Source organism: Pan paniscus, chromosome 1, assembly GCF_029289425.2.
Source record: "Pan paniscus chromosome 1, NHGRI_mPanPan1-v2.0_pri, whole genome shotgun sequence".
Classification (NCBI taxonomy): domain Eukaryota; kingdom Metazoa; phylum Chordata; class Mammalia; order Primates; family Hominidae; genus Pan; species Pan paniscus.
The window spans coordinates 203,514,657-203,657,482 of NC_073249.2; the positions used below are offsets into that span (position 1 = coordinate 203,514,657).

The 142,826-nt window shown below is 43.9% G+C and overlaps 3 protein-coding genes and 1 long non-coding RNA gene across 15 annotated transcripts; 3 read left to right on the plus strand and 1 right to left on the minus strand.

Annotated features, from left to right (window-relative positions):
- Positions 1 to 950: 950 nt before the first annotated feature.
- Positions 951 to 46,742, plus strand: TCEA3 (transcription elongation factor A3). 5 transcript variants are annotated; one of them, XM_063594066.1, is made up of 11 exons: positions 953 to 1,571; positions 6,928 to 7,058; positions 8,125 to 8,230; positions 8,744 to 8,885; positions 17,397 to 17,459; positions 28,131 to 28,294; positions 28,485 to 28,540; positions 32,057 to 32,212; positions 40,671 to 40,817; positions 42,266 to 42,337; positions 42,615 to 45,211. In XM_063594066.1, exons 2-11 carry the CDS (start codon positions 7,038 to 7,040, stop codon positions 42,630 to 42,632), a joined length of 945 nt encoding a protein of 314 aa, XP_063450136.1. In that variant the 5' UTR covers positions 953 to 1,571; positions 6,928 to 7,037; the 3' UTR covers positions 42,633 to 45,211. The 5 variants fall into 5 exon arrangements, with proteins under 5 accessions (XP_063450139.1, XP_063450136.1, XP_054952569.1 ...); XM_055096594.2 differs by lacking the exon at positions 42,615 to 45,211 and adding an exon at positions 45,219 to 46,742 and having other exon boundaries at positions 957 to 1,571; XM_063594073.1 differs by having other exon boundaries at positions 1,363 to 1,571; positions 6,996 to 7,058.
- An 8,158-nt stretch (positions 46,743 to 54,900) lies between these two features.
- Positions 54,901 to 55,557, minus strand: LOC129393609 (uncharacterized). The gene is made up of 2 exons (XR_008620585.3): positions 55,475 to 55,557; positions 54,901 to 55,171 (listed from the first exon to the last, which is right to left on the minus strand). It is a non-coding gene; the product is annotated as an uncharacterized LOC129393609 (long non-coding RNA).
- A 1,630-nt stretch (positions 55,558 to 57,187) lies between these two features.
- On the plus strand, positions 57,188 to 67,254 carry ZNF436 (zinc finger protein 436). Of its 2 annotated transcripts, XM_024927519.4 has the most exons (4): positions 57,188 to 57,326; positions 58,643 to 58,735; positions 59,540 to 59,666; positions 63,486 to 67,254. In XM_024927519.4, the coding sequence occupies exons 2-4, from the start codon at positions 58,703 to 58,705 to the stop codon at positions 64,736 to 64,738; spliced, it is 1,413 nt and encodes a 470-aa protein (XP_024783287.1). In that variant the 5' UTR covers positions 57,188 to 57,326; positions 58,643 to 58,702; the 3' UTR covers positions 64,739 to 67,254. The 2 variants fall into 2 exon arrangements, with proteins under 2 accessions (XP_024783287.1, XP_063450130.1); XM_063594060.1 differs by lacking the exon at positions 58,643 to 58,735 and having other exon boundaries at positions 57,195 to 57,326.
- Positions 67,255 to 82,294: 15,040 nt separating this feature from the next.
- On the plus strand, positions 82,295 to 116,561 carry HNRNPR (heterogeneous nuclear ribonucleoprotein R). 7 transcript variants are annotated; one of them, XM_055096636.1, is made up of 11 exons: positions 82,339 to 82,478; positions 85,673 to 85,841; positions 88,078 to 88,196; positions 88,828 to 88,935; positions 92,721 to 92,834; positions 102,598 to 102,774; positions 104,667 to 104,802; positions 107,635 to 107,840; positions 112,644 to 112,793; positions 115,022 to 115,143; positions 115,278 to 116,561. In XM_055096636.1, the coding sequence occupies exons 2-11, from the start codon at positions 85,685 to 85,687 to the stop codon at positions 115,888 to 115,890; spliced, it is 1,902 nt and encodes a 633-aa protein (XP_054952611.1). In that variant the 5' UTR covers positions 82,339 to 82,478; positions 85,673 to 85,684; the 3' UTR covers positions 115,891 to 116,561. The 7 variants fall into 7 exon arrangements, with proteins under 7 accessions (XP_034813863.1, XP_034813860.1, XP_054952611.1 ...); XM_008963105.2 differs by having other exon boundaries at positions 82,346 to 82,478; positions 85,676 to 85,841; XM_034957972.2 differs by lacking the exon at positions 85,673 to 85,841 and having other exon boundaries at positions 82,295 to 82,478.
- Positions 116,562 to 142,826: the final 26,265 nt, after the last annotated feature.

Consider the following 142,826-nt stretch of genomic DNA (forward strand, 5'->3'; position numbering starts at 1 on the left):
ACTAAGATGACTCTTCCAAACCCAACCCCACTGAGGGGATACTGGCCTGACCTGGCAGCCTTGCACCTGGATCAGTATTTCTCAAAATTTGGTGCACTTAAGAATGAATCTCGGCGGGGCGCTGTGGCTCACGCCTGTAATCCCAGCACTTTGGGAGGCCGAGGCGGGCAGATCATGGGGTCAGGAGATCGAGACTATTCTGGATAACATGGTGAAACCCCATCTCTACTAAAAATACAAAAAAATTGGCCGGGCGTGGTGGCGGGCGCCTGTAGTCCCAGCTACTCAGGAGGCTGAGGCAGGAGAATGGTGTGAACCCGGGAGGCAGAGCTTGCAGTGAGCCGAGATCGTGGCACTGCACTCCAGCCTGGGCGACAGTGCGAGACTACGTCTCAAAAAAAAAAAAAAAAAAAAGAATCTCATCTGTAATTACAGCACTTTGGGAGGCCAAGGCAGGCGGATCGCTTGAGACCAGGAGTTCCAGACCAGCCTGGGCAACGTAGTAAGACCTAGTCTTTACAAAAAATTAAAAAATTAGCTGGGCATGATGGATGGCTCACGCCTGTAGTCCTAGCTACTCAGGAGGCTGAGGCAGAAAGGATCACTTGAGCTGGGGAAGTCGAGGCAGTGAGCCTGATTGCTCCACTCCACTCTGGCCTCAGCCACAGAGGGAGACCCTGTCTCAAAAAAATAAAAAGAATCTCCCCGATAAGCTCTCACTACTCGAGAGTGTAGTTCTGGGACCAGCAGCACCCCCAGCACATAGGAGCTTGTTAAAAATGCAAAGCCTTACTAACAAAACAGCCAGCAAAGGAAGTTTTAGGCAGACAGAGGCAAACAGGAGCCTGGATACACGTGGCATGCACAGGCCGTGTGCACGATGGAGTGAGTGCAGGTTAAAGCAGAGGTGGATTTAGTGATCTACACACACACACACACACACACACACACACACACACGGGATTCGAGCGCACCGAGTTGCCTCCACTTGGGCATAGGCGCGGAACTGAGTCCTCCCGCTTTGAGATGCAACGGTGCAGAGAGGCGGGATCCCAGAACGCTTCCCGGGGGCCCCTGGGACACCCTCGGGCGCCCTCCGCGCCGCGACCGCCGCCTGTGGCCAGGTCACAGCCTCCCAGCTCGCCAGAGAGCCCTCCTTCCCAAATCTCTCTTCGGTCCCCCGGCGCCCCTGGAAGGGCCGGAGTTGGAGGGTCCCCTCTCTCAGCCTCGTCCCTCCCCTGAGGCCCGATCGGCCGGCGCGGGCAATCAGTGCCCGGGCAAGTCCTTGAAGTCTATATTTAGTGCCCGCCACCCCTCCCCCGCACAGTTGGGAGGCGGGCGGTGGGGGGTGGGGGTGGGGAGAGCCCCGCCCCCGCCGGGCGTGTGTGTCGTGTGTGTTTGGGGCCCGCGCGGGTTGCGCGCCCTCCGCCTTCGCGCCTCCTGCCCCCGAGGCCCTACTGCTGCCCCTGTGCCCCTCGCCCCGCCGGGCGTCGCGGGCCAACATGGGCCAGGAAGAGGAGCTGCTGAGGATCGCCAAAAAGCTGGAGAAGATGGTGGCCAGAAAGAACACGGTGAGGCTGCAGAGTTTGGGCCACGGCCCCCGCCCCCGGGAGGCGCGGGCAAGCCCCGGATTCCGGGGTGGGGACGTACTGGCGGGGCGCCGTGGGGGCGCGTACGGGACTCGGGGACCCGAGGGAGGAGCGGCTGGTGCAGGGCCCAAGGCCCCTTGGGGACCCTTGCTGAGCACCTCGAGGTGGGCGTGTGCGTGGCCCAGGACGCCAGGGGGATCGTGCGGGTCCCGGAGGCGCGACTTGTGCACGTCCCTTTGGACGTGTAGGGTTCACCCTGGGCAGCTAGTGCAGGGCCCAGGAAAGCGGGCGAAGAGAGCTGGACGTGGGAAAGGACTTTGGGAGTCCCAGGGCTTGGCGTGTGCAAAGCCCGGGGAGCGGTGGCGATGGCGGGGGCGGGGCGGGGGGCAAATCCTGATGGCCCGAGAAGTGGCAGAGAAACTTGGGCTGACGGGGGTACTGAGCTGCATCCCTGCACCCCGGAGTGGGTCTGCGGGAGAGAAGTAAAAGGCCGCGGATCCTGCGACCCCACCGCTTGGTGCGTCAGGAGCGGTTCTTTTGGCAATTTTCCCTTTCCTTGGCCTTGGGGTGCGGCCCGGACGGGCGGGGGCCGAACAGGTGTGGGGGCCCGCGGGGCGGGGGAAGGGGGCCGGGCTGGAGGCCTGTGCAGCGAGGGCGAGGGCGGAGGGAGGAGCGGGCTCGGCGGGAGGTTGGGAGCAGGGCTGACAGCCCTACCGGAGGGTCCTGGCCAGAGCGCAGACCCAGCTGGAAGTTAATGTTTGATCTTCCCCGTGATCTTTGCCTGGGGCTGGCGGCTGACTGGTCGCCTGGCCAGAGCAAATTTGGCCTTGGGTCCTGGAGGGCCTGCGCTCACCCTGGGAGGGAAAAAAAGGGAGCCTGGTGAGCATGCCCTTCCCACCTCCCGTTCCTGTTCCAGGGTCCTCTTCCTCCCACCATCCGTAGCCATGTGCTGCAGCCACCTGCATTTCCAGGACACTTAGGAGCCTGGGAAAGGAAGAGACACTAAGGGAAGTTTTAGAGCCAGGAAGAGTAGCCAAGGCCCAGGGAAGGGTCACTGGAACCATGAAGTGGCAGGGAGCCCTAGAGTGGACACTGGGCAGTCATGAGTTGGTGTCCATATAAAGGCCAGAGCCTCAGTTTCTTCATCTGTAAGAAAGAGATGAGATTATCTGCCTCTGGAGAAGGGATGTCACTGGATTCTTGTCTCTGCTGGCGGCGGTGAGGATTGGAGAGATGAGACAGAGATGTAAAGCCCTTAGTAGGACTCAGACCTGTGCTTGCTAAGAACTGGCGAACAAGACCTGCTTCTACGCAGCCAGGTCCAACACAGAAAGATACAGCACAAACCTGCAGAGTGCTGGGAGCTTCTCACCTGACACTCCCAACCTCCATGCACTCCCCGTTCCAGACTCCTCCACAATCCTCAGTACAACTGAGCCACAAGTCATGGGGGAGCATTTTCTCAGCTGGGGTTGGCAGAGCCCAGCCAGGGATTCTGAGCCAAATTCCAGTTCAAATAGACGGGTTATCCCAGCCCAGCTCCTTACTGACCCCCAAGCTTGGGCCAGGAAAGAAATTCTGGGCCTCTGGGTAAGAGGGGTAGGGTGGGGACGCCTAGAGACCCGAGGAGAGGCAGCCTGCTTGGGATAGAGCTCTGGCTGAAGAGGATGGGACCTGCCCTGGCCTCCCCCTCACTCCTTTTATGGCCCTAGGCAAAAGCCACTCAACCTTCCCTTTCTGGACCTCGAGTTTCCTCTTCTGTGAAATGGGAAGAGGAAATGCTGTCTTTTGGAGATGGATTCCTGTGGAAGTGCCCAGAGCTGTCCCCTGAAAAGATGCAAGTCTGGCCGCAGGGTCCCTGCAGCATGGAGCCAGTTTACAGCCACGTCTGCGCCTGGGCTCTTGGCAGTGTCTGGGTGGGCATGGAGCTCTGGGCGTCTGGCCGAGAAAGGTGGGGCCTGCTCTGGGAGTGAAAGTGGACCCGCCCAGCAGTGGTTAGGCAGAGGAGGACATACTTCCTGTAATAAGACGGATCCTCCACGTTGCAGCTCAGGCCCGGGGTTTACTGCCGGTTGCTGAAGTCTCAGCCACTTAAGGCTTTGTCACATCCTCTGAGCATGCACTAACAGAAGCAACTTCAAACATGCAACCAAGTGCCTACGGTCACAGCTACATACACACACATAGCTATAACATGTGGCCACAACACAGTAGTTAAACAAGCAACTGAACCTAACTGCGTATGAGACACGGCTACTGACACCAACATGACAAGCATACTGACCCATATGACCCACATTGACCATTATAGTTATAGAATGATACACAAAGACAGCCGCACACGTATGCACGCAGCACAGCTACACCCAGACATGCAATGCTACAGACTTAGCAAACAGCCACATTTATACATTCAGATCTTATAACACAGGCGTCATCCCACAAAGCCAAATAGACACAGCTGTGCCTGGAGCTGCATATTCACAGCTGCACACTTAGACCAGAGATACTACTGGCTACAGAACCCATTTGTATGTTCAGAGAGATACACCCAGCAACATTTGCACAAGGCTTTGTTTATCCAGCTACAATCCAGGCTCATGGCTATTCTCCTCCAATATGACCTAGTTATACAGCTGTGACACACGAGGCATACACCCAGTGGAGAGCTGGAACTGGCTTAACACAGATTGTTGCGTTTTCAGGAATTTTGCAACCTGGTGGTTAAACACAGCAATTGTTTCAAAAAACTACATTATCTGCTTACAATAAATAAATTATATTAAAAACAAAGGTAAGGAATCCTCCAAAATAATCACTTCCTGATTGTTTTACTACATTGTACTGTCATGTATGGTCAGAGATAATTTACTTCTATTGTTATCTGTACAGTGGAAATATTATATAATGGTATGGTACTGTACATCTCCTCCCAAAACTTCCTTCAGTTCAGTGACAGCATGTTGGTAGCTTGAAATTGGCCAGGGGATGAGTGTTTACACCACAGAAATTGGCAAACACTACAGGTCAGTTTTTTTTTTCCTTGAGAACTGGTTGTTAAACGTTGGCCAGCACACCACTGCACTTACCCATGTTGATATTCCATGATTGTGTATGTCTAGACAGATCTACGCCCACGCTAACACAATTTGTATAGTGGTTAGAGCCCAAAAGGCCTGAGTTTGAATCCCAACTTGGCTCCTTATAAAGCATGTGACCTTGAGAAAATTATTTAACCTCTCTCTTTCTTGGATTGCTCTTTGGTGAACACGGGATAATAATTCTGTAAGAATGGGAATAATACACAGGACCTACCCGATAGGGCCATTGTGAAAGTTAAATGAGATAATACAGGTAAAAAACTTAGAAGAGTGCCTAGTACATAGCAAGCCTTTAATTAATGTTACACTTGGAGTTGTGTACCCCCAAGTTCACATACACACACATCTGCAGGTCACGCTTCTGAAAACCTACTGTGAACCCAAGTTCTCAGGGAGGCTAAGGACTGACAGAGGGCAGCTCTTAGGACATGGTCCAGGTCCTGGCAGGGTGGGGATTGGCAGCTGGAACCATGAACTGTGGGCCAAGGATAGGAACATACAGGACACCGTCAGCTGGTGCTCCCCAGGGAACTGATCTCAGGACAGCAGGCAGGTATGGCTTCTAGGAAGGGGCTGGGGGAAAGGAGAAGGCTGAAATGGGTCAGAGGGTGTCCAGGCCTGGCAGCTCACAGATTTTCAAACCTAAGCCTTTTTCTGTCTCCTGCCTTCTTTCTGCTTTAGTTCTGCACAAGTTCATCCACTCAGGGAGCACTGGACTCTCTGCTGAGCCCTAAGTTCTCAGAGATTAGAACGGTTCTCTTTACCCGAGAGAAGTTAAAGTACCTGTTCACACAAAGACTTGAAATGAATGTACCTAGAAGCTTTATTTCTAGCAGCCCCAAACTGGAACCTATCCATAAGTCCCATCAACCGGTGAATGAATTTAAAACATTGTGGTAGACTGGGTGTGGTGGCTCACGCCTGTAATCCCAGCACTTTGGGAGGCCGAGGCAGGAGGATCACTTGAGGCCAGAAGTTTGAGACCAGCTTGGGCAACATGGCAAAACCCCATCTCTACGAAACAATGCAAAAAATTAGCCAGATGTGGTGGTGCATACCTGTGGTCCCAGCTATTCGGGAGGCTGAGGTGGGAGGATCACCTGAGCCTGGAAAGTCGAAGCTGCAGTGAACTGTGATTGTGCCACTGTGCTCCAGCCTGGGCAACAGAGTGAGATCTTGTCTCAAAAAATGCCAGGCAAACTGTGGTACATACATACAGTGGAAACCACTCAGTAATAAAAAGGAACTACTGATCCACGAGACAACATGGATGAGTCTCAAAAAATCATTATGCCGAAATAAGCCAGATAAAAAAGGGTTTTTGCCCTACATACTCTTTACATAAAATCCTTAAAGATACAAGGTCAACTATAGTAACAGAAGGCAGAATTGTGGTTGTTTAGGATTGGGGATGGGGAGGGATGGATCAGAAAGGGGACAGGAAGAAGCTTTTGGGGCTGGTGGCTGTGCTTTTATCTTGATTGTGGTGAGGGTTCCATGGGTGTACACATATGTTGAAACTTATCAAATTTTACACTGCAAAGTGTGCAGTTATTGTATGTGAATTATACCTCAAAAAAGCTGTTTTTTGTTTTGTTTTGTTTTGTTCGAGTTGGAGTCTCGCTCTGTCACCCAGGCTGGTGTGCAGTGGTGCGATCTTGGCTCACTGTAACCTCCATCTCCTGGGCTCAAGCGATTTTCCTGCCTCAGCCTCCTGAGTAACTAGGATTACAGGCATGCGCCACCACGCCTGGCTAATTTTTGTATTTTAATAGAGACGGGGCTTCACCATGTTGGCCAGGCTGGTCTTGAACTCCTGGCCTCAAGTGACCCGCCCACCTCAGCCTCCCAAAGTGCCAGAATTATAGGTGTGAGCCACTGTGCTGGCTAAACTGTTCTGTTTTGTTTTTTAAAAGGCTCCCAGTCCTCACCCTGCGAAGTTCACAGCGGGGAGGTAAGGGAAGGATGCTACAGGCACATGAGCAACAATAAGCCAGGAAGGAATTCATTTGGGAGGAAAGATGGGGAAGGGGGAGGGCATTCCTGGGGAGAGGCACAGCAGAACCAAAGGCTGGAGGTCAGGAGCCTGGCTCAGAGGGTTTGAACCCAGCAGGTGGCGGGGGATGAAGTTAGAGCACCATCTAGGACAGATTGTTTCTCCTCTCTCTCCTTCCTTCTGCCCCTTGCCTGTCCTTCGGCCACGTGTCTGTCTGTATCCTCCTGCTCTCTGTACCAAGACCACACAATAGTCAGAGAAGCCTGGTCAGGACCCGGGCCCCAGTCCTCACCTTGTGGCCTCCCACAGGAAGGGGCCCTGGACCTTCTGAAGAAGCTGCACAGCTGCCAGATGTCCATCCAGCTACTACAGGTGGGGCGGGGGTGGGAAGCCTTGGGACAGTGCCTGGGGGGAGAGCTGGTGGGGGAGGGAAAGACCCCCGGTGGGGGAAGGTGGAGTCTGGGAGGAATTTCTGAGGGGGGCCTGCGGGGAGGGGATCTTGAGGTGGAGACCTCCCAGGGAGGGACTGAGGGGGACACAGGGGCATCTCGGGGGCGGAGAGGGTATCTTCTAGGTGTAGAGGACCTCTGGGCCTTGGAGCAAGACTGATTCGCTTTTCTTGAATACCCCAATTCCCAAGGCCCTGGGCCTGTGGGATCCAAGAGGCCAATGATCCAGGGAGAGGGAAAAGCCCCCATTTAAAATCCCTGTGTGGCCCTTAAAGTCCCCAGATTTACCAAAACTCCTGGCCCTGAAAAATCAGCACAGACAGATGCAAGGTCTCATAGCCGGAGCTGCTGTCTCAGTTGAAACTGGAGCTCAAAGACACTAGAGGGAGCTGGCCACGGTGGCTCATACCTGTAATCCCATCACTTTGGGAGGCCAAGGCAGGCAGATCACCCGAGGTCAGGAGTTCGAGACCAGCCTGGCCAACATGGTGAAACCCTGTTTCTACTAAAGATACAAAAATTAGCTGGGCACGGTGATGCACACCTATAATCCCAGCTACTCAGGAGGCTGAGGCACGAGAATCGCTTGAACCTGGGAGGTGGAGGTTGCAGTGAGCTGAGATTGCACCACTGCACTCCAGCCTGGGCAACATAGCGAGACTCCATCTCAAAAAAATAGACACTAGAGGGTTGGGAATGGGAGGGGTCCTGACAGTCAGCCAAGTGCCACCCCCAACCCTAGGTTCAGGTTTCACCAAAGCTACAGATATCCTCCATGTCAGGCTTAGCCCTGGGCCCTCGGCCTCGTGCAGAGCAGGGCCTTAGTTACGGTAGTGGGGTTCTCACCTCAGCCAGGAGTCAGGGCTAGGACTCTGGGGGTCCAGGTTGGAAGGGGAGGTGGTGGTAGAGCTGGGGCAGGACCTGCCAATGATGGCAGCCATTCCTGTGTATCCATTCCCAGATCATGCCTTAACCCTCTCACTTTGCAGACAACCAGGATTGGAGTTGCTGTTAATGGGGTCCGCAAGCACTGCTCAGACAAGGAGGTGGTGTCCTTGGCCAAAGTCCTTATCAAAAACTGGAAGCGGCTGCTAGGTGAGAGAGGACAAGGTTGTCTTGAGCCCTGTTTTTCTCCTAGCACTTGGGACAGGACTGGGCCTGGCTCATAGCCAGCACTCAGTGTATGTCTGTTGAGTGACTTAATCAGTGACAGATGGCCTCTGGATCCGGGAGGTAGCTAGTGGGGGACTGCCAATGTTTGTGTACACAAGTGCAAGATTTGTAGACTTGTGAGTTTTGTGTACATGTGCCACTTATGTTTTTGTGCTCTCATGCATTTGTCTATATAGTACATGTCTACGTGCACACATTTGTCTTAATATGTGCAGAGGTGTGTTTGCCAATGTATTAATGTCCCCATGTGAGACTGTGTATTTGTACACACGTTCCTGTTGTTTGTGCATTTGTGTGTAAATGTGTTTGTGTGTGTGTTGGGAGTGTGTGTGCAGCTGTCCTTGTCCCTGCCCTTTGCTCTCTCCCCACTAAGTCATGCTGGGTTCTGCTGAGACAGAGCTTAGCTGAGGGACAATGCCACCCTTTTGTTTTCAGACTCCCCTGGACCCCCAAAAGGAGAAAAAGGAGAGGAAAGAGAAAAAGCAAAGAAGAAGGAAAAAGGGCTTGAGTGTTCAGACTGGAAGCCAGAAGCAGGCCTTTCTCCACCAAGGAAAAAACGAGAAGACCCCAAAACCAGGTATTCTTTTTTGGGATGGAGAGAAGGGAGCTGACACTTGTCACGTCCTCTGACAGCAACTCAGTGTATATTATCTCATTTAAACCTTACATCCTGGGGAGGAAGATATTGGTATTATCTCCTGCAGTGCCCCCTCTGGGGGTCTTCTTTGGCTCAACCAGATGTTAGACTCACAAGACCCAAATAGGACATAAATGGCACTGGCTTTGCCTAGAAGGATGCAGGGACAGGAAAGAGTGTGTCTGCGGGAGGGCCTCCAGCATTTCTCTACAGAGAGTTCCCATAGGAGACTGCACGGCAGTCTAGAGCTCTTCTCTGGCCCACCCAGGCAACAGCCTAGGTGCGGGGAAACAAGACCACAGCGGGTATAAGCCTCACATCCCAAATCTTGTAACAGTCCCAAAGACAAAGATTCCAAGATGCTAGCAAAGGCAATAGCCACTTATAAGATTCATTGCACCTGGCGCAGTGGCTCACACCTGTAATCCCAGCACTTTGGGAGGCTGAGGCGGGAGGATCACTTGAGCCCACGAGTTTGAGACAAGCCTGGGCAACATGGCAAAACTCCGCCTCTACAAAAAATACAAAAATTAGCCAGGCATGGTAGCGCACACCTGTAATCCTAACTACTCTGGAGGCTGAGGTGGGAGAATCGCTTGTGCCCGGGAGATGGAGGTTGCAGTGAGCTGAGATTGCGCCACTGCACTCCAGCCTGAGCAACAGAGCAAGAACCTGTCTCAAAAACAAACAAACAAAAACCAAGACATATATTATAAATTAAAAGGATCTCTACTTTCTGTATTATACAATAAAAATTTTAAATCTGAATTGTTGGGTTTTTTCACAATGATCCTGTACTGCTTTTGAAACAAAAAATAATAATAGTGCTTTTAAAAACTAAACAAATAAGAGTGATAAAAATCTGTTGTAGAAAATAATGGAAGGCCGGGTACGGTATCTCACCCCTGTAATCCCAGCACTTTGGGAGGCCGAGGTGGGCGGATCACTTGAGGCTGGGAGTTCGAGACCAGCCTGACCAACATGGAGAAATCCCATCTCTACTAAAAATACAAAATTAGCTGGGTGTGGTGGCACATGCCTGTAATCCCAGCTACTCGGGAGGCTGAGGCAGGAGAATCACTTGAACCTGGAAGTCGGAGGTTGCAGTGAGCCAAGATTGCACCATTGCACTCCAGCCTGGGCAATAAGAGCGAAACTCCGTCTCACAAAAAAAAAAAAAAAAAAGGAAAATGTAGAAAAGTAGAAAAAAAAATCACCCGCATTCCCACCACCCAAAGACAATCACTCTTGATGAGTTAGTGTATGGCTTTTCTTTCTGTTCTCTGACATGTTTTCTATAGTCATCCCCAATTTTAATAGCCTGCTTTTTAAAAGGTAATGCCTGTGAAATGGTTTTGTCACATTTTCTATGTTCTGTTCCTTTCCATTGCTCATTTTGCAAGTGTATCCTACTTGGAAAAACCCTAATTGGCATCTAACTTTTCACACGAGTGTGTTTTCTTTTCCCAAAGGGGTTAGAAGTTTGGCTCGGGGAATCCCTGACCATCTCCACAGTGCCTAGCACGGAGTGAACATTTACTGAATATTGCTAGCCCATTTGTAGCAGCATGGTCCCCTGCCCTGTGTGTTACCTCCTGTTCATGCCCTGGCTGGTCTGGCCATGTGTGGAGCACCTGTGTGGTTATGAGAACCTTGGCAAATGAAAGACCAGGAGCAGGAGAGCTCTTATGAGATGAAGTTGAAGGACTAGAGGCTGAACTACTGGGGAGGGGCCAAATGGGATTTGGGACTAATCTGTCACGTGGGGAGTGTAGGCATCCAGGTAAAAGTGGCAGCCTGAACACATGCAGTTTTTGTTTTTGTTTGCTCCATCCCCAAGCCCCACTAAATGAACAGTAAAGAGGCTGGGCGCAGTGGCCCATGCCTGTAATCCCAGCGCTTTGGGAGGCCGAGGTGGGTGGATCACCTGAGGTCAGGAGTTCGAGACCAGCCTGGCCAAGATGGTGAAACCCCGTCTCTACTAAAAATACAAAAATTAACCAGGGGTAGTGGTGCACGCCTGTAGTCCCAGCCACTCAGGAGGCTGAGGCGGGAGAATCACTTGAACCCGGGAGCAGAGGTTGCAGTGAGCTGAGATCCCGCCACTGCACTCAAGCGTGGACAACAGAGTGAGACTCTGTTAAAAAAAAAAAAAAAAAAAAGAACAGTAAAGGGATTTCTTTTAAAGGCCTGTATGAGAACAACAGGTGTAGGAGAGGTAACAACGAAAAAGCAGAAAGCCAGGTTCTGGGCTGAACTTGTCACTTATGGCCTTCTTCTCTGAGACTCAGTATTATGGCCTGAAACACAGACATCATTTTCTCAGTTCTTTCTTCTTAAAAATAAAATGTTTTATTTGTAATAGTCTTTAATTATATTTTAGTTGTCTTAGTTTAGCGATTTTGTATTTTTTATAATACAGATAATTACTTGCTCATTGTAGAAAGCTTTAAAAATACAAATAAATAAGAAAATAAGCCGGGTGCAGTGTCTCATGCTTGTAATTTCAGCACTTTGGGAGGCTGAGGCAGGTGGATCACAAGGTCAGGAGTTCAAGACAAGCCTGGCCAACCCAGTGAAACCCTGTCTCTACTAAAAATACAAAAATTAGCTGGGCCTGGTGTCAGGCGCCCGTAATCCCAGCTACTCAGGAGACTGAGGCAGGAAATCACTTGAACCCAGGAGGCAGAAGTGGCAGTGAGCCAAGATCGTGCCACTGCACTCCAGCCTGGGCGACAGAACTAGACTCCGTCTTAAAAACAAAACAAAACAAAACAAAAGATAAGGGCCAGGCATGGTGGCTCGTGCCTATAATCCTAGCACTTTGGGAGGCTGAGGCGGGCAGATCATGAGGTCAGGAGTTCGAGACCAGCCTGGCCAACATGGTGAAACCCCATCTCTACCAAATATACAAAAATTAGCTGGGCATGGTGGTACATGCCTGTAATTCCAGCTACTTGGGGGGCTGAGGAGGAGAATTGTTTGAACCGGGACCCAGGAGGCGGAGGTTTCAGTGAGCTGAGAGCGTGCCACTGCACGCCAGCCTGTGCTACAGAATGAGACTCTGTCTCAAAAAATAAAATAAAATAAAGTAAAATAAAATATCATTTATTATCTAGAAACAAGCACTCACATATAATTGTGTGTATATATACATATAAAATTTATATATATATACATCCTGCTAGACTATTCCTATGCATTACTACCTATAAATAGGTATAAAATACCTATTTGTTTTAATAAAATTGAATTATACTCTGTATACTAGTTTGTAACCTTTTCATGTACATAAATGTATTCATTTCAGTAGCAAGGTGTGTTTAGTGTAAAAAGTTTAGAAAATCAAACACAAGAAGAAAATAACAGAAATAACCATTATTAACATTTTAATGTATATCTTTGTAGTTTTTTAAGAACATACAGGCCAGGCCAGGCTCAGTGGCTCACGCCCTTAATCCCAGCACTTTGGGAGGCCAAGGCAGGCAGATCACTTGAGGTCAGGAGTTCAAGACCAGCCTGGCCAACATAGTGAAACCCTGTCTCTACTAAAAATACAAATATTAGCTGGGCATGGTAGTGGGTACCTGTAATCCCAGCTACTTGGGAGGCTGAGGCAGGAGGATCGCTTGAATTTTGGAGGCTGAGGTTGCAGTGAGCCAAGATCACCCCACTGCACTCCAGCCTGGATGACAGAGCGAGATTCTGTCTTTAAAACAAAAAGAACATACATATGGGCTGGGCAAAGTGGCTCACGCTTGTAATCCCAGCACTTTGGGAGGTGGAGGCAGGTGGATTACTTGAGCTCAGGAGTTAGAGACCAATGGCGAAACCCTATCTCTATTAAAAGTAAAAAAAAATTAGCCGGGCGTGGTGGCGTGCACCTGTGTTCTCAGCCACTTGGGAGGCTGAGGTGGGAGGATCACTTGAGCCTGGGAGGAGGAGGTTGCAGTGAGCCGAGATCGCACTACTGCACTCCAGCCTGGGTGAGGAGTGAGACTCAGTCTAAAAAAAAAGAAAAAAGAACATTCATATGTACATTTATATTTATATTTTGTTAATAAAATTTGAAATGCACTATACATTTTCCTGGGACAATAAATTGTTATGCCCACTCACTTTTCACAGCCATGGGGCTCAGAAATGAAGCTGTCGCTGGTGCTGAGCAGAAAATGGAGAGGTATCTCCTCATTCTGCTGGGAGAAGCCAGTTGTCGGGGGTCCTATTTCAGCTCAGTTAATTAATTTCCTTCCTTTTTAGTTTTCTTAATGATAATTCATTATACAAACACTGTAACCACATTAGTGAAACTTAGAATAAGCATGGGAAATATTTGTGCACATCAGACAAATTAAGCAGCTTTTATTTTTCTTCCTCTCCTCTCCCAGGCCTGGTTTAACTACATACATAATTTTTCCATTCCTTTAGGCAGACTGTACAATTTTTTTTTTTTTGAGATGGAGTTTCACTCTTGTTGCCCAGGCTGGAGTGCAATGGCACGATCTCAGCTCACAGCAACCTCTGCCTCCCAGGTTCAAGTGATTCTTCTGCCTCAGCCTCCCGAGTAGCTGGGATTACAGGCATGTGCCTCCATGCCCAGCTAATTTTTGTATTGTTTTTTTAGTAGAGAAGGGGTTTCTCCATGTTGCTCAGGCTGGTCTCGAACTCCTGACCTCAGGTGATCCGCCCACCTCAGCCTCCCAAAGTGCTGGGATTACAGGTGTGAGCCACCATGCCCGGCCATTTTTTTTTTTTTTTTTTTTTGAGACAGAGTCTCACCATGTTGCCCAGGCTGGAGTGCAGTGGCGCAATCACAGCTCACTGCAGCCTGCAACTCCTAGGCTCAAGTGATCCTCTCACCTCAGCCTCCTGAGTAGCTGGGACTATGGGCGCAAATTATTTTTTTAAATATAAAACAGTATTTGAATTTTTGTCCTTAGGAACTATAAAGATTATCCGTGATTTGGAAATGAGACTGTTGCAAACAATGGCCGAAGAAGAATCACCCATTCTATGCCTTCTCCTTTGTCTGGTCACTCAGAAATATCCTACTATCAGCTATCATTGCAGGAAACTGAGGACCAGAGAGACCAATAGGAGAGCAGGAGGGTTGTTTATTTAAGGTATGCACCGGCTCAGTGGATTCATATCTAAAAAGCTGAGCATTTTAGCAAAGACAGAGCGGGGTTTTTACAAGCAGGCTTACAGAAGCAAAACAAAAGCAGTTAATCATATGATAGGTCACATAATCTATAGCATAGCATAACTTGTGGCCTTGCATAGCTGGCGGCCTTGTAGCTGCATTGAAAGAAAAACAAGAACTGGCTAAATACAGACATTTGTAAAACATAGTCATGCTTAAGAAGTCAGGGAAAGGAGTAATAGTAAAGGAATTTGTCTTTCTCTCTTTTTTTCCTTCAACCTTGCTCTGGAGGGGAGGGGTGTCTGGAGCCCATTCCTTTGGCCTTGGTTTCCCAAACAGCATTATCTTATAACTGTCCTTGAAGTGAGCTTGCTAGGCAGAGGAAAACCTGTTCTTTTCTTTTTAACCCTTGCCTTGCCTGTTACTTTTCTTGGAGTGAATGAATGCATATTTATTTTTAAATTTCTGCCTCACTATGATTGTTGTTGCTTGTCGCCTCCCATTATTTTTATCCATGTATTCACCATAGTCTACTTTTTCTTCTGCATAAATTCGAGACCCCTGGCTGGGCGCAGTGACTCATGCCTGTAATCCCAGCACTTTGGGAGGCCAAGGCAGGCAGATCACTTGAGGTCAGAAGTTCGAGACCAGCCTGGCCAACATGGCAAAACCCCATCTCTACTAAAAATACAAAAAATTAGCCGGGAATGGTGGCGCGTGCCTGTAATCCCAGCTACTCGGGAGGCTGAGGCATGGGAATCTCTTGAACCCAGGGGATGGAGGTTGCAGTGAGCCAAGATGGTGCCCCTGCACTCCAGCCTGGGTGACAGATTGAGACTCCATCTCAAAATAAATAAATAAAAATAAACATAAATTCCAGACCCCTTTTTCACTGATGTGCCACATCTCCAGGGCCTGGCTAGAATGCTGATATTCTGTGCCATGTCATCTTGACAGACATCACCCATTTGGTACACTTTCCTGTCCCCTGATCACCACATCTCATTTGTTGCTAGAGAAAATATTGTGCTGGAGTATTTCCTTCCATCTGTCTCATGATAAGGTCCTAACCCACTTGTCCAAGTAACTGCATACAATTCAGGGATCTTTCAAGAACCAAACTGCTAGCTCTTTTGGACTCATGCCTTACAAACTGATGAAGTACCTGTAATACAGGTCTTTGAAACATGGTTTCTATTTTCTTTCTTTTCTTTTCTTTTCTTTTCTTTTCTTTTGAGATGGAGTCTCCCTCTGTTGCCTAGGCTGGAGTGCAGTGGCACAATCTCAGCTCACTGGAACCACCATCTCCCAGGTTCAAGTGATTCCTCTGCCTCAGCCTCCGAGTAGCTGGGATTACACGTGCACGCCACCATGCCCGGCTAATTTTTGTATTTTTAGTAGAGATGGGGTTTCACCATGTTGGCCAGGCTGGTTTTGAACTCCTGACTCAAGTGATCTGCCCACTTTGGCCTCCCAAAGTGCTGGGATTACAGGTGTGAGCCACTGCGCCCAGCTGGTTTCTATTTTCTTACGGTCTAATCTTTAGACTTTTCCTGATGCTCTAGCTCTAGTATCGACTAATATGTCACCTTTTTATTTATCTTGCTATTGTATTCTAAGCATTTTTTTATGTTCCTGAACAGTTTTCATAACAGTCATTTGCAATAACTGCGGAGTATTTCTGATTTATTCTAAAAAGAAAAGCAATGAGGAAGAGTCAGAAAGTGGTTCTCCAGGGTAGAGTCTCGTGTCTTCTCTCCCCTCTCCCACTGTAGGAATTCCAGCTTATGGTTCCTGCTTGCATTGTCTATCCCCAAGGTGCACTAGGGAGAAGCCCCACGGAAGAACTCCCAGGGCCTGTTGTGGGAGTGCAGGGGCATGTGAATGAGGACCTCTCTTCCCCTCTCCCATGTGTCTGGTGGAGGGCTGTTCCTGGGGTCATTAATTAGTGACCAGCACTTGCAGCCAGCCTAGCTGTGGGGAAGAACTCCCTCAGACAGAGGCCCTGGGGAGCTTGCAGGAGGCAGCTCTTGGGTCCAGAGGCACTGAGAGAGTGAGCACCCAAGGGAAACTGGGCTGAGCACAGACAATGTTCACCACAGTGACCAAAACCCACCAAATGCTGCTCTTGTGGAATTTGCATGGGGTGTCGGACAATAAATATAATTAAATATAAATAAGTAAATTGGCCAGACGCAGTGGCTCACACCTGTAATCCCAACACTTTGGGAGGCCGAGGTGGGCAGATCACCTGATGTCAGGAGTTTGAGACCAGCCTGGCCAACATGGTGAAACCCCCTCTCTACTAAGAATATAAAAATTAGCTAGGCATGGTGGCACACGCCTGTAGTCCCAGCTACCCAGGAGGCTGAGGCAGGAGAATCACTTGAACCCAGGAGGTGGAGGTCGCAGTGAGCCGCCAAGATAGCACCACTGCACTCCAGCCTGGGTGACAGAGTGAGACTCTGTCTCAAAGAAAAAAAGTCAATTATGTAGTATGCTAGAAGGTGACACGTGCTATGGAATTAAAAGGAAGGCAGGGTAAGTGAGATGGGGAGTGGGGTTTGCAATTAACAAACAGATTGATTTTTTAAAACCAGTAAAAGGAATAACTATATTATATATCATAAAAATAATGTAGCTGAATGCATTTTGGAAAAATTGGGAAAAGATCACCTTTAATCCCATCACCCTAGCTGTAACAGTGGTTAACATTTGAGTATATTTTCTTTAGATCTGCTTTTCCTCCTATGCATTGGTTTTCTTGCGTGACTTTAGGCACAGTCCGCATCTAATTTTGTCTCCTGCTTTTTTGATTGCTATTTTAACTCAGCTCTTCTATCCCCAAGGCCCATGTGTTTCTCCTCTCCTCCTCCTAAAGTGCCTGCCGGGGAGGCTGAAGCTGATCTCTCTGTTTCTCTGGTTCCAGATGAGTACAGACAACTCCAGGAATCCAGTCTCTGTGGACTCCAGTTAGCTAAGGCCTGCCTGACAGCCAGGAGGACAGGGACCTGCTGAGAATAGTTGTAAATAATGAGCAACACAACCCATGTCACATACATGGCATGTGTTAGGCCCTTGGCAGATATCGACTTCCTTCCCTTGTATTGGTTCACTTGATGGAGGGTAGGTGAAGGTCATGACCAGCCGGCACCGCCTGGAGCTCCCTCTCCCAAGTAGCTGTGGCCCGGGTGGGCTTCCTTAGCCTCAAGCCAGCTGGCCTTTTCCCAGGATGCTTTCTCCCCACCTTCCTGTCAGTACTGATGCTAGTCTACAAAGCAGTCTCATTGCCAATTTTCTTCTTTCAGGAGAGACTCTGTGGACTCCAAGTCTTCTGCCTCCTCCTCTCCAAAAAGACCATCGGTGGAAAGGTAAAGGAAACCACAGCTTTCTCCATCCCAGTGTCCTATTCAGCCTGTGTCCCCTTCTCTGTTTTTATGGAGGAAGCCCAAGGCAGAGGAAAGGAGGGAAGGAAGAAACCTCCTACATTATGTTGCCCCCGTATTCTAAGACCTACACAGTCTTTCCACATTTCAGCCCTGGGGGACCCTCTGGATGTGCCTTTGATCTCTCTGTGGTCAATTCTTCAATTCATCATGTATTCATTCATTTACTCATTCATCCATCCATTTAGCAAGTGTGCCCCTGAATCAGGGGTGTGGCTCCTTCCCTGGGGTGGCTGACTGGTTGCTGTTGCCCCATCACTGTCAGGGGACCAGTCTCAAGGTCCGATTGAACCCAGTGGGGACAGAGGTCTTGAAAGCCGATACCTAGGCTGGGCACAGTGGCTCATGCCTGTAATCCCAGCACTTTGGAAGGCCGAGGCAGGCGGATCACTTGAGGTCAGGAGTTTGAGACCAGCCTGGCCAGCATGGCAAAACCCCGCCTCTACTAAAAATACAAAAATTAGCCAGGCATGGTGGTGGGCACCTGTAATCCCAGCTACTCGGGAGGCTGAGGCAGGAGAATCGCTTGAACCCAGGAGGCAGAGGTTGCAGTGAACCGAGATCGCGCCACTGCAATCCAACCTGGGCAACAGAGTGAGACCCCATCTCAAAAACAAAACAAACAAAACAAAACAAAACAAAAAAGAAAAGAAAAGAAAGAAAAAGAAAGAAAGCCTATACCTGGAATGGGCTCTCTCTGGATTTGGGCTGAACTGGCTAGGATGTCTACCCAAAAGTAGCATAAATCATCAAGTCATTTAGTCATCAAATATTTATTGAGGGCCTATCATGTGTCAAGAGCTATCCTAGGTGCCAGGGATACAGACATGCACAAAAGAGACAAAAATCCCTGCAGTGATGGGGGCCTTTATTCTAAGTAGGGGGAGACAGGTAAAGTTTAGAAGGTGACAAGTCCTGTGGAAATCAAAAGAGGAGAGGGAAGAGGATCGGGGAAGGATATTCATGGAGTTGTCAGAAAAGTCCCCATCGAGGAAGTAATCGTTAGGCAAAAGCTTGAAAGAGGGATTTAGCCAAGCAGATACTGGGGTCATTCCAAGCCAAGTGCCCTGAGGTGGGGGTGTGCCTGGCAGAGTCAAGGAACAGTGAAGTGGCTGAGGGCTGGAGCAGTTTAAGCGAAGGGGAGGGTTGGGGGAATGAGTAAAGCGGAGCTATTGGAGGGTACTGAGGGCGGGAATGATGTCACCAAATTTATCAGGATGGCTCTGGCTGCTGTGCCGGGAATGAAGGAACAGCAACACCAGCCAGGAGGCTGTTGCGGTAATTCAGGCAAGATATCCTGGTGGCTTGGATCAGGGAGGTAATGGTGGAAGTGGGGTGAAGGGGTGGTTTCCGGATATATCTTGACAGGAAAGCTGACAGAACTTCCTGACAGATTGGATGTGGGGAATGAGAGAAACAGAGGAGTCAGGGATGAGTCCAAGATTTTTCACTTGAGCATCTGCAAGGATGGAGTTGCCATGAATTGGCATGGGGAAGACTGTGCTTATGCAAATCAGGCTTGGGGTGGAAAATCCAGAGTTCAGGTCTCGATGTGTTGGATTTGAGGCGTGTGTTAGTCATTCAGTTGGAGAAGTCAAATATGCAGTTGGATTATATGAGGCTACAACTCAGGAAGAAAGTCTCAGCTGGAAATATAAATTGCAGAGTCAAGGCCAGGTGCGGTGGCTCATGCCTGTAATCCCAGCACTTTAGGAGGCCGAGGCGGGCAGATCACTTGAAGCCAGGAGTTCGAGACCAGCCTGGCCAACATGGCAAAACCCCATCTGTACTAAAAATACAACAGTTAGTGGGCGTGGTGGCAGGAGGCTGAGGCAAAAGAATCACTTGAACCCGGGAGGCGGAGGTTGCAATGAGCTGAGATTGCGCCATTGCACTCCAGTCTGGGGGACGGAACGAGACTCCATCTCAAAACAAAACAAAACACAACAAAACAAAACAAAAATTGTAGAGTCATTAGTGTGTAACTGACATCTGAAGAACCTGGATGAGGGCACCAAGGAAAGATTGTGGATAAAGGAGTGGGTGTGAAGTGTGGTCCAAGAGAGTGGTCAGAGGTCAGAGCAGGAGAAACAGGGCCAAGGAGAGCAGGCCAGGCTAGGAAGTGGCCAAGCAGCAGATCAAGGAGAACGATTAGGGTCCATGGGCCACATTGGGTTTTGGGGCACCTTGGTGGGATGATAAGGGTGTTGGCCTCTGGGAGAGTAGGTGTGGGAGCTGCAGAATTATTTTAAGCCTAAGGTATCAGTAAGATTGCCATTGGAAAGAAAATTAGAGACACAAAAATTAGGTTGTTTAAGGTTTTATGAAGATTCAACGGGCCTAGGCTGTATTGCACACCTCCAACATGGCAGCCAGCTCCAGCTGATGCATGGAAGCTATCTGGAGTGCTGATTGGAGAGGGAGTCTGAGGCTGTAGAAAAAGTTCTGTAGTCAATTAGCAATGTCTGATGTGGGTCAGGCCTAGAAATGGTGGTTCCAGTGTCATCCTGGTTCTAGACCAGTGGATCTCAGCAGGGGTCATTTAGAAATGTGTGGAGGCGTTTTTGGTTGTCACTATGACTTGGGCCAAAGTAGGGGTAAGGTGAGAAGGAGGGGGATACTCCTGACATTTTGTGGCAGGAACCAGAGATGCCAAGTGTCCCGGAGAGTGAAGGACTTTCCTGGATAATGAAGGGTCATCCTATCCCCAGATGAAACACTGGTCACTAATGACATTCTGGGTTTGATGCTGTAATCAAAACACTCGACATTCATGTAAGGATTTGAGCCTCCAGACTCCTCTCCTGACTTTGCCTTCATGGTCTTGAAATCTCCTGGCTCCCTCCCCTAATGCATTCTTTCTCTGAAGATCAGTCAAACAGAATCTGTTTGTCCTTCCAGAAGCTGTGCCATTTCCTGCTGGTTCAGTACTGAGGGTAGGAAACCAAAAGGGACACAAGGAAGTCTCATTAATTTTTTTTTTTTTTGAGATGGAGTCTCGCTCTGTTGCCAGGCTGGAGTGCAGTGGCACGATCTCGGCTCAGTGCAACTTCCATCTCCCGGATTCAAGTGATTCTCCTGCCTCAGCCTCCAAAGTAGCTGGGACTACAGGCATGTGCCACCATGCCCAGCTAATTTTTTGTATTTTTAGTAGAGACAGGGTTTTACCATGTTGGCCAGGATGGTCTCGATCTCTTGACCTTGTGATCCACCCTCTTCGGCCCCCCAAAGTGCTGGTATTACAGGTGTGAGCCACCGTGCCAGGCAGCAAATCTCATTAATTTGTCTCCTACCCAGACTGTTTCCTGCATGATTTACTTCTCTATTTCATTTTTCTCTTCCGTTCTTTCATCCATTCATTGATTTGGCAAGCACATCTATTGAGCACTTCCTTGCAAATTCAACATTCTCTGGGGATCAAGAGCACATGCATACACGGGGTGACTAGTGGAGATCATGGCAAACTAGAAAGTATGTGCCTGTCTGAAGGGGGCAGCCACTACCCCACCGCAGCTGATTGTTGCTTTGGGGAAATGCAGGTCCAGGGTGCCATGTCTTCCAATTTTTTAAAGAAAAGCCAGACACCTAGATTTTCATATGGAACTCCCCAACACCACCTTTTTTGAGACAGGATCTCACCCAGGCTGGAGTGCAGTGGTATAAGCAGGGCTCACTGCAGCCTCAACCTCCTGGGCTCAAGCAATCCTCCTGCTCCAGCCTCCCGTGTAGCTAGGACCACAGGTGCACGCCACCACACCCAGCTAACTTTACAAATTTTTTCTTTTGTAGAGACAGAATCTCACTTTGTTGCCCAGGCTGGTCTCGAACTCCTGGGCTCAAGAAATCCTCCTGCCTCAACCACCCGAAGTGCTGGGATTACAGGTGTGAGCCACCGCGCCTGGCCAAAACTCCCAATTTTCAATATCAGCAACATATTCACATTTTTCTAAGACACAATAGGGAGACAAAACATATTTGTAGCTCACCCATTTTTGACCTGTAATGCCAGGCAAAGGTTGAAACTCATCACCTCTCCCTTCTTAGGGCTAACCATGAGTGCAGAGGCAGACACCAAAATGCATGTTTTTAGAAAGGGGTAGGTATAAAACACCGTGGGAACATAGGAAGCATGTCTCAATATGACTATAAAAGTCAAAGGAGGCTTCGTGGAAGAGAAAGTATTTGAGCTGAGAATGGAAAGTCTAATAGGAGGAGTTTGGGAGGCGAGTCAGGAGAGTCATTTCAAGCAGAAAGAAATGGCACACGCAAAGGTGTGGAAGTGGGAGTGAGCACGATGCTCTGGGAACTGTAGCTGGAGTACCAGGAAGCAGACCACGAAGGATACCATGGTGACAGGGGAGAAAGTTGACTGTTCTCAGTTGTCCTTTTACCTGGCTATCAGAATGATTTGCCATTTGCAGAGCATGCTCGCTGATGCAGTAACTGAAATGCCCTCGAGGTGGCGCACAGAAGCAGCGGGCCCGGCCTCCAGATGCCTCTACTCAGACCTGGGGCAGGAGGATTTTCTAAGGACTGGTGCGGTGCGGGCACATCCGGGGAGCAGAAGGAAGCTGTTGATAAATCCAACCTCCCACCCCGGCCGATGATGCCCTCTCTGCAGTTTGGCTCAGTTCCCAGGCGTGTGCATTGAAAGCAAAATGAGTGTGGCTGCCTGAAATGCTGCCCAGACACGAATTCCAGCCAGCCAGCCAGCTCCTAACCGGGGAGGCGGGACCAGGAGTGGGTGTGCCCTGCCAGGAAGGTGGGAAGAAATGCTCCAAACAGCCTAGTCTTGCTCAGGTAGGAGGACTCTGGAAACCTCTCTTTTAAAGACACAGTTGATGTGTTGAAAAGAATTTGGAAGGGCGACAGACAGGTTCGTGGTCTGACTATACCCTTTGCTAGTTGGATGGATAACTTGGATGGATAATTCAGTTCAGCTCTCTGAGCTTCAGTCTACTGGTCTGTAAAATGGAGACAATTATGAACCCCTTTCAAGGTCATTGTGAGGATTAAATGAGGTAATGAAATACCCAGCACTGTTCCCAAACCATGTAAATGCTCAATAAGTACATAATACTTTGTAATAATACTCATATGAAACCTGGTTATCTATGTAAACTGCCTAATACTTTGTCACTTAGTTGCTTTCATCTGCCCCATAAGATGGGTACTATTGTTATTCCGATTTTACGTGTGAAAAAAACTGAGGCACCTAGGGGTTAAGGAACTCACCCAAGGTCACATAGCTACAAAGTGTTGGTATCAGGCCGTGAACCTGGGAGTTTGGCTCCAGAGCCTAGGTTCTTAAAAAGTAAACCAACTCAGTGCAGTCGTTTCAAAAACGACCACCATTATTACTGTCATTCGTTGGGGCTCCTTCAAAGCAGCATGCTGCAGGCTCCCCTGACAGTTTTCCTGTGGTGAGTCATAGCTGTTGAGAATGTGCAATGGCACACACAGGTCAGCGAGGCACCATCCCAGCTGCAGGAGATGGCGTTGCCTGGGTCCTGGGAGTTGACAGAGGCTGGCTTTGAGAGAGATCCCTCTCGTACTCCCAGAGAGAGAGATCCCTCTCTTAGGCCCAGAGAGTGGGGCCACTGTCCTTCCAAAGAGGACCTTCCTCTTTCCACATTTCAGCCCTGGGGGACCCTCTGGGTGTGCCTTTCATCTCTCTGTGGTCAATTCCTCAATTCATCATGTATTCATTCATTTATTCATTCATCCATCCATTTAGCAATGATGTATCAAGTGTCCACCTAGAGCACTGTTACAGGAGCTGGAATGCAGTGGTGAACCCGTGACAGGGTCCCAATACTCTGGAGCCTGTAATCTGGAGATGGAGGCAGACGATGTTTATAAACACATAAACAAGCTAATCATACACTTGGATAAGTGCTGTAAAAGCGAGAAATCAGGTGATGTGCTAGAGAATTACAGGGCGGGGACCATCAGCCTCAGCTGAGGTGGTGAGGGAAGGCCTCCCTCATGCGAGCTGAGACCTGGAGGAGGAAGAGCATTCCGGGAAGGAAGACCAGCCTGTGCAAAGGCCCGGCAGTGGGAGGGATGGGTATGTTTAAGGAACAGAAAGAAGCAGTGCTGTGGAGGCCTTCCGTAAACCATGCGGAGAGCATGGCATGAGATTACATCAGAAAGTGGGTAGGGGCAGGACGTGCAGGGGCTGGGAGGCTGTGGTGAGCTTTTGGTTTTGTTTTTGTTTGTTTTTTTGGAAACACAGTCTCACTCGGTCGCTCAGGCTGATGTGCAATGGCATGATCTTGGCTCACTACAGCCTCCACCTCCCGGGTTCAAGCGATTCTTGTGCCTCAGCCTTTTGAGTAGCTGGGATTACAGGCGTGCGCCACCATACCCAGCTAATTTTTATATGTTTAGTACAGACAGTGTTTCGCCATGTTGGCCAGGCTGGTCTCGAACTCCTGACCAAAGTGATCCTCCCACCTCGATCTGCCAAAGTGCTGGGACTTTAGGCATGAGCCACTGCACCTGGCCAGGAGTTTTACTTTATGCTAAAAATAATTGGAAGCTGTTACACCACCAGTCCCCAACCTTTTTGGCACCAGGGACTGGTTTCATAGAAGACGGTTTTTCCATGGACCAGGGCTTGTAGGGGATGGTTTCAAGACGAAACTGTTCCACCTCTGATCATCAGGCATTAGATTCTTGTAAGGAGCGTGCAACCTAGATCCCTCACATGCGCAGTTCACAACAGGGCCCACTTCCTGATGTGTGGCCCGGTTCCTAACAGGCCACAGACTGGTACCAGTCCGTGGCCCCAGGGGGTGGGAACCCCTGTGTTGGAGGGTTAGAAGCAGGGGAGTGACTTGATCCGCTGTGAATTTTTGAAAAGTCCCTCTGGCGGCTCTTTGGCAAATGGATTATAGTGGGGGAAGAGGACACAGGGAAACCAGTTTTGGGGCTATTGTGACTGTTCAGGTGGGAACCCTGTGACCAGGATCAGGCTTGGGGGCAGGAACATCCGTTTTGGATGCCAACAGCCCCGCGAGTTCACGCCCTGTCCAGCCTTTCCTCACCCAAACCTCCTGCTGCAATCTGACTCCAGGAGAAATCTGCTTGGATCTCAGCTTCCCTGTCCCTCCACCATGCTGCCAGGCAACCCAGTTGTCAGGCAGGGTCGGGTAGAATTAAGGCTAGATTAATCTAGGACAGTAAGTTTCAAACTGCATTAAAAATAAATAAAAACTAGGAAATGAATCCCTTTGGACAAAATTTTTAGAAATTCAAAATGTAAACCTTACAAGAACAGAGTTTACCATCCCCGGCCCACCTCACCAGTATGCACGGAGGCACTTTTGAGGAACCTCAAGTCTCTAGAGAATGCAAAAATCCCAAAGGTCCAGGGGTCTGGGGTGAAAGAGGAGATCCAAGGTCAGGCCAAACAGCAAGAGGTGGGGGACAGGGAGGTCACCAGCAGAGTCCACACTGAGCTGTGCCCAGCAGGATGTTGGATGGTATTCTCTGGTAACTCCAGGTTGTTGATCCTGAGAAGCCTGGGCTACTCAGTCAGCCTCACTCTCAGACACAACTCCCTGGGCCTGAGAGACTTTGTCAGAAGTCCAGAATCCTCTTCTTCCTGAAAGGAAGTAGCATGTCCACAGCCTGAAAGTGAACATGAGAAGCAGCTGTGGATCCAGGCCCCAAGGCTGCCTGGCGCAGCTGCCCAGGCTGTGCACTGTATAATTACAGGAGGTACCAAGCTACTAATGTAAATGGTGCCTCCTGGAGTGAGGAAATGCAGCAGCTCTCTGGGCGCTTCCACAAGGGCTCAGTTTGGTAAGACCCTCGAGTGGGTCTTAATTTCACTCCAGGAGGGGACCTTAATTTTTTCAACTCTGATGAGTCCACTTTTTTCTCAGCAGAGATATAGGGGCTGGCTGGCAGATTCTGATGGGTTATTGAAAAAGGAGGTGAGAAGAGCAGAGGAATGAAGACAGAGACTTCCTGACTTCCTGGCTCCTACCCTAAAGAATAGTGCAAAAACATCTTGGGAGGGAGGGAGTTGTGCAACTATCACAAAGTCATGCCAGGCACAGTGGCTCATGCCTGTAATCTCAGCACACTGGGAGGCCAAGGCGAATGGATCACTTGAGGCCAGGAGTTTGAGTCCAGCCTGAGCAACATATTGAGACCCCCATTTCTACAAAAAAAAAAAAAAAAAAAAAAAAAGCCTGGTGTGGCGGCATCTGCCTGTAGTCAGTCCTAGCTACTTGGGAGGCTGAGGCAGGAGGATTGTTTGAGCCCAGGAGTTCGAGATTGCAGTGAGCTATGATTGACACACTTCACTTCTTCCAGGCTCCATTCCATCATCTGTAAAATGGGCCCAGTAATTTGTGACTTTTAGGGTTACCAAAAAGAATAAACAGCAGACCAGTGGTAAATGGTGGCTTTTGTTTTACCATCCTTAACAAACCCCAGAGTCTGGTTAGATCCTTTCTCTCCAACTCCCTCTCCTTCTTACAAGCTCCCTCACCCTCACGCTCCAGCTGCATTGAGCCCTTTGACATTGCCCATGCAAACCTTGGCCTTCTACACTTCCATGCATTTCTGCCAAGAATGCATTTTTTGGCCGGGCACAGTAGCTCATGCCTGTAATCCCAACACTTTGGGAGGCCAAGGCAGGTGGATCACCTGAAGTCAGGGGTTCAAGACCAGCCTGGCCAACATGGCAAAACCCCATCTCTACTAAAAATACAAAAATTAGCTGGGCGTGGTGGTGCATGCCTGTAATCCCAGCTACTAGGGAGGCTGAGGCAGGAGAATCACTTGAATCCGGGAGGTGGAGGTTACAGTGAGCCAAGATTGTGCCACTGCACTCCAGCCTGGCAGCCTGGATGACAGAGTGAGACACCCTCTCAAAAAAAAAAAAAAAAAAAAAGGTTTCTCACATCGCAAAAGTAGATATATTCTGTATAGAAGATTTAGCAAATAGGCATAAGCAAATGAAGAAAATGAAAATCTCCTATCATTCCACCTCAGAGAGATAATTGCTATTAACATGGTATTATGGGCTGAATGTTTGTGACCCCCTAAAATTCATATGTTGAAATCCCAAACCCCATTGTGACTGTATTTGGGGATAGGGCCTTCATTAAGGTTAAATGAGGTCATAAGGGTGGAGCCCTGATCCAATAGGATTAGTGTCCCTACGAGAAAAGACACCATGTGAATACAATGAGAACACTGCCATTCACAAGCAAAGAGAGAGCCCTCATGAGAAAGCAAATTGGCCAGCAACTTGATCTTGGGCTTCCCAGCCTCCAGAACCATGAGAAATAAATTTCTGCTAGTGAAGCCTCCCAGTCTGATATTTTGTTATGACAGCTTGAGCCACATAGTTAGCCTTCTAAATGTCTGTGCACATATGGATATATATATATATATATATAAAAACAAAACCTGAATGAGATAATTCTTAGATAGTACATCACAGATTATAGCATAGGTGTTGGCTGGGTGTGGTGGCTCACACCTGTAATCCCAGCACTTTGGGAGGCCAAGGCAGATGGATTGCTTGAGTCCAGGAGTTTTAGATCAGCCTGGGAAACATGGTGAGATCCCATCTCTGCAAAAAAAGGTAAAAATTAGCCAGGCATGATGGCGTGCTCCTGTGGTCCCAGCTCCTTGGAGGCTAAGGTGGGAGGATTGCCTGAGCCCAGGAGGTCAAGGCTGTAGTGAGCCATGACTGCACCACTGCACTCCAGCCTGGGTGACAGAGAGAGAGAGAGACCCTGTCTCAAAAAATAAAATAAATTAATAAAAAGAGCATAGATGTTGGAATTAGACAGATGTGGATTCAAATCCTGGTGGTATATAGCCTTAGGCAAATCTCAGTGGTGTACCTCTCTGGGTTTATTTCCTCGTCTTAAAATAGAGATGATGAGAGTATACCTCCTGGGACTGCTATGAAGATTAAATTGGAAAATTCTTTTAAAGTGCCTGGCACAGTTCTGGCATCTAGCAAAGCCAGCCCTTTTAAATGGTGGTAGATAGTCACTATTCACTAGACTGTAAGCCCCTTAAGGGAAGGAGCTTTGCTGACTTATCTGCATTATCCTTTGTTCTTGGCAAGCGCCTGGAGAATAGGTTTGTAATAAATATTTAGTGAATGAGTGAATAAACAGTTCATACATTTAGGAGAGCATAGATAGAGAGCAGCTAGCACAGTGCCTAATCAATTGCATATAATTATTGGTGGTGTTACACTGTTCTATAATGAGTAACGCACAGTGGCTGGTTAAGAGCCGACTGCCTGGGTTTGAATTCTGTTTCTACTGGTTCGTCGATGTGTTATCTGAGACAAGTGCACCTTTAGATACATCTTTCTCTACCATGCACTTTAAAATGCATCTCTCAAATGGGGATGAGAATAGTATCAACCTCATGGGGTTGTCACGAGGATTAAATGAGATGATCCATGTCAAGTGCCTAAAATAGTACCTACCTCATGAGGTTGTTATGAGGATTATAGGAGATCATCCATCAAGACATCTAGAATGCTGCTCAATAAATGCTTTACTCTCTTAATGTCAAATGTCTGTTACTGATTGTCATCCTCAGATCAAACAGCAGCAAATCAAAAGCGGAGAGCCCCAAAACACCTAGCAGCCCCTTGACCCCCACGTTTGCCTCTTCCATGTGTCTCCTGGCCCCCTGCTATCTCACAGGGGACTCTGTCCGGGACAAGTGTGTGGAGATGCTGTCAGCAGCCCTGAAGGCGGACGGTGAGAGAGCCTGGGCTAGGGATGAGGGAGGGAAGGAGTCCCTTTTCCCAATCTCACTGAGGGCAGATGAAATTCAGTCTTTCTCAGCACCCCAAGGGATGGTACAGGAACACTCTAGTCCCAGGTACAAGCAGGCTTCACTGCCTACGTTGTGTCTGGCTGATACCTGTATTTCTCGAATCTCTTTTAGATGATTACAAGGACTATGGAGTCAACTGTGACAAGATGGCATCAGAAATCGAAGATCATATCCTTGAACTGTGCCGGGGCTGTGGGTGTCTGCACCGTCTAGCAGCACCCATCCAAGGTGCAAGCGAGCTGGGAGAGTGAGGAAGGAGAGGAAGGGCTCTGGGAACAGCCCCTGCTCTGCCCCTGAACCAGAGTTCTTAATTCTATCTAACATTCATTATTATTTTACACCTGCCAGCAAAACTTGAAAATGAGCAGTACCTCATTCAGTGTTGATAACAACCCCACAGTAAGTTCCCTGATTTATCCAGTTTCATGGGTGAAGTCACTGAGACTCAGAGAGGTCAAATCATTTCCCAAAGCCCATACAGCTAACAGTAGTAGCAGAGATGGGATCTGAACCCAGAAAGTGTGACCCTGGAACCTGGAGGCTCAGCGGCTGTGCCAGCTAGGCTGTGTAATAGCGTGCCTCAGTTGGCCAAGTCGTTACTTCCAGGAACAGACTAGATTGAGAAGTCAGCATTTCCCATGCTCAGCCTTTTCCCTTCTCCCATTCTCTGATGTTAACAGCTCCCTTTTTTTTTTTTTTTTTTTTTTTTTTTGAGACGGAGTTTCACTCCTGTTGCCCAGGCTGGAGTGCAATGGCGCAATCTCGCCTCACTGCAACCTACAACTTCTGGGTTCAAGCGATTCTCCTGCCTCAGCCTCTCAAGTAGCTGGAATTACAGGCATGCACCATCACACCTGGTTAATTTTGTACTTTTAGTAGGGATGGGGTTTCACGATGTTGGTCAGGCTGGTCTTGAACTCCTGACCTCAGGTGATGCACCACCCACCTTTGCATCCCAAAGTGCTGGGATTACAGGTGTGAGCCATCACACCCAGTGCCCTGCCCTCCGTTTTTTTACTCCCAAATATATATCAAGCACTGCAATGGCCAATTGACACTTCCTACCTCTGTTAGCTCTCACAGCATTCTCTGTGAGGCAGGGACTGTTCCCATTTTACAGATGAGGAGTCTGAGGCTCAGAACTGTTAAAGCGGGACTGGAGACTTTGTCTTTGGATTTCATGTATTGAATCCTTTCCATGTGCCCCCTGCTCCCCAACTTCTCACCTGAAAGGGGCCTTGTGTAGACAGGAGAGGTGACCACCACTGGGATGTATTCATAGATCTGTTGCACCAAAAGGTGTTTGGCTTGGGAGAAAAAAAATCCCACCCCACTTGGCCCCCACTGAATGAAAACATGGAGCTTCTTTTACTAGAGACAAAGGTTTGCATGGTATTGGAGCGGGGAGACAGTCAGGGGACAGGAAGTCTAAGTGTCACACCGAGGTGTGAGCGACCCTTTTGAGGGCTCCTGGGTTCTATCTGTGGAGTTCAGCAGGGTCTGTTGAGGAGAGCCAGGGGCCAATCTGCAGACGACAAATTTGCGTTTCCATCTCCTTCCTGTGGCCTACCCTAATTCCCTCCAACTTATTTTCTGGTGGTTTCTCTCTACTCTCATTTAATGATTAATCAGCAATACCTCAACAAGTCTGGAGCCATTCAACACCTCAAAAAGTACATTTTCATCATTTCCTGTTAATTCTGGAAGGCAGAACACAAGGTATCAGAACTATCATGAGTTTCATCTTCATTTTCTCCTGAACAGTCATCCCTCCAAGCAGGTCCTTTCCACCTTTAAGTCCAGTTTGAAACAACAGCAGATGGTCCAGTACAAAGTTCCACTCCCAGCCTTTCCTCCATCCACTGAAAGTTCCTTTTTTTTTTTTTTTTTGAGATGGAATCTTGCTCTGTTGCCCAGGCTGGAGTGCAGTGGCATGATCTCAGCTCACTGCAACCTCTGCCTTCTGGGTTCAAGTGATTCTGCTGCCTCAGCCTCCCAAGTAGCTGGGATTACAGGTGCCCGCCACCACACCTGGCTAATTTTGTTGTATTTTTTGTAGACATGGGGTTTCACCATGTTGGCCAGGCTGGTCTTGAACTCCTGACCTCAGGTGATCCTCCCTCCTCAGCCTCGTAAAATGCTGGGATTACAGGCGTGAGCCACCACCCCCAGCCTGAATGTCCCTCTTCTAAAGGAGAGGAAATCAAAGCTGCATCAAACACTTTAGCTCTTTGTTCTTAGCCAGCTGGAGGTCAGGGGGAGGGTACATTTGGGGGCTTGACTGCTCTATGTCCTAAAATAAATCTGTCCTCTTTGGAGTGGCCCTGTGCTAACAATGCAGCCAAAAGTTCCTCTGAGGGGCCGGTGCCCCCAGTCTGCTCTCCGCCTCATCCCCTCTGTGGCCTTGGGACATGGAGACGGAGTCAGAAAGAGGCTGGTGAAAGTATCGCCAGCCCTGCTGGCTCCACATATCAATACACCCCAGGAATCCCAAGTGGTACATTTTAAAACACATTTTTTGGCTTTCACATGCATTGTGGCATATTCTTTGCTTTTCACACTTTTATTGTACAAACAACATTAAAACAATAACAGAAAAAAGAAAGAATACCACCTCCCCTCCCACCACTTCTAGCAAGTCATCTGTTTTCATTTTTCCACATTCTCCGCAGTCTCTTTATTGTATATGGCTTTTCCCAGCAACAGCTTTGTCTTCCTGATCTTCTTTGGCTCAGGAGACCAAGAAAATGAGGCTGTGTTCCCCAAGCTCCTCCAGAGGGTGGAGGGAGTGGGAGGCTCGGAAGCCTGCCTAGGATGCAGTGTTTGGACAGAAACTCTGTGGTTGGTGGCCAGGGATGACTTCCTGCCGGGTGAGTGGAGAGAGTTACCGTCAGGAGGGGTCTGGCTTCCAGCCCTGTCTCTGCCGGGAATTTGCCCGGTGGCCTTGAGCAAGGTCCTACACCCTTTCTAAGCCCCAGCTGCCTCATCTGTTAATGGGAGAAGTAACTCTGACCAGCAATTCCCAGCGTGGGTTCCATGGGATGGTAACAGGTCTTGTAGGGGAAAGGACAGAGGGGAAGGGGACTCTGTAATCAAATTCACTGGGAACACCAGATTAAACAAAGCTCAGTGGTTTCTTTTTTGCAATACTTCGTAGAGCCTTAAACATGTGGCTCTTAATCTTTTCCTCTGACAGCTGGACTCACAACCTCCAGGGGCCCTTCCAAACTAGAAGTTATCCGCATCCTTGTCATCATCTTAGCAGCCCATACATGTTGAGCATTTGATATATCCCAGACACCACACTAGTGCATCACGTGGCTTAGCTCACAGAATCCTTGTATTTTATAAATAAGGAAACTCAGGCGTGTAGAGGTTGTGTGACTCACCTGAGGTCACACAAGAGGCTCAGACAAACCCAGGGTCCTGGTGTCCCTGACACTATAGTGCTTGCTATGATCTGATCTTACCCCAGAAGCTATTTTCTTTCTCTGCTACTTGGCTGACCACAAATGCCCAAGAGACATCCCCACTTGGAGAGTCAGAGGTCACAAAAGAGGGGCCCAACTCCTGTAGAAGTCCAAGGAGAGGAAGAAAGGGTTCTGGAGCTCTCAGGCATCAGGGCCAGGCCTGCACCCTTCTGTGCCCCTCCATGAATGGCTGGCCGGCCCTTGACTGTGTCACATATCTACCAAGAGCTCAAGAGCACAGACATGAAGTACCGGAACCGCGTGCGCAGCCGCATAAGCAACCTCAAGGACCCCAGGAATCCCGGCCTGCGGCGGAACGTGCTCAGTGGGGCCATCTCCGCAGGGCTTATAGCCAAGATGACGGCAGAGGTGAGAGCAGGGCATCTGCATGGTGAGGCAGGAAGCCAGGTCCCCCTAGCCCTGCCTAGTGCAGAGGGTCAGTGGCTCGTGACTCATCAGCAATGAGCCAGGGAGCTTTTCCAACCAGCCTCATCTCAGCCTCCCCACCTGGCTCTGGACTAGCAGGATACTGAACACAGCTAATAGGTTCTAAGTGCTGTGCTAAGTGTGTTCAGCGAATTGGCCAAGTTTATGTTCACACCAACTGAGATAGAAAGGTGTATTATCCCCATTCTACAGATGAGGATCCTGAGGCTCAGAGGAGTAAACGAATTTGCCCATGCACACAGCTAGAAAGAGTTGAAGCCACGAGGCAAGCTGTCTGGCCCCAGAGCTAGGTTGTGTGGCATGTGTGGGGGCTGTACGTGTGGAGTGCGTGTCTATGTGGTACATGTGATGTGTGAGGTGTGTAGAGGGTATATGTGGGGTGTGTGTGTGGTGTGTATATGTGGAGTGTGTCTGTGGTATGTATGTGCGTGTATGTATGGAGCATGTGCGTATGGTACATATTAGGGATCCCTAACCCTCAGGCCACCAGCTGGTACCTGTTGGGAACCAGGACACACAACAGGAGGTGAGCAGTGGGCGACTGAGCGAAGCTTCATCTGTATTTACAGCCTATCCCCATCACTCACATTACTGCCTGAGCTCCGCCTCCTGTCAGATCAGTGACGGCATTAGATTCTCATAGGAGCACGAACCCTATTGTGAACTGTGCATGCGAGGAATCCAAGTTGCACGCTTCTCATGAGAATCTAATGCCTGATGATCTGTCACTGTCTCCCAGCACCCCAAGTGGGAACCATCTAGTTGCAGGAAAACAAGGGATCTCAGGGCTCCCACTAATTCTACATTATGGTGAGTTGGATAATTATTTCATTATATATATCACAGTGTAATAATAATACAAATAAAGTGCACAATAAATGTAACGTACTTGAATCATCCTGAAACCATCTCCCACCCTGTCCGTGGAAAAACTGTCTTCCAGGAAACCAGTCCCTGGTGCCAAAAATGTTGGGGAACCACTGATATATATGATGTGTGGAGTGTGGGGGCTGTGTATGTGTGGAGTGGGTGTGCGTGTGGTGTGTATGATGTATGAGGTGTGTTTGGTGTATAGTATATGTGTGTGGCATGTATGATGTGTGGAGTGTGTGTGTATGATGTGTGGAGTGTGTGTGTGTGATGTGCGGAGTGTGTGTGGTGTGTATGATGTGTGGAGTGTGTGTGTATGATGTGTGGAGTGTGTGTGTCTGATGTGTGGAGTGTGTGTGGCGTGTATGATGTGTGGAAAGTGTGTGTGTGATGTATGGAGTGTGAGTGTGTGATGTGTGGAGTATGTGTGATGTGTATGATGTGTGGAGTGTGTGTATGATGTGTGGAGTGTGTGTGTATTGTGTATGATGTGTGGAGTGTGTGTGTATGATGTGTGGAGTGTGTGTGTATGATGTATGGAGTATGTGTATGATGTGTGGAGTGTGTGTATGTGTGTATGATGTGTGGAGTGCGTGTGTGTGTATGATGTGTGGAGTGTGCGTGTGTGTATGATGTGTGGAGTGGTGTGTGCATGATGTGTGGAGTGTGTGCAGTGTGTATGATGTGTGGAGTATGTGTGTATTGTGTATGATGTGTGGAGTGTGTGTGTATGATGTGTGGAGTAGGTGTGGTGTGTATAATGTATGGAGTGTGTGTATGATGTGTGGAGTGTGTGTATGTGTGTATGATGTGTGGAGTGTGTGTGTGTGTATGATGTGTGGAGTGTGTGTGTGTATGTATGATGTGTGGAGTATGTGTGGTGTGTATAATGTATGGAGTGTGTGTATGATGTGTGGAGTGTGTGTATATGTGTATGATGTGTGGAGTGTGTGTGTGTATGACGTGTGGAGTGTGTGTATGTATGATGTGTGGAGTGTGTGTGTGTGTATGATGTGTGGAGTGTGTGTGTATGATGTGTGGACTGTGTGTGCACTGTGTATGATGTGTGGAGTGTGTTGTCTGATGTGTGGAGTGTTTGTGGTGTGTATGATGTGTGGAGTGTGTGTATGTGTGTATGATGTATGGAGTGTGTGTGGTGTGTATGATGTGTGGAGTGTGTGTGGTGTGTATGATGTGTGGAGTGTGTGTGGTGTGTATGATGTGTGGAGTGTGTGTGTGTGTATATGATGTGTGGAGTGTGTGTGGTGTGTATGATGTGTGGAGTGTGTATGGTGTGTATGATGTGTGGAGTGTGTGTGGTGTGTATGATGTGTGGAGTGTGTGTGCAGTGTGTATGATGTGTGGAGTATGTGTGTATTGTGTATGATGTGTGGAGTGTGTGTGTATGATGTGTGGAGTATGTGTGTATTGTGTATGATGTGTGGAGTGTGTGTGTATGATGTGTGGAGTGTGTGTGTATGATGTGTGGAGTGTGTGTGGTGCGTATGATGTACGGAATGTGTGTATGGTGTGTATAATGTGTGGAGTGTGTGTATGATGTGTGGAGTGTGTGTGTGTATGATGTGTGGAGTGTGTGTGTGTGTATGATGTGTGGAGTCTGTGTGGTGTGTATGATGTGTGGAGTGTGTGTGTATGATGTGTGGAGTGTGTGTGCATTGTGCATGACGTGTGGAGTGTGTGTATGATGTGTGGAGTGTGTTTTGTGTATGATGTGTGGAGTGTGTACTGTGTATGATGTGTGGAGTGTGTGTGTGTATGATGTGTGGAGTGTGTGTGTGTGTATGATGTGTGGAGTCTGTGTGGTGTGTATGATGTGTGGAGTGTGTGTGTATGATGTGTGGAGTGTGTGTGCATTGTGCATGACGTGTGGAGTGTGTGTATGATGTGTGGAGTGTGTGTGGTGTGTATGATGTGTGGAGTGTGTACTGTGTATGATGTGTGGAGTGTGTGTGTGTGTGGAGTGTGTGTGTATGATGTGTGGAGTGTGTGTGGTGTGTATGATGTGTGGAGTGTGTTTTGTGTATGATGTGTGGAGTGTGTGTGGTGTGTATGATGTGTGGAGTGTGTGTGTGTATGATGTGTGGAGTGTGTGTATGTGTGTATGACGTGTGGAGTGTGTGGTGTGTATGATGTGTGGAGTGGGTATGTATGATGTGTGGAGTGTGTGTGTATTGTGCATGATGTGTGGAGTGTGTGTGTATGATGTGTGGAGTGTGTATTGTGTATGATGTGTGGAGTGTGTATTGTGTATGATGTGTGGAGTGTGTGTGTGTATGACGTGTGGAGTGTGTGTGTGTATGTGTGGAGTGTGTGTGTATGATGTGTGGAGTGTGTGTGGTGTGTATGATGTGTGGAGTGTGTTTTGTATACGATGTGTGGAGTGTGTGTGGTGTGTATGATGTGTGGAGTGTGTTTTGTGTATGATGTGTGGAGTGTGTTTTGTGTACGATGTGTGGAGTGTGTGTGGTGTGTATGATGTGTGGAGTGTGTGTGTATGATGTGTGGAGTGTGTTTTGTGTATGATGTGTGGAGTGTGTGTGTATGATGTGTGGAGTGTGTGTGTATGATGTCATGTGAAGTATGTGTGTGGTGTGTGATTAGCATATGTGTGGCATGTGTGGTTTGTGTATGTGTGGCATGTGGAAGTGTGTGTCTGTGTTATGTAGTGTGTGTATGTACATTCTTCTGAGGAGAGGGTTCACTGCTTTCCTCAAACACCCAAAACAAACAGCAAAGAGCCTTGGCTTTAGGATGAAATGGGGAACTTGGCACAGGTAGACCAGGGTTATCTTTCTGCCTAATTTAAAATATCTGATCTTTTTGGGTAAATAGCAACATATGCCTGGAGTTATAAATTGCAACTTGGCTTTACAGTGTGTCTTTCGTCAGTTCAGACTGCTATAACGAACATCGCCTGGGTGGTTTATAAACAACAGGCATTTATTCCTCACATTTCTTTTTTTTGTTTGCTTGTTTTTTTGAGGTGGAGTCCACTCTTTTGCCCAGGCTGGAGTGTAGTGGCACAATCTGGGCTCACTGCAGCCTCCACCTCCCAGGTTCAAGCGATTCTCCTGCCTCAGCCTCCCGAGTAGCTGGGATTACAGGGGTGTGCCACCATGCCTGGCTAATTTTTGTATTTTTAGTAGAGATGGGATTTCACCATGTTGGCCAGGCCGGTCTCAAACTCCTGACCTCAGATAATCCACCCGCCTCAGCCTCCCAAAGTGCTGGGATTACAGGCGTGAACCATGACACCTGGCCTAGTTCTCACATTTCTAGAGATTGGACAGTCCAACATCAGGGCAGCAGCAGATTCAGTGTCTAGTGAGGGCCTGCTTCCTCATAGACAGCCATCTTCTCACTGTAACCTCACATGGTGGAGGGGTCTTTCTCAGGCCCCTATTAGAGGGGCACTAATCCCCTGCACCAGAGCTCTGCCCTTGAGATCTAATCACCTCCCAAAGACCCCCTAATAACCATTGCCTTGGGGTTAGGATTTCAACAGGCAGCGTGAGGTGGCTCATGCCTGTAATCCCAGCACTTTGGGAGGCCGAGGTGGGCAGAACTCCTGAGCTCAGGAGTTCAAGATGGCAAAACCCTGTCTCTACTAAAAATACAAAAATTAGCCGGGCGTGGTGGCATACACCTGTAGTCCCAGCTACTCGGGAGGCTGAGGCAGGAGAATCGCTTGAACCCAGGAGGCAGAGGCTGCAGTGAGCTGAGATCCTCCATCTCAAAAAAAAAAAAAAAAAAAAAAAAAAAGAAAGAAAGAAAAAAAGAAAAAAAAAAGAAAAATCTTAGCTTGGGCTTGGGCTGCCTGCTGTGAGGGGAAGCGCCCATCAGGAACCCATGTGGACGGTGTCTCTCTCAGGACTCCCTTCCCTGACTCCCTTTTTATGCCTCTTTCCTTGTTTACCTGACTCCCTCATTCTTTCTTCTTCTCTTTTCTTCCCTACTCAGACATAGCAAAGAATGGAGTAGGCTCTGAGATACCCATGAGCGCTGCTGAGTGGACATAGCATCCTGTCAGTCCCCTGAGAACCGGCATTCACAGTCCACCCAGCACTGACAACAGTGTCTGGTACATCACAGGGCTCAACAAATAGGGATAGAATTGTGGTCTCTGACTCTCATTTCCTTCATTTTCCACCTTATTTTCTACAGTGTTGTGCTTATTCTCCGTGTCTCTGATGCTGCCTCATTCTAATGAGGCAGGGCAGAGAAGTCAATGAATTGGCATGTGGCTGGATAGATTTTTCTGTTCTCTATTTCTTAGCTGGCACACAAGACCTTCCTTCCACAATCTGACCTCCAGCCACATCTCCCACGCTTGACTTAAACCTACCCCAAATACTTTTCCCCAAACATGCTATTCTTGTCCTCTGATCTTTTGTGCCTGCTGTTTTTTGTTTTTTGTTTTTTCTTTTGAGATGGAGTCTGGCTGTCACCTAGGCTGGAGTGCAATGGCATAATCTCAACTCACTGCAACCTCCACCTCCCAGGTTCAAGAGATTCTCCTGCCTCAGCCTCCCAAGTAGTTAGGACTGCAGGCATGCACCTGTAACCATGTAACCATGCCTGGCTAATTTTTCTATTTTTAGTAGAGACGAAGTTTCGCCATGTTGGCCAGGTTGGTCTCAAACTCCTGACCTCAGGTGATCCGCCCGCCTCGGCTTCCTGAAGTGCTGGGATTACATGTGTGAGCCACTGCGCCCGGCCCTGCTGTTTTATTTGTCTGGAATGTGCCACCACCCACCCCAGGAACTCCCATCTTTCAAGACTGGTTAAAGTACTAGCTTCTTCATGACCCACCAGACCCCAAACAGTTAACCACCATACCCTGTTGCTTTCCCCTGCACCTTATATGCCTTCACTTTAGTACTTCCTTCCCTCTCTTGCAATCTCGTGTAAATGCTTGGCTACCCTATCAGATTAGCACTACTTGGGAGGAGGAACCAGATCCTCCTTTCTGAATCCGTTGGACTCAGAGGTAGTAGCATGCTTGAGCTAGCTCCTACCAGCTCAAGGGAGCTGGTGATGTGTAGCTCTTCCCAACTCTGCGTTCAGTTATATCACATTAGCAGCTTGAAATTGGCCATGGAATTTTGTCCAATTGACCATAGCATTTTGTCCCAGGGAAGCTGACAAACGCTACAAATCAAGGCATCCCCACAACCAAAGCTGGTTTACCTGCAAACTGATACAGTTAAAGGCATTCAGTAAATTGGCATCCAGTAGATTTTGTTTTTGTTTTTTGAGACGGAGTCTCACTCTGTCGCCCAGGCTGGAGCTCAGTGACGTGATCTCGGCTCACTGCACCCTCCACCTCCCAGGTTCAAGCGATTCTCCTGCCTCAGCCTCCTAAATAGCTGAGATTACAGGCATGCACCACCATGCCTGGCTTTTTTTCTTTGACAGAGTCTCGCTGTTGTTGCCCAGGTGGGAGTGCAATGGTGCAGTCTCAGCTCACTGCAACTTAAACCTCCCAGGTTCAAGCAATTGTCCTGCTTCAGCCTTCCAAGTAGCTGGGATTATAGGTGCCCGCCACCACGCCCAGCTAATTTTTTGTATTTTTAGTACAGATGGGGTTTCACCATGTTGGCCTGGCTGGTCTCGAACTCCTGACCTCAGGTGATCCACCTGTCCCAGCCTCCCAAAGTGCTGAGATTACAGGTGTAAGCCACTGCACCTGGCCACATCCAATAAATTTTGAATGGGCAAATGCTTTATGCTCTGGAAAATCCCCTCAAATTAAAGTCAGCTACTTTTTACTCATATGGGTAAATGGCTTTCATTGACTTGTTTTTCTATATTCTCCTGTCATTGATTAGGGCCTAGCCTTTGAATTTAACACACTAGGACTTAAACATTAATACGTACCAGAATAACTTGAGGACACTAGTGAAAATGCATATTCTGGCCATGTGCAGTGGCTCATACCTGTAATCCCGGCACTTCGGGAGTCCAAAGTAGGCAGATCACTTGAGCTCAGGAGACCAGCCTAGGCAACATGGGAAAACCCCATCTCTACAAAAATATACAAAAAATAATTAACCAGGTTTGGTGGTGCATGCTGGGTGTAGTCCCAGCTACTTGGGAGGCTGAGGTGGGAGAATCGTTTGAGCCTGGGGAGGTTGAGGCTGCCATGAGTCACGATCGCACCACTGCACTCCAGCCTAGGTGACAGCAAGATCCTGTCCCAAAAATAAACAAATAAATAAATAACTTTAAAAAATGCATATTCCTGGGCCTGCCCTTAGCAATTCAGATTCATAGGAATCTGCATTTTATCAAGAAGCCTAAGTGGTTATAATGAAAGGTGAGCACACTAAAATGCTTTGACCTTTATGCCAGCTTTCTTCTCCATGGTTTAAGGACTCAGGACAGACAGCAACAATTAAAATGTTTAAGCCAGGTGTAGTGGTTCATACCTGTAATCCCAGCACTTTGGAAGGATGAGGTGGGCGGATCACAAGGTCAGGAGATCGAGACCATCCTGGCCAACATGGTGAAACCCCATCTCTACTAAAAATACAAAAATTAGCTGGGCTTGGTGGCATGAGCCTGTAGTCCCAGCTACTCGGGAGGCTGAGGCAGGAGAATCGCTTGAACCCGGGAGGTGGAGGTTGCAGTGAGCCGAGATCGCACCACTGCACTTCAGCCTGGTGACAGAGCGAGACTCCATCTCAAAAAAAAAAAAAAAAAAAAAGTTTAAAATCCTCATTTTGACATTCGCGTCAGCCACCCTCCTTCCCCTTCCACCAACCCTTAACTGGAGCTCCCTCTCTGCTGTCCTCTGGCAGAGGCTTAAGGGGAGACAAGTGGCCAGGGAGATGGACAGAGAAAGCAAAGGTGTGGGTGATGCAGACCCGGAGTGTCTACTGTGAGCTGGTGGGAGACTGGAGACTCTTCTGTAGAAACTCTCAGAAAAAGATGATCTTGGGTGCATGCTCATCAGATGAACAGTTAGTTGTGTGAGCCCAGGAGCTTCAGGATGGGGGTAGCAGCAGCAAGTCATGGGTAGTTGCGCCAAGGTTCCCACTAAGCAGAATAGCAGGGCAGTGATCACAGCGTAAAAGAGCACTGGGTCAAGTCTAGAGAGGAAGGCTAAGGGGAACATCATAGACCAGGTGGCAGTGATCAAGTCAGCTCAAGCAGGAAGGTTCAGGCCAAGGCCAAGGTCCTGGCAGGCAGGATGAGCCCCAGATCTGAAGAAATGTACACAGGAGTGCTCGTCCTCGGGCAGAGGCTGTTTGCCTGCTGCTCACCTGAATGTGCCTTATGACCTTGCAGCCGTGGGCGGCAGGAGGACTCTGCGGGGACAGCTTTCTCCCAGCTGGGGCAGGACCCGGAATCCAGGCCTCCCTCCAGCTCCTTGCAGTCAATAAAGCATGTTACCTCCTTTTCTGTTCAGGCTTTCTAGAAACCGGGTGTAGGGCAGGGCCCCTGCAACTCCTCAGCCCTGAAGGGCAGACTCTTTTTCCTCCAGGAAATGGCCAGTGATGAACTGAGGGAGTTGAGGAATGCCATGACCCAGGAGGCCATCCGTGAGCACCAGATGGCCAAGACTGGCGGCACCACCACTGACCTCTTCCAGTGCAGCAAATGCAAGAAGAAGAACTGCACCTATAACCAGGTATGGACAGTGAGGGGACGGGCCGGAGGTGCAGGAGGCCGCAGGGGCATAGAGGTGGAAAATCAGAGAGAAGCTTAGGGAAGAGCCAGAGGGGAGAAAGAGTTAAAACTCTCTAGGCTTTGCCGGGTGTGGTGGCTCACGTCTGTAATCCCAGCACTTTGGGAGGCCAAGGCGAGTGGATCACCTGAGGCCAGGAGTTTGAGACCAGCCTGGGCAACACGGTGAAACCCCATCTCTACTAAAAATACAAAAATGCCGGGCGCGGTGGCTCGCGCCTATAATCCCAGCACTTTGGGAGGCCAAGACGGGCGGATCACGAGGTCAGGAGATTGAGACCATCCTGGCAAACACGGTGAAACCCCGTCTGTGCTAAAAATTCAAAAAATTAGCAGGGTGTGGTGGCGGGCACCTGTAGTCCCAGCTACTCAGGAGGCTGAGGCAGGAGAATGGCGTGAACCTGGGAGGTGGAGCTTGCAGTGAACCGAGATCGCGCCACTGCACTCCAGCTTGGGCGACAAAGTGAGACTCCATCTGAAAGAAAAAAAAAATTAGCCAGGCATGGTGGCACGTGCCTGTAATCCCAGCTACCCTGGAGGCTGAGGCAGGAGAATCACTGGAACCTGGGAGGTGGAGGCTGCAGTGAGCCGAGATTGCACCACTGTACTCCAGCCTGGGCGACAGAGGGAGACTCTGTCTCAAACCAAACAAACAAACAAAAAGAAAACCTCTCTAGGCTGGGCCAGCTCAGTGGCTCACGCCTGTAATCCCAGCACTTTGGGAGGCCGAGGCAGGCAGATTGCTTGATATTTAGGACTTTCCCTCTCTGGGCCTCAGGTCTTCCACCAGTAAAATAAGGAAGATGAACTAGACCACTAAGCCTGCTTGCAGCTCACTCCTGTGAACTTGTCCAGTAGGGTGTGTTCAGGGGTGAGTCAGGGAATACTTCCTGTAGGAGATAAGTCTTGAGGCAAGAGAAGAGAGATCTGTTACAAAAGATCAACAAGAGTGACCAACAAGAGTGAAAGTCCAAATTAGCCGGGCATGGTGGCGGGCGCCTGTAATCCCAGCTATTCAGGAGGCTGAGGCAGGAGAATTGCTTGAACCCAGGAGGTGGAGGTTGCAGTGAGCCGAGATGGCACCACTGCACTCCAGTCTGGGCAACAGAGCGAGACTCCACTGTCAAAAAAAAAAAAAAAAAAAAAAGCGGAAGAGCAAAAGGCCAGGTTAAGCCAGTAAGATACTGGGAGTGAGCTGATGGACTGCCTGCCAGAGGAGAGGAAAGCATAATACTAATATTATGGAGTTGTCAGTGATAAGGAAATTGCCAGCGGGGGGTGGGAATCTCAGTGCCAACCTCTGGGATTTGGACCTACTCCTAAAGACAGTGGGAGCCATGGCAGGTCCTAGAACAGGGGAGTGACTTCATGAGTGGTTCTTCTCTCTCTCAGGTGCAGACACGCAGTGCTGATGAGCCCATGACTACCTTTGTCTTATGCAATGAATGTGGCAATCGCTGGAAGGTCTGTATGTTTATGTATTTCCCCCTTCCCTGTCATCCACATACCTCGCCCGCATAAGGCGTAGTATACCCACAACCCAGAAGGGGCCTTGTGCATGGCAGCACTTGCCAGCCTGCACAGAGTAGGTCTGCAGAGCCAGAGATAGTGGCGGATTGCTGTTGGGGAGGTGGGGAGAGAACACACATGCATGTTTTCATTTTAGAAGGGCACCAAGCTGGGGTGGGGGCAGCAGCCCACATTTTATCACAGGATGAGCAAGTCTGTCATTTGAGCACAGATGGAATCGGCTTCCTGAGATCCACAGAGGAGAGGAAAAACATTCTGCACTTGGACCACGCCTCTTTGGAAAGTGCTTCCACAGATGGTATTTCCTTTGAACCTGGCCACAGCCAGGGATGGGAAACAGGAAGGCTGAGCCCTGTCAGAAAGGAGTTGAACCTAAATGCCACCAGGTCATCCTTCCCTCCTAAGGAAACTCTGAAAGTCTTACCCAAGTCTGTAACTCAGACTGCCCCAGCTCCTGCAAAGGCAGAAGTTTTGTTTTCACGCATGGGAGCCAAGCAAAGACTCCTCCCAGAGTGCTCCTTCCTGCCAAGTCTCCTGAAGGAACAGAGTGTGGTCACGTGACTATTGTCAGTTTCCAACTGCTATCTGACTTGCACGTGCACCATGTGATGTCTGGGCCACCAGGCAGGCTGCAGGTGCTCCAAAAGTTCTAAGGTACTTAGCAAGAAGTACAAGACAAGTCAGGATCCCTGGTTTCAGGTCCCATTCTGCCCTACTCATCCTGAGCATGTTACTCACCTCATTGAGCAAAAGAGTAATAATAATGCCTTTCTCCAAGGTTTGATGATGTGAGGATCATTTTGATATGAGGGTTATCATGTATGCATAAACACTTTGCAAACAACTACAAGAATTCTTCCTTTATAATGTTATTCTTACTTTCAGACAAGGAAATTGAAATATGGAAATAGTTAATAAGCATAAAGCCACAGTTTGGAGCACTGAAAGCCGATGCTCCGACTTCCTGATCAATTCTTTTACTTTTTTTTTTTTTTTTTTTTTTTTTTGAGATGGAGTCTCGCTCTGTTGCCCAGGCTGGAGTGCAATGGTGTGATCTCTGCTCACTGCAAGCTCCACCCCCCAGGTTCACACCATTCTCCTGCCTCAGCCTCCTGAGTAGCTGGGACTAAAGGCGCCGGCCACCACGCCCGGCTAATTTTTTTGTATTTTTAGTAGAGACGGGGTTTCACCATGTTAGCCAGGATGGTCTTGATCTCCTGACCTCGTGATCCGCCCGCCTCAGCCTCCCAAAGTGCTGGGATTACAGGCGTGAGCCACTGCGCCCAGCCTCTAATTATTTTTCTTACTAAGGACCTCAGTAGCCCTTACTGGGGCCTCATTAGAACTGCCATATTTTTTAAGGTAAAAACCAGATGATTATGTATTTTTTCCTTTTTTCACTTATTGAGCACTTAGGGATGGGGCCAGTAATAGTGGCCTACTGGTTTAGAGCATGGGCTTTGGCATCAGGCTCAAATCCTAGCTTTATCCCTTACCAAGTGACTTAACTCAGTGACCTGAACTCACTAAGCCTGGATTTCCTCATCTATAAAATGAGGGTATTCATATCTAGCCCACAGAGCTGTTTTGAGGAGTAGAGAAGGTAACACACATAAAGCATTAACAGAGCCTCTGAGAACTCATATGGCATCTTTGTCAAATTAGGAAAAGGTGTCCCTTCCTCCAGGCGGCACAGCCTCATGCCAGGGTACGGAGCAAACAGAGCAGGGGCTATGTTTCAGCCTCAGCTTGCCCCTTTGGCCAGGCTCTTTTGTGCAGTCAACAAATTATACAACCATACAAAAAAAGCCCTGAGCACAGACATGCCTGGTACATAAAACCACTATTCTTACTGTTTTGGGTATGTCATCTACTAGTATTACGGGAGTTTGGGCAAGTCACTTAACCTCTCTGATCTGCTTCCTTACCTGTAAAAATAGGAGTGATAGGCCAGGCGCAGTGGCTCGTGCCTGTAATTCCAGCACTTTGGGAGGCCGGTGGATCACCTGAGGTCGGGAGTTTGAGACCAGCCTGACCAACATGGAGAAACCCCGTCTCTACTAAAAATACAAAATTAGCCAGGCGTGGTGACACATGCCTGTAATCCCAGCTACTCGGGAGGCTGAGGCAGGAGAATCGCTTGAACTCAGGAGGCAGAGATTGCGGTGAGCCAAGATCATGCCATTGCACTCCAGCCTGGGTGACAAGTGAAACTCCATTTCAAAAAAAAAAAAAAAGAATTGGGAGTGATATTAGTGCCTATCTCAGAGTGATTGTAAGGGTGAAATAAGTTAATACATGTTAATACTGCCTAGCACAGAATAAATGCTCAATAAATGTAGCGCTTGTGATTTTGTTACTGTTAGAGAAAGGACATTCTGAATGCTTTAAATCCAGCTCCTCCTCCTTGACTCTTACTAGTTGGAGGGACAGGATACACTAGAGGTAACAACTACAGACTTCTGAACACATTTTCAGTTGGTCTCCGTTGCCATGTGGGAGACCGAAAGTCTAACCAAGTGATTAGTAGCCATCCCAGTGATGTTATTGACCATAAATTGAGAGCTCAGCACATTCCTGGCACCGAATTGCCATTCATTTATTACCTGATATCATTCTTACATTCACAAGCATTATGAGCTGATTTTATAGGTGAGTGATTTGTTCAAGATCACACAGCTAATAATGGCAGAGCTGGGCTTTGGACTCTGGTCTGTGTGGCTCCAGACACCACCTTCTTTTTCATATTCCCCCACAGCCTCCTTGGAGGATGCCGAGAAACCTTTCAAATTTTGTTGCCTTTCTGGTTTTGTAGTTCTGCTGATGGAACAGCCAGCCATGAACAAGGTGAGGAAGAAGAAAGAGGAAGCGCTGAATTGTCTGAACTGGAGAAGCAATAAAAATTAAAGTGAAGGAAAATACTGAACTCTGAGTGGGATGGTATGAGTTAGAGGAAGAATTCTCTTGCAAATTAATAATCGGTCATTAGAAACAATTGGTTAATGGGGGAGCCTAATTGGAGAATGATGCTGAGAATCTGTATTGATGAACCTCTTTTAGAAACTGCAGAGGGCTAGGCACGGTGGCTTATGGCTGTAATCTGCAAACTCTGGGAGGCTGAGGTGGGAGAATCGCTTGACCCCAGAAGTTTGAGTCCAGCCCAGGCAACACAGCAAGACCCCATCTCTATAAAAAGAAAAAATAAAGAAACTGCAGCGCCTTAGACCTGAGGTGTCATATCTTTGACAGTGGGCTGGCAGACCTTTGCTTTGAGTTCCTTCTCTCCCATCTGGATCTCCCAGGCTTTTCCAAATTGAAAAATGCCAGATCAACACAAACCTTACCCCACCCCCACCTCAGAGTCACACGTGCAGAACAGTTGATACACCATTTGGCTTCAGCAGATATTACTTCCATACTACGTATTAGGTTGCTGCAAAAGTAATTGTGGTTTTTGCAGTTACTTTTGCAGTGGCCTAATAGAAATATTTCTTCCCTACTCTTTCCTCATCTCTTCCCAAACTCTCTGCTATTCCCTGTTCACAGCTGGCTGTGGGGGCCTTTGAGGACTCCAGATCATATCCCTCTAGGCAGGGAACAGATCCTCTTGAGCTGGGCTTTCTGAGTGGGCTTTCTTGAGTGGGCTTTCTGAAGATTACAGCAGCACTCTGACTTCCATGGCCCCTTGAAAGTCCTGAGCCTCAGAACCTGCCCAGGCCCTAGCAATGTGTCCCTCACAGCTCCATCTGTGACCTGAGCTTCAGAACACATCTGCAGAGCACAGAGACCTTGCCGTACTTCTCCCATGATAATTATTGGCTTGCTTTTTTTGTTTGTTTGTTTTGTTTTGTTTTGTTTTGTTTTTTAGAGGCTGGAATGCAGTGGTGTGATCTTGGCTCACTGCAATTTCCACCTCCCAGGTTCAAGCAATTCTCCTGCCTCAGCCTCCTGAGTAGCTGGGACTACAGGCATCAGCCACCAAACCCGGCTAATTTTTTGTATTTTTAGTAGAGACGGGTTTTCGCCCTGTTGGCCAGGCTAGTCTCGAATTCCTGGGCTCAAGTGATCCACCCTCCTCGGCCTCCCAAAGTGCTGGGATTATAGGTGTGAGCCACCGCACCTGGCCTCGGCTTGCTTTTGATGCTGACAGAAACTTTCAGCAAAGCTGGAAACTTCTAGAAAAGTCTTGGGGAAGCTGTTGGGGCAACTATAACCCAAGTTCCTCATATACCTTGGATATCATTTACTCTAGAATTGGTTACTGTCTTCTTCCTTCCATCCATAAGTGCCTTCTCCTGTAGATGAAGCCCGGAAATAAACTAGGTACAGGAGTCTTCCACCGTCTTTGACTTTTATTTATTTTTATTTATTTATTTATTTTTGAGACAGGGTCTCTCTCTGTCACCCAGACTGGAGTGCAGTGGTGCAATCTTGGCTTACCGCAACCTCTGCCTCCCAGGCTCAAGTGATTCTCCTGCCTCAGCCTCTTGAGTAGCTGGGATTACAGGCACGCACAACTACCACCTGGCTAGTTTTTGTATTTTTATTAGAGACAGGGTTTCACCATGTTGGCCAGGCTAGTCTTGAATTCCTGACCTCAAATGATCCGCCCACTTTGGCCTCCCAAAGTGCTGGGATTACAAGCATAAGCCACTGTGCCCGGCCCCATCTTTGACTTTTTTTTTTTTTCTGAGACAGAGTTTCACTCTTGTTGCCCAGGCTGGAGTGAAATGGCACGATTTTGGCTCACTGCAACCTCCACCTCCTGAGTTCAAGAGATTCTCCTGCCTCAGCCTCCTGAGTAGCTGGGATTACAGGTGCCCACGACCACACCCGGCTAATTTTTTTTGTATTTTTAGTAGAAACGGGGTTTCACCATGTTGGCCAGGCTGGTCTCGAACTCCTGATCTCAGGTGATCCACCCACCTTGGCATCCCAAAGTGCTGGGATTACAGGCGTGAGCCACCGCGCCTGGCCTGTCTCTGACTTTTAAATAGTTAGATTTGGGGTGAATCCCTTTCTTGGAAAGATCGAAAATCCTCTCACAGATGATACAACACAAAGAGCTCATAAATGGCAGAGCCAGGACAGAAACCCAGGTCTTCTGCTTCCTGTCATTGTGCTATAAGAGATCCAGAGGTATACACAGCGCTCAGCCCTTACCTTCCAGGAAGTCACAGCCTGGCAGGGAAAGAAACCATAGGCACAGATTTCCACACCAGACGGGATGCGATAAATGCCACATACATCTGAGGGACCAATATTATCCACAGACATGCAGGGGGATGTTGCTTAGAAACCCAGATGTTTCTTAAACTTTAATACAGGTGAGAATTCACTGGGCATTGTGCTGAAATGCAGATTCCAATTCAATGGGTCTGGGGTGGGCCTTGAGATTGTTCATTTCTTTCTTTCTTTTTTTCTTTTTTTCTTTTTCTTTTTCTTTTTTTTTAAGACAGGGTCTCACTCTGTTGCCCAGACTGGAGTGCAGTAATGCCATCATGGCTCACTGCAGACTTGACCTTCTAGGCTCAGGCGATCCTTCCACCTCAGCTGCTGGAGTAGCTGAGACTATAGGCATGCACCACCACGCCTGGCTAATTTTTTATTTTTTATAGAGATGGGGTCTCCCTATGTAGTCGAGGCTGGTCTCAAACTCCTGGGCTCAAGCAATCCTCCTGCCTCAGCCTCCCAAAGCGCTGGGATTATAGGCATGAGCCACCGCACCCAGCTGATTTTTCATTTCTAACCCCAATGCAGCTGGTCCACAGACCACACTTTGAGTAGGAAGGCCTTAGATGTCCAGATTTTTCTCTGTATTATGTAATCCTCCATCCAAATGTCTAGAAGCCAAAAGCAGAACAAAAAGCAACCACTGTCAATTTAATAAGGCCAATAAAGGTTACTTTCGGGTGAGTTTTTTGTTTTGTTTGGTTTTGTTTTGAGACAGAGTCTTGCTCTGTCGCCCAGGCTGGCGCAATCTCGGCTCACTGCAACCTCCACCTCCCGGGTTCAAGACATTCTCCTGCCTCAGCCTCCCAAGTACTAGAACCCCAGTACCAGAACCACCACACCCGGCTAATTTTTGTGCTTTTAATAGAGATGGGGTTTCACCATGTTGGCCAGGCTGGTCTCAAACTCCTGACCTCAGGTGATCCGCCCGTCTCAGCCTCCCAAAGTGCTAGGATTACAGGTGTGAACCACAACGCCTGGCCTTGAGTGAGGTTTTTTTTTTTGAGACAGAGTCTTGCACTGTCGCCCAGGCTGGAGTACAGTGGTGTGATCTCGGCTCACTGTAACCTCACCTCCCGGGTTCAAGCAATTCTCCTGCCTCAGCCTCCTGGGTAGCTGAGATTACAGGCACCTGCCACCACGCCTGGTTAATTTTTTTTTTTTTTTTTTGTATTTTTGTATTTTTAGTAGAGACGGGGTTTCACCATGTTGGTCAGGCTGGTCTCGAACTCCTGACCTCATGATCCACCCGCCTCAGCCTCCCAAAGTGCTGGGATTACAGGCGTGAGCCACTGCGTCCGGCCAACCTTGGGTGAGTTTTATAAATGCGGCACCTTGGGGCGATTTTCAGTAGTCACAATCTAAATAACTTATGTTTCCTGTGTCATAGCATAGGGATTTAGAGCATAGAAAAAAAAAAAAAGAAAACCAATCTTCACCCTCAATAACCTTACTGTTTACAAAGGAGATGAGTCAGATTAAACAGCAAAAGAACAAGTCAGCTCAAGTCCACACATCTATACAGTATACATCCACATTCACAAAAGGACACAAAAGAGTATGAATAGGCCACAGACTGTCATCAGCAGGCGGCAAAACCCTCACTGCGGGCCTTCCCATGTCCACTCCGGATCCAACTGACCAGAACAGGCTTTTCCACATTGTAAAACTGATCCTTAGAATCCTCCACTCTACACCCCCATTTAAAACCTTTCTTTTTTTCCCCCCCTACTGCTCTTGGCAAGGTCTACACGGCCCTGCAGCGCGGGCCTGTACCTCGCCCCCGCATTTTGTGCTGCAATCACACTGGCCTTCTCTCAGTTCTTCACGACATGATGTGCTCCTCCTTGTCACAGAGTCTTTCCACATGCTGTTGGCTGGAACAAGTGGTTTAACCCCATCTCCTTCATAACCAAAGATGAAGAAGGTGCGAGCTACAAGGAGTTAGCATTCACCTCTGCCACCCAGGAGGGCTTCCTAGGGGAGGGGAGGTGGTTACCATACTGGAGGAAAAAGACAAGGTCAAATGAGGTAAAACAGGCAACATGCTTGGAATGAAAGAGCTCACCAGAATGTTATGGCCAAAAGAACTTGAAAATAGGCTGGCTGCGGTGGCTCACGCCTGTAATCCCAGCACTTTAGGAGGCCAAGGTGGGCGGATCACTTGAGGTCAGGAGTTCGAGACCAGCCTGGCCAACATGGTGAAACCCCAACCCTATTAAAAATACAAAAAAAAAAAAAAAAAAATAGCTGGGCATGGTGGCACACGCCTGTAATCCCAGCTACTCCGGAGGCTGAGGCAGGAGAATCACTTGAACCCAGAAAGCAGAGGTTGCAGTGAGCGGAGATTGCCACTGCACTCCAGCCTGGGTGACAAGAGTGAGACTCTACCTCAAAAACAAACAAACAAACAAACAAACTTGAAAATGGAAGAATGGAGGGTCGTTGAAGATCCTATGGCCAATTTGGGTGTTTTAAAAAGGTTCCAGGAACCTAAAATACTGTATAGGATGAGAAGTCTTTCTTAGTATTTTCATCCAGACTACCAAATCTCTTATTAGCCTCGTTTTTTCTTTAGCTCAAGACTTACATTGCCAAGTGCCTATTTGGATAACTCCTCGCAAGCACCCCACTGACCCTTTCAATGCTATAATACAGTTAATCTGAAATTGAACTCACATCTCTGTTTTTTAATTTAAAAATTTTTTTTTGAGATAGGGTCTCATCCCGTCACCCAGGCTGGAAAGCAGTGGTGCAATCACAGCTCACCGAAGTCTTGATGTTTCAGGATCAAGTGATCCTCCCGCCTTTGCCTCCCAAGTAGCTAGAACCACAGCTGTGCACCACCACCCCCCACTAATTTTTTTTATTTGTAGAGATGAGATCTCGCTGTGTTTTCCAGGCTGGTCTTGAACTCCTGTGCTCAAGTGATCCTCCCACCTCAGCCTCCCAAAGTGCTGGGATTACCGGTGTGAGCCACCATACCCCGACATTGTTTGTTTGTTTGTTTTTTGAGAGACAGGGTCTCACTCTGTTGCCTGGGCTAGAGTGCAGTGGTGTGATCATAGCTCACTGCAGTCTTGAACTCCTAGGCTTAAGTGATCCTCCCACCTCAGCTTCCTGAGTAGCTGAGACTACAGGCACATGCCACCACGTCTGGCTAATTTTTTTTTTTTTTTGTCAGGCGCAGTGGCTCATGCCTGTAATCCCAGCATTTTGGGAGGCCAAGGCGGGCAGATCACCTGAGATCAGAAGTTCGAGACCAGCCTGGCCAACATGTACTAAACATCTACTAAACATACAAAAATTATCCAGATGCAGTGGCGCATGCCTGTAATCCCAGCTACTCAGAAGGCTGAGGCACAAGAATTGCTTGAACCCGGGAGGTGGAGGTTGCAGTACAGTGCCACTGCACTTCGATCTGGGTGAGAGTGAGAATCCGTCTCAAAAAAAAATTTTTTTTTGTAGAGATGGGCACGCGAGGGGGGTCTCCCTGTGTTACCAAGCCTGGTCTCCAACTCCTGACTGACCTCAAGCGATCCTCCCACCTGGGCCTCCCAAAGTGTTGAGATTACAGGCATGAGCCACTGCACCCCATGCATCTTTTCTTTCTTTTGTCCCCTCTTCTGTCTTTCCTATTTGTCAGCTAATTCATTCCTTAAAACCATCTGTGACCCTTTCCCCTTGTCCTCTTCTCTTATTTCCCAATTCTATAGTCTCTCCCTTGACCAACCCTTATCTCCATTCCCATCACTGTCAACATGGCCTTTCAGGTTTCCTTTTTTCTTTTTCTTTTTTCTTTTCTTTTTTGAGATGGAGTCTCTCTCTGTCACCCAGGCTGGAGTGCAGTGGCGCGATCTCGGCTCACTGCAAGCTCTGCCTCCTGGGTTCATGCCATTATCCTGCCTCAGCCTCCTGAGTAGCTGGGACTACAGGCACCCTCCATCACGCCTGGCTAATTTTTTGTATTTTTAGTACAGACGGGGTTTCACCGTGTTAGCCAGGATGGTCTTGATCTCCTGACCTTGTGATCCGCCTGCCTTGGCCTTCCAAAGTGCTGGGATTACAGGCGTGAGCCACTGCACCCGGCCCAGGTTTTTTTTTTTCTAGGACTGGTGCAAAGGTCTTCTACTGATCCTCCAACTCAGAGCACTATCTTCCCTGCATCTACCCTGCCTGACTCTGAGCATCATTCCTTGTCTTCAGCAGGTTCCACCAGCCATCAAAATTCAACTATTTGGTTTGATTTTCAAAGCTCTATCTGCCCTCTGCCTTTTCTGGGGGTGGCGAGGGGGCCTAGAGGCTTTTATGTCTGACTGTGCCGATGGGCCCTGTCACGCGCGTCCGTCTGAAGAGACTACCAAACAGGCTTTGTGTGAGCAACAAGTCTGTTTATTTCACCTGGGTGCAGGCGGGCTGAGTCCGAAAAGAGAGTCAGTGAAGGGAGATAGGGGTGGGGCCGTTGTATAGGATTTGGGTAGGTAATGGAAAATTACAGTCAAAGGGGGTTGTTTTCCGGGGCGGAAGGGCGGGGGACACAAGGTGCTCAGTGGGGGAGCTTCTGAGCCAGGAAAAGGAATTTCACAAGGTAATGTCATTAGTTAAGGCAGGAACCAGCCATTTTCACTTCTTTTGTGATTCTTCAATTACTTCAGGCCATCTGGATGTATACGTGCAGGCTTGGGCTCAGAGGCCTGACAGGCCCTTGCCCTCTGCTTGGCTTTGGTGGTTCATCGTCCACCTCTGCTGTCCCTTATGCTCCAGGCTAAAGGAGATATTTGCCCTGTGTTTGAATACCCAATGGGCCTTCCCATTTGTGAATACCTATACTGCTTCCTTCTCCTCAGCCAGATCGAAATCTTATCCATTCTTCAAGGCTCACCTCAGATGCACATCTTCTTATGAGGTCTCCGATCCCCTAGCAACATGAGATGGTTCCTCAGAACTCCCATAGCATCGTGAAATTCTCTTAGCACACATTGCATTCAACCTTCATGATGATGATTCCTTTAAAATTTATTTGTATGACAGTGTCAGTAATATCTATTAATCATTGAGCATTTACTAGCTGGGTATCTTGGGCACATTATACAACTTCTGCATGCTTCTGGTTTCATCGGTTAAACAGTGGTAATAACAGCTCCTAGCTCAAAGGGTTGTTGTGAGGATTCATTTAGTTAATACAAAGAGAGCAGCAGAATCAGGCCTGACACATAGTGACCGATTAGTAAATATTAGCTATTGTTACTATGAGTACAGGGTAGCACATTACATTGATTGCCTCAGTGAGCCCTCTGACCTCATGAACTACGTTACTATTATTATACTGTTTTTTAAAAATTGTAGTAAACTACACATGACATAAACCATCTTAGCAGTTTTTTAAAAATCTGTTTTGAGACAGTCTCTCTCTGTTGCCCAGACTGGAGAGCAGTGGCGCGATCTCGGCTCATTACAACCTCCGCCTCGTGGGTTCAAGTGATTCTTGTGCCTTAGCCTTCTAAGCAGCTGAGATTACAGGTGCACACCACCAGACCTAGCTAACTTTCGTATTTTTAGTAGAGACGGGGTTTCAACACCTTGGCCAGGCTGGTCTGGAACTCCTGGCTTCATGTGACCCACCCGCCTCAGCCTCCCAAAGTGCTCGGATTACAGGCATAAGCCACCGCACCCAGCCCATCTTAAAAATGTTTAAGTATATAATTCAGTAAGGTTAAGTACATTCATACTGTTGTACAACCAGTCTCTAGAACTCTTCATCTTGCAAACTGAACCTTTATACTCCTTAAATAACTCATTTCCTCCTCCCCTCAAGCCCTGGAAAGCACTATTCTACTTTCTATGAATTTGTATTATTATAGTCTTTGCAGACTGAGAAAACTAAGGTTCTGAGAGTAATTTTTTTTTTTTTGAGACAGAATCTCACTCTGTCGTCCAGGCTGGACTGCGTGGCACAATCTTGGCTCACTGCAACCTCCGCCTCCCAGGTTCAAGCAATTCTCCTGCATCAGCCTCCTGAGTAGCTGGGATTACAGGCCCATGCCACCATACCAAGCTAATTTTTGTATTTTTAGTAGCTACGGGTTTCACCATGTTGATCAGGCTTGTCTCGAACTCCCAACTTCATGATCCGCCCACCTCAGCCTCCCAAAGTGCTAGGATTACAGGCGTGAGCCAAGTCATTTGTTTTTGGAGAAAGAACCTGGATTTGAACCCAGAGCCCAGGTCATGCTCTGAGCCACTTTGCAATATGTTCACCTCACAGAACATCTGTGATGTGTTTTCCCTCCCCCCATAATAGTGATGGCCATGGTATGCCAAGGCCATCCTCTGTACCATTCTCACATTTACTCCACGCAGCAGCCCTGCAGTCGTGAGGGGTGGTGTCCTATTTCCCAGCTCAGCAGCTGGTACAGAATAGGGTTCAGTGAGTATGGGTCTGTTTGATGTCTTTAAGTAGGCCAAATAATACTAAATAAGTCTGTATTGCATTTTTAATGCAATTGTCTACATTTTTAGAAAATATTGATTCTTTTTGGAGAAAACCAGCTGAAGTGCATGAGGTCATAAGAGCTTCCCAATCATCTCCACTTCCCCCTCCTCTGCAGAGTCAATCTGCTCCCTCACCCCAGGCCAGTCCCTGGGCAGCCCCGCATCTTTACCTCATCATTAGCATCGCGATTCACAGCCAAAGGCAGAGACAAACAGGGAGACAGGCAAGGGGACATAGGAGACTCTCCGTGCTCTGCTTCCTCCCCCTGCTGCTCCACCCCCACACTATTCCCTCTAGCCATAACCAATCCTGACCAGCCTGGAACATGCTCTGGCCTTTCACGCCTCCGTGCCTTCGCACATGCTGTTCTTGAAGACTGGAATGCTTTCCCTCCCACCTTCTCCACCTCCAAACTCCTACAGTCTTACCAGCTCAGATGTCACCTCCTCCGTGAAGCCTCCCCCCGTCCCCGCCAGCTAGGAGTCCACCCCCTCCTGGGTGCAGACGAGCTCACCCCTTATTATAGCACTTGGACTGCAATGACTGTTTCCAAGTCAGTGTGTCCCCCACGTCCCCAACTCCTTGTGCAGTGATGAGCCTTTATCACCCCTCCTAGCAGGGCTCACGAGAAGCCCAGGTCATTTTGATTTTTTGAGGTGCCCCATCTGTTTGAAAATGAAGAGATGACAAAACAGGATTACACACATCAAGGCATGCTTTAAAATGTTTAACAAATTAATGTTTCTGATACAAAAAACTATGACAATTGTGCTGCTCACAAGATAATTATAAAATTTATTAAAAGGTAGGAACTTACAGTGCTCCACAGGCACAGTGGCCTGGTAATAGAGTACAGGTTTAAGGATATACAAGGAGGGTCTTTGATCCCATCAGCCAGTGGAGCCGACATAATGTATAACCTTCTTTAGAGATAATGTTGAAAGCCTAAATTGGAGACCCTGGCCAAATGGCTCTTCTGGCCTCTTTCCCAGTGATGACAGGCTGTCCTGCTGCTTCTGCACACAGTAGGTACTCATTGTTTGCTGAATCATGGGAACAAATACAGCTTTCCAAGTTGGTTACTGAAAATCCACATACAGTAAGTATTCCCAAGAAACACTGCAGTCCAGAACAATGGGGCAGGAAGCCACCTCCTCCTCCAGTGACCCCAACCCTGAGTCCAGCTGAAGGCTGCAACAGGAAGCCCCTCAGCCACTGTCCTTCCACTCCCTCTTCCCCACTCCCCCCAGGGGCTCCAGATGCAGTCATGCTTTCCATCCGCTCCCAGCCTCTCTTCTCTTTCCAACCTCTAGAGGGTCCCAGGTGAAGAAAAAAAAAGCACTTACGGAAGGAGGCAGGCAGCCAAGCTGAGCCCGGGGAGTCGTCCTGGGCGCCACCCCGCCCCCGCCCCCGCCCCGCAGGCCTGAGGAATAAAAAAAACAGCAAGAAGACAAAGAAGGGCTTAAAGCACTGGGGCAAAGGGGTGGGGGGAAGGCCTAAGAAAGTTTACAAAGCAATCTGTCAGAGAAGGGATGAAAAGGGACCCCCGCTGGGCTGAGGGGCTCAAGCCCTCAGCTCACCTTAGGCCCAGTTAGAAACCTGCAATTACTTCAGCTAGTCAGAAAGGCTCCCCTCCTCCTCGCTACAAGGAGCGTGGTTATTAACCTCTGACCCAGAAGTTTCCCTGAGCGTGAAGCCTCAACTTGCTGGGGTTTTGGCAACCCCAAGTACCTATGCTCTACTAGGCTCAACACACCGCTCACTGGAACCCACCAAACTGGCCTAACCTCTGTTGCGTCTGAATTTCTGGAAGAAACACGATGTGAGGATAAAGTCACCCACAGTTCCTCACAGCTATTGAGCCACTTTGATTTCCCAGATTTTCTGAGCTATCCAATATACCCACAAGCATTTCTGGAAGTTTCCCTTACCACCAAAGCCAGGGTTAATAAAAAGTAACGGCTATCATCCAAGAGCGCACTCTCTGGAACGCTTTAATCATCTCACTCACGCCTCACAACATCCTTAGGTATGATGACCCTCATTTTAGAGAAAAGGAAATGGGCCTGGATTCAATGACTTTCCAAAGGATACACAGCCTGGATTCCAAACCAGGCTTGTCTGACCTTGAGGCCCACGCTCTTTCCACTGGGGATACTGCCTCTAGGGGACCCTCCAGGATTCCATTTTATATGGTGCTCAGATCAATTTTATTTTTATAGCCAAATTTAGCAGTGGGGGGTTGTATACTAACTTTAGAGTTATTAATGTTACTAAGTTCTGGTAACCCACTACCATCGGACCAGCCTCGGATCGACTTTAGATGAGGTAGGATGGTATAATTCTGTGACATCTTAAGAATTCTTAGCCCCACAGTTGCGGGTGGAAAGAGAAGTAATGGGAAAGTCTGCATTATGGCTGGGGCGGGTCCTTCTGTTCTTTTTAGACACTTGAGTAATTTAATCATAAATAACCGGGCACTGGGAACAGGACACTCACTAATAAAAGCAAGGCCTGGAGTTATGTTTGAAAAAAATTTTCAAGTTCCTCAGTGGGTGGATCTATCTGCAAAACAAAAGAAAGGCCCCTTTCCCAGCCCAGGCAGAGAAGTCTCCTGTACAGTTAGAGACAACAGGCTTCCGGGCACGTAGCCAAGGTTCTGGGGATATTTATAACTTGAAGAGGGTGGGAGTCCCTAATAAGCTGCTATATTCTTTTTCCATCACTTCCCTCTCCAAGGCTACAGCGAGCTGGGAGCTCTTCCCCACGCAGAATGCCTGCTTTCCCCAGTGCTCGACTTCCATTGTCTAATTCCCTCATCCTGGCTGGGGAAAGGGAGAGCTGCGAGTCCTCCCGTTCCGAGGAACTCCAGCTGAATGCAGCTTAGTTGCTGGTGGTTTCTTGGCCAGCCTCTGTGGTCTCAGGGATCTGCCTATGAGCCTGTGGTTTCTCTGAGCTGCCTGCGAGTCTGAGGCCTCGGGAATCTGAGTCTTTAGGATCAGCCTACGATATCTGGGCTTCGCCTGCAAGTCTACGAATTCGAGATCTACCTGCGGGTCTGAGACCTCCGGGACCTGCCCGTGCTCTCTAGAATCTTTCTGAACGCCAGGTCTGAGAGAACGCTGCGGCTCTGGAATCCGTTCGCGGTCTCTCAGGTTTTGGAGACGACGATCTAGTGGATCTTTTGCGGGACAGGAGGTAAGTCTGTTCGTCCCCCACTCGGGTTTTCGGCTTCCTACCTTCAACCGGACAGGGACTTCTAAGATCCTGAAGGCCCGCCCGGATCAGGGCCTCAGACGCCCAGGGTCCCTTCGGTGCGGGAGGCCGCTGGGAGCCCCTGTAGCAGACAAGCCCTCTGGGACGCTAAGGAGGGCCCGCCCCCGCCCCCCTCCCCACCCCACCCAGGGGCCTGGCTATCTCCTCCTTACACGCCCTACACCGCCACCCGCTTCTGAGTCCCCCAGGGTTTTCGCCTCCCCGCCGCTGGACGCCACTCAGCCCGCCGCTCGAGGGGCGCCCCCTTGAGAAGGACGCAGTCGCACGCCCCTACAGGGTTAAAGCGCTGAAGCCGAGACACCGCCAGGCTCTACTGCCGACCGCACTCCGGAGTCGCCCCGGCGCGGGGCGGCGCGGGGCCTCTCGGGAGTTGTATTCCGTACAGAGCCGCGCCGCCGCAGGCGCTGCTGGGAGATGTAGTGCGTGGGCGGGGCTCAAAGTTCCAGCGCGGCCTCCGAGTCTCCCCTGGGGAGTGGGCGGCTGCCGCTTCCCTCTCCGGCCTGTGCTGTCAAGCAGGGGCTAATTCTAGCTCAGCTCAACACAGGCCAGCGCCTAAATTGGCCTGACTTCGCAGATAATAAGGCCCGACTCAAGAGAAGCTTCTAGGGACGTGGGGCGAAGCAGGGCAGCCTCTAGCTTAATCGTGCTGCAGTCTCCGTAAGAAAAAAGCGAGAATACTCCGCCCTGACTGGGAGGACGCGCTTACTTTTTCACCCTTTTGTTCTTTTCCCTCCTTGGCTTTTGGCCTCTGGCTAGCTTTTGTACGCGGGAGTGGAACTCCAACTCCCGGCAGGCCATGGGGGCAGGCACAGGCGCACTAGAGGCTCTTGGCCAGGCTGTGGGAGGCGGGCATAGTGTTCCGCCTCTGATTGGCAGAGTGGTTCACGAACTTCGCTCGCTGATTGGCTGAGGCAGCTGCCGGAAAGGACCCGGCCTCGAGATGGCAGAGCGGAGGCGTTCCCTGGGCTGAGCTGAGCGCCTCCTCCCTGAGACAGCAGCGGTCTAACCCCCGGCGCGGGAGGGACCCAGCCAGGGGGCTGTCCTAGTAGATTCCGGCATTGCCTCCACCCCGCTGTGGCGGAGACCCAGAGGGCGGGTCGCGCTCAAGGGTCAGGGAGGAGAGTGACCCGGCCCTGGTCCAGGGCCCTCCCTGCCCGCCTTGGGGCCAAAACTCCAGCCCTGGGGAGTGGGCAGGGCCTGTTTTCCGTGCCTCACGCCCTGCTTTTCGCCTCCTTCAGCGCTGTCTGCTAGCTGCTTTTCCTGCTCTCTCTCCCTGGAGGCGAACCCTTGTGCTCGAGATGGCAGCCGCCCTGCTCATGGCTGGGTCCCAGGTAAGCCGGAGGTGGCTTCTCAGACCTTGTCTCTGCTTACCCACCTCGTCCGGCGTTTCTCTGCTCTGCAAGTCCCTGTGGGAAATTCCCTGGGATTAGTAATTCGCTGGCTTCGATATTCTGCCTCCAGGGGCCTAGTACCAGGCCAGTATAGTCACAAACAAACATATATCGAACACCTGCTGTATACCTTTAAATACTGGGGAGATAAAAGATGGACGAGATGGACGCTACCTTCTAGCTCACAGCTCACAGTTCACAGTCTGTAGGGAGAAAGGCGCATCCACTTAAGCGTGGCACAACGTAGTAAGTGCTCTACTTGCTGTAGGAACAAAGTGCTGTAGTGTGGGAATCACTCCCAAGAAGTGGGCGTGATTAAGTCTATCTGGGGCATCCAAGGGGAGTGGAGCCGTGCAGAGGGGTAGGGGGCATTGAAGAACAGTTGGTACTGCAGTGGGACCTTAAAGAGTAGTAGAATTTCTCTAGTGTGAGAAGGATATTCCAGGAAAAGAGGAACATGATGAGTAAAGGTATGGAGCGATGCAAGTGCCAGATATGTCCTGAGAAAGTCACAGCCAGAGGATAAAGTTCCTGAGTGGGGCAGGGATAGCTGGCCATGGGACCAGAGCAATCAGCTCATAAATTGCTGCCTTCTTTACCACATCTCTTTTTTGCTTGTTTATTTCTTATTTGGACTCTATAGGTCACATTTAATATATTTTTCCTCCTGAATATTTCTAATCATGTATCTAATTTCAAGAAGTCCTAAATACAGAATAGTAGGGAAGTATCGTGTGATTTCAGGCACCTGTGACGTTTGAAGATATGGCCATGTATCTCACCCGGGAAGAATGGAGACCTCTGGACGCTGCACAGAGGGACCTTTACCGGGATGTTATGCAGGAGAATTATGGAAATGTTGTCTCACTAGGTAAGTAAGGATTCTACCTTTCTTTGCCTCCACGTTTTTGAGATCGTGTCAAAATGACTTAGTTCTTTCAACACAGCCTAGTGGTTTGATTTTTTAAAGCACTTAATTGGATATTGGCTTGACATGAGTCCTCAGGCAGATCTTTGAATGTGGGAACATCCAGGTCATATTGTCTAAAAAGAAAAAAACTGCTTCTGCACGTTTTAGACGTTCAGATTTCTTGTGCCCTGAGTCATTTTCCAATCTCCAGCCTGTTTGTACAGATCACTGACCAAACAGGTCTGGCATAATAGTGCTTGCCAGAATATAAATGCCCCCGTAACTAGTGCTTTTACTCTAGGGTGCTAAAAGATGAGGGGATTCTAACCCAGGTTCATGGGAGGGCGAAAGCCACCTTTTTGTGTTTGTTTTGGCTTCAGAGCCCTAGCTTTGCCTCAAGTTCCTTAGCTGAGTAGGTTCTCATCTAGAGATGTTTCAGTGTTGATGATGATAGATTTGTAATGTGTCAAATGCTGTTCCACAAGAATGCTGAAATAGATCACAAATTCTATTAGAGAGGGCAGCTGATTTTTTTTTCATGGTCTGCAAGCCTGTCTTCTCTCTTTACTGTACTTTGGTCTGGGTGTAACTAGAATAAAGAGTGTATTCTTGAGCTGAACGGTCTTTTGACTCACTTTGCCTCACTTTGCCTCCTGTCAAGACTTGACAGACATTAGCAAGCGTGTATGGGTCACTAGGTCATCTGCCATTCATTAGGATTAATCCTGTTTTTGAAATCTTTATTCCCATAGCCTTTTTCAGAACAAAAGGCAACTCTGAGGGCTTTCCTTTTTAACTTGAGCTTTCTCTGATGTCCCTAGTTTCTTGAATCCTTTCTTTATAAAAGTAACCATAAATAGTTATCTATCCAGATCTATTGCAGTCTGTAACCCAAATATTTCACTTAATCCAACAAAAGCAAAAAATGACAATCTTTAAAAAATGTGAATTTACAATTCTACAGTTTAGCCCCAAAAGCACTTGTTAGAAGGATGGAAGCGCCAAAAAACTGGTTTCTTGCCCAAATAAGTTTGGGAATGGGAATGGGTTTAAAAATGATTACAAGGCTTTTTTTTTTTTTTTTTTTTTTGGAGACAGGATCTTGTTCTGTTGCCCAGGCTGGAGTGCAGTGGCACGATCACAACTCATTGCAGCCTTGACTTCCCAGGCCCAGGTCATCCTCCCATCTCAGCTTCCTGAGTAAGCTGGGATCACAGATGCGTACCACCTTGCCCGGCTAATTCTTTTAATTTTTAAAAAAATTTTAAATTAATTAATTAATCTATTTTTTTGAAATAGAGTCTCAGTCTGTTGCCCAGACTGGAGTGCAGTGGCCCGATCTTGGCTCACTGCAACCTCCGCCTCCTGAGTTCAAGCAATTCTCCTGCCTCAGCCTCCCGACTAGCTGTGATTACAGTTGCATGCCACCACGCTCAGCTAATTTTTGTATTTTTAGTGGAGACGGGGTTTCACCATGTTGGTCAGGCTGGTCTTGAACGCCTGACCTCAAGTGATCCGCCCACCTCGGCCTCCCAAAGTGCTAGGAATACAGGCGTGAGGCACCATGCTCAGCTTCTTTTTATTTTTTTATTATTTATTTATTTTTTTGTGAGATGGAGTCTTGCTCTGTTGCCCAGGCTGGAGTGCAGTGGCGTGATCTCAGCTCACTGCAAGCTCTGCCTCCCAGGTTCACGCCATTCTCCTGCCTTAGCCTCCCGAGTAGCTGGGACTACAGGCGCCCACCACCACACTCAGCTAATTTTTGCGTTTTTTTTTTTTAGAGATGGGGTTTCACCGTGTTAGCCAGGATGGTCTCGATCTCCTGACCTTGTGATCTGCCCACCTCGGCCTCCCAAAGTGCTGGGATTACAGACGTGAGCCACCGCACCTGGCCTGCCTCTTTTTATTTTTAATAGAAGCGAGACCTCCCTATGTTGCACAGGCTGGTCTCAAACTCCTAGGCTCAAGTGATCCTCCTGCATCAGCCTCCCAAAATGCTGGGATTAGAGGCCTGAGCTACTGCATCTGGCCTTATAAGGCCTTTTTACCTCAGGATTCCTTAGAACCTTTAATGTGTTATTAGGCATTGTGAATTTTGAAGGAAATGATATTGTATGTACCATTTACCAACCCAGTTTATCCATGAACCCTTTTCTCCCAAAATACATACTTTCTTTCTGAAGAGTGTACTAAGAAACCCAATTTGGAGAATGCAGTGTCTGGTATAAAACTCCTTGTAGACAGTGGTTGTGTATTTTGATTTTCATTTAAAGACTGCATGTGAAATATACTTAGACAATGCCAAGAATGTTCTCAGCCAGACATCTTTTTTCCTTCTTCAACTTTCCCACTCCTATTTTCATTAAAAGGTCACTGAAAAGTAGGAAGTGACATTTGTCAGTCACTTTTCTGTCAACTATGACATAGGTAAAGATTCATTTTTCTCCATATTAACATAGTTGGTTCTGGCCAGGCACGGTGGCTCACGCCTGTAATCCCAGCAGTTTGGGAGGCCGAGGCGGGCAGATCACCTGAGATCAGGAGTTCAAGACCAGCCTGGCCAACATGGTAAAACCTGTCTCTACTAAAAATACAAGAAAATAGCTGGATGTGGTGGCGGGAACCTGTAATCCCAGCTACTCGGAAAGATGAGGCAGGAGAATTGCTTGAACCCAGGAGGCAGAGGTTACAGTGAGCGGAGATTGCGCCATTGCACTCCGGCCTGGGCAACAAGAGTGAAATTCCATCTCAAAAAACAAAACAAAACAAACAAACAAAAACATAGTGGCTTCTTAGTAAATATTTTATGATGCTACTAATGATGAAGACTTGGCAAGTTAAAAAATACATACTCACAAAATACCTAGAATCTTGCCTTTTAGATATTCTAATTTAGAGTCTCATATTTTCTGCTTCCAGTGTTCTTTCAAAACACGAATATATATAGTTTTTTTTTTTAAGAGACAGGGTCTCGTTCTGTCACCCATATTGGTGTGCAGTGGCACAATCACAGCTTATTGCAGCCTTGAACTCCTGGGCTCAAGTGATCCTCTTACCTCAGCCTCCTGAGTAGCTGGGACTACAGTTGCATGCCACCACATCCACCTAATTTTTAAAATTTTTTTGTAGAGATGGGTTCTCCCTATATTGCCCAGGCTGGTCTTGAACTCCTGGCCTTAAGTGTTCCTCCTGACTTGGCCTCCTAAAGTGTTAGGATTACATGCGTGAGCCACGGCACCTGGCCTGTATAGTTTTCTTAATGAATCATTAATTACAGCGATACAGAACGTTAATTTTGACAGACCTGAGTTTGAATACTGGCTCTACCATCTACTATGGCCTTGAGCAAGTCAATTCACTTGTCTGGGTCTTGGATTTCTCATTAATGAAGTAGAAATAATCACAATTCCTGACTCTCAGAATAGCTGTGATAAAGAATATATGTGATGAAGAATATAAATAATTTAGGCTGGCCACAGTGGCTCAGAAGTTCAAGACCAGCCTGACCAATATGGTGAAACCCTGTGTCTACTAAAAATAAAAAAATTAGCTGGGCGTGGTGGCGTGCACCTGTAGTCCCAGCTACTCAGGAGGCTGAGACAGGAGAATTGCTTGAACCCAGGAGGCAGAGGTTGCAGTGAGCCAAGATCACACCACTGCACTCCAGCCAAGGCAACACAGTGAGACTCTGTCTAAAAAAAAAAAAAATTTAGTATAGTGCCTGGCACACAATAGGTAATTTTTGTACTTACTAGTCTTATTGTTTACTTTTTATTACAGATTTTGAGATCAGGAGTGAGAACGAGGTAAATCCCAAGCAAGAGATTAGTGAAGATGTACAATTTGGGACTACATCTGAAAGACCTGCTGAGAATGCTGAGGAAAATCCTGAAAGTGAAGAGGGCTTTGAAAGCGGAGATAGGTCAGAAAGACAATGGGGAGATTTAACAGCAGAAGAGTGGGTAAGCTATCCTCTCCAACAAGTCACTGATCTACTTGTCCACAAAGAAGTCCACACAGGCATCCGCTATCATATATGTTCTCATTGTGGAAAGGCCTTCAGTCAGATCTCAGACCTTAATCGACATCAGAAGACCCACACTGGAGACAGACCCTATAAATGTTATGAATGTGGAAAAGGCTTCAGTCGCAGCTCACACCTTATTCAGCATCAAAGAACACATACTGGGGAGAGGCCTTATGACTGTAACGAGTGTGGGAAAAGTTTTGGAAGAAGTTCTCACCTGATTCAGCATCAGACAATCCACACTGGAGAGAAGCCTCACAAATGTAACGAGTGTGGAAAAAGTTTCTGCCGTCTCTCTCACCTAATCCAACACCAAAGGACCCACAGTGGTGAGAAACCCTATGAGTGTGAGGAGTGTGGGAAAAGCTTCAGCCGGAGCTCTCACCTAGCTCAGCACCAGAGGACCCACACAGGCGAGAAACCTTATGAATGTAACGAATGTGGCCGAGGCTTCAGTGAGAGATCTGATCTCATCAAACACTATCGAGTCCACACAGGGGAGAGGCCCTACAAATGTGATGAGTGTGGGAAGAATTTCAGTCAGAACTCCGACCTTGTGCGTCATCGCAGAGCCCACACGGGAGAGAAGCCGTACCACTGTAACGAATGTGGGGAAAATTTCAGCCGCATCTCACACTTGGTTCAGCACCAGAGAACTCACACTGGAGAGAAGCCATATGAATGCAATGCTTGTGGGAAAAGCTTCAGCCGGAGCTCTCATCTCATCACACACCAGAAAATTCACACTGGAGAGAAGCCTTATGAGTGTAATGAGTGTTGGCGAAGCTTTGGTGAAAGGTCAGATCTAATTAAACATCAGAGAACCCACACAGGGGAGAAGCCCTACGAGTGTGTGCAGTGCGGGAAAGGTTTCACCCAGAGTTCCAACCTCATCACACATCAAAGAGTTCACACGGGAGAGAAACCTTATGAATGTACCGAATGTGAGAAGAGTTTCAGCAGGAGCTCAGCTCTTATTAAACATAAGAGAGTTCATACGGACTAAGTCCTGTAATTATGATGGCTGAGAAATGATTCATTTGAAGATACAATTTTATTTGATATCAATGAACGCCCTCAAGACTGAGCTGCTTTTATCATACTCTCCTAGTTGTGGGCCACAATTTAAACCATCAGAGATGACAAGCCATGTGAAATTCTGACCCTCAGCTTTGGGAATGTTATCTCCTCCAAAATGGTGATTTTTATTCACTCAATGGGTTACTTCATTAAAATCAGCCCCACAAGTAACTGGAAATCTGAAGACCAGGGGACAAATGCTGGTGAATGCCCAGGCCTGGAAATGGAGTAAATCTTTCAATGTTATTTTCTCCCATCCTTGGCCCAAGGAACTATGCTAAGTGAAACGTGGGACTGTAATAGGGTGGTCATGGCTGCTTTGGAAAAAGGCAACTAGAGACTCTGCCTAAATTGCCACACCTATTCACACACCATAGTAGTTGGGCACACACATCTTCCCTTCCAAAGGGCTTTTTCCTTGAGTTGCTCATGCATTTGTATCTTTTCCATCTTCCTGAGGGCAAGATTTTGCACGATGAAGGCAATGATTGTAACTTTTCTCCTTCTCATTGTTTCTAATTAGCTCCTTTAAAGCTTGCATCTTTGTGAAAGCTAACTGAAGATACGGTTGGAAAGGAAAAATGAGACACAGGTTTGGGGACCAACGACCCATCGATGATGGTGACTTTAGCAGAAGATGCCCACAGTTATTACTGCCATTAATCAGATTTATGAATTTTCTTTGGGAATCATTATAGGGAATATTGTATAGAAAATATCTTCAAGAAAAGATAGGACCATCAGTGACAGTTAAGTGTAAGGAGCAAGTGGAATTGAGTCCTTCAGGGAAGGAACCACAGAGTCCCTTCCCAAGGAATGTAGGTCGTTTCTGTGTTCTTTCCCCTCTAAGATCAACTCTTCCTATCCTGCTAACTCTAAGATTTGATAAGGGCCACATCCCAGTGTTTATCTTAGCTTGCATCAGGGCATGTGTATGTACAGTAATGTGTATTCCTGTGGTTTTTCTAATAGAAACTGAATTTACAGAGACTTAGCATGTTCTTGGGTGATGTGAGTCATGTGACAGAAGTATAGACATAACTCCAATGTGAGAAATGTCCTTTTTTCATTATGGAAAATAATTTAAACACTAGTGCTTTAGTGTGCACTCTCCTGTAAGGTCTGTCTTTGTACAGAGCTAAGCACTTGTTTGTATGTGTTTGTCAATTGTGGAAGATAATGACCAGACAAATAGGTCGATTGTCCTATTCTCAGAATGAATTATCTTCTATGGCAATGAAGAACTCTTTGGCTTAGTCAGAAGGAATTAACGAACCTCAGTAGGAATGTATTTCCATCCTCCCACCCTACAGATATAAGTGGTTAAGATAACAGTTCGCCCAATTTAAGCCCAGTAGTGTCAGTTTTCCTAATCTCAGTCCAGGTAGGAATTAAGAAATATCTCAAGTGTTGATGCTATCCAAGCATGTTGGGGTGGAGGGGAATTGGTGCCCAGAAAATGGGACTGGAGTGAGGAATATCTTTTCTTTTGAGAGTACCCCCAGTTTATTTCTACTGTGCTTTATTGCTACTGTTCTTTATTGTGAATGTTGTAACATTTTTAAAATGTTTTGCCATAGCTTTTTGGGACTTGGTGTTAAAGGAGCCAGTGGTCTCTCTGGGTTGGTACTATAATGAGTTATTGTGACCCACAGCTGTGTGGGACCACATCACTTGTTAATAACACAACCTTTAAAGTAACCCATCTTCCAGGGGGGTTCCTTCATGTTGCCACTCCTTTTTAAGGACAAACTCAGGCAAGGAGCATTTTTTTTTGTTATTTACAAAATCTAGCAGACTGTGGGTATCCATATTTTAATTGTCGGGTGACACATGTTCTTGGTAACTAAACTCAAATATGTCTTTTCTCATATATGTTGCTGATGGTTTTAATAAATGTCAAAGTTCTCCTGTTGCTTCTGTGAGCCACTATGGGTATCAGCTTGGGAGTGGCCATAGATGACCGCATTTCTATGACCTAACTGTATTTCACCCCCTTTTCCTTCCCTACTGTTCTTGCCCCACCCCAACCAGTTCCTGCTGCTGCTTTTGGCTTCTTGGAGGTGAAGGGCTTAAAACAAGGCTTCTAAGCACCCAGCTATCTCCATACATGAACAATCTAGCTGGGAAACTTAAAGGACAAGGGCCACACCAGCTGTCTCCTCTTTCTGCCAGTTGTTGCCCGTTTGCTGTGTTGAACTTTGTATAGAACTCATGCATCAGACTCCCTTCACTAATGCTTTTTGCATGCCTTCTGCTCCCAAGTCCCTGGCTGCCTCTGCACATCCCGTGAACACTTTGTGCCTGTTTTCTATGGTTGTGGAGAATGAATGAACAAATCAATATGTAGAACAGTTTTCCTTATGGTATTGGTCACAGTTATCCTAGTGTTTGTATTATTCTAACAATATTCTATAATTAAAAATATAATTTTTAAAGTCAGCAAACCTGAGAATTATTTTAGTAACCCAGCACTGATTCATTTAATGGCTTTTCATCAGAGTCATTAAAATTGGGCATGATTGTCTTTACACTGATGCATTCCGTACAGATGTACAGGTATATTACACAGATGTTCTGTAGGAATTTGGGAGTACAGTATCTTGAGCCCTTTGGTTATTGCCGTATCTTGGGAAGATGAAAAAACCTGAGTAGTTTTCTACGGAGGTTATGCTGGTGACAGAAGCCACATAGGAATATTTGGTATGGGTGACTCGTTAGCTTTGGGGAAGGAAAAAAAATCCAAAAAGAAAAATGAGAGAAGGCCTTGTTGCTTTAAGGAGATATTTTGGAGTATTCATTAAGAATACTAAGTCTGGGTGCGGTGGCTCATGCCTGTAATCCCAGCACTTTGGGAGGCTGATGCGGGTGGATCACCTAAGGTCTGTATTTCGAGACCAGTGTGGCCAATCTAGTGAAACCCCATCTCCAGTAAAAATACAAAAATTAGCTGGGCGTGGTGGCATGCGCCTGTAATCCCCATTACTCGGGAGGCTGAGGCAGGAGAATAGCTTGAACCTGGGAGGCAGAGGTTGCAGTGAGCCGAGATCACACCACTGTACTCCAGCCTGGGCAGCAGAGCGAGACTCTATCTCGAACAAAACAAAACAAAACAAAAATACAACTAAAACAGTTTCTACCACACTAGGATTGGGTTCCTAGAACAGATACTTCTTAGAAGCAAAGGTTCTCTATTCGTAACACAGTTGTACAGTCTGCCTAAGGCTGTAATTAGGTATTACCAGGGTGTGGCCACAATTTTCAAATTACTTACAAGTAATTTTCTCTCAAATCTTTTTTTAAATGGACAGCCAGCCTTGGCAAAGGTAGGGATGGAAGTGTTTTATATTGGGGGAGAATATAAATATCAAAGAAACGTTTTTAATTTTGTAGCCAAGACTTGCAAAGAAGAGAAACTTTATCAAAAAAAAAAAAACACTTTTTTTTTGGGGGGGGGGACAGAGTTTTGCTCTGTCACCCAGGCTGGAATGCAGTGACATGATCACAGCTCATTGCAGCATGGACCTCCCCAGGCCCAAGTGATCCTCCCCACCTCAGCCTCCTGAGTAGCTGGGACCACAGGTGTGTGCCACTACACCTAGCTAATTCTTTTTATTATTTTTTTAGAGATGGGGTCTCCATATTTCGCCAAGGCTGGTCTCAAACTCTGCAGCTCAAGTGCTCCGAGTCAGCCTCCTAAAATGATGGCTTGCAGGTGTGAGCCACCAGGCCTGGCCCCAGAATATTATTTAGGCTACTCTAGGCCACTCTGCCTATGGGTGAACCCTACTCTATCTATAGAGCAGCCAAAAGTATACATACATGTAAACTCTTAGCCGGGCGTGGTAGCAAGTGCCTGTAGTCCCAACTACTTGGGAGGCTGAGGCTGAGTTCGAGGCTGCAGAGCAAGACCTCATCCCTTAAAAACAAAAGCAAAAAACAACTCTTCTTACTGCATGTTGAGCATTTTTCATTGCTGGGAAGGAAAGTTAAGGGAAGATGCTAATTCACCTGGAGAAGTGTAGCTCAAGAGCCTCCCTCTAAGACTATTTGATATGTTAGTATCTTGACATTGTTATTATTATTGAGCAAATTTCCTTCTGTGTGAACTGTTCTCTAAGACCCTAGAGGTAGGTTAGGACTGTGTTTCCAGGCCATTAGGATATCACTGAGTGCACTGAAATGATAATTTGTTAAGTGGTTCCCTGGTGTTTTAGAAGTTAGTGTAGCTCCCAAAGGAGTTCCCAAGCCCTGGGAGAAACTGACTCTTTGGAAGCAGTTGTTAGATACCCACCTCTGCAGTAGAGTAGCAGATGTAGGCCCTGCTTATCAATAGGAGACTTCAAGAACTGAAAGACTGTTAAGATCGTTAGTGAAAAACAGCTGAATTAATGGGAGACAATTACCCTGTAATGACCTAAAATGGGTCCGTGGGAAATCCCATTGCATGATCTGTTTTTCTAAATGCTTCATTCCCAAAGTTTATATCATTTTCAGCTTCTCTAAAAGTGGTTTTGTTTTATTTTTTCCTTTTGGGAAAGATTGAGGCTGATGACACCAAAATCTGGCAGAGTTTCACACCAGCCCCTGCAGCTGCTTTCTGGACAGCTCTGCTTGGAAATTATCCATCAAAGCATGAACAAAATAACAAAACTAAGTTAAAAAATGATAATAGGAAATTACCCAGACATCTTGAAATCAAACCCTGAACTCAACTTGCCACATTTTCCCCTACTCCCTGCCTGCTTCTCCTGTTCCTAACTCAGTCATTGCCCACTTATCCAAGCTAGAAACTTGCATATCATACTTAACTCCCGTTCCTTTAGCCACCCTCCCCAAATCAGTAACAAATATTGTATAACTATGTATCCAGTTATGCCCATACCACCTCCTAAATAGTTCTCAGATCCTTCTGCCTGGCTCTCTCTGCTGCCACCACTTACCATGTGACTTTGGGCAATTATTTAGCTTTTCTGTTCCTTGGATTCCCCATCCGCAAATGGGAGTAATTATGTCTACCTCATAGAGTTGCAAAGATTAAATGAGATCACGGGGCTCAAATTATTAGCAGCAATTATTCAGACCATCACTGGGCCATATCTCGCTTACTGAAACGACCTCCTAATGAGTCTCCTCTTTTCTATTTTGATTCCCGTCAGTCTTTTCTCCCTTTCTGCTAGAACAATCTTTCTGAAAGGCAAATCCTTTCATGCCACTCTTCTGTGTAAAGCCCTGTCATGCTTCCCATTGCCAGCAGCAAACAGTGAACCTCCTTTGGCGTGATTTCTGAGGAGGTCATTCATGATCTGGCCTCTGCCGCTCTCCCCAGCTCTGGTTCCCTCCTCTTTTCCTGCACTTGCTCTTTCCTGCACACTCCAAGCTGCATCTCTCTCTCCACGCTTCTGGCCAACTCCTACTCAGCCTTCAGGTCAAATACCTGACTTGCTCTAGGAAACCTTTCCCAATCCCATAAGACTGGATCAGGTGTTCCTTTTCTGTTTTTCCTGGGTTTATCCCAATCAAAGCACTTTATCCCTGTTTTGTAATTGCCTGCTTACTTTTTTGTCTCCTCCATTAAACTTTGATATCTTTGAAGAAGTCACTGTCTTGCTCACCATTGTGTCTTCAACCCCCAGCAAATGTTTGGCGTAGAATAAGCAGGCAACAATAAAATAAGGAGAACATACATAAATTTTATTCCCTTCATATTTCTGATTGTCACCACACCAAGCTACTCTTTTTTGGTAGACAGAGTCTCACTCTGGCACCCAGGGTGGAGTGTAGTGGTGTGATCTCGGCTCACTGCAACTCCCACCTCCCGGTTCAAGCTGATTCTTGTGCCTCAGCCTCCCGAGTAACTGGGATTACAGGTGCCTGCTGTCACGCCCAGCTGTTTCAGTATTTTTAGTAGAGACGGGGTTTCGCCATGTTGGCCAGGCTGCTCTCGAACTCCTGGCCTCAAGTGATCAGCTCACCTCGGCCTCCCAAAGTGCTGGGATTACAGGCTGTGAGCCACTGCGCCCGGCCAGTACTCATTAAAAGAACCGTAGAAATTCTGTCATTAGTGCATCTGGTGAGGCCTTCTGGAAAGAGGAAGAAGGCTTCCAGAAGTAATGTGACCCATCTAAGATCCTCCAGCTAAAGCTGAGGTAAAGACTCTCACTCTGTCACCCAGGCTGGAGTGCAGTGGCACGAACACAGCTCACTGCAGCCTCAACCTTCTGGGCTAAAGGGATCCTCTTACCTCAGCCTTCCCAGTAGCTAGGACCACGGGCATGCACCACCATGCCCAGCTAATTTTGTTTTTTATTATTTGTAGGGGCGGGGTCTCCCTATGTTGCCCAGGCTGGTGTTGAACTCCTGGGCTCTAGGGATCCTCCTGCGTCAGCCTCCCAAAGTGCTGGGATTACAGGAATGAACCAATGCACTCGGCAGAGTATGCTATTAAAGGAACCAGAACATGCAAAGAGGAGTCTGGGATTGGGGATAAAGATTACAAGTAAATGAAGTCACTTAACAAAAATTCATTGAGCACCGCCGGGCGTTCTGGCTCATGCCTGTAATCCCATCACTTTGAGAGGCTGAGGCAGATGGATCACCTGAAGTCAGGAGTTCGAGACCAGCCTGGCCATCATGGTGAAACCCCATCTCTACTAAAAATACAAAAATTAGCTGGGCGTGGTGGTGGGCATCTATAATCCCAGCTACTCGGGAGGCTGAGGCCGGAGAATTGCTTGAACCTGGGGGACGGAGGTTGCAGTGAGCCAAGATTGGGCCACTGTACTCCAGCCTGGGTGACAGGGTGAGACTCCGTCTCAAAAAAAAAAAAGAAAGCCAGGCGCAGTGGCTCATGCCCATAATCCCAGCACTTTGGGAGGCCAAGGTGGGCAAATCACGAGGTCAGGAGTTTGGGACCAGCCTGACAAACATGGTGAAACCCCGTCTCTACTAAAACTACAAAAAAATTAGCTGGGCGTGGTGGCACATGCCTGTAGTCCCAGCTACTCGGGAGGCTGAGGTGGGAGGGTCACTTGAACCCAGGAGGTGGAGATTGCAGTGAGCCGAGATTGCACCACTGCCCTCCAGCCTGGGCAACAGAGGGAGACTCCGTCTCAAAAAAATAAATAAAAATAAAAATAATAAAATAATAAAAAAATTCATTGAGCACCAACTTATGTGCCTGGTATAAAACCGAAAGAGACAAAGAATCTGCCCTTGTTGAATTTCTATTTTCTGGGGAGAGGGACAATAAACAAAGACATGTATAATGTTAGCTGGTAACAAGCATAATGAAGACAAATAAAAGAGACTGCTTTTAGAGGAAGTGGTCATGGAAAACCTCTCTAAAGAGGTGGCGTTTGAGCATATCTCTGACTAAGACATCAGGATATCTGGGGTAAGTGTTCTAACTACTCAGTTTATTGAAGAGCAAATGTGAAGATGCTGAAGCAGCAGTTGGTATGCTGGAGAAACCACCACCAGGGGGTCGCTATGAGTGGGGCTCAGTGAGGAAGGGATCACACGGTAGGAGATAAAAATCATCTTATAGTCATTTAGTTTGAGGAAACTGTTACATCCAAGCATATATTCATATGCCCAGCAGGCAGTTGGAAATATGAATCCAGAGCTCAGGACCAAACGTGGTACTATAAATAAATGGGAGGCCGGGAGCAGTGGCTCACGCCTGTAATCCCAGCACTTTGGGAGGCCGAGGCGGGCGGATCACTTGAGGTCGGGAGTTTAGACCAGTCTGACCAACATGAAGAAACCCCGTCTCTACTAAGAATACAAAATTAGCTGGGCATGGTGGCACATGCCCGTAATCCCAGCTACTCGGGAGGCTAAGGCAGGAGAATCGCTTGAACCTGGGAGGCAAAGGTTGCAGTGAGCCGAGATCAGGTCATTGCACATTGCACTCCAGCCTGGGCAGCAAGAGCGAAACTTTGCTAAAAAAAAAAAAAAAAAAAAAAAAAAAAAAAAAAAAAAAATAGGGAATAGGCGAGGCACAGTGGCTCACACCTGTAATCTCAGCACTTTGGAAGGCCAAGGAGGGTGGGTTGCTCAAGCCCAGGAGTTTGAAACCACCCCGGACAACATGGTAAAACCCCATCTCTACAAAAAAAATTTTTTTGAAAAATTGGCTGGGCATGGTGGCACACGCCTGTAATCCCAGCTACTCGAGAGGCTGAGGTGAGAGGATCACTTGAGCCTGGGAGACAGGTTGCAGTGAGCAGAGATCGTGCTATTGCACTCCAGCCTGGGTGACAAGACCCTGTATTAAAAATAAATACATACAAGGAAAAAAAAAAAGAGAGATGGGAATACCTAGTATCTGCACGGAGATGGTAGTAGTAGTGAAACCATGCAAGTGAATGAGATGACCGTGGCACATTGTGAGAACAGTTGTCAGGGATGAAGTCCTGGGAACACCAACAGATAATGATGGGCAGAGGAGAGGACCTACAAGGACGTATTACAGGGTCCGGAGAAGAACCAGGAGAGGAGAGTCACAAGCCAAGGTCATGGCACATTTTAAGATGTTCAAATGCAGCAGAGATATCTCATGAGATACAGTACTTGAAACTCATTTACAGGGGAAAACTGTTAAGTGCAAGGTGTTATCATTAATGATAATTATAGAGCACTTGCCCCCTCCTCGAATGGATTTTTTTATTTTATTTTATTTTTTTTTGAGATGGAGTGTTGCTCTGTCGCCCAGGCTGGAGGGCAGTGGCGTGAGGCGTGATCTTGGCTCACTGCAAGCTCTGCCTCCCGGGTTCTCGCCATTCTCCTGCCTCAGCCTCCCGAGTAGCTGGGACTACAGGCGCCCGCCACAACGCCCGGCTAATTTTTTGTATTTTTGGTAGAGACGGGGTTTCACCGTATTAGCCAGGATGGTCTGGATCTCCTGACCTCATGATCCGCCCGCCTCGGCCTCCCAAAGTGCTGGGATTACAGGCGTGAGCCACCCAGCCTCTAATGGATATTTTAACTTTAGGGTAGTGAGAATTTAGTTATATCCACAATCTATTTATAACCAATTCTTATTGTTTTATTGAATTTTCAAAACATATGCAAGTTATACTGAATGCTATAATTACTCCATGACACTACACTGATATTGGGAACAGGACTCACAATCCCTGCAGAATCTGAATTGCGGAACTGTATATTCAACTTGTATATTTGAATATGAGTAATAATACTTATCTTAGATTTCTACCAGATTTTAGTGAAAACCTCACAGCAACACCTCCACCAAAGATTTGCAGCATGTGGCTCTTCTGTCTGTCTATAGGGAAGCCTGATAATAATGAGAACTCAATGGAGTTATGTACAAGTCTCCTAGAATTCAACTGATGGAATTAGGCTGCAGCTGTTGCTGTTGCCTCTTTCTCCCTTCCCCCCTCCCCCCCCTTCTTTTGAAACAGGGACTCACTCTGTCACCCAGGCTGTAGTGGTACAATCAAGGCTTATTGCAGCCTTGAACTCCTGGGCTCAAGTGATCTTCCCACCTCAGCCTCCCAAAGTGCTGGGATTACAGGCATGAGTCACCACGCCCAGCCACCTGCAGACTTTTTAAAGGCTCAGGCCTGTAATCCCAGCACTTTGTGAGGCCAAGGCAGGAGGATCACTTGAGCCCAGGAGGTAAAGGCTGCAGTGAGCCATGATGGTGCCACTGCACTCCAGTCTGGGCAACAGACTAGAGTGAGAACCTGGCTTAAAAGAAAAAGGCTCCAGAGTTTACTGTCAGTGAGTGGGTGCACCAAAGTCCTGGTGAAGAGTTGCCAGGGAATTCCACTGTTGTGGAATGAGAGAATGTTGTGACTGAGTGTTCAGCACTCTTAAATTGGATTTAACAATCATAAGAGGACTTATTTTTATTTGTTTATTTATTTATTTTTGAGACAGAGTTTTGCTCTATCACTGGATTACAGGTGGGATTACAGGCAGGCACCACCACACCCAGCTAATTTTTGCATTTTTAGTAGAGACAGGGTCTCACCATGTTGGCCAGGCTGGTCTCTAACTCCTGGCCTCATGAGATCCATCTTCCTAGGCCTCCTGAAGTGTTGGGATTACAGCAGTGAGCCACTGCGCCTGGCCAAGACATGTTCTTTTCTAACAAATCTACCCAAACGGGTGTTGCTTTCCAAAGTTGAGACCTTGTGAGGCTACAATTTTATTCTTGCACTGTTCATTTCTCAGAACAAGTTTAAATTGTGTTATAAGGCCAATTTGCAAACCACACAAGGTAAATGTGAGAACTCATTATCTTATATCACAGTTGGCTTTGGTCCCTAACTAGTGTTTTCTAACTTATTCATCAGATCAAACAGACGATTTTTTTTTTTTTTGAGACAGGGCCAATTGCAGTGGTGCAAACACGACTTGCTGAAGCCTTGACCTCCCCAGGCTAGGTGATCCTCCCACCTCAGCCTCCCAGGTAGCTGGAGCTACAGTTGTGTGCCACCACACCCAGCTAATTTTTTGTAGTTTTTGTAGAGATGGCGTTTCACTATGTTGCCCAGGCTGGTCTCAAACTCCTGCACTCAAGCGATCCACCTGCCTCGGCCTCCCAAAGTGCTGGGATTATAGATGTGAGCCACCACTCCTGGCCACCTATATGATTACTTGACTGGTACCTTCAAGAGAAGAATCTGCCAACACTGAGACAATAATTGAAAAGTTGCTCGGTAAAGTAGCTTTGGAGTTACACAGACGACATGTGTTTGAGTCTTGGTTCAGGAGTGTGGTGTGCCTTTAAGCGAACATTTCAATCTCTGTAAGCCTATTTCCTCAATAAAATGGGATAATATTACTGAGGTTGCAGGTTCCATATAAGGATCAGCGATAGCATATGTGGAACACTCGACACACAGTAGGAGCTCAAAAATGGTAGCAATAGTGCCACTAAAATGGAAATACACTTTCTTTTCATTTTAAAATGGCTTTGATATATTTGAGAACTAGAAGGGCATTCAATAGACCAGCTCAAGGATAATCTTCAAAAGAAAAAATGCTATAAAAATGATGATAAAGCTGGGCATGGTGGCTCACGCCTGTAATCCCAGCACTTTGGGAGGCCAAGGAGGGCAGATCACCTGAGGTCAGGAGTTCAAGACCAGCCTAGCCAACATGGTGAAACCCCATCTGTACAAAAATAAAAAATTAGCTGGGCATGATGGTGGGTGCCTGTAATCCCAGCTACTCAGGAGGCTGAGGCAAGAGAATCGCTTGAACCTGGGAGGTGGAGGTTGTAGTGAGCCTAGGTTGTGCCACTGCACTCCAGTGCAGGTGACAGAGCAAGACTCCGTCTCAAAAAAAAAATTATTAAAAAAATAATGATAAGGCAGGCACTGCAATAAGATCTTGGGGTAAGCTAACTATAAGCCATTTGCAAGTCATCCACATGGCATTTTATTTTTGTAAAAGAAGCATCATCTTAGGAGGTATAAATGAAAGACAAACAGCTTAAGTGCTGGTCAATCTTAGTTGGAACTCCACCATTTTGCAAAGTGTTTTAAAATAATAAAAATGATTCTAGTTTTTTTTGTTTCTTCGTTTTTTTGTTTGTTTTGTTTTGTTTTAGGTAGAGTCTTGCTCTGTTGCCCAAGCTGGAGTGTAGTGACACAATCTCGGCTCACTGCAATCTCCACCTCCCAGGTTCAAGTGATTCTCGCGCCTCAGCCTCCCGAGTGTCTGGAACTACAGGTGTGAGCCACCATGCCCAGCTAATTTTTTGTAGAGACAAGGTTTTATCATGTTGGCTAAGCTGGTCTCGAACTCCTGACCTCAGGTGATCCACCTGACTCAGCCTCCCAAAGTGCTGGGATTACAGGTGTGAGCCATAATTTTTGTATTTTTTGTAGAAATGGGGTTTCACCATGTTGCCCACTCTGGTCTTAAACTCCTAAGCTCAGGACATCTGCCCACCTTGGCCTCCCAAAGTGCTGGGATTACAGGCATAAGCCACCATGCCTGGCCCCTATAATTTTTATAAGAAGCAAAAGTATATTCATTGATATACCAGCTCAGACATCAGGTTTGGTCTGTAACAGGGAAGAGATGCAGAAGGGCCTGGCTGCACTATGTTACCTAATTTCAGAAATTATGGGTATAGCTGGAGCTTCCCTTAGCAACCCATTTTTTTTTTCTTGAGATGGAGTCTCACTTCGTTGCCCAGGCTCGAGTGCAGTGATGCGATCTCAGCTCACTGCAACCTCTACCCCCCTGCTTCAAGCAATTCCCCTGCCTCAGCCTCCTGAGTAGCTGGGATTACAGGTGCATGCCACCGCACCCAGTTAATTTTTTTTTTTGTATTTTTTGTATTTTTAGTAGAGACAGAGTTTCACCATGTTGGCCAGACTGGTCTCGAACTCCTGACCTCAGGCAATCTACCTGCCTCGGCCTCCCAAAGTGCTGGGATTACAGGTATGAGCCACCGCACCCAGCCCCCATTTTTTTTTAAATGTTTATACTTGTCCTACCTCTCACCTAGGATGGAGGACAGGGATTGTGTTTTATTCATTTTATATTCCCTAGGTTATTTATTTGTTTGTTTGTTTATTTATTTATTTATTTATTTATTTTTAAGACAGGATCTCATTCTGTTGCCCAGGCTGGAGTGCAGTGGTGCATTCACTTGCTCACTGCAACCTCCACCTCCCAGTCTCAAGTGATCCTCCTACCTCAGCCTCCTGGGTAGCTGGTACTACAGGCATGTGCCACCACAGCCGGCTAATTTTTGCAACTTTTGTTGAGACGGGGTTTCAGCATGTTGCCTGGGCTGGTCTTGAACACCTGAACACAAACAGTCCTCCCGCCTCAGCCTCCCAAAGTGATGGGATTACAGGCATGAGCCACCGTGCCTGGCTTTTTTTTTTTTTTTTGAGATGGAGTCTTGCTCTGTCGCCAGGCTGGAATGCAGTGGCGTGATCTTGGCTCACTGCAACCTCTGCCTCCTGGGTTCAAGCGATTCTACTGCCTCAGCCTCCTAAGTAGCTGGGACTACAGATGTGCGCCACCACGCCCAGCTAATTTTTGTATTTTCAGTAGAGATGGGGTTTCACCATATTGGCTAGAATTGTCTAGATCTCTTGACCACGTGACCCACCTGCCTCGGCCTCCCAAAGTGCTGGAATTACAGGCATGAGCCACTGCGCCTGGCTTTCTCTACTCTTAACTCCATGATTTTTTTTTTTTTTTTTTTTGAGTTGGAGTTTCACTCTTGTTGCCCAGGCTGGAGTGCAATGGCGCGATCTCAGCTCACCGCAACCTCTGACTCCCGGGTTCAAGTGATTCTCCTGCCTCAGCCTCCTGAGTAGCTGGGATTACAGGCATGCGCCACCATGCCCAGCTAATTTTTGTATTTGTAATAGAGACCGGGTTTCTCCATGTTGGTCAGGCTGGTCTTGAACTTCCAACCTCAGGTGATCTGCCTGCCTTGGCCTCCCAAAGTGTTGGGACCACAGGCATGAGCCACCGTGCTGGCCAACTCCATGATTTTTATATAGAGGCATGCAATACATATTTGTGGAATATTGAATTCATGAATATCTGTATCTATACAATAATTTTCTTTCCAAGTAAAAAAATCAAGATATATGGTCTGAAATGTGGAGTATACCTTTGATGACTACATAGCAGAACATTTGAAATATTATCCCAGAAAATACTGGGTGATAGAATCATTTTAAATTACATATTTAGGCCAGGTGCGGTGGCTCAAACCTGTAATCCCAACACTTTGGGAGGCCGAGGTGGGCGGATCATTTGAGGTCAGGAGTTTGAGACCAGCCTGGACAACATGGTGAAACCCCGCCTCTACTAAAAATACAAAAATTAGCCAGATGTCATGGCAGGCATCTGTAATCCCAGCTACTTGGGAGGCTGAGGCAGGAGAATCGCTTGAATCCGGGAGGTGGAAGTTGCATTGAGCTGAGATTGCTCCACTGCACTCCAGTATGGGCCACAGAGTGAGACTGTCTCAAAAAAAAGAAAATTACATATCTGACCCACGGGTTCTCATCAATGGACTTGAAGGAGTCTCTGAATGGAAGTAAGGAGTACTTTAACTTGGATGGGGAAAAAAAATTACATCTTTGTTTTCTCTAACATCTAACTGAAATTTTGCATTTTTCCCCATTGTGAATGTAGACAACATATCACAGTAGAATTAGTAACAGCTTTCCCTCTGTCACCAATAGAAATCATTTTCATATCACTTTACTACTCATGGATTTCTTGAAATATCACTCTACAATTTCTGTAGTTATTAGACCTGCTCTAAGATCTTAATAGTTATTGTGTTAATAAAGAAAAAGTTCCTGCCTGGGTAACATGGTGAAACCCCATCTCTGAAAAAAAGAAAAAAGAAAAAAAAAAAAAAAAAAAGCAACAATTAGCCCAGAGCGGTGGCCAACGCTTGTAGTTCCTACAAGCCACTGGGGAAGCTGAGGTCAGAGGATCGCTTGAGCCCTGGAGGCAGAGGTTGCCGTGAGCCCAGATTGCACTATTGCACTCCAGCCTGGGTGATAAAGTGAGCACATGTTTAAAAAAAAAAAAAAAATAAAAAGTAAAAGCTGGGCCGGGTGCGGTGGCTCACGCCTGTAATCCCAGCACTTTGGGAGGCTGAGGCGGACGAATCACGAGGTCAGGAGATCGAGACCATCCTGGTTAACACGGTTAAACCCCGTCTCTACTAAAAATACAAAAAATTAGCCGGGCGTGGTGGCTGGTGCCTGTAGTCCCAGCTACTCGAGAGGCTGAGGCAGAAGAATGGCGTGAACCCGGGAGGCGGAGCTTGCAGTGAGCCGAGATTGCGCCACTGCACTCCAGCCTGGGCGACACAGCGAGACTCTGTCTCAAAAAAAAAATAAAAAAATAAGCTGGGCGCGGTGGCTCACGCCTGTAATCCCAGCACTTTGGGAGGCCGAGGCGGGCGGATCATGAGGTCAGGAGATCAAGACCATCCTGGCTAACACGGTGAAAACCCCGTCTCAACTAAAAAAAAAAAAAAAAAAAAAAAAAAAAAAAATTAGCTGGGCATGATGGCAGGCGCCTATAGTCCCAGCTACTCGAGAGGCTGAGGCGGGAGAATGGCATGAACCCGGGAGGCGGAGCTTGCAGTGAGCCGAGTTCGCGCCACTGCACTCCAGCCTGGGCGACAGAGCGAGACTCCATCTCAAAAAAAAATAAAAAAATAAAAATAAATAAAAAATAAAAAAGTAAAACCTTACTATATCACGAATGTGTTTTAAAATATATTTCCTAATTGTATTTCAATATAAATGGTTTCTTTTGTATTGCTCTGTATTTTGTTTCATGCATTTAAAAACTGAGAAGAGATTCATAGCTTTTACCAGACTTCCAAATGGCACAAAATAGGTTAAGAATTATGGCGCTAGAGGCAGATTTATGTGAAGCTAGTAAAATTTAAGCTTCAGGCTGGGCGCCTGTAATCTCAGCACTTTGGGAGGCCAAAGCAGAAGGATCATTTGAGGCCAGGAGTTCAAGACCGGCCAAGACCGGCCTGGGCAACATAGCGAGATTCCCTCCGCACCTCCCGTGTCTCTATTAAAAAAAATAAAAGTTAAGCTTCGGGGTCCTCCCTCACTTTCACAATGCCCTTCCAAGACTCTGTTCCTAAATTTGTATTCGTCATTTAATATGATTTTTCTTAAAGACTCCCAACATTTCTCTTTCTTTCCTTCTTCCTTTCTTTTCCTTTTCTTCTCTCTCTCTGTCTTTCTCTCTTTCTTTCTAGAAGGAGTTTCACTCTTGTCGCCCAGGTTGGAGTGCAATGGCGCAATCCCGGCTACAGCAACCTCCGCCTCCCGGGTTCAAGCGATACTCCTGCCTCAGCCTCTCAAGTAGCTGGAATTACATGCACGCGCCACCACGCTCGGCTAATTTGCGTATTTTTAGTAGAGACGGGGTTTCACTATGTTGGCCAGGCTGGTCTCGAACTCCTGTGCTCAAGTGATCGTCCACCTCGGCCTCCCAAAGTGCTGGAATTACAGGCGTGAGCCACCGCGCCCGGCCTAAGACTCCCAGCATTTCTGTAAATCTCACACCCCATAACACAAAACTTGGATCTACCCAGAGATTTAACTTGGTACTGGGCACATAGTAGTCGTTTTCAATATTTCTTTCTTTTTTTTTTTAAGACGGAGTTTCGCTGTTGTTGCCTAGGGTGGAGTGCAGTGGTGCGATATTGGCTCACTGCAACCTCCGCCTCCCGGGTTCAAGCGATTTTTCTGCCTCAGCCTCCGGAGTAGGTGGGTTTACAGGCACGTGCCACCACACGGGGCTAATTTTTGTATTTTTAGTAGAGGCAGGGTTTCACCATGTTGATCAGGCTGGTCTCGAACTTCTGACCGATACACCCGCCTCGGCCTCCCAAAGTGCTGGGATTACAGGCATGAGCTACCGCTTCCCGCCCGTTTTCAATAATTAAATCTAGGTTTGTAGGTTCTGAGAAATTTCATCATCCTTGAGTGCATCTGGAAATCCTGCAGACCACTGCTTGACTTCCTCCACTTCCTAAGGGTGGGCATTGGAGTTTGGGGTTGGGAAAAAAGGGCTTGCATCACAGAAGTGACTTCGGAAGGTTTCTGTGAGACGAGACAGGTTTGGACTAAGGACAGGGAACAAATCAGTAGGAATGGCAGGTGAGAAATAGGTTTAGGACTAACAAGAATTACAGTGTCCTTTGGGAATTACCCCTTTCCCCTGCATGGCTCTTTTGGCTTCAGAGATGTATATAGCTGCTTTATTTTATGAATATCAAGTAGCTCCAAACCCTGTGGGGAAAAGCTCCCTGCTCTATCACTTGTGTTACACATTGCTTTTGAGTCATTTTAACGATTTCCCTCACAGTCTGCCACCAACGATGTGTGGACGGCAGCCAGGGAGGGAAAGAGGCATTTCTCCGATCGTTCCAAGGAATGATTATCTAGACAAAATCCTCAGCAAAATGACGAGCCAAATCATCCTTAAATCGTGTGCTCACTAGAGGCGAAAAGATGACCGAAAGAGGCCCGAACGCGTGGCCATGGGCGTGTCTGGGGCGAACGCCGGTCCCGGGGGTGCGAGGGAGGACTCGGGGGCTAAGGGCGGCCGGTGGCGGGACGCAAGCGCCATGGCGGAGCTGGGCCAGCGCTGACCGTAGGGGGCGGGGCTCCGGAGGCGGCCACGCGGCGCGAGGCCTAGATTTTCGGTCTCGCATCGGCGGCAGACGAAGAGGGAGGAGCTTCGTCCACCCAGGACCCAGTGCCCCCAAGCCTCGCAGCCACCAAGGGCTTCCACCACAGACCCCTTTGTGTGCCTGCCCCCGCCCCGGAGGCGCCCCAGCCAGCGGCGCTGAGCACCCTCATTGGTTCAGCCGGCAGCTTCATCGATTGGCTCTCGAGTCGTCCGGCGTGGTCCGTTTTGCCTGGATACTACTGGTCGTCTGAGCTGCCTGTCAGGCCGCCTCGCCAAGCGATTGCCCCGCAGCTCGGAGTCCCTGGAAGCAGTTCCGGGAAACCCCGCGTGCTGCCGGGATCGCGTCTCAGTCCATGAGGGGGGGGAGGGGGTGGCGCGCGCGCCATTTCTAGTCGTTTTCAAAGCGCCTCGCGCTGATTCTCACGGGCCCGGCTGCCGGCCCCCGCTCTGTCCTGGTGAGTCTCGCGCCGGCCCGTGGGGGGAGGGGCCGGGAGCCCCGATCCGACCCGACTCAGCCCGGGCTCCGTGCCTGGTCCCGTTTCGTTTGCGCTCCGAGGCCCCGGGGTGGGGGTGGGGACGGGCTGGGGGCGGCTTCGGTCTAGTCCGGCCGCGCGGCTGTGGGCCTAGTCTGGCCGAAACGCTTCTCGCCCTCGCTCTTCCTCCCCCCGCCCCTCTAGCCCGCGGTCCGGCCCGCCGGGCGCTCTCCACGCGGCCTGCTGGGGCCGGCCGTGCTTTTCCCGCCTCCGCTCGCTGCTCCCTGCAGCCGGACCCCGCGAAGGGCCTGAGGCGCCCGCGGCCCTGCCGCTTCTCCCCGCCGGAGCCGCTTCGCTCCCGCCGCGGCCGGCCTAGCCCGAGAGGGATGTGCTGATGATCCGGACGGGCCTGAGGGGATGGGGGTGGGGGGCGGAAGGCGGGGTGCAGATCCCAGGGTTATCTGAGCCGGGAGAAAAGTTTTGTGTGAGCAGAAACCGAAAGGCCGATTTGTGTGGGAAGCCTCCCTCCCCTCCCACATTCTGCATGCCGCGGGCTGAGATTTGAAGGAAAAAATGACTACTAGAGGCCGTAGAACTTAGGCTCCAAGCGGCGCCTGAAATGGATAATTCTGAGACTGTCAGAGGCGCACCAAATTGGAAAGGCGATCCTTTTTCTTATACGGTAGTGGCCGTATTGCCAAATTTTTAAAAAAGCCCAGGGCTTCTTGGAAGGTTCAGTCCTTTCACACTACCTGTTTGAGATTTTTGCAGTCCTCAAGTGGCTGAATTGATGTCTCATGAGTCAGTCGTAGGATGAGAGCTCGACACTCCTAAGCCATGAGATAACCGTTAGTCTCATTTCGTTGGTTCTTTTAAAGCCCGTCTCTTAATATGAAGAATTTGCACAGAGAGGTTCAGAAAAAGTCAGGGAGGAGTTAGTGCTGACATCCCGAATCTCCCAACAGCCCTTTTAAATCTTTAAATGTCTCCTTTTTTTTTTTTTTGCAAAAATGTTTAGATCAAGTGACTCCAGTCACGTTAGTATATTTGCTGCATCCAGAAATATGGTTTGGCTGTGTGGCATTGTGTTGAATTGACATGAGTTTCAAATGGTCTCATATGACATAAAAAGTCTTTTTAAAATGAGCACTTTGTATTTGGCTTGAAGAGAGAGGGCTTTCCTTGATCCGAAGGTTTTATTTTCTGGAATCTGATTATTTTACGGTTTTTTTGTTAAAATTTACAAACTTTTTTTGAAAATTTTAACCAATTTCAGTATCAACTTGTAGAGCCTTTGCAATGAAATGGTAGGCATAAATATTTCTGTCTTGTACTTAATACACAACTTGTCTTTTTGCTTTACACATACTGAAAAACCCCACCTTAACAGATGTTCATTGAACTTTTCTGTTAAAAATTTGCCTCTTTTCTGTGACTAATAGTATTCCTAGGTGCAATGCTGTAAGGGTCTTGTGATACTGAGAACTTTTGAGTTCTGATGATCTTAAGGTAGTATGTGGGGATGGGGGAGCATGGGAAAACAGAACCTTATGTTCGCAAGGAGATTTTGTGTTTTAGGATGCATCTTTATAGAAATAGGTTGTGTTAATCAGTAAACGTATTCATCTCACACAATACAGTTTCTTGATCAAAAGTGTGACATTTCGAATGTTTCCGTTTTTGCTAGTTCATCAGAATTTGAAGCTTGTCTTGAGAAACATCCACCCAGAATTTAACCACAGTCTGCGTCTATTAAGGGCTATCGAGTCTTAATAGTGTTTTGTAATTGTGAGGAGTCATGTTTATCTCATTTTCAGAGTAACCCTTTGCATTTTCTTCTTCTTCCTACTCTCTATTACCTCCTTCCCCTCTTGGTCTTCCTCCCTCTTTCGTTAACTTCAACTAAGTATCAGTGGACTTTGAAATGAAAAGAAGTTGTTTTAAGCCAGAAAACTGCACCTGGTGCATTTGCACAATGTTCGATAAGCTGTCGGGAAGCGTGGTTATCTTATGTGTCTTAGTACTTTGTAGGAGACTTGTATTTTCTTTATAGATGACTAGGTATCTTGAGTTTCATCAAGAAAAGTAGGCTTTTTCTTGAGATCCACCTTTATGTCTTTTATTTAGTATGTGTTGCAATGTCTTGTTCTGCTGCCTATTATCTTCATCACATTGTAATTTCACCACAGACAAATGCACTTTAATTCCCTGTCTTTTGAGGCAGTATACAGACTGGCCTTGTATGGTTTATTGTTTACTCTCTCTCTTCAGGGAGTCAGTCCATTTCAGCATTACCTACAGGCTGAATGTACAAAATTATTTTTGATAGGTTAATCTGAGAAATCTGGCTGAAGTTTAGCCTAATTAGGTAACGGTTTTTGAAATATTTGGAAGAAGTTGTCCATTCTTCAGTATGTTTTTACATCTTTATTTTACTGATATGAAAATTTCAACATGTACTCTTTTTTTTTTTTTTAAGAAGCAACCTAAACTATAGCTCACTTAGTATTTTATTTGGACTGAAAACAATTGTTTCGCTTTTAAACTTGGTCATTTTTTCTTTTAAATCTGTGGGAATAGCGAATTAATCTTAGAACAAAAATTAATGTCAAGTTGGTTTTTTTTTTGTTTTCGTTTTGTATTGTTAGGTGGAGAAAACCCAAACCACTAGCATGTTGAACTAGAGAAAACAGGGCACTTATTTCACACCGATACTGTATTTGAAGCAGAGCCAGGAAAATTTGAAAGTCCTTAAATCTTGATTAAGTGGTCTGTGGGTGTTCATTCTGTTTTTAAAACAAAACTTTTTAAAACTGTGTAAGACCCGAGAGCTGAGGGGCTTTTTAGTAAAGGATTTTGTAGTGATTTTGATCTTTTCACCAGGACAGAACAGCTGCTTTTGTTAATCAGCAATTCTACCTTCAGTAAATTAAAGCCTTTATTTTACCCGGTGTACATGAAGTTCCTTAAAGATCTAATGCTTCCATGTACATTTTCTATGGTTTTACAGGATTATTATTGCCAATTTAGGTCAGATACATCACAGGAGGAATAAATTATTATTTTGATAGAGGTTATTAGCAGCATGTATACAAATTAGTTTAGATAAATCATGCATTGTCCTACAAACTAGTTATTTCTGGCTTAATGTAATATAGCTCCTGAATTTTTTCCAGCAGCATAATAAAATGGCTAATCAGGTGAATGGTAATGCGGTACAGTTAAAAGAAGAGGAAGAACCAATGGATACTTCCAGTGTAACTCACACAGAACACTACAAGACACTGATAGAGGCAGGCCTCCCACAGAAGGTGGCAGAAAGACTTGATGAAATATTTCAGACAGGTATAATATGCATTTCTTGTTTCTGACTGGTTATGAAAGTGAGGGCAAACCACTTTGAATTTTATAGTTTTTTAAGGTTAAATAATACTTATTGTTTCTGATCTGTAGAGCTGAATGTTTGTTACTTTCCCTTCATTGAAGGCATATTGGGTTTGACTTTGATACTCTTATTTCATTATTTTGAAGCCTTCTTAGTGTTGAATATGCAGTCTTAGTTGTTTCAGAACAGCACATCGATTTGTCTTAGATTTACCACCCATAAAAATGTATGTTTCTGCATACCAAATTTTACATTTTTTTCTTAATCGAAATCAGTCATCATTTTGCTTTTGCTTTTCTACTTTTACCTTCTTAAAGTGATTGTTAAATCAGCTTAGGTCTGATTAGGTGGCATAATAAGAGGATAGCTGTATCGTCTGAAACCATAATAAATGTCAGACTCCTTGAGAGTTTGTGGCTTGTCTAGTTTCTAATAGAAATCCACATCTCTCCGTAATTTGGAAGTGTTTGGTTTGTAACAGCTGCTTCTTTTTTTTTTTTTAATCCAGAAGTGCCATGGTTAAGTGCTTAAGCAAATTTGAACATCTTAATATAGTTGGTTGTAAGTGGTTTGAAGTTTTAAAGAGGGAGAGAAATATTTACCCTTAGGGAGCGTTGTTCATAAATGAATGTGTCCTCCTCTGGGGACATAGATGGAAACTTTCTTCCTCTGTGTTGTGTGTGCCTATTCAGATTCTGAGAGAGAATTGAATTGTCTCACTCACAAATGTGTCTTAAGTACAGTAGTAACAAATAGCTGTTTTTTTTTTGTCCTTAAAAAATTTTTAAATCTGGGAAGCTTAGCATAATTTTAGACATTAAAATGACTTATAAAAATGACTCCTGGGTCATGGTCGCATTTGAAAATCAGTCCTCAGGAACTTTCTGTGACATTCTGCCATAGAGAATTGGCAGTGATCTGCTTAGAGATGCTCTCTTGTAGAGTGTTTTGTTATTGATAAGAGGCTGATGGTTTGGGCGTAGACTTGGTTTGACAAAATGGATTGATGGGTGTCCTGAGTTGTGGCTTTGGGTGGTGGTATGGAATATTCAAGTGAGGCAGCTCCAGTTATTTACACATGCTCATTTCGAGCTTTTGAAACAAATCATGGCAACTTTTTTAAAAAGTAACTTTGGAAGTGGCATTACATTTATTTAAAATTTACTATGTGGAATAAAGTTCTTTTTAGCTTTATCAAAATGGAGTCACTTTTCATGTTCATATGAACTTGGGGGTTTTAATCTACGAAATACTTCCATTTTACGTTGGATCAATTCTGAAATATATTCCATATATAAATATGACACAAACTTAACAGACTTAAGAAATTATATTTTAAACTTAGTAGATGTTCTGTGTGCAGTTGAATATACTACATATATGAAATGCAGTGTATATATTTTCTGTCAAGTTTACTTGTAAGACCATAAAGTCTTTATTGCCATTTGAAAAAGATTGTCGTTCTTGACAGTCAATGTGAATGCCACAGCATCTTTTAAATCTCAGCTTGTCACTTCAGAAGAACAAAGAATGCCTTAAAGTATGACTTTCAGAATTGATTAATCAAGCTGCACTTGCATTTGTAGAAGTTTAAAATTATGCCTTTCCACATTCTGACTGCAGCAAAGTGGATGCTCAGATAAACAAATGCATTTCAGTTTATCTTTGGTGTTCAGGAGGGAAAGCCTTTTGACACTTTTTGGAGAGTGGAAAGAATTACTTAGTAAAATTTGTTTTCAGATTTTCCTCCACCTCTTAGGTGGTTAGCATCAACTGTAACCGTCTGTAATTTGAAGGTTTATCCTTGGAAAACGCAATGTATTCTTATCACTCTAATATAAACCAAAATTTGTTATATTAATGCATAATCTGTAATACAGTATGTACGTCAGATTTAACTTTCAAGACTTATACCTTTGGGGGAGTGGGAAATGGATGTTAGGATTTGGCGGGGGAGGTTTGTGGATATGGAGATTGAAATTCATGTTTTTGGTTGTTGACATTTTATCTTTATTTTCATATTTGTCCTGGACCTTTCTATGTAGTATTTGGATAGCTGCGTATATGCATATAGTTAAATGAAAATACAATTTGTTAGTGATCATATTGAATGTAACAATTCTTGATTAAACGTCAGTATTGCTTAGATTACCCCTTTTGTTGCAATAACGTTACGCCTTTCAATTTAATTTTTAGGATTGGTAGCTTATGTCGATCTTGATGAAAGAGCAATTGATGCTCTCAGGGAATTTAATGAAGAAGGAGCTCTGTCTGTACTACAGCAGTTCAAGGAAAGTGACTTATCACATGTTCAGGTAAGGTCGTTACTCAGAAATGTCTTTGAACAATTAGTAATCTGAAATTATTTTACTATTACTTTTTTTCCTATGGAGAAGTGGTATTTTTTGTTTGCGACTACCTCTTCTTTTAAAAAATTAGTTTAAAGGAAAAAAAGATCTGCTTGTGGCAGAGTTTCAGAAGCCCAAGTATAAAGCAAAAGTTTCCTCCCACCCCCTTGTGCAGTAAGTTATTTTAAAAACTTAAAATTAAAGCCAAGTTTTGATGGTTGTTACTATAGGTTTTTACATGTTACTCAGCTTTTTAACATTTGGGGGTTATTTGATCCTGTTTTATTATCTTGGAGGAAAATGTAGGTGGGAGGAATAGTTTCCGACATCTGGCAAAGACAGTCTAGATGCAGTCACATATCAACAAGTGGAAGACTGTGTTTTCCCAGGGTAGAAGGTAAGCTCCCTGAGGTCTATACTGCCTTACTGCTGTCTCCTCCAATCTCTGGCACATAGTAACCACTCAGCAAATACTTGTTGAATGAATCAGTAAATCTTTTGTTAAAATCCTGGTTTTCTGAAATTTAAATTTAATTATGTGTCTGACCCTTCAGATATTTTTGGTGATTCTTTTTATTGAATTACTTGTCTGTTGTAGAACAAAAGTGCATTTTTATGTGGAGTTATGAAGACCTACAGGCAGAGAGAGAAACAGGGGAGCAAGGTGCAAGAGTCCACAAAGGGACCTGATGAAGCGAAGATCAAGGTAAAACTTGACTTGGGTAGTTGTAATGAAATTGCATTTAATGATGAGGTCAAATGCCTCTTTCCATGTTTCCTAGAAAGTTTCACTTTTTTTTTTTTTTTTTTTTGAGACGGAGTCTTGCTCTGTCGCCCAGGCTGGAGTAGCGGCGCAGTCTTGGATCACTGCAAGCTCCACCTCCCAAGTTCATGCCATTCTCCTGCCTCAGCCTCCCAAGTAACTGGGATTACAGCCATGCACCACCACACCCAGCTAATTATTTGTATTTTTAGGAAAGATAGGGTTTCACTATGTTGGCCAGATTGGTCTCGATCTCCTGACCTTGTGATCCGCCCACCTCGGCCTTCAAAGTGCTGGGATTACAGACGTGAGCCACCACGCCCAGCTGAAAGTTTCACTTTTCAAAACTAGTGTTTGGAAATGAAATAATTTAGAGGAATTACATAAGAAGGATAATTTTGGGGATCGACACTCAATTGCATGTTTAATGAAAAGCCCTAATTCATACTCTTCCTCATACCCTCTTTTGTGGCCATGAATGACATATATTTATTGATGCTTCGCTGGTAGTTTCTTGGATTGATCCAGTACTGTCTCTTGGTTCAGTTATTTTCCAGCCACTTTGTTTCTTTTCTCTTGATAAAAAGGTTATAATTGATAAAAAGTTGTTATAACTGCTTTCCTCCTTTTGAATATTCAGTTACCTCAGTTTCTTTATTTATAAAATGGGGATAGTAATAGTGACTACCTTACAGAGTTATTGTAAGGAGTAAATGAATTAACATATATAAAGCACTTAGAATAATGCCTGGAATGTAGCAAGAACTATATAACCATGAACCATTATTATTATTACCATTTTATTACTTAGATAAACAGCTTTGAAAGGTAAATATACAGCTTTTAATGAAAGACCAGTGAACCTAATTCCTTAGTTAAATGGATACTCGTGTCTTGCTGTAGTGACATACTTTTCTTTTTTTTTTTTTTTTTTTGAGACAGAGTCTCACTCTGTGGCCCAGGCTGGAGTGCAGTAGTGCCATCTCAGCTCATCTCAGCTCACTTCAACCTCTGTCTCCTGGGTTCAAGCGATTCTCCTGCCTCAGCCTCCTGAGTAGCTGGGACTACAGGCGTGCGCCACCACATCCAGCTAATTTTTTCTTTTTTTTTTTTTGAGACGGAGTCTCCCTCTGTCGCCCAGGCTGGAGTGCAGTGGCGCGATCTCAGCTCATTGCAAGCTCTGCCTCCTGGGTTCATGCCATTCTCCTGCCTCAGCCTCCTGAGCAGCTGGGACCACAGGTGCCTGCTACCATGCCCGGCTAATTTTTTTTTTCTTGTATTTTTAGTAGAGACAGGGTTTCACTATGTTAGCCAGGATGGTCTCAATCTCCTGACCTCGTGATCCGCCCGCCTCGGCCTCCCAAAGTGCTGGGATTACAGGCGTGAGCCACCGTGCCTGGCCGCTAATTTTTTTTATTTTTTGGTAGAGTCGGGGTTTCACTGTGTTAGCCAGGCTGGTCTCAAACTCCTGACCTTGGGGGATCTGCCCACCTCACCCTCCCCAAAGTGCTGGGATTACAGGTGTGAGCCACCATATCCGGCCTGTGATAGACTTTTTAATTAGAAATAGTTATTTTATGTTGAAATTATTTCTATTATTATTACATTGTAATATGTAATGAAATAATTATACAACTCACCATAATGTAGAATCAGTGGGATCCCTGAGCTTGTTTTCCTGCAACTAGATGGTCCCATCTGGGCATACTGGTAGATGGTGACAGATCTTCAAGCATTAGATTCTCATAAGGAGCATGCAACCTAGATCCCTTGTATGCACACTTCACAATAGGATTCACGCTCCTGTGAGAACCTAATGCGGCTGCTGATCTGACAGGAGGTGGAGCTCACAGCTCAGGCAGTAATGCCAATGATAGGGAGGATGAGGAGCGGCTGTAAATACAGATGAAGCTTTGTTCTCACTTGCCGGCTACTCACCTCCTGCTATGCAGCCCGGTTCCTAACAGGCCATGGACCAGTACGGGCTGGGTGTGGGGACACCTGTTTTATATTACATTTATGGCTCTGTTTCAGTCTAAGGTAGAAGAATGGAAGGCTGAAGGCATGCATCCCTGTGAAATCCTAGTGTTCACTGAAGTTGATGATATCTAAAGTCTCTTATTGTTCTGACATTGTGTAATTTTAAAAACCTGGCTGGGCTCGGTGGCTCACGCCTGTAATCCCAGCACTTTGGGAGGCTGAGGCGGGTGGATCACGAGGTCAGGAGATCGAGACCATCCTGGCTAACAACGGTGAAGCCGCCTGTCTACTAAAAATACAAAAAATTAGCCGGGTGTGGTGGCAGGCGCCTGTAGTCCCAGCTACTTGGGAGGCTGAGGCAGGAGAATGGCGTGAACCCGGGAGGCGGAGCTTGCAGTGAGCCAAGATCGCGCCACTGCACTCCAGCCTGAGCGACAGAGCGAGACTCCGTCTCAAAAAAAAAAAAACAAAAAACTGAAGTGTAAATTTCTCTTTTCTAGGTAGATTGTGTTTCTTTGTTTACCATTGTGTCTTTTCTTCTCTAAGCTCTTTATATAGATGTTGCCTCAATTATAACATAAATTCCTGAGAGCAAGGAGATTATCTTCTTTTCTATGATTGCTCTTAATACGTAATAGAATGTAAGGAAGGTTGGTAGTCAGGAAACACAAGATTTTACTTATTTTTCGGAACCTGACTATACTTATTTGGTAATTGCCAAATATTTTTAGTCTGTACTGTATGATTCTTGTCTGATTATCTGATTCTTGTGGAGCTTATGATATGGCAGGAGTACAAAACAGAAGGATCAAACAAAATCAAGCTTAAATTATGGAACTTTAAGTACACTAGAGGCTGGGTACGGTGGCTCACGCCTGTAATCCCAGCACTTTGGGAGGCTAAGTCGGGTGGATCACGAGGTCAGGAGATTGAGACCATCCTGGCTAACACGGTGAAACCCTGTCTCTACTAAAAATACAAAAAATTAGCCGGGCGTTGTGGCGGGTGCCTGTAGTCCCAGCTACTCAGGAGGCTGAGGCAGGAAAAGGGCGTGAACCCGGGAGGCGGAGCTTGCAGTGAGCCGAGATCGCGCTACTGCACTCCAGCCTGGGTGACACAGCGAGACTCCGTCTCAAAAAAAAAAAAAGTACACTAGAAAGACAGTGGGGGCTGGGCACAGTGGCTCACACCTGTACTCCGAGCACTTTGGGAGGCCAAGACAGGCAGATCTCATGAGGCCAGGAGTTCCTGACCAGCCTGGCCAACATGGTGAAACCCCATCTCTACTAAAAATACAAAAATTAGCTGGGCGTGGTGGCACATGCCTGTAATCCCAGCTACTTGGGAGGCTGAGACAAGAGAATCTCTTAGACCCGGGAGGCAGAGGTTGCAGTGAGCCGAGACGATGCCACTGCACTCCAGCCTGGGCAACAGAGCAAGACTCCATCTCAAAAAAAAAGAAAAGACAGTAGGGAGAAATGGATGTGAGTAATAGTAAATGAGAGAAGCTGCATGAAGGAGGTAAGACTTGTGCTAATTTTTTTAAGGATAGAGAACATTTTATTTGAAAAGACTCACCAGTAGAAACATGTATGGGGAACCAGTGCGAATTTTGACTTTTTTTTTTTACCTAACCATAAAAATATATCTCCCAGGAAGTTGGAGTCCTTTTTGGAAAAGATTAATACACTGATGCTTGTGTGTGAGATTTAGTATTCAAGTATAAAGAGATGTATAATTATCTCTAGGCCTTGCTTGAGAGAACTGGTTATACTCTGGATGTAACCACAGGACAGAGGAAGTATGGTGGTCCTCCACCAGACAGTGTGTACTCTGGCGTGCAACCTGGAATTGGAACGGAGGTAAGTGTTCTTTAGCAGTTTACCAAGATCTTTCCAGTTTGGAAAGTGTTTTACCTACTATGCAGATACTGTACAGACGGGGGAAAATTCTTGATCCCTTTCAAAGTGTAGCTGTTGTTAGTTTTTAGATATCCATTTGTATTTTGCTGCCATCATGAGGATGGATAATCTTGTGACTGGTAGATACCCGAACACTTTATATAGGAATATAATATAGAGTTTTTGGAACAGGTTGCTAAAACCATGCTACTAGCAGCACACCATTTTAGATACTTGGAGTAAAGTTATTTGGAAGACGCAATTGCTTTATTCTGTCTTTTTTTTTCCCCTCCCCTGAGATGGAGTTTCGCTCTTGTTGTCCAGGCTGGAGTGCAGTGACACGGTCTCAGCAAACTGCAACCTCGGCCTCCTGGGTTCAAGTGATTCTCCTGCCTCAGCCTCCCGAGTAGCTGGGATTACAGGTGCGTGCCACCACACCTGGCTAATTTTGTATTTTAGTAGAGACGGGGTTTCACCATGTTGGTCAGGCTGGTCTCGAACTCCTGACCTCAAGTTATCCACCCACCTTGGCCTCCCAAAGTGCTGGGATTACAGGCGTTAGCCTCCACACCCGGCTGCTTTATTTTGGTTTTTGCTTTTTGGGGATTGTTTTTGTTTCTGTAGAGACCAGGTCTCACTGTGTTGCCCAGGCTGGTCTTGAACTGCTGGCCTTGGCTTCCCAAACTGCTGGGATTACAGGCATGAGCCACAGTGCCCAACCAAGTTTTTTTGTTTTTGTTTTTGTTTTTTTTGGTTTTGTTTTTTGTTTTTTTGAGATGGAATTTTTGCTCTTGTTGCCTAGGCTGGAGTGCAGTGGTGCAATCTCGGCTCACTGCAACCTCCACCTCCTAAGTTCAGGCGATTCTTCTGCCTCAGCCTCCCAAGTAACTGGGATTACTGGCATGCACCACCACACCTGGCTAATTTTTTGTATTTACTAAAGAGGATTTCACCATGTTGGTCAGGCTGGTCTTGAACTCATGACCTCAGGTGATCCACCTGCCTTGACCTCCCAAAGTGCTGGGATTACAGGTGTGAGCCACCGCGCCTGGCCAAGTTTTTTTTTTTTTTTAATATCAATAATTTAGAACTGTGCTTGTCCTCTCCCTTGCCTCACCTATCACTCAGAAGGGACTTAGTATTTATGGAGAGATATTACTGATGGGCGTGGATTGCACAAGGGAAGGATGTGGAATCAGATAAAAGATTGAGTATGTTAGTCCATACTTGAACAAAGAAGCAATTCTTTCCCCATCTGTCTTCTTAAAGCTTTTTCCATTTGCCTTATTGCTAGCCTGTTCTATTCCTTCCTTCTCTTCTCCTCCCCTCTCCCCTCTCTCCGTTCAGAGTCTCGCTCTGTCGCCCAGGCTGGAGTGCAGTGGTGGGATCTCAGCCCACTGCAACCTCTGCCTCCCAGGTTCAAGCGATTCTCCTGCCTTAACCTCCCGAGTAGCTGGGACTACAGATGCCTGCCACCACGCCTGGCTAATTTTTCTATTTGTAGTGGAGACGGGGTTGTGCCAAGTTGGCCAGGCGGGTCATGAACTCCTGCTCATCCTTCAAATGGAGAAAACTATGTGCTGAAAAGTAACCTGTTACACCAGGGACCTTTTTTTTTTTTTAAGAAACAGTCTCACTGTCACCCAGACTGGAGTTTAGTGGTGTGATCATAGCACACTGCAGCCTCAGACTCCTCCTGGCTCAAGCAGCCCTCCTGCCTCAGCCTCCCCAGTAGCTGGGACTATGGACTCATGCCACCAAACCCAGCTATTTTGTGTTTTGCTCTTGTTGCCCAGGCTGGAGTGTAATGGTGCAATTTCGTCTCACTGCAACCTCTGCCTCCCGGGTTCAAGCGATTCTCCTACCTCAGCCTCAGTAGCTGGGATTACAGGCATCCACCGCCACACCTGGCTAATTTTGTAGTTTTGGTATTTTTAGTAGAGGAGGGGTTTCTCCATGTTGGTCAGGCTGGTCTCGAACTCCTGATGTCAGGTGATCTGCCTGCCTCGGCCTCCCAAAGTGAAGCCCAGCTATTTTTTGTTTTTGTTTTTTTTAAATTTTTTGTGGAGATGGAGTCTCCCTGTGTTGCCCAACTGGTCTCCAACTCATGGGCTGAAGTGATCTTCCCACTTTGGTCTCCCAAAGTGCTGGGATTACAGGCGTGAGTCACCATGTCTGGCCTAATAAACTCGGAGATAACCAATTCGAAACAAATAGTTGATATGTTAATTGTAAAACACATACGCATTCTCTTAGATTGCATTGTTCCTTTAGGAGAAAGATGCATTCTTCTGTATGTTAAATGTTGTTGTATACAGCAAATATGATTCCAACAAAATCCCTATATGTGATCACTAGCCTAAAACCACTCCTGTCAAGCAATCACTTTCAGCAAAGTCCTAATGGAAAGTTTCAGATTTCTCTCATAAAGTTCATGAGATTGTGCAAGTACTTGTTGACAAAGTTTTGAAAACTCAGGAAAAATAGGTTTTTAATGTGTTGCTAGTAGATATAATAAATTGGTTTTAATTGTGATTTTTGATGTTGTGAGGTTTGGATTTTGTTCTTTTATATGTTCTTTCAGTCATCATTAAACATTTTTAGGTCTTGATTGAGGAGGTTGAAGTTAGAGTCAGTGCCTGAGACTGTGCAGTATTAAAATTATGAGAGGACTATGATATCTCATTTTTGGGTAAAATCTGTAAATTAACCCATTAGATGAGCACTCATTAACAGACATTGTTGCTAAGTATTGTTCTGAGATGAGAAATATGCAAGGATGATAGGTAGTAATTTTGAAATATATTTTTTAATGTGTCTAAGCTCTCAGACCTACTCTAGTTGTAGTATTTTTGTATTCTTCAGCTAGTATTGTTAAGCTGCTTTGGGAAGCAAGTTCTGTTTTTGTTTTTGTTTTTTTGAGATGGAGTCTCACTCTGTCGCCCAGGCTGGAGTGTAATGGCACGATCTCGGCTCACTGCAACCTCCGCCTCCCAGGTTCAAGCGATCCTCCTGCCTGAGCCTCCCAAGTAGCTGGGACTGCAAGCATGCACCACCATGCTCAGCTAATTTTTGTATTTTTAGGAGAGACGGGGTTTCACCATGTTGGCCAGGCTGGTCTCAAACTCTTGACCTCATGATCCACCCGCCTCGGCCTCCCAAAGTGCTGGGATTACAGGAGTGAGCCACCTCGCCTGGCCAAGTTCTGTTTTTACTCGTTTCCATTAATGTAAGCAGTATTCATGGAGGTCATGACTGTGTATAATAAATTCTTATCTGTTTGCAGAGCCTACCACTGATGTTTTGCAGAGTAATGAAAAGAAATGGTAGATTGAGATCTCATTCTTTGGTTTATTCATGGTGGTGTCACAGAACCCCAGTGTATTTAACAGAGCCCTAAAGTATATGACTTTGTGGCACCTGAATTGTATTATGTATGAGAAACTGATATATTTACAAGATAGCAAATGTAAGTAGGAGCTAGATAATATAAGAATCCTAATAGATACCCAAAAGACTCTGTTGGCTGGGTGTGGTGGCTCATGCTTGTAATCCTAGCATTTCAGGAGGCTGAGGCAGGAGAATCATTTGAACCCAGGTGTTTGAGACCAACCTGGCTAACATAAGGAGACCCTGTCTCTATAAAAAATAAAAAATTAGCCGGGCATGGTGGCATGCGCACAGCTATGGCCCTAGCTACTTGGGAGGCTGAGGTGGAAAGATCAGTTGAGTCTGGAGGTCACTACAGTGAGCTGTTATTGTGCCACTGTATTCCAGCCTGGGTGACGGAGCAAGTACCTTGTCTCAAAAAAAGAAAAGACTGTTGAATGACTTGGTTACTTCCTTTATTACTGTTGAAGTACTTGATGGATAAATTGTAGACAGCTAAAACTTTTTCTGGGTCTTCATGGCCAGTGAGTGAAGAAAGAAATGTTACTGTGGTATTCAGTAGATTCTGTTGGTTCTGAAAAGGGAGGAGGGTTACCTGAAGATGACTGAGTGCTTACTCTGAAAGGGCTCACATGGATCCAGAATGACTCAGAGACTAAAAAGTTAATAAAAGGAAAGTATTCCTATTTCATTTTAGTTAATTAAAAATTGAGCTTAAAAACTTTAAAAGGAATAGTGCTGAATTAGTTTTTGAAAACTTGAGCCTTTTGAATTCTTTTTAGGTCCTAAGTTAAATTGATCTTGAAATGAAGATATTTCCTGTTTCTTAGATAAACCAGTGTTTTCGATTCGTGGTCTGTTTCTTCATGGACTCACGTGACTATAGTATTGGGGACTTTATTGGCCACAGATTTGTTGATGTTTCTTCTATATTTATTTATTTATAAAAACAAGATCTCACTCTTGCCCAGGCTGGAGTACAGTGGCACAGTCGTAGCTCACTGCAACCTCAAACTCCTGGGTTTAGGGGAACCTCCTGCCTTAGCTTCCCAAGTAACTGGGATTACAGGTACATGGCACCACACTGAGCCAATTTTTTAAATTTTTTATAGAGGCAGGGTCTCGCTTTGTTGCTCAGCCTGGTCTCAAACTCCTGGGCTCAAGCAATCCTCCTGCCTTGGCCTCCCCGAGAGTTGGGTTTACAAGTGTGAGTCACCATGCCCAACCCACACTAGGAAGTTGAGACTCATTGCTTAAGAAACTTGGCCGGGTGCGGTGGCTCACGCCTGTAATCCCAAAACTTTGGAAGGCTGAGGCTGGCAGATCACTTGAGGTCAGGAGTTCGAGACCAGCCTGGCCAACATGTTGAAACCCCATCTCTCCTAAAAATACAAAAATTAGTCAGGCGTGGTGGCACATGCCTGTAGTCCCAGCTACTCAGGAAGCCAACACAGGAGAATTGCTTGAATCTGGGAGGTGGAGGTTGCAGTAAGCCAAGATGGCGCCACTGCACTCCGGCCTGGGCGACAGAGCAAGACTCCATCTCAAAAACAACAACAACAACAACAACAACAACAACAACAAAACGAAACTTGCTCAAGGTAACTAAAATGTAGATTTGAATCCAGTATAACCGAAAACTCACTGTTGCTCACATTCTTACCACCTTCATAGCTATCACCCTACTATACCAAGCCACTTTTCATCTCTTTCCCAGATTGCCCTGTTCACCTGACCAGTCAGCCTATTTCTCCATACCATCCATTTTCTACCCAATCGCTGAAATGTACCTTTTAGAACATAAGTCATACCCAGTCATTTTTCTGCTCTAAACTCTCTGATGGCTTCCCAACACATCTGGGAGCAGAAATGCCTAACCATGGTTTAACTTACTCTGGCCCCATTCTCTGTTTTCCCACCACTGTCACTTTCATTCTAGCCATTGGCCTGTGTGCTATTCTTCAGATATGTTGAGTGTACTCCCATCTCACGTCTCATGGCCTTTTGTACTTGTTCCCTCAACTTGGAATGCTCTTTCTTCAGACTTCTTTTTTCTTTTCTTTTTTTTTTTTTTGAGACAGAGTCTTGCTGCGTTTCTCAGGCTGGTCTAGAACTCCTGGCTGGCCTCAAGTGATACTTCTGCCTTGGCCTCCCAAAATGCTGGGATTATAGGCATGAGACACTGCCCCCTCGCCTTCCTCAGGTTTTTACTTAATTTTCTCTTAGATCTCAGCTCAAATTTACCCCTGTAGGGAAGCCCTCCTAGTGAAAACTCAGCCCCATCATTTAGCCCCTTTTTCTGTTTTTTCCTTCTTCTTAACATTTAATACCTCTTAAAATCATATAATCACTATTTATTTATTTATTTAAGACAGAGTCTCACTCTGTTGCCTAGGCTGGAGTGCAGTGGCGTGATCTCCGCTCACTGCAACCTCCACCTTCCTGGTTCAAGTGATTCTTCTGCCTAAGCCTCCAGAGTAGCTGGGATTACAGGCTTGTGCCACCATGCCTGACTAATTTTTTGTATTTTTAGTTACAGACAGGGTTTCACCATATTGGCCAGGCTGGTCTCAAACTCCTGACTTAAAGTGATCTGCCCACCTTGGCCTCCCAGAGTGCTAGGATTGCACACATGAGCCACTGCGCATGACCCATATTGTTTACTTTTGTCTGTCTCTCTCAGTAGAATATAAACTTCATGAATGCCTAGACCTTGTCTGTGGTAGTCACTATATTTCTAGAATCTAGGAAAATATATGGCACATGAGTCCAAGGTATATCTAATTACTTGTCTCTTGAAAGATTTGTATTATACAAGTTCTGAGTAGGGTGGGAGCCATGTGTTTGTATAGGCTAGGCATTTACGTGGAGCAACTTCAAGCAGATACTTTAAAGATTAATTGGATATGGGTGGTAATGGGAGGAATTGAAAACATCTGAGATGTCTGTTTATGGAAGTAGTTCCTCAGTCACCTGGAGGTGGGGGCTAGGAGGGGAGAGAAACAAATTATATTCTTCTAAAGGTAGACGGGGGCAATCAGAGGAGCCAGTTGACAAGGCTGGGTTTTAATCATTTTGATTTTTAGAAAAAATCATTTGTTACAAACATGTCTTCATCATAGATTTCAAGGTATAAAGATGAGATTGGTATTCTGAATACTTCAGGTAAGAAAAGGTTTTGACGGTGGTAGTTGCATCACCAGTGTTAATACTTGTAGAGAAGGCAAGGATGATGAGAACTGAGGGGGAAAAATACTTTTATTTTTCTTCCTGAGACAGTTTCACTCTTGTCACCCAGGCTGGGGTGCAATGGCGCGATCTCAGCTCGCTGCAACCTCCGCCTCTCAGGTTCAAGCAATTATCCTGCCTCAGCCTCCCGAGTGGCTGGAATTACAGGCACCTGCCACCATGCCTGGCCAATTTTTGTATTTTTAGTAGAGATGGGGTTTCACCATGTTGGCCAGGCTGGTCTTGAACTCCTGACCCCAGGTATTCCACCCGTCTCAGCCTCCCAAAGTGCTGGGATTACAGGCATAAGTCACTGTGCCCGGCCTGGAAAAAGACTTGAATTTGGTTATTAGAAGTTTATTAGTGACATCTGGGTATACAGCTCGAGTTAGAGGAAGAAGCCAATTATAGAGGGTTAAAGAGAACATAGATGCTGTGTGCTTTTCTCTCAGTATGTTTTTGTTACAAAGATTGTTCTGCAGGGACATCACTTAAATCACATATAACAGTATCTTGTATCCCTAGTTGTGATGATGCCATAGATGTCTTATTTCTACTTCTCTTTGGCTTCACGGTATTAAGCATGTAGTAGATGTGTTGAAAATAACTGTGTGAGTAAAAAAAAAAAACATACGGATGGCGTGTTCAAAACAGGCTGGGCGCAGTGGCTCACACCTGTAATCCCAGTACTTTGGAGGGCCAAGAAAGGAACAGGAAGATCACTTGAGCCCAGGAGTTTGAGACCACCCTGAGCATCATAGTGAGAGCCTCTCTCTACCCCCAACCCCCACCCCCAGATATTAGCTGGGCATAGTGGCAAGAGCCTCTGGTCCCAGCTACTTGAGAGGCTGAGGTGGGAGGATTACTTGAGTCTGGGAGTGTGAGGATATAGTGAGCCATGATCATGCCACTGCGCTGCAGCCTGGGCGACAAGGTGAGACCCTGTCTCAAAAACAAACCAAACATTTATCAGTGAAAAGAAATAAATATAATACAATCTAAAGTAAGGGGTGTTTTGTTGTGTTTTGTTTTTGGATTGTTTGGAGACAGGAAGGAGCCAGGGGGAAGGGAAGGATGGTACTGAGCAAAATATGAGAGTTGAAGGAATAACGATTTGCAGTTATTTCCAGAAAATGGTAAGAAGAAATGGGCTTATTTATTGTGGCTAAGGAGTTAACCTTAGAAAGGAGGTAGATCTCTTTCTCTGAGGTGCGATAGAAGTGAAAGTAGACATTGTGAGAGGTAAGAATATGAAGAAACCAATGACTTTCTCAGGTGATACCTTAGAATGAGGTTTAGTGAATGAGGATTGGGGACCTTAAGGAGGTAGAAGAATTGCAATAACTATTGTGTGAGAATCATGCTAAGGAGTCAAAAGAATACCTCAAGTTTTACCAGATAGCAGTGAAAGTGAGTCTTGATTATTTTGGAAAGGATTATCTCTAGATAGTACATCTGTTGTAGAGCTTAACTTCAGAAACTTAATGTCCATAATAATGTCGGCATATTTTGGATTGGATTGCTATTATTACTTCTATATTTACCTATTATTCCAGCTATTTTTCAGACTGTGAAATGGTGATGTAGATGAGTTTCACTGGAAAATTTGTCATGCAAATACTAATTTTACTCATTCAGACTTTGTGGATTACAAATGTTTTAACATAAAATTTTTTGTTTTTTTTTTGAGATGGAGTCTCGCTCTGTCTCCCAGGCTGGAGTGTAGTGGCGCGATCTCGGCTCCCTGCAAGCTCCGCCTCCCGGGTTCATGCCATTCTCCTGCCCCAGCCTCTTGAGTAGCTGGGGCTACAGGCGCCGGCCACCACGCCCGGCTAATTTTTTGTATTTTTAGTAGAAACAGGGTTTCACCGTGTTAGCCAGGATGGTCTCGGTCTCCTGACTTCGTGATCCGCCCGCCTCAGCCTCCCAAAGTGCTGGGATTACAGGCGTGAGCCACCGCACCCGGCCAACATAAAACATTTTTAATGTTGCTTACATTGGAAAAACTTGAAGAAAATTGTAATCTGGTATCAAATGAGGGTTTTTGACTGTATAATTTTTAATTTATCATTGCATATTATAATTTAATCATATATAATTTTGTAATTAAAGATAGATCACAAATTCTTCAAATGGTGAAGAGGTTTTTTTTCATACCTTAAAATTTAATATTTAATATCTGGATAGAGAAAGGAATAGATTGAAGCACTGGAGTTTCTGAAAAATATTGAGATTGCTTTTTATTTATTTATTTATTTATTTATTTAGAGATGGAGTCTTGCTCTGTTGCCCAGGCTGGAGTGCAGTGGCGCGATCTCGGCTCGCTGCAAGCTCCACCTCCCGGGCTCACGCCATTCTCCTGCCTCAGCCTCCCAAGTAGCTGGGAGTACAGGCGCCTGCCACCATGCCTGGAGAATTTTTTGTATTTTTAGTGGAGACGGGGTTTCACCATGTTAGCCAGGATAGTCTCGATCTCCTGACCTCGTGATCCACCCACCTTGGCCTCCCAAAGTGCTGGGATTACAGGCGTGAGCTGCCGCGCCCGGCCGAGGTTGCTTTTTAAGTAGTAAAGATTTTAGAGTTGAGGAGATAACTTGAGGAGAGCTATGTCAATCTTTTATTCAATTATTTTATTTTTATTCATTTTAATTTTTAATTTATAAATTAATTTTTTAATTTTAAATAATAGAAATGGGGTTTTGCCATGTTGCCTAGGCTAGTTTTGAACTCCTAGACTCAAGTGATCTGCCTTCCTTGGCCTCTCAAAGTGCTAGGATTACAGGCGTGAGCCGCTGCGTCCAGCCTCCTTTATTCTGTTTTTATGAGAAAAAGTCAAGCTATAAAAATTTAAAATTTAGAGTAAATACAAATTTTACACTCTTATTAGTCAGTTTCCATTTTTCAAGAGACTTGTTCTTTGATAACCCTAAGGTCATTATAATAAAAATTAGGATTAGCTCTGCAAGTCAACTGTAAGTTTCAGATTGTTTCCATTCTTTCTTAACCATCTTCTTCTGCCCCCATCTTTAAAAAAAAAAGGCAGTAGGCTTTATGGCTCTAAAATCAAATGTTTATGTTGGATTCTAATAAGGGGGTTTTATTTCAGGTATTTGTAGGCAAAATACCAAGGGATTTATATGAGGATGAGTTGGTGCCCCTTTTTGAGAAGGCCGGACCCATTTGGGATCTACGTCTTATGATGGATCCACTGTCCGGTCAGAATAGAGGGTATGCATTTATCACCTTCTGTGGAAAGGAAGCTGCACAGGAAGCCGTGAAACTGGTATGTGATAATTATCCACTGTCTAGCAAGTCACTATTTGAGGAAATAAACTTTAATTCAAAAATGTTTGTAGTTAACATTATTTTGATTTCTTCAGTTGTTGCTTGGAATGTTTTTATACTGACCAAGTTGGTATGTGACGTTTATTTTTCTCTGACTATAAAAGTAAAAAAGAACTGAAAATACCCAAAAAGTAATGTTTTATAGAAAGTCTCCCATTGATTTAAGAAGTTATCTATTAGATTGATATCAGAAGTTTCATATGAGTATTTGGCTTATGCATTTCTGTCTTTTGGTTTTAGGCAAAAGGATGTCAATTCTTGATGTTAAACTTTAGGATTCTTAAAGTATAATGAAGACTGGAATGGGCTGTGGGGAACATAATAGTGAATGACAGTGACTTAGGATTCAATTCAGAAAATAGTTGTGAATCTGTTTTATTTTGGTTACAGCCTACTCATACGATTTATTTCATATTTTCTAAGTGTATTTTTGTTCTTTCTGTATGTTTCTTGGCCCTTGAGTCTTCTCTGTCTTTAATCTTTCTCTCCTCTCCTACTATTTATAGCCAGTCTCATATTAATTTCCTTTCTCTAGGGCCTTTAACCACTTGGTGCTCATTTCAGACCAGTAGTAGTAGCAACAAAGTTCTGCAAATCAAATGTATCTTCACTCCTGCTGTATTTAAGACACAGCTATCTCAGAATCTTAAAATAACAATGTCATTATTTTTTGGCATACCCTTGCCTGACTTCTGAGGGCCTCACTAAGTCTAGTTCTAGCCTTTGTAGAATGGTCAACTTCTTTCATCAAGGCTTTGGTTTCATTACTGGTGTCTGAATTAGTTCCACTCCTAGCTTGACCCAGATTTTAGTTTTTATTATGGATTTTTTCTTCAAACTTGTTTATTTAATATTAAGTTTTCATTTTTGGCAGCATATGGATGATTTTATTTTTAATAATCATATCTCTTAGTAAACTAATGGTTAAATAATATTAAAGTATAAGAAGCTAAAATTGGCCAGGTGTGGTGGCTCACACCTGTAATCCCAGCACTTTGGGAGGCTGAGGCAGGCAGATCACCTGAGGTCAGGAGTTCAAGATCAGCCTGGCCAAGATGGTGAAACCCTGTCTCTACTAAAAATACAAAAATTAGCTGGGCGTGGTGGCGCACGCCTGTAGTCCCAGCTACTTGGGAGGCTGAGGCAGGAGAATCACTTCAACCCAGGAGGCGGAGGTTGCAGTGAGCAAAGATCGTGCTACTGCCCTCCAGCTTGGATGACAGAGCGAGACTCCATCTTAAGAAAAAAAAAAAGGGGGCTACAATTTATCAAGAAAATCCACTATAGTGATTTAAATAAAACATTTTTCAAAATTTTATAAAATTTTGAAAGTATTGTGTTTGGTAGACAATTTAAAACTATATATTTAGAATTCTGTGACTTCTGTGGAATTTGAAATTTTTCTAATATCTTTGCATTGATTAAACATAGTTGTTACCCTTTACATATTGTTATTTTGAGTATGGCTTACCTATATGCAATTACATTTCCAAGGACCCTGAATGATCAGTCTCAGGTATTTTTTTCTGAAAAATCTGTGGAAAAACATTTTCAGATAGATAAAATTAAAATATGAAATAAGATATTTTAAACAATAAAGTGAGTCCTTTTTATATGGAAGAGTAGTGAAGGTTAACAAAACCAAACTAAAACAAGAGACTGTAACAATGAAGTTTAAAATATACATTCATATTATGGAAAGCATGAGGGAACTTGGTGAGTTGATGAAGCAGGGAGCGTTTGGCCTTAAATTGTTGAATTTTTTAGATTAAGATCAATTGTCCTGAGTTTGGGGTGGTTTTGGGGTCTCTGGTTCTTTTCTTATTGCAGTGTGACAGCTATGAAATTCGCCCTGGTAAACACCTTGGAGTGTGCATTTCTGTGGCAAACAACAGACTTTTTGTTGGATCCATTCCGAAGAATAAGACTAAAGAAAACATTTTGGAAGAATTCAGTAAAGTCACAGGTAAAACAAAAATGTATTTAGAAATTACTTTTGCGAAGTATGTTGTACTACTTACAAGTGCTCAAAAAAACTGAGGGGTTGTATGTATTAAATTAAGAATTCAGGTCTGAAGTATCTAAATTGCTTCCTTTCTGCTTTATAGTGGTTTGGGTTTAAGCAAGTTCCCTTATATCCTTCATTTCTTGGAATGTCCCCTTCACTTCTTTGTCTTAATTGAACCTTGGCTTTTGCTGGAGCTTTTGCTCTATAGCCCTCAAGTGAATGCTTTTTTCCCCCTTGACAATTAGTGTATTTTAGGACCAAGAGGATGAAAGTTTTTACTCTCTCCCTGCTGCCTTGTCTAGATCAGATTTTTTTTTTTTTTTTGAGACGGAGTTTCGCTCTTGTTGCCTAGGCTGGAGTGCAATGGTGCGATCTCGGCTCACTGCAACCTCCGCCTCCTTGGTTCAAACAATTCTCCTGCCTCAGCCTCCCGAGTAGCTGGGACTAGCATGCGCCACCACGCCTGGCTAATTTTGTATTTTTAGTAGAGATGGGGTTTCTCCATGTTGGTCAGGCTAGTCTAGAACTCCCGACCTCTGGTGATCCTCCCGCCTCAGCCTTCCAAAGTGCTGGGATTACAGGCGTGAGCCACAGTGCCTGGCTGATCAGATTTTTTAAAATATCCAATCCTAAATCCATGGAATTGATTGAGAAGTAGATTTTATATCACAGTTCTATACACATTTATATATAACTGAAACAATTTAACAAAACTGTACTTTTATTTATTATACATGATTTATTTTGATATTTCTTATTCTATTTCATTTTTTAAAATGCCAGTTGTGATCTAATACTACCTATGATTTAAAAACACTGCGTTAGACCACTGCCTCCCCTTGTAAAAACCACTGTTCCTTTACATTTTTATCATCCAGACATATCCTTTCCCTTTCGTTGAAGCTGTCATTCGTTGCTCTTGTGGTTTCAGCCTTTCATTAATCTAAAGATTGCTTCTGGCTCACTGTCTTCCTCTTCTGCCCTAAATTGGCTTCTTTCTAATACCTTTAACATCTACATTGGTGAACCATCCAGGGCTTTAGACTCCTACCTACTTCTATGTCTACCTCATCTTTAGTCCTTTACTTCAGCTCCACCATATCCAGATTACATTCTGGATCTAGTCACCAGAAATTCTATGCACTTTGAACTCTTGATTTCTAGCGTCCCACTTTGTAACCACTGCTACCACCCGCTATATTGTGTTGTCAAGTACCCCTGCTGGCACAGTTCTTTGACCTCATCACTTTATTATCTATAGCTCCTTCTGGCTTCATGATCATTTATTCATTCTTTCAGCAGGTGTTTATTAAAGTTCCTGTTAAGTGCTGGCATTGTGCTATGTGCCTGGGATACACTGATGGCTAAGAGACATATTCTCTGCTTTCATAGATCCTATATACTGAGAAAGGAGATAAGACCAAGAATATAAAAAATAAAAATTAAAGGAATATTTAGACATTGTGGTAAGACACTGAAGCAGGAAATACAGGATATTTAGCTAGAGAATAGCTACTATCCCTGTTTCCATGGTTCTGGAAGACTTTTCTGATAAGATGACGTGTCAACCAGCACCTGAAGGATGAAGAAGTTGTAGCATACAAAGAGCAAAAGGAAGTGCATTCCAAGACAGCAACACGTGCCAAGGTTCCAAGGCAAGAAAGAAGTCAGTATATTACAGTAACTGAGGAGGCCAGTATTATTAAAAGGTAGAATTAGGAGTAGAATTGTATGAAATGAAGTAGGCAGGGCTTCTGTAGGCCATGTAAGGAGTTGGGTTTTTATTGTATATATAATGAGAAGGTATTTAAAGGTTTTAAGCAGGAAATAACACCTATTTCTTGTTTATGGGATATTATTCCTAGCGCTCTGTGGATAGGGGCTTGGAGAGAAGGGGTGTGAGTGGAAGCTGATAAATTAGTTGAAGCTGTCATACTAGTACAGATACAGGATTAGACTAGGGTAATAGCAGTGGAGATAGAAAGAAGTAAATGAGTTTGGAATTGGATAGGAGAGATGAAGGAAGAAATCAAGAATGGCTAACCAATTTCTGGCTTCAGAACCAGGTGGATGGCACTGTTTATTAGATAGGAAGTCTAGGGAAGGCAGATTTTGGCCATGGTGGTTCAGTTTTGGAAAAGTTAAATTTGCAATGTCTAAGACATCAAAGAGGATACATCAGGTAAGAACGTAGGCACATCTAGAGCTTAGAGAAGTCTGGGGTAGGAAAAAAATCTAAGTATTTATGAGGGTATAGGTAACATTTAAAAGTAGGGCTAGCTGACATTATTTAGAAAGAACACATACGGAGAGATAAGGGCAAAGGACTAAGACCAGAGGAACACTAATATTTAGTGATCACTTCCATTCTTGGTAAAAATAGTAACTTTTAAGTTAGCTTCAAGGAAGATTTTTGGCCATGATTAGTTGTCAAAAGTTAGTTCTCTTGGGTTTATATTACTAATTTTGTTTTTAAGATCCTTGTTAGTGCTTTAATAAAGTCATGTTATATCAAACGCTCTAAAACATTGTAGCATGTTAAATGTCAGAATATAGTAGATTTGTTGTATATGGCTGTACCTTCAGAACCCCTAAAATTAAAAAGGAACATCAAATACTGTCCCAAACCCCATATCTAATTATGTTGATCTAATTGTCTACAAAATTAGTGACTCATGTTGAGGCTGCTTCACTTATATTTTGCTCATTGTCAAGCGGATTTAGGTCTGCCTAATCGCTAGATGTGTGGTGGATGCTTTTGGCTTATATATCTGGCTGTTGGTTTAACAGAGGGTTTGGTGGACGTTATTCTCTATCATCAACCCGATGACAAAAAGAAGAATCGGGGGTTCTGCTTCCTTGAATATGAGGATCACAAGTCAGCAGCACAAGCCAGACGCCGGCTGATGAGTGGAAAAGTAAAAGTGTGGGGAAATGTAGTTACAGTTGAATGGGCTGACCCTGTGGAAGAACCAGATCCAGAAGTCATGGCTAAGGTAAATACAGTTGCTTGGAATGGGCATAGGGTCATCATTTAAATTTTGTACTCAGAATAAAGCTCAAATATTTTGAGTTTTATGATAAATAGAAATTGTAGCTTTAGACTTCAACGGTTTGGCAAGGAGCGGCTTTAACACTAAAGTTAACAGCCTGTCTTGGTATCCAGGAATTTCCATTAACAATCCCTTTTCCTGCAGATTAAATGTGCAAAAGGAACTGAAATGAAATTCCTTCAATTAAGTATTTCCATACACACTGGGTGTTTGTTTAGTGCTGGGCACTGTGAGGGATAGAGGTTTGTTTTTTTTTTAAAAGTCCTGAGTAAAGAGAGAAGTAATGTTTTGCAGATTATAAGTTATAATCTTCATTGACTATATTATGACTTTATTACTTGGCCATGAATTATGTTTTATTTAGATTTATAGCTAATTTTTCTTTTTTTAAGCTTTTTTTGTAGTTGTTTTTATTTTTTAAAATATTTTATTTATTATTATTATTTTTTGAGACAGAGTCTTGCTGTGTCGCCCAGGCTGGAGTGCAGTGGTACGATCTCGGCTCACTGCAACCTCCACCTCCCGGGTTCAAGCGATTCTCCTTCCTCAGCCTCCCAAGTAGCTGGGACTACAGGCGCCTGCCACCATGCCCGGCTAAATTTTGTATTTTTAGTAGAGACAGCATTTCACCATATTGCAGGCTGGTCTCGAACTCCTAACCTCATGATCTACCCGCCTTGGCCTCCCAAAGTGTTGGGATTAAGGCATGAGCCACCGTGCCCCGCCTGTTGTTTTTAAATGATCAGATTCCCTTAGTGTATTGTCCCCATGAAGAAAGGCAAAAGATTGTCATGTTTGCTCTTATTTGTTAGTGGCAAAATATGCATGGCAAGTCCTGTAAAGGGCCCTCAATTCCCTCCTGATTCCTGTACTTGCGTTGCCAGGATCTTAATAGTGGTGCCTTGAGTACTGGTTCTTAAGTTTTCCTTTGGGCGACTCCTGGGACACATCAGAGTTGCATTTCTTTTTTTTTGAGATGGAGTCTTGCTTTGTCCCAGGCTGGAGTGCAGTGGCGCGATCTCCACTCACGGCAAGCTCTGCCTCCTGGGTTCACGCCATTCTCCTGCCTCAGCCTCCCAAGTAGCTGGGACTACAGGTGCCTGCCACCACGCCTGGCTAATTTTTTGTATTTTTAGTAGAGACGGGGTTTCACCACGTTAGCCAGGGTGGTGTCCATCTCCTGACCCTGTGAACCGCCCGCCTCGGCCTCCCAAAGTGCTGGGGTTACAGGTGTGAGCCACTGCGCCCGGCCTCAGAGTTGCATTTCTGCTGCTTGCAATGAGCTCTTGAGCATTTTAGTTGTCTCTTCCCTTCACAGGGAGGCAGCAACTCTGAATGGCCATGAGTTAATGGTTGGATTCTTCTTGATAAGTCAGAAGTCAAGGTTTTTATTCCAGAATTTGAGGAGGCAAACCCTCGTTCTAAGTAGTTTGGAGGAGAACTCTGGTTTATACTTGTATAAAGTCTGGGTTGGCAGTGACATCTTTGGGTTAATCAGATAAGTTCTATTGAGAATGAACCAGAGAGGCTCTCAGAAGTGCTACTCAGTATCTTTTATCTCGTATTCCTTGAGTAGATGGGTGTCTAGGAAAGGGATAGAGAATTTAAATAGCTCTGAGTTTTTATTTTGATTTTTTACTAGCTTGATTTTAATTCCTATTGTTTCTTCTCCTAATACAACTATGACTTTGGGTAAACTACTGAACATGAATGTCATCTATTTTATTGAGCCTGGATCAATCTCTAAGATCCACCACAACTTTGAATCTACCTGTAGTAACTAAGTATAGCCTGTATTGCTTTTTCTGTAAAAATATTTTAAAATAGTATTATAGATGTATTATAATAGAGGAATAAAATATTATAAAAGAGGAATAAAATCCCATGAAAACCAAAAGTATAGCTTGTAATTTGCTTACCAGCCACTTCTCACATAACCTTTAGTAACTGCTCAGATGGAAGTTCATCCTAATCTTTTTTTAGGGTTAGAAAACTTCAAGATTTCATTCTGGTAACTCCTTTTTCCTAGATCTAAAACAGGTTTCAGAATGAAAAGGAGGTCTCTATAAACTTAGGATTAAATATTATGGAGCCCTTTATTGTTTCTTTTTTTTAAAAGATGGGGTCTCATTATGTTGCCCAGGCTGGAGTGCAGTAGCTGCCCACATGTGCAATCATAGCACACTGCAGCCTTGAACTCCTGGGCTTAAGCGTCCCTCCCGCTTCAGCCTCCCGGGTAGCTTGGGACTACTGGTGCTTGCAACCCCACCCAGCTCCTTTATTGTTTCCTAATTGAAAAGAAAAGTTTATCCATTTGAGTAAAGCTTCTGTTATTCACACTATCAATTTACAATTCACTGAAGATTTTTTTTGCCAAGTTGGGTCAGTTTTACAATGTACCATAACCTAAAAGCCTAAATATATGTCTCTTAAAGGGACCCTTTTTCCTGTTGAACATTTTAAACACAATTTCAGTAAGTAATTTTCACATAGTATGTTATTGTTTCATCATAGAAAAGTCCATGTTGAATTTTTTTTAAAAAGCAACTAAACCAGTGGGAGTCTGTGTAACATAGAGGCTGGACCTTAGTATGACAAATTGAGAATAATAAGGGGATGGAGCGTTTGTGGAAAATGTTAGTTTTTTTCCTCCTTAAATTAGTATCTTCTTATTAGATAGCCCTTTATCTGAAGCAACAATTTGTTCAATAATGTTAGTTTTTTATTTGGATAGGTACTATGTTTTCTTAGTTCAAAAGTTATATAGAAAAGTATAGACAAAGAAATTTCCTTTCTACCCCTATCCCTGTGTCTACCAAATCCCCTTTGTCTCCTATAAGGCATCCAGTTTTAATAGTTGCTGGTTTCCTTTTAGTATTTCCTTCGGCAAATATGGATATACTTCCTTAATTCTTAGATGAGTGGTAGTAATGTTGGTAGCCTACCATATCCACTGATCTACCTTTTGTTTATTCACCATCCTGTTTCATCAGCTCTGAGGAAATACATCATTACTATATGTACTACTAAATAGTTAAAAAACACTGCCAACTAAACTATGGCACAGTACTTGCTTATCACATTGACTGTAAGTTGTCCTATCCTACAACTCATAGAGCTCCTCTTCATTTTTTGGGTTTTTTTTTTTTTTTTTTTTTGAGACGGAGCCTTGCTCTGTCACCCAGGCTGGAGTGCAGTGGTGTAATCTTGGCTCACTGCAGCCTCTGCCTCCCGGGTTCAAGTGATTCTCCTGCCTCAGCTTCCCGAGTAGCTGGGGTTATAGGTGCCTCCTACCACGCCCGGCTAATTTTTGTATTTTTAGTAGAGACGGGGTTTCACCATGCTGGCCAGGCTGGTCTTGAACTCCCAACCTCAGGTGATCTGCCCACCTCGGCCTCCCAAAGTGCTGGGATTACAGGCGTGAGCCACCGCGCCCAGCCCTCTTCTTCATTTTTTATGACTACATAGCAGTCTATTCTGTGGAGGTACTATAGTGTATTTAACCAGCTGGATATTGTTTCTAATCTTTTGCTCTTACAATGCTGGAAGGAATAAGCTTATGTCAGTTGATACAAGTGGAGATATATCTGTAGGATAGATTCTTAGGGGTAGAATTGTGGGCCAAAGGGTAGATATATCTGTAATTGTTAAGATACTGCCATATTCCTGTCTGTAGGAGATACACTATTTTACATTCCTACCAGCAAAATACAAGAGAATTATTTTCCTCATTCTTGACAAAATAGTGTATAATCAAACTTTTGAATTTTGCCAGCCTGATAACAAATGTCTCAGTGCCATTAATGATTAATGATTTGCTTCTCTTACTATGAATGGTTTGAACTTTAAATATATTTTAAGAGCCATATGTGTTTCTGTGTATGAACCATGTATTCAGGAATTTTGCCTATTTTTCTATTCAGTTGTTGAGGTTTTTGTTATTTTCTGGTGCTCTGATACAAAAGATTAGCTGTTTGTGATACATGTTGCAAATTTTTCATCCATATTTATTGTCTTTGCTTATAGTATTTTTTTGCCATATAGAAGTCATTTATTTTTAGTAGTTGAGTATAACATTCTTATGGCTCCTAGATTTTAAGTCATAAGGTCATCCCCACTCCAGTGTTATATAAAGGAATCATCCTTGTTCTAATACTTTCACAGTCTTCCCTCCACCCTTTTATTATTTAAATTTTCAATCTATTTGGAGTTTATCCTTGTGTATAGTGTAAGGCATGGACCAGCTTTTCTCCTTTTTTTCTAATTAACACTACCTGATTTAATGATTTAAGCATTATAGTTTGTTTATATTTGGTAGGGCCAGCCTCTAAATTTCACTCTTTTTTTTCCTGGTTATTCTTGCTTATTTATTTTTTCGTATGAACTTTTGAAAGTTACTCAGTTTTAGAGGAAAGAAACAGAAAAACTTGTTTTGAAAGGGACTTGGAAACCATGTTAAATTTGTTGATTAACTTGGTAATAATAATTATGTGTTGGTTCCTTGAAGGTTCTACTCAGTGTTAGGTGCTTTAATGACAACATAGGAGAAGGCAGGAACCAATAATTTTTGTAAATTGGTGACTGATATCAGTGTCATTTTCCTAGCAATTTCTCTTACTACCTGTAACAACACTTTTAGCACTTAATGTTTTAGAGGAGAAAAGCTATGCTATGAAGACAGGAAGAAACACTTTTCAGGTAAAATTAAGTAGCCAATGACAGTTTTGTTTATTTGTTGCTTACTAGGTAAAAGTTTTGTTTGTGAGAAACTTGGCTACTACAGTGACAGAAGAAATATTGGAAAAGTCATTTTCTGAATTTGGAAAACTCGAAAGAGTAAAGAAGTTGAAAGATTATGCATTTGTTCATTTTGAAGACAGAGGAGCAGCTGTTAAGGTAGGAATTTTGAAATTTTGGTTCTTGATATTTGAATTTTGTTTTTGAAACTTGCCAAACACAAAGTAACTTTAAAAACTGAAACAATATTGGTTGTCAGCTTTTGCTGAACTCTTTCTATTTAATCTCTGTAAAGTGGTAATAGTATGTAACAGATAAGACTCCATATTTCAAAGCCAGGTTATTACTGAGTTTGTGATCTTAGGCAAGTTATTTTTAATCTCTGTATTGTTTTGTAAGATTCGATAGCATGATGCCTTGGAGGTATTACAAGGTATAAAAATTAGCTGCTGTAAACACTGAATAGGTAATGAATGCATTATAACTACTTAGTTGACCTCAGTTTGTGTACCTATGAAGGAAACTGAGTGGTGTACATGACTCTTACAGTATACCATGTTTAATTGAGTAGATATATTTTGAGGGTATGATTAGTTTTACCTTTATTTAATCATTTTAGAGTTAAAATAGCATTCACTATGTTTTACTGATTTCAGTAATTGTTAGAGATATCACTTGTGTATAATAGTTGATTTAGTCTTTGATGATAATGAAAAGTTTGAAGAAAGTATTTTCATATGGTATCTGGAACACAAAACCTGCTTTCTATTGACAATGGTTTAGGACTATCTTTAATGGGTGAAATTTTCAGTTTCTTTTTTTTATTCATCTCTCCTTCCTTGGGGGGATGGGAGCAAGACAAAACACTACTAAAATCTTATTTATGTTATTAGGAAGATAGATCCAGAATGCTTAGTGACACAGGCATGGTTCTTTTTCTGCATGTTTGGTCGGTGGGATACTGCCATCTCTAATTTGAGCATTTTTTGGTTTTGTTTTTTGCCCAGGCTACTGCTTTTAAAACAGGCTTTATAGAATCCCTGATTGGTTTATAATTAATCGGCTTGCTCATTGATGGTAGCTAATTAATGAGGCAGTATTGTTCATAAAATTCATAACTTGTCCAAGATCACAAACTCAGTAATAATCTGGCTTTGAAGTATGGAGTCTTATCTGTTATGCTGTTATACTCTTATCCGTTCATGTCTGGCTTCTGAAATTTCACTGGTATAGAATGCAGATAACTAATAATTTTATGCTGTCTAAATATTCCTCCTGACTCGACTGGTTTCAAATAACTGGTTGTCCTGATTGAAAATATTTATAGGATGGTTTGCCAAAGAAGCCTATGAAATTATAAAATATCTAGTCCAGGAACTGGGAGTCACCAGGATGGTCAGGGCAGAGGGTAGATGTTTCATTTTTTAATTTATGCCAGGAAGCTTTTGTAAACTTGTTTAGTTGCTTTAACTGAAGCAACGCAAAGCTGAGGTGGTAAAAGGGAAAATTGCAGTCTTGAGGACTAGTTTCGTTTTTGTCTAGATACTTATAAATCACTGATAGCGCCAATAGAACATTTTTTTTATGTGTGCCCAGAGTGGGGAAAGGTATAGGGAAACAAAAAATAAAATATCATGAGGAGGTGACATTTTGTTACTGAGTACCTGAACCTTTTGATGTATGGCAGAGGTTGTTAGGTGGAACAACATGAACAAAGGGCTAGAACATGGAATGTTTGATTACTGCTTTCTACATAATTGCTTGAGTCTTCATTAGTCCAGGCCTTTTCTGGCTCTGTACTTTTAACTGTTCAAGCAAAGTACATTATGGGTTAAGCATTGTGAGGGAAACCTAGGCTTTTTTGTGTTAGTATCTTCTTGAATTTTACAGATAATCTCACTCAGTAACCTCATTTGTGCTTCAAATCCTTGAAATTGTTGTATAAGAACAGTGTAAGACCTGTATGTTGTATGCTACATGTTTATTTTAAAATTCTAATCCTGAGAAATTAATCTTTGTCTGGCTCATATTAATACTGGCATTTTTCCCCGGTATGGATTTGCTTCTTTGGTATGGCTAATCTTTTAAGGAGTTATTTGGAATTAAGGAGCAGCAATAGGTGGCAGCCCTTTTACCTTTTAAAATATAATATCAGGTGGTCGGTTTTGTTCTAAATGTAATTTATGTATAAAAAGATAAGGTCAAGGGAAACGTATTTTCTTTGTGTGTGTTTTAACTTTCTGGCTAGATTCACCTTTTGCCATTTAAAATAATTGTGAAGTAAATTGTTAAGTATATTAAATTACACAAGTATAATAGCTTACATACTATATAAAACAAAATATAGTTTTATATCATTGTAAAATAATTTTTCTAATTTTTTATAGGCTATGGATGAAATGAATGGCAAAGAAATAGAAGGGGAAGAAATTGAAATAGTCTTAGCCAAGCCACCAGACAAGAAAAGGAAAGAGCGCCAAGCTGCTAGACAGGCCTCCAGAAGCACTGCGTGAGTCTGCATTTTAGTAGATATATCTTTGGACAAGGAATAACTTGATAATGGAGATCAGATTAATAAAACAAAATCAGAGTCTTGAAGCAAACTGATTTGTTTTTTCTTTTCTCCCTTCTCTACTTTGCTAGGTATGAAGATTATTACTACCACCCTCCTCCTCGCATGCCACCTCCAATTAGAGGTCGGGGTCGTGGTGGGGGGAGAGGTGGATATGGCTACCCTCCAGATTACTATGGCTATGAAGATTACTATGATGATTACTATGGTTATGATTATCACGACTATCGTGGAGGCTATGAAGATCCCTACTACGGCTATGATGATGGCTATGCAGTAAGAGGAAGAGGAGGAGGAAGGGGAGGGCGAGGTGCTCCACCACCACCAAGGGGGAGGGGAGCACCACCTCCAAGAGGTAGAGCTGGCTATTCACAGAGGGGGGCACCTTTGGGACCACCAAGAGGCTCTAGGGGTGGCAGAGGGGGTCCTGCTCAACAGCAGAGAGGCCGTGGTTCCCGTGGATCTCGGGGCAATCGTGGGGGCAATGTAGGAGGCAAGAGAAAGGCAGATGGGTACAACCAGCCTGATTCCAAGCGTCGTCAGACCAACAACCAACAGAACTGGGGTTCCCAACCCATCGCTCAGCAGCCGCTTCAGCAAGGTGGTGACTATTCTGGTAACTATGGTTACAATAATGACAACCAGGAATTTTATCAGGATACTTATGGGCAACAGTGGAAGTAGACAAGTAAGGGCTTGAAAATGATACTGGCAAGATACGATTGGCTCTAGATCTACATTCTTCAAAAAAAAAAATTGGCTTAACTGTTTCATCTTTAAGTAGCATTTTGCTGCCATTTGTATTGGGCTGAAGAAATCTCTATTGTGTATATACTCAAGTCTTTTTATTTTTCCTCTTTTCATAAATGCTCTTGGACATTATTGGGCTTGCAGAGTTCCCTTATTCTGGGGATTACAATGCTTTTATCGTTTCAGGCTTCATTTTAGCTTCAAAACAAGCTGGGCACACTGTTAAATCATGATTTTGCAGAACCTTTGGTTTTGGAAAGTTTCATTTTTTTGGATTTGGGATAGATTACATAGGAGTATGGAGTATGCTGTAAATAAAAATACAAGCTAGTGCTTTGTCTTAGTAGTTTTAAGAAATTAAAGCAAACAAATTTAAGTTTTCTTGTATTGAAAATAACCTATGATTGTATGTTTTGCATTCCTAGAAGTAGGTTAACTGTGTTTTTAAATTGTTATAACTTCACACCTTTTTGAAATCTGCCCTACAAAATTTGTTTGGCTTAAACGTCAAAAGCCGTGACAATTTGTTCTTTGATGTGATTGTATTTCCAATTTCTTGTTCATGTAAGATTTCAATAAAACTAAAAAATCTATTCAAAACATTACCTATTTCAAATTCAATTGTGTCCTAAAACATTATTTTATTCGTAATCCTTGCAAGGAATATTGTTTTCAAAGTATAACTGCCTATGTGAGTGATCAAATTCATGCAAAATTTCTTGTCTATTCCAACATGTGTTGTGGATATTAGACTGAGGATTAGTCTAAATTCAAGTATTTATTCCAATTAGCACTTTCATTGATTGGTGTTCTCTCATAGTCTCTTCTAATTTTGAAATTTTATCTTTTATTTTAAAAAATAACAGGTTCATAGACTTTTGAGCATTCCTGCAGGCATTGGATAATTTGCATTAAAACAAATAAAATGTGGCTGGGAAAGCAGACTGCAATTTATTTTGACCCACATTCTTTATAAGGGATAATTTGTGACTGAAGACCTTATTTGCTGGATAAGTGAATGTACATACAGGGAAAATTGTTAGTACTGTGGCGTCAATTGCACTGCGGACTTTAGTTTTAGTGAAAATGATCGTGACTACCATTTCAGTTACTGGTTTAGGAATATAATTTCCTATTAATATGTAAATTTGCTTTGAGAAACATTCATGCCTTGTAAGAGAGGCTTAAAAATATCCAGTAGTAATACCTTTGACTTTCTGTTAACACCTCATTTATTTTTATTTATCTGCTATCCCTGATGCCTAAATTTTTTGTTGGCCAAGACATAACATCTATTTCCCTATTTCCTTTAGAAATTCTGATTTATTCTAATGACCTTTTTTGCTTGAGAATGAGAGGAACAAAAGAATCTAAGCTTTACGGTACAGAAAAGTCTGAATCACTTTCAAATTACTATTAAGTTTTCCCCTCCATCTTATTCTTACGTGGTTCTCAAATGTTTTTATAATGATAAAAATATCAGAAGCCATTGGGGAATAATTAAAATGGATACACCATTATTCTGTGTTTTGTTCCTGTTTGGTGTCTTTGTGATAGCAATATTAGATTTCAAAATCATAAGCCACTTAATTCCGTGTAATCTTGGCTAGATCATATTGGGTTTCATGGCTTCTTTTCATTTCAATTTAAGATTACTATTTACTGATGAAAGTCAATATATTTCATTTCTTTTTCAAAGTACACTCATTACACAGTATAGTCATTTAACAGACCTTATTGATATTTTAGTTTTTTGGAAACTGATAAAGGAATTACGGTCTGTTGTATGATAGTTTTGAGTTAACATGGGTATTTCTTTGGTAAGACAGATCCAGTTGTTTTTCTTATGCCCATGTATGCAAGTAAAGACACCAAACATTCTTTAAATGCTGCTTTTAAACTTTGAAAGTACAATTTGAAGTTGTAACTATACATCTAATTAGACTTAAGTAAAACCCTGATTTTTTTCCTGGAAAGAACAAAATCTACAAATAAAATTTGAGTTGTTTGTATTTCTTAATTAGGTGTTACAAGCTACAAAGTTGTCATAAAGAATGCTAAGAATGGGGATAGAAATGATTCTGAGAAAACAAACCCTCGCAAAAACATAAGATTAAAACTTGGGTTCCATGTCAAAATCCTTTCCTTTAATTGCAAATTGTATTTTGAATTTTAAAGTGGCCACCTCCTCCTCTGTCCTTTTCACTAATTAAAAATATATTTGCAGAGGTACCCTCTAATATTTGGTTTATAGGTTTTGTGGCTATTTTAAATTGTAAAGCATAATCCTATAAACATTAAAACTCAAGAGCTTTTCTTCTTTCATGTCTTGTAAATTAACACTGTAGCAGCATTCAGAGAAAATAGATTCAGAGCTCAACTTTTCACATAAATAAATCTAACAGTGTAATATATAAACCTGAAAAATGTCAGTTGAGGGAGGTCTTTATTCTAGATTGGCATTTTTTTTTTTTAAATTAGGTACAAATTATGAGTGTAAGGAATTTGGTTTCCTGCTCTCCTGTCTTTCCATCTTTTTTGTTCCCCAAGCTAATTGATTTGGCTTTATTTATGAGCCTGTTACAGTAAAGTGTGTGTTGGGAAATATATTGAGGTATAGAGCTATTCTTTGTAGGTACCCTGGTGAGACCGATACAAATATGCCCCTCCCCATAATGGAATACTAATTTTTATTTGATCACTCATTTATAGCAGTTGCTTAAATGTATGTATTTATATGAAGGTATTTTAATTTTTAAGAGCAAAAAAGTTCTAATAAGTTGCCAGATTTCTAATAAATCCAGGTTTATTTGGTGAAAAGATAAGGAAAATGAGTTATGATTCTGTAGTTTTTTTAAAATGAGTTCAGCATAATTGTTTTTCAGGTTTTTTTAGTTACTGGGGTTATTCTGCATAAGAAAGCCCAATGCTTTCTGATAGTAGGAGATAATTTTTCTCTCTTTTGACTTTGAAATCTGACTTAGGAGATGAATTCTTTTTAAAAAGGTCAGCATGCAAAAAAATAAATTATATATTTTAAATTCTAAAAGAGAAGGGACATAAAATTTCACTCCTAGCATAAAGCCATATAATATTATTCTTGAAACTCATTACATCATTTGCCTCCTGCCCATTTGAATATAATCATACCTACGTTTTATTAATTGTGTATTTGTAAAACCAAACCCTTCCAGTAAATACTTGCTATAAGGCTATTGCTTGTCAATTATCAAGGCTTCTAAATATGTTAAAACTTGTCATTTTGATTTTTCAAAGATAATTCTATTATACTGAGCTACCAATATTCTTAAAGAAAACTAACCAAAGTTAATATTAGTGTAGTCCATTATTATGTGGACAATTATTATGTGGAATCTCTTAAGTGAGCAATAAGAAAAAGCCTTATAGAAAGACTACACTGGATTTATAAGTGTGTTTATGTTTCTCTAAGAATGGGAGCTTCTGTTAACTTAGGGGTGGAGTTGTTCTGAGGAAACCAGTAGATTGGATGACTGACTGGAGAATCCAGAATAACAAATCCATTAGCCAGACATGTTTACTTTTTTATTAGAAGTTTGTTGATTAGGTCTTAATTTTCAAATGCAAACACCAAGCTTTAAAAATATTGCATATACAATGTATTGGTCAGCAATTTAATAATATTTAATTTGAAGTTAATTATTGTTAATCCTTCTAGAAAAGTTTTTTTTCTTTAAATAAAAGTACATATATATACTTTTTTATTTAGAGGTTACCAGAAGCTCTGGTTTTGTTTTGTTTTGTTTTTTTGTTTTTTTAATCATTTTCAGATGTTATCCAGAAATCTGCAAGTGTACTTTTCCTGTTTTAACTCCTTCCTTTTATCACCTGACTATCAGGGAAGCGAGGTTGAGGCTGCCCTGACCTGACATGTCATGATGTCGACTTGCTAGGTGGGGTTCGCTGGGGACGATAACCAGTGGAATTGTTGGTAAGAACTTTTTTTTCCTATTTTTTTTTTTATCAGTAGTGGGGCATTAAGTGTGGGAGAATGCCCATATCCTATAAGTGGGCAATTATGTCAGCCTTGTAGAAAAATAGGACTTTAATATTAAATTATTTTGTTCTTAATAGGAACATATAATAACACTTCACTTACTTTTAAATTGGTAGCAGATCAGCAGGAAAGGCCTGCAAGTATGAAGTAATGAAATACTCAGGGTATATTTTAAGTGAGCAAAATAGACACCTTATAATCTTAAAGTCTGTTGGAGAGACAATAAATTTGCTTTAACTGTCATTTCAGTCTAGTATTATATTTTCTATATTTTGTTGGATAGATTAACATATAATGCATCTTAAAGAGATATTTATTGCACACTAATTTTAGTGAAAACAAGAAGACATTGATAGAATGGAGGGCTTAAACACCAAAGATACTATTTTTAAAAATCTTCCAAAGTAATCTTAACACTGTAAAATGAAACTTTAAAAAGTTTTAGCAGTTTGACAATAATGACCTCAATTTAGAGATATGTTGAGACAATGACTTTGGGTCAAGAGGAAATTACATAGCTGAAATATTAAGACCTTGAACATAGCAGAAACATAAACCTATGAACAACTTGTGTTTTGTGTGAAAGCTAGGATAGCTGATAGGATTAGCAGATATTGGTAGAATTAAGAGTCAATATTTAAATTATTGCTAAAGATTAAAATCCCTCATCTTATAGTTTGTAGGGGATTCCATGATGGTAAGGTATAGATTGAAATTAAATTTAGTAACTAGGCATTTCTGACCATACCATATAAAAAATAATTGTAATATGGTATAAACACTGATTAAAAGTAATTATGGATTTTCATGCCTGAAGAACCTTCTCAGTATTCTTACAGCACTGTATCTTCTTTATTGGTTGAGAATATCAGTCTAGAAAGACTTTCCTAGATGTTAAATGTGCTAGTCAGTGTCATGAATATAAACCCTTACTTGTAAGTTTGCTATAGACTAGTTGTACAACACTAGAATGAAATTATGTAATACTTTTAAGAATTGTAGTGATTGCAGGGTTGTGTTAAGGTAACATTTTATGCATGTGTCAGTGACAGAAAGGATCAGGGTATAAAACTTGCACTAAATAGCATGCTCCTTAGGAAGTTTTAAGGTAAGCAGTAGGAATATTCATGTAATTCTGATGAGTTTATGTAAGTTAAGGAAAATGCAATGCCAGTTTGTTGACTTTAAACACTAAAAACAAAATACATTTCGTGGAACCAACAAAGGAGACATTCTGGGGAAAAACTTAAATTGCTCAAATTTAAATAAGGGCTCTCACTTTATATAGTAGATTTGTCAGGATCCCATGAACATTGCTTTTCTTGATTTCTCACATATGAGGGTTGGGCAAAAGGGACTTCTCTAGCCTCTTCGATAACGTAGGTAGACTTGTACTTAGTGAATCCCATTATAATGTTAGGTACTATGTTCTAAGACTATTTCTATAATTGGACTGAAGGCTCCTGCAAACATAAATTGCTGATATGGATATAGTAACATAAGAAATACCAAAATAGGGACATTTGCAAGACCTTTTCCATTTAATCATCAGTTTAATAAAAATCATGCTTTTGGTACAGTGTTCATGTACCATAACTGTATTGGAATATTTGTACGATGTTAAATATTTTTAATAAAATTTAACATGTTCAAAATGTTGTGTTGGTGATTTTGGGTGGGGTGTGATGGGTTTGATTGTGCAAAACAGATTTAGTAGTTATGTGATTGAGGCTTTTGTAGTCAAATGGAGTTTCTGTCTTCAAATTTAGTACTAGATACTGCACCTGTTCTAAGGAAGGTAGTGAAGGAGTAGGATAGTAAAAATGAAAAGGCTGAACTCCCCAGAGATTTATTAAATTGCCAGGAAGCTTGACTGAGGTTAGAACTAGATCTACAGGTGGCAGATAGGAATATTGGCTGTGGCATAACAGGCTGCCATTAGCGTTTTTGTGAGGAAATTGTGGCATTTTGGAAATGATCCTAGAGAATCTACAGAGGTGGGCAAACATAAACACTTGTACAGTGCTTTCAGTAGGCTTTTTATTGCCCCAGTGCCCTTGTGCCCTCGATGTGACATGCCACAAGTGAAGGAGAAGTGGTGAGGGGATTATTTGAGGAAAGCTTTGTTGGACAGTTTGGATACATCATCGGGAGATACTGCCAATTTACAGGAAGTACTGTATAAAGAGTTCTCTCTTTGTGTCTTAAAGTTAATTTTATAAGATTTCCTCTTCTCTTGCAGGTAGCCCTAATACAGTGGTTTTTCTTATGACTTATTTTTCTTGAGGGTGTACTTCGTTTCTCACCAGTCAAAAACATAGAAGTTCTGCAACTCAGAATGGAAATTCACTTGAAGTAATGTGTGATTCCTCTGTAATCAGTGCCGTTAATAGCAAAAAATATTTAAAAGGAAGATGATTGGGACCTAATAGTCTATAAACAAATTGAGTAAGAAAGCATTTAAGAAGGACTAGTAATGTATTCTGCCTTGTTTCTTTCAAATGAAGACTGTTAAACTGAGTTACGGGGAAGAAAAAGTGAATACCCTATTGTTTCAAGGTAATAAAGAGTAGACAGTATACTTCCTTTTGGTTAGTGTTTTCCAGAATTTACTGTTCTTGTTTTGTTATGTTCTTTTTGTTCCAAGATCAAAAGATCACTCACTGAAACAGGAAGGAATGTTCTAACAGCAGAAATATCTAAACTTGGGCATCTTTAGATGTTTGCAGAATGGGAGGTGGAATGAAAGGTGGGGCAGCTCACTGATTTGCGATGTATTTCTTCCAAAAATAAAGGGTTGCTTAAGCTTTAGCTGTACCAAAAGCCCTGAATTTATTTAGTTTAGTTTTAGAAATAACAAGATTTTGTTAGGTATTTTCCTGTGGAGTATATTATATTCACCTAGGGAGATATCTTCTGTCTATAGCTATGAAAAGAAATTAAATTTCTATTTCCTTATAATTGAAAGTTGTAACCAAAATCAAGACCATGTGTAGACATTTCCTCCAGCTCATAAGCAAGAGTAGTGTTTTATTCAGCTGTTTACTTAAAATTCCAAATGGTGACTTTTAGGCCTAGATGTCCATTTGTTAAGAGGCAGGGGGGGCTCTGTGTGGTGGTGGTTCTTGCCGGTAATCCTAGCACTTTGGGAGGCCCAGGTGGGAGGATTGCTTGAGCTCCGGAGTTCAAGATCAGCCTGGGCAACATAGGGAGACCCCATCTCTACAAAAAATCAGAAACTTAGCTGAGCATGGTGGCACACACCTGTAGTCCCAGCCACCGTGGAGGCTGAGGTGGGAGTATTGTTTGGGCCTGGGAGGTAGATGCTGTAGTGAGCTGTGATCCTGCCACTGCACTCTAGCCTGGGTGACAGAGTGAGACCCTGTCTCCAAAAAAAAAAGAGGCAAGAGATTAGATTAGACACAGTTTAGTCATGCCTTTTAAAATAACAGGGAGTTTGATCATTTTAAGATTCTTTCCCATGGGGTAAAGGTGAGGATCAGTATTGTCAAGTATGGTAACGGTGGTGAGAAAAGGAGCTCAGTTTTTAAGTATGTTAAGGGGTAATATTTCCTTAGTTACAAAAATACTGCGTTATTGCAGATCTCAATACTGTTTAATAGAATTTGGAAACATTCCTGTATGCGTGTTCTTGGGAGATTATTCTGTACTTCAGTTAGGAATCCTTTAAGTCTGTGAACTTCAGTTTCAGCCTAGGTTTTTAAGTAGATTAAGCAAAGTTAATACTTTTCTTTTCTTTTTTTTTTTTTTTTTGAGACAGAGTCTCTCTGTGTCGCCCAGACTGTGGCGTGATCTTGGCTCAGTGCAAGCTCCGCCTCCCGGGTTCACGCCATTCTCCTGCCTCAGCCTCCCGAGTAGCTGGGACTATAGGCGCCCGCCACCACACCTGGCTAATTTTGTTTTTGTATTTTTAGTAGAGACAGGGTTTCGCTGTGTTAGCCAGGATGGTCTTGATCTGCTGACCTCGTGATCTGCCCGCCTCAGCCTCCCAAAGTGCTGGGATTACAGGCGTGAGCTGCCGCGCCCAGCCATTAATACGTTTTAAAAGGCCACTATTTTTATCAGCTAAATCACTTTTGAAAATTTTGTGTGTTATGTGTTATACTCAAAATATTATCAAAACATTCTGTTTTCATTTGAACCTATTGATTAGAATGGTGCTTATTTATTTGGCTATTGTTCAAGTACCTGAATTGGCTTGGTCAGAAGGACTTGGGTGTTCTAGCTAGCTGTCGTATAACTAAATATTTTTGGTTAAGTGGTACATGTTTAGCATTGGCTTGTCATTTTGAAATTTTTCCATGCTTCCTGTTAAGAAATAGAACCTTACCAAATTAGTCATATTTAAATATAATCTGTATAGAGTTGGTATGGAAAACGATTTGATCTAAATACAACCAACAATAAGTATTTTCATTGAAACTTCCTTTTAATTGATGAGTAGTAATATGGATGTCTTCATTAGTTGTAATGTCATTTCTATTTTACTTTCCTAAATGTGAAAGAAAAGATGAAAGACCATTTCTTGCACATATCAAATGATTTTGAAGGAATTTCTGGTGATTATTTAAATTTTCTAGTTAAGCTGTCTAGGTCAGAATTCATCATTCAAAAATGCTGCTCAAACTTGAAGTGGGTAGGAATTTCTGGGGATTTTGATTAAGATGCAGATTCTGACTCATTAAATCTGAGATGGGCAAGAGTCTGCATTTCTGACAAGCTCATAGGTGATGCCAGTGTTCCTGACTACACTTTCAGTAGCAGAGTTACAGATTATCCCACATTTTGGGGGATTTTGGAGAATGATCTTAGTAGAAAAGATAACAACAGATGTTTGCAGTGATTTGCCTGGATGTAGTTGGTCTGAGATTTAAAACTATGATAAATGTTGCCACAAATGTTTAATAGTGTTTGGGACCCCAAGGAAAGATTAGGAACATTGTCTGCAAGAAAATGAAATGAATTTAGAAAAACAGGTTTTAATAGTTTCAAGGAATTGCTAGAAAATAATGGGAAGGAATATGCAGAAAAGATCAGGATGCTGAGAAAATGTCATGGCATGTTTATTTAGGAATTAGATCTGAAAACAGTTACATGAGTTATAGAAAAAATAAAAATAACTTAAAGCTCAGAAAGGAAGGATTGATAGGTTACTAAAAATGCCTATATGGTTTTATTTTTGGAATCTGTAACTTTGTCTCCCCAGGAAGGTTTTCACTAGCTAGTTCAAAGTAAATCTTGGGCCAAGTGTGGCGGCTCATTCCTGTAATCCCAGCACTTTTGGAGGCCAGGGCAGGTGGATCACTTGAGGTCAGGCGGGCGTGCACCTGTACCTAGCTACTTGGGAGGCTGAGACAGGAGAATCACTTAAAACCGGGAGGCAGAGGTTGCACTGAGGCGAGATCGCACCACTGCCCTCCAGCCTGGGCGAGAGAGTGAGTCTCTGTCTCAAAAAAACAACCAACTAACCAACACCCCCGCCACCAAAAAAAAAAAAATCAAAGTAAATCTTGGGTAGTAAGTGAAAGCAGACTAATGAAGAAAATTGTTAAAGGTGACTTTTTTTTTTTTTTTTTGAGATGGAGTCTCGCTCTGTCACCGAGGCTGGAGTGCGATGGTGCGATCTTGGCTCACTACAACGTCTGCTTCCCGGGTTCAAGTGATTCTCCTGCCTCAGCCTCCTGAGTAGCTGGGATTACAGGCACATGCCACCATGCCCGGCTAATTTTTGTATTTTTAGTAAGAGATGGGGTTTTGCCATGTTGGTCAGACTGATCTTGAGCTCCTGACCTCGTGAACCCCTCACCTCGGCCTTCCAAAGTGCTGGGATTACAGGCGTGAGCCACTGTGCCAGGCCTAACTTTTTTTTTTTTTTTTTTTTGAGACAGAGCCTAGCTCTGTCGCCCAGGCTGGAGTGTGGTGGCGCGATCTCAGCTAACTGCAACTTTTCTGCCTCCTGAGTTCAAGCGATTCTCTCCCTGCCTCAGCCTCCCGAGTAGCTGGGATTACAGGCACCTGCCACCACGCCCCAACAATTTTTGTATTTTTGGTAGAGATGGGGTTTCACCATGTTGGCCAGGCTGGTCTGAAACTCCTGACCTCAAGTAATCTCGGCCTCCCAAAGTGCTGGGATTACAGGCATTAGCCACCATGCCCAGCCCTAAAGGTGACTTTTTAAAAACAACTTTCAGCCGGGCACTGTCACTCACACCTGTAATCCCAGCACTTTGGGAAGCCGAGGCTGGCGGATCGCCTGAGCTCAGGAGTTCTGGACCACCCTGGGCAACATGGTGAAACTCCGTCTCTACTAAAATACAAAAATTTAGCCAGGCATGGTGGTGCACGCCTGTAGTCCCAGCTGCTCAGGAGGCTGAGGCTTGAGAATCGCTTGAGCCTTGGAGGCGGAGGTTGCAGTGAGCTGAGATCACGCCGCTGTACTACAGCTTGGGCTACAGAGTGAGACCCTGTCTCAAAAAATAAAATAAAGACAATTTTCATAGATCAACAGCTGGGAAATTCTCATGAAGAATAGAGACGACAAATGTATCCATCTTTATATAAAGTTAGGAGCTAGACGGTGATCCCTGAAAACAGTGATTTTTTTTTAAAGTCTGATTTTCAGCTCTAGAATTTTATCTTGAAAAATAAAAATAGTGTAGATGAAGTATGGGTGGAAAACATTCTGCTGTTTCTTTTTTCATGGTGAGCTTTTTTTAAAATGATAGATTAATAACACCTACTATGGTGTAAGTGCTATGTACCATGCTCTGTACTAAGGAGGCATTTTATATTCTGTGTATATCATGTAGTTTACAACCCTGCAAGGTAGGTGATATTTTTCCTACCTACTTTACATATAAGGAACTCAAAGATTGAGGTTAGGTAATTTCATATTTGTGGCTATTGGCCACCTGTCTATGAAGTGGCAAGGCCAGGATTCAAACCCTCTTCTGCCTGACTTAAAGTGTACATTCTTTACTGCTAGATTAGAAAGACCTAATGTGAGGTTAGAACTAAGTGGTAAAGTTTATGTGTACTTAAAAGCTCTTTATGTCTAAAATAAAGCTAACCTAATTAGAATTTAATATAGTTTTGTCTGAAATTAAGGATTACTTAGGCTTTTTTGTTTGTTTTATGTTGATAGTTGTCATTTGTTTTGCTCTTTTTTCATCATTTATAAAAATTTAAGCCAAAACGTACTGGATTTTGGTCTTTAGGAAGCCACTTTTGGGCTGGGCATGGTAGCTCACGCCTGTAATCCCAGCACTTTGGGAGGCCAAGGTGGGAGGATTGCTTGAGCCCAGATGTTCAAGACTGTCCTGGGCAACATGGCGAAACCCCATCTCTACAAAAAATTTAAAAAACTAGCTGGGCATGGTGACACACCTCTGTAGACCCAGACCTGGGAGGCTGAGGTAGGAGGATCACTTGAGGCTGGGAAGTCGAGGTTGTAGTGAGCTGCGATCAGGCCCCTGTACTCCAACTTGGGTGACAGAGTGAGACCCTGTCTCAAAAAAAAAAAAAAAAAAAGTTTTTAACCTAGGTAAACTTAATACTTGTTTGGGAAAGATTGCAGGAGGATCCCTGGAGACCAGCCTCGGCAATATAGTGAGACATCATCTCAAAAAACAAAAACAAAAAGCAAATATTTTAAGCTATCCTATCGCCTAATTTTTAGTTTCAGTCCTATACATTTTTTTTTTTTTTTTGAGACAGGGTCTCACTCTGTTGCCCAGGCTGGAGTGCAGTGGCATGATCTCAGCCCACTGCAACCTCTGCCTTCCAGGTTCAATCGATTATCTTGCCTCAGCCTCCTGAGTAGCTGGGATTCCAGGCGCGTACCACCACACCTGGCTAATTTTAAAATTTATAGTAGAGACAGGTTTCCCCACGTTAGGCAGGCTGGTCTTGAACTCCTTACCTCAGGTGATCCGCCTGCCTCGACCTCCCAAAGTACTGGGATTACAGGCGTGAGCCAGCGCGCTGGGACTTAGTCCTATATTTTTCAAGGCCATTATAGAAGAGTTTGTTAAAAGGTTTACTTATCAGACCTGAGTGTGTGTGTGCATTTGTATGCAAGATACAAAATTACACATAACGGAAGCCACTATGCTGGGCCGTAAAATTGGTGGGTGTAGAGAACCTGCTTTCCATATGTATTCTTATAGGAAATGTTATCTTCTCTGATACAGAAAGAAAGATGGTTTTAAAAACTTTTTTTTTTTTTTTTTTTTAGACGGAGTCTTGCTCTTTTGCCAGGCTGGAGTGCAGTGGCATGATCTCGGCTCACTGCAACCTCTGCCTCCGTGGTTCAAGCGATTCTCCTGCCTGGCCTCCCGAGTAGCTGGGATTACAGGTGCACACCACCATGCCCAGCTAATTTTTTGTGTTTTTAGTAGAGATGGGGTTTCACCATGTTGGCTAGGCTGGTCACAAACTCCTGGTCTCAAGTGATCTGCCCGCCTTAGCCTCCCAAAGTGCTGGGATTATACGGGTGTGAGCCACTGTGCTTGCTTATCTTTTAATCTGGAAAGTAAGTCAAAACAAGGATAAATGTTTCATAAAATTTTTTCAAAAGATTGTAATTGGGCCAGGCATGGTGGCTCATGCCTGTAATCCCAGCACTTTGAGAGGCTGAGGCAGGCAGGTCACTTGAGGTCAGGAGTTTAAGACCAGCCTGGCCAACATGGTGAAACCCCATCTCTACCAAAAAACACAAAAGTTAGCCAAGTGTGGTGGAGTGCACCTGTAGCACCAGCTACTCAGGAGGCTGAGGTGGGAGAATCACTTGAATCTAGGAGGCAGAGGCTGCAGTGAGCTGAGATTGTGCCATTGCCCTCCAGCCTGGATGACAGAGTGAGACCCTGTCTCAAAAAAAAACAAAAAAAAAAAAAAAAAAAAGATTCTGGCTCTGGCAGATTGCTTAAGTGTATATAGATATATGTAGCCTTGAATAAAGAAGTGTGAGTACTCCACTAGCTGAACACTCAACATGAGTTATTCTCAGTATATAACTTATGTGATCTTGCCTACCAATAAACATTTGAGAAAAATGTTTAATTCTAATAAGATAAGAGAACCCAAATTGAGTTCTGTTGAAACCTTTATCATGGCTTGCAATATTGTTGGAAATTCTTAATTCTAATCTTGTTTTTATTGATGTAACATGGGGTTTTTTGTCTTGAAAATGAGGATTGCAAGACCTATATGACAATTGCTAGTTTATTTCTTCATAGTGTGATACGATAATAGGAATTTCCAGAAATTCCCTTCCTGGCTTTTGTCCTTAAGAAGTATTATAAAAGTATTTAACTTTCTTTTCTTTTCAGAAAGTACAGTAACATCTCGAGCAACCTGTTAATGCTTAGGAAGGGATATCATTAAATGGATTGATCTTAAACATCATCAATCAAATGTAGATAACTAGTTCAAAGTCAACCATATATTGAAAATGTTAAGTCTAGTTTATACCTAACATTGATAATTGATATGATAGTCATTCTAAATTTCATGGCCATTGGGTATTTGTTTCAGGAGTTAGGAATACAAAATTAGTAAGTTATGGTCATTGTCTTCAAATAATTTAGAGAAGATTGTAGGAGGTAATAAAAGGTTTATAAATAGTAGTGATAATCATCAAACCAAATGTTCCAGAAACACCATTGGAAGTTTGAAAGGTGTCCTGTGCTCCTAATAAAATATTCAGATTGTAATTGCAATACATGAATAATGTATGTGATTTAGATTAGGACAGCAGAAGAGTTTGTAAAATGTGTATATTCTGATTTTTTTTTAGCTGACTAAAAAAATTAAGCTTAATGTTCACTGGATATGATCAAGTAACTTGATTTTTAAGAATTTTCACCTATCTAGTTCAAATTTTATTTAAAGAATATTAAAATGTAAAGGTGGAGTGATTGTGTGAATCTGAAGGAACAAAGGTGAAGGTAGGTTTCCTAATATTTTTATTTTTCCATTGCTGAAAACTTAAGGCTTCATGTGAGAAATCCTTGGTCAGAACTGAAGTAATGATCACTTTTCTGAACCATTTCTCCTTCCCTGAAGAAAAACAGACATACAGATGTTGCTTGGTTAAAATGGAATAGATTTACCAAAAATAACAGTTTAATCCATTTCCTGTAACTCATAAGGTTCCCTATGAAAGCAAGCTTTTCCATTCCTCACTATGACTTATGAAACTGGTTAATCTAGTGTCTGATATACATTTTTTGTATTATAGAACATTAGTACATTTGACAGAAGTGACTGCTGTGGTAATTTCTTTAGAAAGAAAACATAGATGATAATAGCTCCTATTTAAAAACAAAACAAAAAACTCAGGACTACATGTCTCCTAAGAATACATAGTTTAGCCTAGTGGCTAAACCAGCCTTTTCAGCTCTTCATTCTCTATTTATTATTTTTCACCCATAAACATTTTCTTTTTTTAAGGAGTTCTAAGACCAGCCAGGCGCAATGGCTCGTACCTGTAATCCCTACACTTTGTGAGGCCAATGCAGGCAGATTGCTTGAGCCCAGGAGTTCGAGACTAGCCTAGGCGACGTGGTGAAACCACATCTCTACAAAAAATACAAAAATTAGCTGGGTGTGGTAGATCATGCCTATAGTCCCAGCTGAGGTGGGAGGATCACTTGAGCCGGGGAGGTTGAGGCTCCAGTGAGCCATAATGGTGCCACTTGCTGCTGCACTCCAGCCTGGATGACAGAACGAGACCCTGTCTTTAACAAAAAGAGTTCTAAGACCCATAAACTGCCATCTGGAACTTCTAGCATGAGAGAACTGAGGTTAACACATTGAAATGGTTATAATTTCATTCAAAAGCAAACTAATACTGAGTATTTCCAGCGTGCTGCCATTGTCTTAAATACCTTATGTTAACTTACTGAACTTCATACTAACCCTGTAAAGTAAGTATAAATGTGGATACTAGACACACATATTTTAGTCTAAGGCGTGCCAACTAGAAGTCGCCCATCTAGTATTGAACCCAGGTAGATCTGATACCAGAACTCATTTTTTGTTTGTTTTACGAGATGGGGTCTTACTTCGTCGCCCAGGCTGGAGTGCAGTGGCACGAATTCCTAGGCTCAAAGCGATCCTCCTGCCTCAGCCTCCCAAAGTGCTGGGATTATAGATTTGAGCCACCGCACCTGGCCCAGAACTCATATATAACACCACTGTGTACTGCCTTCTGGATTTTACTTGTTCTGTGCAGTCATATTAGGTAAATGTCATTAGGCTTCTTTGAAAAACTGGGATACTACTCACTAGCTGGCTATGCTAATAGTTTCTCCAGCCCGGGACTGTAGGTGTGGCCAACAACTGGTATTCCAGAAATAAGAACAAAAATTATTTTCTGTTGTGATATTAAGATTAATGATAGCCTCTCAATAGCTCAGAAACTTCCGTTTTGTAAATTGTGTGCTGTCAGTAAGCCTTCACTAATTGAACAATGCCCTTTTTGAGACTTTACTAATTTCTCAAACTGCTTTTTTCGTGCTTGTGACTTTTGTCACACGTTTACTAAACATTTTGTGATTCAACACTTTTGCCAGTTTCCAATTATCTCCTAGTTAGAGTGTTTCAGAATTTGTTTCAAATTGTTTTTAATAAGATTGAGCCAGGCTGTGGTATTTTATCTGCAACTTACTACAATTTTACGTGTAATTCAATTTTATCCTTAACTTCTTCTCTCCAGATTGGAGTTCTTATTCTTTGAAGTCAAAAGCCACTTTATTTCTGTGAATACTTCCTTTGCACTGTTTTGTACCTTTCCTGGCTTTCTATTACGTCTTTGAAGTGGCTACTGGAAGGTAATGAAGTATGCTGGATGCATATGTATTAACCATGGTTTTGTGTCGTGTTAATCATCCTTAAAAAAAAAATCCTTCCAAATTATCCCCAGTTGTTATCTTTCTGTTTGTGTGTGTGTGTTTTAGAAGTGAGGCATTAGGCTGGGTGCGGTGGCTCATGCCTATAATCCCAGTATTTTTGGAGGCCGAAGTGGGTGGATTACCTGAGGTCAGGAGTTCAAGACCAGCCTGGCCAACATGGTGAAACCCCGTCTCTACTAAAAATACAAAAAAATAGCTGGGCGTGGTGGCAGATGCCTGTAATCCCAGCTACTCAGGAGGCTGAGGCAGGAGAATTGCTTGAGCCTGGGAGGTGGAGGTTGCAGTGAGCCGAGATCGCACCATTGCACTCCAACTTGGGCGACAGAGCAAGACTCCATCTCCAAAAAAAAAAAAAAAGAAATGGGGCATTATTCCCATTTCACTTCATGATTTGCCTAGGCATGCATCATAGAAGAAAGATAAAACAGGGCCAGATGCGGTGGCTCACGCCTATAATCCCAGCACTTTGGGAGGCCGAGGTGGGTGGATTATGAGGTCAGAAGTTCAAGACCAGCCTGAACAACATAGTGAAACTCCACCTCTACTAAAAATACAAAAAATTAGCCGGGCATGATGGTGCATGCCTCGAATCCCAGCTACTCGGGAGGCTGAGGCAAGAGAATCACTTGAACCTGGGAGGCAGAGGTTGCAGTGAGCCGAGATCATGCCACTGCACTCCAGCCTGGGCGACAGAGCAAGACTGTCCCCCCCCAAAAAAGAACCAGAATTTATTTCCTGGTAGTTTTTCACTAACTTTGATTCCTGGAGAAAGGCTGTAGTGGAATTCATAAGCAAAGCTAAATGGCATCCTGATCTCCTGTTAACTTTGAGAAAACCTATTGTCTTTTTTTTTTCTTTTCTTTTCTTTTTTTTTGAGACAGAATCTTGCTCTGTCGCCAAGGCTGGAGTGCAGTGGCTTGATCTCAGCTCACTGCAGCGTCCGCCTCTTGGGTTCAAGCAGTTCTCCCACCTCAGCCTCCCGAGAAGCTGGGACTACAGGTGTGCACTACCACACACGGCTAATTTTTGTGTTTTTAATAGAGATGGAGTTTCACCATGTTGACCAGGCTGGTCTCAGAACTGCTGACTTCAAGTGATCCGCCCACCTTGGCCTCCCAAAGTGCTGGGATTCCAGGCATGAGCCACCTCACCCAGCCAAGAAAATTTGTTCTCTAATAGTAACAGGTCATATGTATATCTTGTTGATTGAATAAATAGCCAGCAATATCAGAACTGGGACTTATTTAATGACCTGGAAGGTATTAATGAAAGCCAGACTGGCTGTAGTTATATTTAGCACCAAGACCAACTTCAGAATTTCAAATGGGTATCTATCTGACTTACAAGGTGCCCTCAGTTGCTTTGGGGTTCCATCTAGCTGTGTTCTGCCTGGGATTAGTTACAGAATTTAGTTGCTGTTCAGTCAAAGCCAGTGGGTGATAGCAGCAGTAATCTTCAGGTCATTTCAGCTGCCTTTTTCCTCCCGGTGGTTATTCTTGATCCTTTATTTTTGACATAGTTGGATAAACTTCCAAACTGTTCTAGCTTTTGCTGGTTCTGTTTGATCCATAATTCCGTGTATTTTGTTGGCCCTATAACACCTCTTCCCATGTCTTTTTGTCCCTCATTAGGGGCTTCATCCATTGGTTGGGGCTCTACTGGATTTTAATATACTCTCAAGTCATATCTCTAACCCCAGTCTTTCAGTCTACAATCTCGTATGTGCCTCCAGATCACATGAAACTTGATAATGTTAAAAGACAGTTACACGCATTTGTTCACTTAGAAACATGTAGTGAATATCAGTGTTCCAGGCACTGGCACTGTGCAGTCACGGGTATACAGGGGGAACATTTGGCAAAGGAAAGAAAACCTTATAGGCTTAGCCATGAAAATTGTGAGTTTGAGAAACACCTTTTGATCCCACCAATTGAAATCTTAATAGTTCTTTTTGTTGAATTTTCTGTTAAGTCGTGGTGATTCTTCTCTATGATGTCTTTTTCTTAATATCTCTAGTCATTAATCCAATATCCTAAGGTGGTAGTTTTTAACCTTTCTTTTAGGATAATGACTTGGAACCAATGTAGAAAAAAATACCAGACCAGCCATAAGAAATAACAGCTATAGTTTAGTACTTGATTGGAGTTGTAATCGGTTGATTAGAAAACTTACATTAAAAAGATTCTAGGAATTCAGCAATATTTTGTAAGTGAATTATCTTTTATTAATTACAACAGCTTTTATATCAGATTCAGACTATATTGAATGTTAGAAGGTCATTTTTATGTTAGATATTCTAGGTACTGAAAATACATCAGTGAGTAAGACAGGCTCTCTCCTATGGAGCTAATGTTCTGTTAAAGGAGACAAAATTAATTCATATTTAGTCTAATATATTCCAAAATCCAAGACTTAATAGGGTAGGAAGCACTGCTGTGGGCCTTAAAAGTTGGTTGCTAGATTATTATTCCTCTTCCTCGTCATCCTGCCCAATCCCTCATACTACCCTATTTGTCCTACGCAATTGTCATAATCATCACACAGACACCCACATGCCTACTATGTCATGGTGTCAAGTTTAAATTCTTGAAGTTTGAGACCTTTCATATACTTCCTTGGCATCTTATGTTTCCTTTAAACCTTTTATTAATTTCCCAATCTGTCTGCAATTCTGCCCAAGACTTTTCTGTCATCCTTAGGAAGGTTATGCTGATTTTTTTCCCCATACTTTGGTCCACCTTTCTTTAACCCATTACTTTCTAGCAATTATTTTGGCAGTTATTTCATTTTCCTAAGACAAAGATTGGAATGTATTGTCACTGATGAAATAATAGAAATATATGGTTGAGTCATGTACAAAATAACTTACAGGCCCCAACCAGTGGCCCTCTTCAGGGGGTATTTGGAATTATTTAAGTGACAGACAACAAATTTGGACTGAATCTTAATATCTAGATTCTGTGGGTAACAAAATCTGTAAATAGAAAATAATAAAATGGTTAGAATTAGTCCATATGAGAGTTTGCGTTCAGAGGTTTGGAGGGCAAAACTGACGATTTCCTGCTCTTGACTATTATAGAGCAGTCTCTTGCTTCACAGTTGTCAAAATCCCACTTCATGAACGATCACAGACCAAATGGCAGAAAACAACCCAGTTGTTTTCCCAGTTGTTTCTATTCCTAAAAATTGCATAGGTGGGTACATATCATATTCTGTTGTGTTTTCTGAAAGCAAAGGTACTGTCATGTTATTGTGGTCTATGTGCATATCGCTGTAGTTATCCATGCTATAGGTAAAACTGTTGAAAAGAATTATTTAATTGTGGTGATAAACTGCCTTAGACGGAGTCTGTTAGACGTGCCTTCTTATGGTGTTTATGCCTTAGCTGTCTCTTCCTGAGGAAATGTATGAAAGAAAGGCTTCTTGATATTTTGACCTTAGGCTTGATATCTAATCCAACACCCTTCCTCCCCCATTTATAGGAATAGTACTCATTGATTGAGTACTATTATATGCCAGACACACGACACTAGGTGCTTTGTATTATCTTTGTATCCACAATAACCTTGATTTAGGTAGTAGTATCCCTGTTTTACTGTGAGAAAACTGAGGCCCAGAAAGGTTAAGTGATAATTGTATGGCTAGTTTGTGATAACTATAGATACTACAACTAAAAATTTACCTTTCTGGTTCTTTTTTTTCATTCTTACCTTTCTCTAGCAATACATATTTAGCTCTTTAGAGCTAGTTACAATATATTTTTTATGTTAGACTTACTGTGTGGGGAGTTTTGAATTTAAAAACTAAAAAAAAAAAACACCAGAAGGTTTATTCTAAGGGTTTAAATTTTTAAAATTTAATCTGCTGTTGTGTGCTTCTGTTACCCCTGACCTTAGCATTGCAGGATACTTTCTTTTCCATATTTTGTGATTGATATATGTGTGATTCTTTGTATGTACAAAAGCTTGAGCTTGAGTTTTTTAGAGGAAAGGAATAAAATAAATTAAGTTGGTTGAATTAAGTATGTCTTGGTGGATTTGGTTATCCCCACAGCAAACTTGAGCATTCAGTTTACCCATGATTAAGGGTGCTGATACTATATTTAAGGGCGTTCTGCCTTCCATCTCTTTTCTAATATCAATAGTATTAATTGATGCCAGGCAAGAGGAGTGCTGCCATATTTGGGTCAGCTACTTCGTCAAGAGAGTATTTTGCAGAATGTACCTGAAGCTATTCTGAAAGTTAAATATCATTAGATACATTGTCAAACCCTGAAGCTGAAATTCCAGCCATTCAGGGAGCCCCTCAGGGAGATCACTGCTTTTCCTTTGCAAAAATAAAAATAGCGTATAAAATACTATTTAAATATATACTCTATCTAATTCTAATAGCTAGTATTTGTTAAGTGCTTAGTAAGTGCCAAGTGCTGTTCAAATTGCTTTTTAGGCTCACATCTGTATAATCCCAGCACTTTCTGAGGCCAAGGCGAGAGGACTGCCATCTTGAAATTTTTTTTTTAAAAGTACTTTTTAGGTGTTCTTTAAAATAATAATTCCACTTTACAGATGAAGACACTGAGGTTCAGGGAGGTTTAATTCACCTTTTTTTTTTTTTAAGTTTACAGCAAGTATTTAGTCATTGAGCCATCATTCAAATCATAATAACTAGTCTTTACAAAATAGAGCCCCAAAGTGCTATAGATAAAAGGTTTTCATTTTGCTTTGCTTTTTAACTTTGGTGTTGTCTCTTTTCCTTTCTTTCTTCTCCCCTCATCTTCTCTCTACCCTATGATCTGTTTTGGATTTTTCTCGTTATATATAAGCTTTAACTTTTGCTTTTCTTCTTTTTTTCTCCCCCTTTCTTTTTGAATGGTTTTAGCATCCTTGGGCGCAGAAAACTCTGGAAATGTATTCATAAGTTTAGAAATTATATAAGACACTTCAGAATGATAATACTTAATTATTTTAGAAATTTCCATTTTGAATTATATTGTTTAGGGGGAGGGCTATTAAAGTGTTCTCTGCCAATTTATGATACATTTTAGATTTCCCAGTTTTTTTCTGGATATCTGTCAGGAGATGGTGTAGAGGTTTGGTAAGTAATACAGTTTGATTTTGTATGTCTCAAGGGTTACTCATTCAGTCACATATTTGAGTTTATTTTATTCTGGCCTTTTTCCCCCCTGGGGATTCTATTTATAGTATTAATTGAAAATCTTTATGTTAATGCTAATTTTGATTTTTTTTTCCACTAGCATGTATTGGAGCACTCAGGCTTGAAGAAGGACATAGGTAAAAAGTATAAAATGGAACATTTTCTAACATTAGGGTTGTGAAAATTTTCTTATTGTTTAGTTGCATACTTGACATATTCAATCTGAAAAAAAATTGTTTATGAAACAATTTAAATGATATTGTTTAAGCCAAAACAGTTACTTATATTTCATTTCTCTTTTATTTTTGTAAATAGAGCATCAATTCCCTTAATCACGAAGGTCAAGAAAGGTTATCTCATGTTACATTAGGACATACTTAGGACTTCATAGTATTTCCCTTCTGTGTGAAATTTTATCCAGAAGACTTGAACTACTTAATCATAAAGTGAATAGCAAACGTGAATCTAAAACATGGTTTCAGTTTTTCAGAATCAGGCCTGCTTTGTCCCTAAATGCTTTCTTATTTCCCCAGAGCCCTTATTGGATTTAAACCCCATATCATATCTCACATACCTGAGACAGACATACCACAGTGAACCCTGCATGTCCTTGTAAGTTCTTTTCCGTGCCTAGAAGTTGTAGAAGACCAAGGAACCTTGGAAGTGACTTACTCTTTTGCTTCATAAAGTTGCTTTAAAACAGCCTTTATTTTAATTATTAACAAGGTATGTCACACATTTTTAAATTTTAAGGTTAATTTAGTCATTAATTCTGTCAAACAAGTGTTCTTTGGAAACTAGGTATCTTCAATGTCTTTTACTTGGAGTTACTTGAAGTTTGCTTAAACTTTATTCACTTGGAGTAGAACTTCCTAGTTAAATGATTGAAAAGGACTAGTTCTGCAAAATCTGTGAGAACAAGAGCTTCTGCAAATGCATAATATAAATTCTCTTCCTTTTTTTTTTAACTGTATTTTTACAAACCGAGATCTCTTCCTGCTTTGATTTGTCTTTATCATATCTTTCAGAACAAACCTTTGATGGAATTGTAGGAAAGGTTGAGATTAAGAATATATTAAAAATATTCCACTTTGTACATTCTGTTTATATTATAGTAAACTAAGTTAGCAAGATAAAATTAGGAATTTCACCCAAGGTATCAATCAGATGGAACCATTAGTCCACTGAAGAATTTACTTTTTAAAAAAGTTAGTGGAGGAAAGGAGAAGATGCTGCTTAAGAGTAATCAGAAATAAAGATGGTAAGCATCATATGGTAAATATATACAAGTTTCGTCAATTTTGTAAAAAAAAAAAAAAATACAAAGATGGTAAGGCATCTTTGAAATTAATTTGTTGTCAGTAGGAAATTTCATCTGATATATATATATAAATTTTGTTTCATAAAGCAAGGAGAAATGGTGTAAATAATACAAGTGTGGCTATTGACATATGAAAATGTCCATTTATTTTGAAAGTGACTACCCCCACAAATTATATAACTGTAGAATCGAATACAAATTTTCTCACTTTTCTTCCTTGCTTTGGCATTTTTTTAAAAGTTACTTGAAAGTTCAGTTTAGATTGAAAAATAAGGGCCTGATTAATAGCGCTGTATCATGGTATTAGAGTACATATGTTAGTATTTTCATGAAAGAGGAAGAGGGTAATAACTGATTTACCAATGATTAAAAGATAGTGGTGACATTTTCCTTTGAAAGTTTGGGCTAGAAATTTATAACCTTTGGCCAATGAAACTACAGTAGCTTCAGTCACTGCTTCCATGCCACATCTCTACCTAAAGGGAAGGTGGAATCCGCCTTCTCTCTTTTTTTTTTCTTCTGAGACTGAGTCTCACTCTGTCGCCCGGGCTAGAGTGCAGTGGCATAATCTTGGCTCACTGCAACTTCCACCTCTCAGGTTCAAGCAGTTCTCCTGCCTCAGCTTCCTGAGTAGCTGGGACTACAGGTGCCTGCCACCACACCTGGCTGATTTTTGTCTTTTTGGTAGAGATGGGGTTTCACTGCGTTGGTCACGCTGGTCTCGAGCTTTTGACCTCAGGTGATCCACCCGTCTCAGCCTCCCAAAGTTCTGGGAATACAGGCGTGAGCCACTATGCCCAGCCTGAATCCCCCTTCTCAAAAGTAACTTCCATTCACTTTGTCCCTGGCAGTCTGCTGGTGACCATGATTTCTAAGGCTCACTCATGGGACCAAAGGCAAGAAGAAAGGGAGGAGGGTGGTAACCAGATAAACTTTGCAACCCCTTTGATATGACTTTTTGGGTGAGAATTTTTATGAAAAGTAATATATACTTCTACTATAGATCTGCCTCTAGTTTCAACCTCTAGTTTCAGCACTGATTTTTTCCCCTTAATTTCCAGAAGCATGATATAATATCTTTTTCAAAGAAAGTGGGAAGAATGTCCACAGATGTTAGGAGAAGACACTTATGTAGGAAAAGTATTTTTTCAAATTAAAATTTAAAACAAAAGTTTGCAGGGAATGGAGTGGGGTTCAGCATTAGGGAGGTAGGAGATGATAAAAATACATATTAAGTAATTTGTAGCCTGATATGCTTTGTATGTAGATTGCTTACGACTAACATGAAATGAGCATTTCATTCCTTAAGCATGCAGTTGGGGAAAAATGGGAGCCAGGCTGGATGCACAAATTTGCACCAGATGCTCTGTATCCAGGTAGCAGAAATGACTAACAGCACTGGTATCCATCAGTCCCAGAGCAAAAGCATCTCCAGAGGAGGACATCTGTAAATCCCAAATCTGATCTCCTTCATCATCATTAGGCAACAGATAGGATAAGACTTCATGAAGAGAATTTTGGTGGCTTTAGATTGTTGAGAAAGTATGTATAGGAAAAAACTGGAAATTATGTCCAAGATTTTTTGTCTAACTCCTTATCCTGATATTGTTAACATTTCACAACTAAAATAATTTTAACAGACAATTAGTTTTTAAAAATGTATTTTCATGACCTGAGACTACAGAAATTGCCATTTTCTTAGGACGTAGTTTACATTTGACTCTCTGCTTACTGTGTCCAGGGCATCCCCAAATTGGGAGAGATTGCCAAGTCAGTTGCCATTTTGCCTTACTTTTACCAAGGACTAGCCTACAGGTTCAGTTTTGCTCTTGACTTTGGCCCTGAATTGAGAACTGAGTCAAGAGAACAGAGTGGAAGTATGGAGACAAAGCCAGCAGCTTTACTCAAAAAATATATATGAGTCTAGTATTTTTTTTGTTTTTGAAAGACATGTTACTGAGCCCAACCCAGTCAGGGATCACTGAATATTGAGTTAAATAAAACAATAATGTTATTCATGTGTTTGAAATTAATGTTTTAAAGAACCATGCACACACTTTAAAATGTAACTGGATTTGCTATATAGGCCAGAGAAATATGGCTGTTACGATGAAGACGTAACTTCTCTGGTTCTTGATTATTTACACCATTAGAGAAGAATGCAAATATGAATAGCTCAGAGTAGTTTAACTTTGAAGTGAGAGTTTATATGCACCTTTATATGTGGGATAACTGATGTCTTTGGAATAGACTTCAAATGAATGATAAAAACACCTGTAAAGTGATAGGACCTCTACTTTTTCTCATGTCCAATGTTCAGTTTCTTATAAACCAGGCATGAAGAGAAACAAAAAGTAATTAATTCTCCAGATCATGAAGTTGTCTTCAACCTAAGCACAGAGGTATAATAATTACATTTCTCAGAAGTTCCCCCTCTGTTTTGAGTCTCAAGGGCAATTGAGATGTCAGTGAGGCTGTGATTAAATGTATTGGATATTAGAGGATTTTAAATACAAACAAGTATTATAGGTGTTACCACTGACCCCGAAGGTAAGATTTACTGTGAAAATTTATAATGCAAGGAAGAATGATCATTTTCAAAATATACACTTTGCAACTTAAGTTGGCTGTCACAACAACAAAATATTACAAACCAGGATGTCTAAGAGCAGAAGTCCATGGTTGCCAACTCTCAAGCCTCTTAGCTTAATCCAATCTAGGATGCATTTCCACTCTGCAACAAACAGTATTTATTTTTGCCTTATTTGCAGATAACAGTTTTAATGCAGGTACTGCCCACGGATTAGCTTTGAGCAGTGTCTTTTTGCTTTGGTTTTTTTATTTGTTTGGTTTGTTTTGAGACTGAGTCTCACTCAGTCCTCCAGGCTGGAGTGCAGTGGTACGACTTTGGCTCACTGCAACCTCTGCCTCCCGGGTTCAAGCGAGTCTCCTGCCTCAGCCTCCCAAGTAGCTGGGACTACAGGCATGAGCCACCATCCCCGGCCAAGCAGTATCTTTTTGCTTTGAAAGTGACTTACATGTACATTTGTTTTCCTTGTGAATGTTTCTTTTTAACTGCAAACTAACAAACATTGAGCCCAGCATTCATATATTTGCAAACTCTGTCTTAATTTCTCAGTTTTTTTCCTTAGAAAAAATGCAATTCCTTTTCTTTTTTAAATTTAATTTTGCTTTATTTTTCTTTATAAAGTGAAGAGTGGGTAGCATGAATTCCTCTTGCCCTTTGCTATTTCAGTCTGGCATCAGTAGCAATTGTTGCTATGTCCAGTTTTCATTCATGGATTTTTCTGGGATTGAAGATGTGTTGAGTTCAATGTTGATTATTTAATTGGGCAGTATAAGTAAATTCATTGGCTCTCCTTCCAGTTTAGTGAATACTAAATATCATCCATGATATTTTATACTTCTTACACTTCTGGAATGCTAACCTGAAAATAGAAGTTGTAAGTCAGGGATGGTGGTATGTGCCTCTAGTCTCAGCTAGTTGGGAGGCTGAGGCTTGAGCCCAGGCCTTCAAGGCTGTAGTGCACAATGACTGTACTTGTGAATAGCCACTGCACTCCAGCCTGGGCAACATAGCAAGACTCCCACCCTTTAAGAAAAAAGAGGAGAGGAAAAAACAGAAGTTGTGGAGAGGGAGGAGGATGCTTGAATACTTTGACCGTACTTGGCATAATAGACATTTTGAGGGTTTTTTTTTTTTCTTAAAATTCCTCTGGATCAGTTTTCATTGTTTCTAGTAATTATATTTATCATTAATGAATTCATATTCTGCTCTAGTCCCTAAAGATAGTTTGATATGCTAACTTTTGTTTTGCCTTTCTAGCTGCTAAGATAGATAATGGTTATTGCAAAATGCACGTTTTTAAATGGTCTCCAGTGTGGATTGCTTCTGAGCTGCTGATGGATTGAATACATTGAGAAGGAATGTGTCATTTGGAATCCAGGACCAGTCAGCAAGGATAACTGCCTGATTTTATGGTCAGAATGCTCTAACTCTTATGGCATACTGATGACTTTTTCTTCCATTTTCCAAAAAAGCAAGTTTTGTCAGTCTCAGTGTTTCTCTGATCTAGCTACTCACGATTCCATTCCCAAAGTAGTGACCTAGTTCTGTCACTTGGGTTTCAAAGGGAGTTGAAGTGTCACTGAGTGAGTACAGCAAACCTGTTTAATGATTTATAGGAAGCAAATAAAAAGAATTTTGTTTGCTAACCTAGAAGTATATCAAATTTTGGTTTCAATTTATAATTTTGCAAAATATAAAGACATTTCCTGGCTAACTCCATCCAGATGAATTATTCAGTATTTTTTCTCCTGTCTTAATGAAGTTAATTTGAATGCTAATTTCCTATAACCAAGAAAACAGTTGAATTAAATAACCCTTATCTTTTAAACTTAA

Bases quoted from the DNA above. Each gene is read 5' to 3' on its own strand.
- ZNF436 (XM_024927519.4), top strand. From the start codon at position 58,703: ATGGCAGCCGCCCTGCTCATGGCTGGGTCCCAG. The intron at 58,736-59,539 runs GTAAGCCGGAGG...GTGTGATTTCAG, and splicing joins TGCTCATGGCTGGGTCCCAG to GCACCTGTGACGTTTGAAGA. The intron at 59,667-63,485 runs GTAAGTAAGGAT...TTTTTATTACAG, and splicing joins TGGAAATGTTGTCTCACTAG to ATTTTGAGATCAGGAGTGAG.
- TCEA3 (XM_063594073.1), top strand. From the start codon at position 1,503: ATGGGCCAGGAAGAGGAGCTGCTGAGGATCGCCAAAAAGCTGGAGAAG. The intron at 8,231-8,743 runs GTGAGAGAGGAC...TTTTGTTTTCAG, and splicing joins AAACTGGAAGCGGCTGCTAG to ACTCCCCTGGACCCCCAAAA. The intron at 17,460-28,130 runs GTAAAGGAAACC...TGTCATCCTCAG, and splicing joins AAAAGACCATCGGTGGAAAG to ATCAAACAGCAGCAAATCAA.
- HNRNPR (XM_055096636.1), top strand. From the start codon at position 85,685: ATGGCTAATCAGGTGAATGGTAATGCGGTACAGTTAAAAGAAGAGGAA. The intron at 88,197-88,827 runs GTAAGGTCGTTA...TGTCTGTTGTAG, and splicing joins GTGACTTATCACATGTTCAG to AACAAAAGTGCATTTTTATG. The intron at 88,936-92,720 runs GTAAAACTTGAC...AATTATCTCTAG, and splicing joins CTGATGAAGCGAAGATCAAG to GCCTTGCTTGAGAGAACTGG.